Source organism: Castor canadensis, chromosome 16, assembly GCF_047511655.1.
Source record: "Castor canadensis chromosome 16, mCasCan1.hap1v2, whole genome shotgun sequence".
Classification (NCBI taxonomy): domain Eukaryota; kingdom Metazoa; phylum Chordata; class Mammalia; order Rodentia; family Castoridae; genus Castor; species Castor canadensis.
In genome coordinates this window covers 20503886-20625781 of record NC_133401.1, presented here as the reverse complement: position 1 = coordinate 20625781, position 121896 = coordinate 20503886, and the positions used below count along the sequence as shown (strand labels likewise).

The 121896-nt window shown below is 49.6% G+C and overlaps 5 protein-coding genes and 1 long non-coding RNA gene across 8 annotated transcripts; 3 read left to right on the top strand and 3 right to left on the bottom strand.

Moving 5' to 3' along the window:
• Positions 1 to 4010: 4010 nt before the first annotated feature.
• Positions 4011 to 12844, top strand: Kdelr1 (KDEL endoplasmic reticulum protein retention receptor 1). The gene is made up of 5 exons (XM_020184813.2): positions 4011 to 4357; positions 5096 to 5196; positions 5596 to 5754; positions 10726 to 10978; positions 12087 to 12844. Exons 1-5 carry the CDS (start codon positions 4267 to 4269, stop codon positions 12119 to 12121), a joined length of 639 nt encoding a protein of 212 aa, XP_020040402.1. The 5' UTR covers positions 4011 to 4266; the 3' UTR covers positions 12122 to 12844.
• Positions 12845 to 16179: 3335 nt separating this feature from the next.
• Positions 16180 to 25904, bottom strand: Syngr4 (synaptogyrin 4). Its single transcript, XM_020184814.2, has 4 exons — positions 25664 to 25904; positions 18461 to 18698; positions 16681 to 16820; positions 16180 to 16527 (listed from the first exon to the last, which is right to left on the bottom strand). The coding sequence occupies exons 1-4, from the start codon at positions 25754 to 25756 to the stop codon at positions 16294 to 16296; spliced, it is 705 nt and encodes a 234-aa protein (XP_020040403.1). The 5' UTR covers positions 25757 to 25904; the 3' UTR covers positions 16180 to 16293.
• A 1646-nt stretch (positions 25905 to 27550) lies between these two features.
• On the top strand, positions 27551 to 46724 carry Tmem143 (transmembrane protein 143). 2 transcript variants are annotated; one of them, XM_020184809.2, is made up of 8 exons: positions 27551 to 27645; positions 27989 to 28229; positions 29901 to 30005; positions 39178 to 39372; positions 40125 to 40255; positions 40697 to 40976; positions 45061 to 45250; positions 45685 to 46724. In XM_020184809.2, the coding sequence occupies exons 2-8, from the start codon at positions 28011 to 28013 to the stop codon at positions 45897 to 45899; spliced, it is 1335 nt and encodes a 444-aa protein (XP_020040398.1). In that variant the 5' UTR covers positions 27551 to 27645; positions 27989 to 28010; the 3' UTR covers positions 45900 to 46724. The 2 variants fall into 2 exon arrangements, with proteins under 2 accessions (XP_020040398.1, XP_073913990.1); XM_074057889.1 differs by lacking the exons at positions 27551 to 27645; positions 27989 to 28229 and adding an exon at positions 28236 to 28376.
• Positions 46725 to 47495: 771 nt separating this feature from the next.
• Emp3 (epithelial membrane protein 3 (MAM blood group)) lies at positions 47496 to 52351 on the bottom strand. The gene is made up of 5 exons (XM_020184811.2): positions 52120 to 52351; positions 51014 to 51106; positions 50654 to 50756; positions 48985 to 49125; positions 47496 to 47739 (listed from the first exon to the last, which is right to left on the bottom strand). The coding sequence occupies exons 2-5, from the start codon at positions 51089 to 51091 to the stop codon at positions 47570 to 47572; spliced, it is 492 nt and encodes a 163-aa protein (XP_020040400.1). The 5' UTR covers positions 51092 to 51106; positions 52120 to 52351; the 3' UTR covers positions 47496 to 47569.
• A 2904-nt stretch (positions 52352 to 55255) lies between these two features.
• Positions 55256 to 75279, top strand: Odad1 (outer dynein arm docking complex subunit 1). 2 transcript variants are annotated; one of them, XM_020184810.2, is made up of 15 exons: positions 55256 to 55456; positions 55782 to 55872; positions 57137 to 57236; positions 57376 to 57565; positions 60121 to 60243; positions 60505 to 60618; positions 64953 to 65020; positions 67512 to 67699; positions 68207 to 68341; positions 68964 to 69046; positions 69132 to 69300; positions 73629 to 73789; positions 73913 to 74010; positions 74282 to 74360; positions 74436 to 75279. In XM_020184810.2, exons 2-15 carry the CDS (start codon positions 55803 to 55805, stop codon positions 74925 to 74927), a joined length of 2070 nt encoding a protein of 689 aa, XP_020040399.2. In that variant the 5' UTR covers positions 55256 to 55456; positions 55782 to 55802; the 3' UTR covers positions 74928 to 75279. The 2 variants fall into 2 exon arrangements, with proteins under 2 accessions (XP_020040399.2, XP_073913989.1); XM_074057888.1 differs by lacking the exons at positions 55256 to 55456; positions 55782 to 55872 and adding an exon at positions 56454 to 56890.
• Positions 75280 to 106775: 31496 nt separating this feature from the next.
• Positions 106776 to 112009, bottom strand: LOC141417838 (uncharacterized). The gene is made up of 3 exons (XR_012442453.1): positions 111692 to 112009; positions 111167 to 111192; positions 106776 to 108354 (listed from the first exon to the last, which is right to left on the bottom strand). It is a non-coding gene; the product is annotated as an uncharacterized lncRNA (long non-coding RNA).
• Positions 112010 to 121896: the final 9887 nt, after the last annotated feature.

Here is a 121896-nt window from a genome sequence, read left to right as displayed (position 1 = left end):
GGCGTCCCATCTCCCCCCCTCACCCTACCACACACACACACAACCCCGGGTCTTTCCACCCCAATCCTGGGGCTGGCAAGAGGCTGGAAGGACATTCCAGAACCTAGAGGAAGGGGTGGTAGCTTGGGATGAGGGGTACTGGGGGCCTGGATGCCCTCAAGGTCCTTGGCAGGAGTATTAATAGCAGACTCATAGCTCTGAGGTGGGAGGGGAGAGCGAGAGGAGAGAGGGAGAGGGACGGCCAGCAATGGGGGAGACCGATGCGGGGAGCAGGGAGGGGGGTGCAGACAAGGTGACATGAGGAAATGGAGGGATGGAGAGAGATATGGTGTGTCAGGTATGTGCAGCTGGGCAGATGAACAAAGTGTCAAAAGAAATGGGCTTGGGAGGTCTAGGGGTGGAAACCCAGGCAAAAGGGGCTCAGGGAGGGAGAAAGAGAAGGGCAAAGGAGAGTCCCCGAGGGACAAGGGATGTGGGGGCAAAGACCCTTGCTTTCTGTTCAAGCTCCTTTCTTCCAAAAGGCCCCTGGCCAACTTTCCCTGTCCTAGATTTGGGGGTCTACTTCCCCACCCCCACCCCTGCATCCCCTGGCCCAACCTTACCTTTTCATGACCCTGTTCTGTGGGGGAAATTGCAGGGGGGCCAGGACCGGAACCGATGTCCAGCGACCCGAAGATTCCACGGAGGGCTCAGGGAGCCGATGGGGTTTGGGGGGGGCCAGGCCCCGGGGCGGTGGCAGCAGCAGCAGCAGCAGCAGCAGCAGCAGCAGCAGCAGCGGTGGGGACCTCTTGCCTGCCCCTGCTTCTGTCTCTCCTTCCTCTTCCTTGATCCTGCCCTGCCCTGTCTGTCCCCCAAGGTTGCGGCCACCCGGACTAGGCGAGGACGAGGCTACACATGTTGCACTGGAAGTTGGGCCCCGGACATTGCGGAGGCTGTTGGGGTGTCCTCTTGCGGCCTGACCCCATGGGGGATCCCCTCCACCCTCCCAGGGTGCCCCCCTTTGCTGCTTCAGCCCCCGCTCCTGCCTCAGTCCATGTGTCCCATCCCGCCTTTCCTTGGTTTATTCGTACCCCCCCTTTGTGCCCTCAGCATCTCCCCCCCACACACCCCATGTCTGTGTCTGTCTGTCTGTCTGGGTCACCTCTGAGGCTGGTGGCTGGTGCGTGTGTGTTTGTGTGAGAAGCAGGAGATTGCCAGTCTGGGGAAACTGCTGGCCCCTTCTTCGCTTGGTCACCTCCAGACCCCCCCTCGGCACCCTCACTCTCAAACACACACATACACACAGGCACACATGCACAATCTCACTTCTCTGGGATTTCCCCTCAACACCCCCGGAGGGAGACACACGCGCACACGCACACACACATACACACACGCAGGGGTCCAATGGGGGCCCCCGCTGCCACTGCCGTCAGGGGCTTTTTGGACAGACAGGAGGACACAATCAGCCGGGGACACCCAGACGCCCAACCGGACGCAGGCAGGAGGCACAGAGCCTAGGTGCACACCATCCATCCAGGTTTGGGGGCTCAGGATATGGGGTAATGGGTGGCCCACAACATGCAGGCAGGCAGCTTAGGGTCTATACAGACAGACAGACCCCTCCTCCCTCAGCCGCTGCAGCCTTTCTAGACACACCCCCCCCCCACCAGCCAGCCCCAGACACCCGGACGCACATCCTCACCGGGCAGATGGCCGTCACACGAGAGACCCCTGGGGGCCGGGCGGACCCACCCAGACCGACACCCTCCGGCTGGGCGCCAGTGGCCGAGGGAGGCTGCGGGTCGGAGGGTGGCGGCGGCGGCGGCGGCGGCTTGCAGGAGCCGGAGCGGGAGAGACTCGCACACTCGCTCTGTTCTCGCATACACACTCACTCGGGTTGCGATTAACATTCAGTCCCCGTCCATCCCTGCCAGGAGACCCACAGCCCCCCCTCCTGGCCTCCCTAGGGACCCCTCCTCCTTCCAGGGCTGGGGGCCTCTGCCTTCCTCCTGGGACGCGGAAGTGAGGGGCTGCAAATAAAAGGGAGGACGCAGGGGGTGGGAGACATTAGCTTCCGACCTGGATTCCAGGGCTGGGGTACATCTCCCCATTTTGAGGCTTGGGAAGTTCTATCTTAGTGTCTACCACAGAAGACCCACTCTGTGGCTTCTGTTTCCTCAGTGGCCACATATGCAAACGAGGTCTCCATCATGAGCCAGGAGTCCAGGCCCCAGCCCTTCTCCTCCCTCAGACCCAAGGGTCCAGTGTCACCCCTTCTCCCTCAGACCCAGGGGTCCAGACCTCAGTCCTCTTCCCTCAGGCCCAGGGGTCCAGACCCCAGCCCTCCTCTCTGAGACCTGGGAATTCAAGATCTCAGTCCTCCTTCCTCACACCCTTGGGTCTAGGAACCCCTTCTTTACTGGGTCCCAGGATTCTGGTGGCTCTTCTACAAGCCTGGGTCCCTTTAAGTGTTTTGGTATGCGGACTGTCCCAAGACAAAACATCCTCTGGAGGTCAGACTCAGAGATATAACCATGGGCACACATTCCACTTCAGCCTCTCAGGAAATGCCCAGCACCCCTTCTGACTGAGGGACTACAGTCTCCAACACCCATGGGTGCTGAACTTCTAGAAAGACAGCCGTGTTTGCTATGTGACAGACACAGCAGTCCAGACTCCAGGTCCCCTAAGGGCACATGTCCACTCACCTTGCCCCTGCAGTGCAGTCCCCAGCACTGCTGTGAAACCCCCACCCAGTTCTATTCTATCGTGGAGTGTGGTGTGCAATACATGGGCCCCTGAGGATGGAGACTGGGAGAGTGTTGGTGTGGTGTCATGTGTGTTGTGTGTGAGATGTGTAGAGTGTGTGTGGTGTGTTGTGTGTGTGTATGTGGCATTGTGTGTGGGTATGTGTTGTGTGTGAGATGTGTAGAGTGTGTGTGGTGTGTTGTGTGTGTGTATGTGGCATTGTGTGTGGGTGTGTGGCATGTGTGAGATGTGTAGAGTGTGTGTGTGTGTGTGTGTGTGTGTGTGTTGGGGGAAGAATTTTGAAGCAGGGGCTGGAGGCAGGCCTCTGAGCTCCCAAAGTAGTCTAATCCAAGTTTTCCCCTCGAGGCCACTGGGTTAAGACTCCATCATTTCTACTGTCTGGGCAGGGCATACAGGTGAAGGCACACATTCCTGAAAAAAGAGTTTGGGGTCTGAATTTTGGGGTTTTAGGAGAAAGAAGGGATTGTGGACTGTGGATCCAGATTCCTAGGGTTACAATGCTTTTGCCAGGGCTGGGGGCATGGGTGTGGCTCAAGTGATAGAGTGCCTGAGTTCAAACCTCAGTACTGCAAAACAAAAACAAAACAAAAATAAAACCAAGAAAGAAAGAAGGAAAAAACATGTTAGCCATAAAATGGTTGGGGTAGGACCCTAAATTGGGAGGACCAGTGCCTGGACCCCCTGGGTTTGAGGGTGGACTCTGGGGTCTGGACCCCTGGGTCCGAGGGAGGAGGGTTGGGGTCTGGATTCCTGGCCTGAGGGAGGAGGGATTGTTTTCTTTTGGGTGGTTGGGGTTGAAAGCCTCTGAAAGGGGCAGAAAGAACCCAGTTGCCTGGCTTCTGCATCTCCAGGATATTTCTTGTTTCTCTTTTTGTTTCTTTTGGGATAGGGTCTCACTATGTAGGTCACAGTGAACTCGCGTTGAACTCTGGATCCTCTTGTCTTAGCCTTCCTAATTACTGGGATACAGGAGTGTAACGCCTCTCCTGGCTTCCAGGATCTTTAAAAAAGTCAAAGGCCAACCTCCTGAATCCCTGTGGCTGGGCGGCTCTTCTCTGTCCTTTGTAGAGACACACACAGACAGCCTTGGGGTAGCAGGTGGGATTGGGAGTAGTATGGGAACCTAACGACCCCATGCCTCATAAGAGGCAACCTGCAGTGCGTTGGGTTCCGGGTGTGCAATGCCAGAGGTGGGAGAATAGGGGGAGCCCGAGAGCCGAGACCCCGCCCCCGGGGTGGGTGGAGCCTCCCAGCGCAGCCTCCTCCCCCTCCCGCCCTCCTCCCTCTTCCCGGCTGTAGGTCCGCCGCCAGCTCGGGCCTTGGCTCCCCCTCCCAAAGCCCCCTTCCCGGAGCAGAGCCCACCGCACCGCAGGGTCCCTGTCCCGTCCCTCAGCCCAGCCGCCCAGCAGAGCAGCAGCCCCGGGGCAGCCACCGCCACCCCACCTCCTTCCAGCTCAGCCCTTCCAGAACCCCCTTCCTATACTCCCATATACACACACCACCCCGACCCCAGCCATGAATCTCTTCCGATTCCTGGGAGACCTCTCCCACCTCCTGGCCATCATCTTGCTTCTGCTCAAAATCTGGAAGTCCCGATCGTGTGCCGGTGAGAGAGGCCCACCCGGCCGTGGAGAAGGGGGTAGACTGCGGGGGGCGGGGGAGCCCCAGGACTGGGGGGAAGGGAAGGATTGGGGAGCGCTAGAGGTCAGGTTCCTCTCCCCCCCCCCCCACTGCTTGCTGGAGATTCCTCTTCCAGGTCCGGGGTCATCAGGGGGTCAGCTCTCTTCCCCAGATTAGGGAGTGCATACAGTTTGGTAGGGATGGCCCCAGAACCCTCACACCCCTCACCCCCCATACACACCCCCAGTTCAGCCTTGAGCAGCCCAGATCTCTGCAGACCTGGGCATTCTGGGGCTGGGAACCAGGAGCCATGACAGGCCGGGAGGTGGCTGGGAGTTGGTGACGTGGACCATAGTGGCCAGGAAGGGAGCTGGAGAGAGGTGACTGGTTCCTGGGGAGAGAGGTGGCTGAGGTCAGCCAGGGTCCTCTGTGGTCTGTCTCTCCCTTTGGGTGCAGACTATGGGAAGACCCTGTGGGGGTCAGGGGTGGCCTCCAGGCCTAGCCGGGGATGGAGCCTCGGGCTGGAGTAGCTTTGGGGCGGGCTGCCCCCTGGCTGTGGGCCGTGGGAAAGGGCCCTGCTCCAGAGGCAGACCGGAGGCCTCTGGGGACAACTGTGCTCCAGAACTGCCTGCAGTTGGGTCCCAGCACCTGGGCTCAGTTTGTGATTGTAGCCCATGCAGCCCACTGCCAGCTTGCTCCTACTCTCTCTCTGTCTGGACCACAGGGATTTCGGGTAAGAGCCAGGTCCTGTTTGCTGTGGTGTTCACTGCCCGCTACCTAGACCTGTTCACCAACTACATCTCACTGTACAACACGTGCATGAAGGTAAAGGATCCTCTGCCTCCCTTGGAGCAGGGGAGGGTGCAGGGAAGGTGCAGGCGGTGTGGCCCTGGACCCCTGGGTCTGAGGGAGGAGGGCTGGGGCTGGACCCCTGGGTCTGAGGGAGGAGGACAGGGGTCTGGACCCCTGGGCCTGAGGGAGGAGAGCTGGGCCTGGACCCCTGGGTCTGAGGGAGAAGGTTGGGCCTGGACCCCTGGGTCTGAGGGAGGAGGCTGGTGCCTGGACCCTTGGGTCTGAGGGAGGAGGACAGGGGTCTGGACCCCTGGGTCTGAGGGAGGAGGGCTGGGGTTTGGACCTTTGAAGGCAGAGAGGCTGGGGACTTCAATTCCTGGACCACACTCCCTGCTCCGTGAGCTGAGCACACTGTAATCTTCCCCTCACCAGGTAGTCTACATAGCCTGCTCCTTCACCACAGTCTGGATGATTTACAGCAAGTTCAAAGCCACTTACGATGGGAACCATGACACTTTCCGGGTGGAGTTCCTTGTTGTCCCCACAGCCATCTTGGCGTTCCTGGTCAATCACGACTTCACCCCTCTGGAGGTAGGCTGCTGGCAGGGTCCTGCAGTGGTGAGATGGTTGTGATAGAATGGCTGCTGACTGCTGGCCCTCTCAGATGCTTCCTTCTATAGGAAGTTTGAAACTTCCCTTTTGAAGACCTAACAGATGATGTTAAGGCAACAGCTGGAGCAGATACCCATTTTACAGATGGCCAAACTGAGGCTTAGGGGATCTGAATGTCACTGGCCTAGTAAATACCAGATCCAGCAGCTCAGGGGTGGGGAGCAGGGAGCAGGGGACTTTGGAGCTAGGCTGCTTGGATTTGAATCTTTTTTACTATGTTGCCCACGCTGGCCCTGGACTTTCAGTCCTCGTGTGAGGATGACAGTAGTGCGTCAGCATGTCCAGCAGGACCTGCTCTTTTCTATTAGTGTGAATCTGGGCTTGAGAGTTCATGGCCCCATGCCTCAGCTTCTCCACTGTAAAGTTGAGACGGGGCATTGTGAGTGCTTACTGAGGTTTTGCAGAGTGGTCTAGTGATTGAACACACAGAGACTCTAGAGCCAGGGTGCAGGGGATCAAAGCCGACTTTTTTACTTAGCAGAAGTGGGACTGTGCCTCAGTTTCTTCATCTGTAAAATGGGGATAGTCAGTTCCTACCTCATAGGGTCCATTTTTTGGGGGTAGGGGAAGGGAGGAAGTTTGTGGGGTTGAAACCCAGGGCCCTGTGCACACTAAGCTACACCCCAGGCCCCTCATACGAGTCTAATGAGGGGGTCGATGTTCATAAAGCAGTGTCTGGCATGATGTGGGAAGTGCCATGTCAGCATTTGTTGAGTGACTGATGTGTTTTTTATCTCCATTTCATGATTTTGTATCCCATGGCATTTTGGTGGGGCCTAAACACCCAGGAGGAATTTTGGGAGGGCCAGTGCTAAGTCTATGAGCTCCTTTCTCCTGGGCATAAACATAAATAATAGATTCTGAGCAACCTTCCCTCCCCAGGCCCATTCCTGCCCTGCGGGAAGCTAGCATCAGTGGACAGATGTGCCAGTGTTTTTATCCGAAGCCCTAATTCAGGAGCTGTCAGACAAGATCTCATTTTCAAATTTTGGCCAGAATCAATACATATATATATATATATATATTTCTTTTTCTTTGTTCTTTCTTTTTGGTGGCACTGGGGTTTGAACTCAGGGCCTCCCACTTGCTAGGTAGGTGCTCTACCACTTGAGCCACATCCCCAGTCCTCTTTGTTTTGTTTTGTTTTGGTGGGACTGGGGTTTGAATTCAGGGCTTCATCCTTGCAAGGCAGGTACTCTACTACTTGAGCCACAGTCCCAGTCTATTTTTGCTCTGGTTATTTTGGGGATGGGGTTTCATGAACTGTTTGCCCAGGTGGGCCTCGAACCTCCATCTTCCTAATCTCTGCCTCCTAAATACTAGGATTACAGGCATGAGTCACTAGTACCTGGCTCCTGGCCCTCTTTAAAAAAAAAAAAAATTTTTTTTTTTTTGACACAAGGTCTTGTTATGTAGCCCAGGCTGACCTAGAACTTGCAGTCCTCCTGCCTCATTCACCTGAGTTCTGGGATTAAAGATGTACACCATCATGCCCAGCTGAAAGTGTATCTCTAAAAGTCCTGTGCAGGCCAGACAAATCTCACAGTGGGTGGCTATGGCCCGTGGGTTGCCAGAAATGCCAGAGGGGAAGGCTAATCATGCCCTGCTGGGACTCAAGTCCCTGACTTGTTCCTTCAGAGAGCCCTGCTCTGAGCCCTTGACGTAATTCGTAATCACCCTGCCAAGTAGGGTGAACAGGACCCACCTTAGATGGGGAGACTGACTTTGAGACTGAGGGCAGCAGAGACGTTTGCTTAAGATGGAGGGGGCTGGACCAGGACTCAGGCTTCTTTTATAAGAAAGTAGGGTCTTGCTAAGGCTGGACTTGAACTCTCAGCCCTCCTGAACTCCAGCCTTTCTGGTTCCGTCATTCAGGGGGGTGAGGTCACTTGTGTGAAGTATCATCATCAACTGTATGCCTGGTTCCAAGGGGCTCATGCTAAACCTGTGACCATCCTGTGAGCTCTACCTCCCCCCAGGGAAACAGAAGTCCTCATCTCTAGTTCCCTGAGGACTGAGGTGGGCTTAGAGGAGAGGGCACAGGATTTGAACCCAGGGCTGTTTGTTTTCAGAGCCTGTGCTAGTAAATGTCATATGCTAAAAAAATAATTTTTTTTTTGGTGGGACTGGGGTTTGAACTCAGGGTTTTCTGTTTGCAAAGCAGGCGCTGTACCACTTGAGCTATACCTCCAGTCCATTTTGCTCTGGTTGTTTTGGAGATGGGGGTCTCATATAAACTATTTGCCTGGGCTGGCCTTGAACGATGGTCCTCCCTATCTCAGCCTCCTAAGTAACTAGGATTACAGGTGTGTCACCAGTGCTTGGCTTTAAAAAAAAGTTAATCATAGAAGGAAAATAATTAAATATTTCAAATATCACAAAGCCAGGCAAGGTGGTGCACACCTGTAATCCCAGCACTGTGGAGACTGAGGCAGGAAGATTGCAAGTTCTAGGCTAGCCTGGGCTATATAGTGAGATCCTGGTTCAAAAAAAACTGAAAAGAAAAAAAAGAAGAAAATTAGCTATCACAAAACAGATAAAATAATGTACAACAGACCTTACACTTCCTCCTGTGGTTCTGTTGTCCAAGGGAAGCCCTGGGGGTGAGAGTGGGGTGTTCATCAATTTAATGGGTATATTTCCTGAGAGCCTCAGCAAACCTGGCTGCTAAGGGCCTCCTGGAGGATTCTGGGTGGTTAAGGGAGCAGTTCCTGGGGTCCAACTGCCCAGGTGGCCATCTGGTGTGACCCTGGACAAATTACTTAGTCTTTTGGCCTCAGTTTGCTTATATGTGTAATGGGGTTATCAGGACTTACCTTATTGATTTAAGGCATAAGCAAATACTGGTGTTTCTCATTTCCTCTGAACAAGCCACAGCTGCCACCTGGATTTATTCTGTGAGGGGAAGGTTTCAGGGTGTCTTGTGGATCACAAATCACCCCAGGTGGGACTTTCAGAGAGCTAGGGACTGAAAAGGAGCTGGCAGATGGCTGTAGTGTCTTCCTCCCTGTCTTGTGATGGCCTGTTCTGCTTCCTTGGTGGCAGCCATTGACATGGGACTCCTGTTAGAGCTGCTCAGTCCTGTGGCCTTCCTTGCTTTCACATCTAGGGACTGTGCTAGGTGCTGGGGTCTAGGGTGCGCAAGACACAGGATCCCACATCTTACCAAGCACTCATTCCAGCGAGAGGAGTGAGGAAGGGGATAAGACAGGACTTGCCCAGTGTGGTGAGCCTGTAATCCCAGCACTTAGGAGGCGGAAGCAGGAGGATCTAGAATTCTAGGCCAGCCTAGGCTACATAGCTAGACCTTGTCTCAAAAACCCAAACACACAAACCCCAAAAGACAGGGTGATGTTACAGTCCTGAAGGAAGGGTGATCGGGGGGGCCTCTTTCAGGAGGCACTGAGGTCAAAGGATATGAAGAAGGCAGACATGTGGCCATCTGAGGGAGAGAGCTTTCCCTGCTGAGGCAATAGCATGTGTAAAGGTCCTGAGGCAGACAAAGTGTGGGGGGTGTCGGAGGACCAGCTAGATGGTTCAGGGAGGTGCAGCCCAGAGATGAAAGGGAGAGAGAAGTAGATGAGGTTGGTCTGGGAGGGCCTTGATGGCCATGGTCAGGAGTTTTGTCTTTTTTTTTTATGGGACTGGGGTTTGAACTCAGGTCTTCATGCTTGCAAAGCAGGTGTTCTACCCACGTTCCAGTCCATTTTGCTCTGCTTTTTTTTTTTGTTTGTTTTTTTGTTTGCGGCACTGGGGCTTGAACCCAGGACCTACACCTTGAGCCACTCCACCAGCCCTTTTTTGTGATGGTTTTTTTTTTTTTTTTTTTGAGATATAGTCTTGAGAACTATTTGCCCGGCCAGGTTGGCTTTGAACCTTGATCCTCCTGATCTCTGCCTCCTGAGTAGCTAGGATTACAGGCGTGAGTCACTGGTGCCTGGCTGTTCTGGTTATTTTGGAAATGGGGGACTTGAGAACTGTTTGCTCAGGCTCGTTTCAAACTGCTAACCTCTACTGTGCCTGCCTAGATTTGGGATTTTATTGTGGCAGTACAAAGAAGTCACTGAAGTTTTTTTTTTTTTTTTTTTTTGGGTGGTACTGGGGTTTGAACTCAGGGCCAAATACCTGCTATGCTGGCACTCTACCATTTGAGCCACTCCACCAGCCCTTTTTCCTTTTTCTTTTTTTGTGTTGGGCATTTTCAAGATAGGGTCTTGTGATCTATTTGCCTGGGCTGACTTGAAACCATGATCTTCCCCATGTCTATCTCCCAAATAGCTAGGATTACAGGTGTGAGTCACCCCACCTGGGTTTTTACTGTGGCGGCAGTAAAGAAGTCAGTGAAGATTTTTAAGCCAGCAGACGTGGTGTGTTTTAAGTCTGTAAAGGTCACACACTGAATGATACCCATGAGCAGGAAACCACAGAGGCTTGGAGAACCTGGGAGCCTTACATTAGGTACATAGCAGGGAAACTCCAAGGCAAGGTTCCACCCTGTCTGCCTTTATTCCAATTTGTTTATATAATTATTATTGTCATTATTGTCATACTGGGGATCGAATCCAAGGCCTGTCGCATGCTAGGCAGACGCTCTACCACTTGAGCCACACCTCCTGCCCCTGAGTCTGTATAATCCAAAGTGCTCACGAGTGCCAGCTCCACATCCAGTTCCCTCCCTCCTGCTTACTAGCTATGTGGTCTGTTTCCTCTGAGACCTTCCTTCTGGAGAAGGGGGCTATGGTAAGGATCAAATGATCTACTGGTAACCTGGACAGGAGGTTGTGAGGTGTGTGCTGAGCACCTGGGATGACTTCACTGTGCTGATAACTGAATGCCACCCTCCCTCCCGCCCTGTCCCCTCCACCCTGCACTCCCCCCACCTTCCTGCAGATCCTCTGGACTTTCTCCATCTACCTGGAGTCGGTCGCCATCTTACCACAGCTGTTTATGGTAAGCAAGACAGGAGAGGCAGAGACCATCACCAGCCACTACCTGTTTGCGCTGGGCGTGTACCGCACGCTTTATCTTTTCAACTGGATCTGGCGTTACCACTTCGAGGGCTTCTTCGACCTCATTGCCATCGTTGCTGGCCTAGTCCAGACGGTCCTGTACTGCGATTTCTTCTACCTCTACATCACCAAAGGTAACAGGGATGTGGGGATGGTTGGAATGAAGCCTGACACTCTCCTGCCCAGGTTACCAGTAGATCATTTGATCCTTACCACGGCTCCCTTCTCCATATGAGGAAACTGAGACCATGTGGCTAGTAAGCAGCAAGGTGGGGACTCTAAACGGAGCCAGCACTTGTGAGCTCATCCCCTGAGGCAACAGCAAGTGCAAAGGCCCTGAGGCAGGAAGAAGTGTAGGGTGTTAGAGGACCAGATAGACAGCTCAAAGGATGCGGCCTATACAGCAAGAGGTGGGAGGAGGAGATACAGGCCTCCCTCAGCCCTGTCTCTCTCAGGGGAGGGCTTCCTCTCCTGGCCCACTGCCCCCTAGGAAATCAGACCTCCTGGCCCTGCCTCCCTAAGAACTAAGAAGTTTCTGTCTACAGTGTCCTCCTTCAAGTGGAGTCCAGGCCAGAGAGGGACTATGATTCACAGAGATTCATTCATTCATTCAATAAACTTATTGAGAGCCTTCTGTGTTTCTCACCAGGCTTGAGGCTATGGGACTGCCATAGTAGGAGAAAAGATGGCTTAGGACCTCCCCTCTTTTCATGTCCTTGTGGTGGTTCATGAACAAGTAAAGAAAGAGAATTAGTTGAGCTTGGTGGTGCATGCCTGTAATCTCAGTTATTTGGGAGGCAGAGGTAGGAGGATCATGAGTTCCAGGCCAGGTTGGGCAAAATTAGCAAGACCCTCTCTCAAAAACAAAGTATAAAGAAAAAGACAGGGTGTGTCTCAGCGGTAGAACATTTGCTTAGCGTGTGTGAGGCTCCATGTCCCATCCCCACTACTGTGAAAAAGAAAGGAAGAGAAGCAGAAGGAAGTGTTGGGGGTGTTGGAGAGAGAGAGAGAGAGGAGAATTGCCAGTGGTAAGAGGACCAATGAAGAGAAACAGGACCTCCTTTCAGCCTCCCTTAGGATGAGGCCAGGATCCCTGGCCTCACCCCTCTGGTGATCTAGGCTGAACCCCTTAATTTAGGATGCATAGTTCTGGGGGCCATCCCTCCCCATGTCTGCCCAACCCTACTCCTTTCTGTAGGGCCCTGAGGGTAAGACTCACCCTGTCTTTCTGTTCCTTCACAGTCCTGAAGGGGAAGAAGCTGAGTCTGCCGGCATAGCCCTGGCCCTTGCCAGCCCTCTCCGTGACAGGGTGGGAGGCAGAGGAAAGTGACAGAAGACAATGAGCCTTCCTGTCCAGGGGAGACTTTTTAAAGGTCCCATCTCTCCCCGTTCCCCACACCCCTCCTGCCGGGTTTCGGGGGGGCAGTGGAGGACCCATGTCTTGGGGAACTCAGGACCTGGGCTGTTTGTAGACCTTTGCCTTTTAGAAAAACAAAAAACAAATCTTTCCATTCTTTAGTTTTTGACTCTGATGACTTGTTTCTCTTCAAATTCCGACCCCAATTTTTATAAACTGTTTTCGAGTGTCCTCCGGGCTGGGGCAAGGGCCAGAAATCTTTTCCCTTCCCCCAAGTCTCTTAGCCTCCTTCCAGATCCTTCCCCCAAGCCCCCTGGATGCCAAACACTACATCTGCTGATGCTTACCTCCCGTCATGGCCGGGACCACAGCCCCTCTACCCCACAAGTTTCTAGTTTGAAGATAAAGGGGGAGAGGGGAGGGCAACAAAGGTCTCCCCTGACTTTTACATAATAATTTTTGCTCAGAAAAATTATTGGGGGTTTTTGAGTCTTATCCTGATTTTTGACAAATTAGGGGGAGCTCTGGGCGCAGGTGTGGGAAGGGCGCTGGCCCGAGGGTCACCATAGCTCTAACGCCATGTTTTTGTACAGAATTTGAGGTTGATTCTTTGTTCTCTTGAAATAAACAGAGAAAAATGGTACCTCTCCTTTGCTGCTTGTTGCCTCCTCTCTGGTATGTGTGGTCCTGTTCTGGTCCTCATCCCTCTGCGTTTGCTTTTGGACCATCCTGGGGCGGGCAGGTGACCAGAGGTCTGGGAGGAACAGGAAGAGGAAAAATGGGGTTTCTTGGAGTCTCAGATGCACTCTGATTCTTCATGGCTCCACTCGGGAAAGAGCTTTTAGAGAAAATCTTTTTTTTTGCTTTTTTGTTTTTTAGAGAAATCTTACACATTCTTTTTACCTTAGTGTAGAAACTACCTGACTGTTCTCCAGCCACTCAGGGCTGGGGTGAGCCTTTAAGACCATGGATGTTGGAGGCCACAAACAGGCAGCCCCCAGCCCACCTTCAATTAGTATTTCATTGCATGTTTTCTGAAAAAAGGAAAAAAAAAAGGGGATGGGGGTGTCGCCAACCTTTTAAAACCAGATTTTCACATTAAAGTTTGCATTTCTGGCTTTTCTTAAAGAAATCTTGTCAGTCTGTCCATGTTAGGTTCTCGTTTCTGGGTAGCAGCAGATGGCTGGGGCTGAATGCATGGGAGGCAGGCGTTTCACCCCAGTCCCTGGATTTGGCTACTGGGGTTGTTATCATCTATTACCAAACTGACAACATGTGTTTTGTTTGTGTGTTTGTAGTTAAAAGGCAAGTGAACTATTTCCAGTTCTCTCCAGATTGGCTCCGCACCTGGCCTGCTTCCTACCCTTCTGTTTCTTGCCTTGCTTTTGGAAGCATCTGGATTTTTGACCCTTGGTTTAATCAAACTTTTTGTATCTCCTGGAGACCTTCTGAACTCTTAACAGCTTTCGGTTCTCCTGTAGGAGCAGGCAGAGGGCTGGCGTTTCCAGAGCATTTAACAGGTGCCAGGCCCCATATGTCACGTGCGTGTGTTCATTTGACCCGGAGGTCCCTAAAGATGGTGGCTTATTTTTTATTTATTTGGGGTGGTGTTTTTGGCAGTATTGGGGTTTGAACTTGGGGCCTCATGCTTGCCAGGCAGTCACTCAACCACTTGGCCACACCCCTCAGCCCTTTTTGGCATTATTTTCCCCACAGGGTCTCATGCTTTTTGGCCCAGACTGATCATCCTTCATATGCCTCCCGCATAGCTGGGATCACAGGCATGTACCACCATGTCTGGCCCTCAGTATGTTTCGTTTTGTTTTTGTTTTGTTTTGTTTTGGTCACTTTTTTGTCTCTTTTAAGTCAAGGAAACCTGTTTAGAATTTTGCCTGGAAGCCTGATTCGGAGAACACAGGAGCAGGGCTGTTGGGTGGACTGTGGGGTGGGAATGGCGTCCCCACCTATGAGGCTGTGAGGCATGTCTTTGAACTGGAGAAATTCTTTAGTTGTATGTCCAGCATAGCTGGGCCCAGAGAAATCGAGTGACACCGTTATCTGGCTGGTGACAGAGTAAGGAGCAGAGCTTAGAGCCTTCCCTTTCCTGGATCAGAGTGCTTTCTGTCCCACTGCACTGCTGCCTTTTTCTCTAATGTCCACAGGGACTGCACCCCATTTATCTCTGTACCTCCAGAACTGAACACAGGGCTTCAAAACAAAACAAAACAAAACAGGACCAAGTGAGTCTGAGCCCGGTGGCTTGCACCTGTAATCCCAGCTACTTGAGGGATGGAAATCAGAAGGATTATTGTTCCAGGCCAGCCTGGGCAAAACAGTCTACAAGATTCCACCTTGCCCAATAAAGCCGGGCATGGTGGCACATGCCTGTCATCCCAGCTATGTGGGCAGTATAAATAGAGGATGGAGATCCAGGCTGGCCTGAGCATAAATGCAGGACCCTATTGGAAAAATAAGTAAAAAGTGGCGCAAGCAATAGAGCACCTGCCTAGTAAGCACAAGGCCCTGAGTTCACACCCCAGTGCCACCAAAATAAAAGGTGGGTGGGATAATGGAACCCAAATTTGACTCCACACAACTCATATCCTTTTCCAGTTTATAAACAAGGGCTCTTCAGGCTGCTGTGATCGGTGCAGGTGTGTTTTTTTTTTTTTCCTTTTTGGTATCTATTGTCCATTAATTTCACATTTAAGAAAAGCCACAAAAAAAGAAAAAAAAAAGAAAAGCCACAAACCAAATGTTCAATGGTTCTAGAGACACCAGGAGGTTCTAGAGCTGCACTGTTTGGTTGGGTGGGTGGCCACTGGAATGTGGCGAATCTGAGACAAGGTACACTGTCAGATAGACAACAGATTTCAAAACTCAGGATGGAAGAGTGTAAAAATGCCACACAAATGATTTTCAGTGCAGCATGTGGCAGTGTATGCCTTTAATCCCAGCACTTGGGAAGTGGAGGCAGGAGGATCTTGAATTTGCAGCCAGCCTGGATTACATAGTGATTTATCTCAAAAAATAAAAAAGATCATTTTCATACTGATTACATGTTGAAATGGTAATGTTTTGGATATATAGGGTTAAATAAAACATATTTAAATTAATCCTTTTTTTGAGGTACTGGGGATTGAACTCAGGGTTTAGTACATGCTAGGCAGTCGCTCTATCACTGGAGCCATGCCCCCAGCCCTTCTGCTTTCAGTTTGTTTTTCAGGTAGCCTCTCATGTTTAGACTGCCTTCGAACCATGATCGTCGTACCTCTCCTCCTGAGCGGCTGGGATACAGGCGTGAGCCACCACGTCCAACCCTCATTTCCTTTCTTTAATGTGATTTCAATTAGACAGTACTGTTCCAACATCCCCAGGCACCACAGCCGGATGGCCCATGGAGGTTGCCCCTTCCAGACAAGGCCCTTGTCGCTGCCACAGCCTTAAAAGGTACTCCCCCAACTCGGTTACCTGGCCAGCCCCTACAGGCAGGAGCATGTGTGACCTGTACCCCTGTCCCTCATGACCATGGGCGTCTCCTAGAGTAGAAATCCTTTCCTCTTCTCCAGGATGGACTTTGATATCCATGGAGACAAAGATCTCCCTGGCCTCAGCATCCCTCTCCCTTCACCAGCCCCTCACAGCATGGTTTTGTATTGAGTCTCTTGTCACTGTGGTGAGTGAAAGGACCTTGGCTTTGATGGCCTGGGGCTCATTGTCCCACTGTCGGCCTTCATTCTTGTTGACTCTCTCTCTCTCCCTGGGTGCAAGCATTTTCTCCCTCTGAACTTCCGTGTCCTCAGCTGTAGGATGAGGCTGTGTGTGCCTCCCTCCCTTGGCTAGCGTGCGGCACAAGGAGCAGTGACTCCATGCCTCCCAGGCCTGAAAAACCACTTCCTGCTTCCCACCACCTTGGATCTGCCAAAACAAACGTGGTGCCTGAGGGTGGCACAGAAATGTGGAGCCCCACGAGGTCTCCCACCTCCCTGGGGGTCACTCAAGGAATGAGAGGAACAAACATGAGGACAGGGTTGTTCAGAAACCCATCTGGAGGGAGGATATCTCTTTACTGATGTGGAAGGACAAGGCTACTCAGTCGTCGGGCATCATAGTGAGGCGGGGGCCCTTGGAAGCAGACAGATAGGGGGATATGGTCGAGCTGGTGTAACTCAGGCTGTTGGGGCCTGCAGTGGGCACGTTGATTTGGCTGGTGGCAGAGGGTGGGGAGATGGTGTTCAGCACCACGCCGCCCTCGTCCAGGGAGCGCTTGTAGGGGACTGGAACGTCACTTCGGAGGCCCTGGAGGGCCAGGTAGGCCTGGAATACCTGTGGGCAGAAAATAGTGGGCTGAAGGCTGGTGTGGACAGGCAGGGCTCTGCTGACTGCTCACTGCCCCAAGGCTGGCAGGTTCTAGCTCTCCCACCCTTCCCTGCACCGGGTGCGGTGGGGCAGTGCTGGGGGGCCAAGGCTTCTGCTCACCCAGACAGCGATAGAGAAGAAAGCAAAGGTGATGGCTGCTTTGGCGCTGCTGCTGCCTAGGAGGAAGTGCTTCTGCTTCGAATTCCTCCACTGGCCAACCAGGAAGAAGAAGCCCAAGAACCAGACGCCTGTCCAGACAACTGCAGAGTTGCAAGGAGAGAAGAGGGCAGGGGAGGCATGCTCAGGGAGGACCACTGACGGGGTGCAGAGACAGGACCCCAAATCACTCCAAGCCCTGCCCAGAGTGAACCCCTGACCCATATGGGAGCCACCAGCTATATGTGGCTGTATGGACTTCAATTCATTAAACTAGAACTTGAGTTCAGTTCCTCTGTTTGGTGCCAGCCATAGGTGGCTGGTGGCTTCTGGGTTGGAGACCACAGGACAGCACATCTCTACCCTTGCAGAAAGTTCCCTTAGGTGGCTCTGGACTCCGTGACCTGTGAGGGCTCCCTTGGCTGGGTGATGCTGGGACTGGGAGAGGAGGGGAGGGGAAAGCTGAGATTCAACTAAGAAGAAGGACGCCACCAGGATCTAAGGATAAAGAGCAGGCATGTAAAGCTTGGTGTGGCGGTGCATGCCTGTAATCCCAGCTCTCAGAAGACAGAGGGCAAGATTATGAAGAGTTCCAAACCAGCCTGGGTTACATATCAAAACCCTGTCTCAACACAAAAACAAAACAAGAATGTGCATTTATTTACCACTTAACTGCATGCCAGGTCTATGGAGAACAGCAGTGGTTAAGGAGGAAGGCTTTGAAGTGCTTGACCTGTCACTCACCTGGCAGCAGTGACCCAGTGACACCACCTCCTCCAGCCTCAGTTTCCTCCTCTGTAAAATGGGAACACGAGGAGAATTGACCTCCCAGGGGGGTTCTGAGGACTAAAGGAGGGGAGGCAAGTGCCCTGATGGAGGGCCTGCCTTGGGGAAGTGCTTGGGGAGAGCTCATGTTACTATATGCCCACCCCTCCTTACCTCACATCAGAAAAACCCCAAAAGGCTCCCAATGTTTACTGAGAGTCAAAGAAGGGAAGAGACTTGTATAAGCCCACAGAGCCGGGGGGTGTTGGGGTCTGTCTGGCTCTGTGCTTGGAGCCCCAGTTCCTGCTATGGGGTAGCTTTTCAAGAACTACTTAGTGGACTGGGTCAGTGGCTAATGCTTGTAATCCCAGCTATTCAGGAGGTGGAGATGACAGGATGGCTGTTTGAGGCCAGCCTGGAAAAAAGTTAATTAATAAGACACTATCTCAAAAAACAAGCTGGGGGCTGGCAGAGTGACTCGAGAGAAAGCACATGCCTAGCAAGTATGAGACCCGGAGTTCAAACCCCCAAACAAACAAACGAATAACAAAACAAGCCAGGTGAGGCAGTGGTCCATGCCTGTAATTCCTACTTGAGAGGCAGAAGTAGGAGGATCACGGTCCTAAAGATGAGAGATACTTCTTGAAAAAATAATCAAAGCACAAAGGGCTTGGCGTATGGCTCAAGTGATAAAGCACCTGCCTAACAAGCAGGAAGCTCTGTGTTCAAATCTCAGTAGTGACAAAACCCCCCCAAAACAAAAACCTGGTTAGGGTTCTGCAGGACACATAGTTTCCTGGGGGGGAAACAGCAGGTACAGATAGGCATGAAAAACATGGGGACAGTCAGTCAGACTGTGACTGGTGACCCAGGACCGTCAGGCTCAGAGGCCGCTGGGTGGCCAAGGACCATGTCCTATGGGCCCTGGGGAGAGCTGTGGGCAGGAGGGGCAGCTCCATGCAGGGCCTCCAGGGCTCACCAGCCACAATGAAGTCCAAGAGCTGGAAGGCCGTCTTGAAGCGGGTGCTGGCGATGCGGCTCTCATGGGCATCCAGGGTGAGGAAGACCAGGCAGCTGAGGAAGGCCAAGAAGCCAGCTCCCACTGCGAAGCTGCAGGCTGTGCTGTTACCCTTGAGGACACAGTAGAGCTGGGAAGACTCCGTCTTGTTCTGGTAGCCATCGGTCAGCAGGGAGGAGAAGATGACCAGGGAGAAGACCTGTGGACCCCCGGGACCAGGGCAGAGCTCAGTGTCTCTCCCAAGGTGAACTTCCTTCCTGATGGGGAGGGTTCTGTTACATACTGGATTGCTGAGCTGTTCCTGCTCCTCCAGCATCCTCAACCTCATGCCCTCATCCTTTCTTCTCCATTCTAACTCAAGCCTCGCCCTCTTTCCTGGACCCTCGCCTCCCTGCCTCCACTCTTGCATCCTCAGCCCCAGGAATCCTTTCACACACAACCCTCCTTGTTCACAGCTCCCCAGTGGCCCCAGGACTGCATCTCAGCCCCTCAGCTTGGCCTTTGGGGCCCTGTATGGTCTCCATGCTCCTCCTTCTGCTAATTCTATGTATTGTCCTATCACCAAACCCAGGCACCCTTATGAATTGCTTAGTACAGTGTCCAGGACACCAGAGAGCTGAGTGAGTGGGTGTCTTCTCTCTGCCTGTGACTTCTTTTTTTTTTTTGAGATAGGGTCTCCCTATGTAGCCCAGGATGGCCTTGAACTCGTGATACTCCTGCCTCAGCCTCCCTAGTAGTGGGATTACAGACATGCACCACCACATTGGCTTTTGTTTCAGAGGAATTGAACCAAGCTGAATTTGGTTGGTTGGTAAGCAGCAGAGTCTGGGTTTGAAATCTAGTGGTCTGGTTCCTTAGCCTGCTCTTAACTGTTCACTATCTTTTTTTTTTTTTTAATACAGTGCTGGGATTTGAACTCAGGTGTTCTACCGCTTGAACCAGTCCTTTTGCTTTAGTTATTTTTTGGATAAGATTACAAATTTTTGTTTGGGCCAGCCTGGGCTGCAATCCTCCTACCTATGCCTTGGGTATAACTGGGACTTCAGGCATGTCCCACCATATCTAGCTTATTTGTTGAGATGGGGTCTTGCTAACTTTTGCCTGGACTGGCCTCTAACCATGATCCTCCTGATCGCTGCCTCCCAAGCAGCTGGGATTACAGGTGTGACCACCACACCTGGCTAACCTCTCACTATTCTGCCTCATCCTGGACCAAATGCCTGGAGGGCATGGGCTGTTATTGGTGCAACTCAATAAAAAGTTGAAGCCTCAATTATCTGCCCCAGACAGTTCCATTGCAGTGTGGTAAAGTCTGCATCGGACACAGAAGGAGCATGTGTGTAGATGCAATGAGGTAGTGAGTGGAGTTGGTCCTGGGGGGTTCTTGATGAGGGAGTGTTAGAGTCTGAGAAAGGCTGAAGAATGAGAACATTGTTTAGAGGGCAGTAGAAAGCCATGGGAGGGTCGTGAGCAGGGGAGGGCAGGGTCAGTTTTTGGTGTAGAAAGAGCTTTTCAGGGTGAGTCTGAAGGCTGGGAGGTCAGGGTTGAGGGAGAGTCAAGGCTGAGTGGGAACCAAAGTTGGGGGACTAGCTGGGTATTGGTGGCTCACGCTTGTAATCCTAGCTACTCAGTAGGAGGCAGAGATCAGGAGGCTCGCTGTTCAAAGCCAGCCCAGGCAAAAAGTTTGTGAGACCTATCTCAAAAATACGTAACACAAAAAGAGCTGGTAGAGTGGCTCAAGATGTAGGCCTTGAGTTCAAACCCCAGTACCGAAAAAAAAAAAAGTTGTAGGGCTGGATTTAGGTGGCAATAATTGAGATTTGAACTGGACCTAAATGAAGAGTTTTCGAGGCAGATAGAAAAAAGGAAGGGCATTCTAGGCAGTGGGAACATGCAAATGCCAGAAGCTGCAAGCTGGGCTTCTTCAGAGAGAAATCTCATTTGAGGGATCTCATGTAAAATGAAGCTGGATCTGTAATCCCAGCTACTTGGGAGGTAGAAGACAGAGGATTGCAAGTTTGAAGTCAGCAAGGCCAAGGTTAGCTAGACTGTCTCACAAACAAAAGGTCTGGGGGAGAGATTTAGTGCTAGAGCACTTTCCTAGGATGTATGAAGCCCTGGGTTATATCCCTAATACCTTGAAAAAAAAACAAGAAAAGCAGGGCACAGTGGCTCCAGTCTGTAATCCTAGCTACTTTCGAGGCAGAGACCAGGAGGATCATGGTTTGAGGCAGCCCAGCTCCGTCCCCCTAAAAAAAAATGAGGCTAAAGAAGTGGGCAAGAACCAGTAGGCCCTCTGAGACCTTGAACACTAGGCCTGGTGGGGGCCCTTGAGTGTTAAATTTCCCATCTGAATTTAACTTTCTGCATGGAAGGTTCTGAGAGAGGATGGCCAGGGTCAGACCTGGGTTATTGTGAGATCGTGTGGCCCACAGACTGGAGGGGCTGTGCCAAGATAAGAGGCACAGAGACCCAAGACTGGGTTGGTTGGGAGGTCCAGGCGAGAAACGCTGAGGTCGGAGCCCTGGGGAGTCCAGGAATATTTGGGATGTAAAATCAGACCTGGTGATTGGTTGGATGTGACAGTGCTAGCATGGGAGTTGGTGGTGCTGGTGGGGGGTGGAGGGTAGTCCAAGGCACAGGGGAGGGAACATGTTCCCTCTGTCAGACTTTGAACTCCTGCAGAACAGGCTCATGGAAGACCCTTCTTTCCCCAGCACACAGTGCCACATTGGACCTTCATGAATGTGCGAGAAGAGTGAATGACTTTGGCTCCTTCTTGCTCTTGCTGTGTCCTTCAGAGTAGGGGGAAGGAGGAAAAGACTGACCCCGAAGCCTATGTCCTGTCCTTCCTCCTCTCTCCTTCACCTTGAGTTGCTTTACAAAAACAGCAACAACAACTAGTCCCTCTTTTTGCCAAATACTTTAGGATTCAAGTTCATTGTCTTTTGTGATCCTCCTTAGAGGAGGCTGTAAGATAGCTATCCCTGTGTCATAGCTGAAGAACCCGGTCTATGGATGAGAGTGCTTGGCATTGCTGGTCTGAGGCAGAGCCAGGTAGAGGACGGGAGAGCGCATCCGTCATTTTGAAGCTCATATTCATTTTATCAGCACCTGGAACCTTGCACTGGTCCCATAAGGGAGAGGTTATTAATTCATTTCTGTTTCACAGGTAATAAATTGAGAACATTATAGTGGGGTGGAAAGACTCTGTCAGCTGTGTGGCCTTGGGCAAATCACAGAAGCCTTGGAGCCTCAGTTTCCCAGTCTGTCCCTATGCTATGAAGAAGGGGAATGAGGGAGGGAGTTGGGGCTCTGCCAGAGTAGGTACTTAGGAAAATGACGGTTGTCACAATTCACCCAGAGACAGGAAGTGTCCTCTCAAGGTCAGTGGGTAGTGGGGTAGGACTGGAGTCCAGCACTTCTGGTTTCTAGGCCCCTGGGCAGGCTGTTTGTCTACCCATCCAGGCTGTGATGGAGCCCAGAATACTGGAGGTGGAGGGAGGGGGCGCAGCTGGCCAACGACCCTATTCCTCTGAAGCCTGAGTCCAACTTCCTTCCACGCCCTCCCTGGCCTGTTCCCAGGGAGGGAGCAAAGATTCATCAGTTAAGGCACCAGCTGGCAAGCGATGTCCAGAAGGACAAGGGCACCAGCTGCCCAGAGACTCCCTGCTGAGGAGCCAGGCCAGGGGGGAAGGAGGAGAGGGCGGGTGGGAGGGAGGATGGAGGCAGTGGGCAAAGTCCGTGACCAGAACATCTGTCACTGTCGGTGGCCCTGCCCTGTCTGCCCACACCCATCCACATCAGCTGGGTCTCCTCCCTCACCACCAGTCCTACCTTCCCAAGTTTTGGAGATGGGTGGGTAGATCCAAGTTTGACTTGTTCACCAGTGGGTGAAGTCCTTAGACAAGCTCCTCTACTTCTGGGAGCCTCAGTTTCTCCTTGGGTTATAGAGGGGAAGTAATGTCCACATCACAGATTCATGATGAGGAGTAAAGAGCATCTATTAGTGAGGGACCCAGCACTGGGATATGACTTTCTCCATCCTTCTTTCCTCGGGGAAGAAAGACAATGAAAGGAGTCTCTATTACCTTAGGTGCCCCAAACCACAAGTCACAATTTGTTCCAATAATATAATCATTGCCAGCCCAGCATGATGGTACATACCTGTAATCCCAGCTACTTGAGAGACAGAAGCAAAGAGGATCAAGGGTTCAAGGCCAGCCTGGGCGAAGTTATTAAGCTAGATCCTATCTCAAAAACAAACTGAAATCCAAAGGACTGGGGACATGGCTCAAATGGTAGAGCGCTTGCCTGTTTTTCATGACACCCTGGCTTGAGTCCTCAGTACTGCAATGAATTAAAAAATAAAACAAAAAGTTTGCTATTTAAGGAAGGCTCACCACTTGCCAGGACTGTACTAATCAGTATATAGGCAATAACTCATTTTCATAGCAGTCCTGCCTGACAAGCAGGTTATTAGGACCCTCTCTTTATAGACAAGGGAAGAGAGGTTCAGAGAAGTCAAGTAACTTGTTCCAGGTCACACAGACGTAGGCTGACTATGTAACCTATTGAACAACACAGGGTACTTCTGCAAATGAAAGATATTGTTGCTGACAGTTATGCCAGGCTGGCCCAGGAAAACCGGGGAATCTGTCCTGCTAGTGGATGGTCCATGACTAGGCCAGGATTCAGAGCCAGGCCTATTTGGTCTCTTTTGTTCCAGAATGGGCAGGGAAGAGAGAGTCTGGTCAGGAATCTGGGGGAAGACCCTGGGTCTGATCCAGGGCCCCCACCTACTCCCATGACTCTGACCAGATCTCACCATTTTCTCAGGCCTCAGTTTCCAATTCTGTCAAGGGCAAGCAAGGGAAGCAGCGCAGGTTAAAGCCCATAGCTATGGCTTTGACCCCTCAGGTAGGGATGTCCAGAGAGGAGCAGTGATTGGTCCAAGGTTACACAGTGGATTCTGGGATAGGATGAGAATTTCACTCCCAGTGTCCAGACTCTTGGCGAATGTGGTAATGATTTAAACGATTCATAGTGCCTGACACAGGAGGCCATCTGACACCTTGTACCTTAGGCCTACATAACATATTCTCATCCCACCTGTGTACATCTCTCTCTCTCTCTCTCTCTCTTTCTCTGTCTCTCTGTCTCTCTCTCTTGGTACTGGGAATTGAACCCAGGGTCCCACATATTCTAGGCAAGCATTCTATCACTACACTATACTCCTAATTCTCTTGCCTCTTTCTCTCTTGCTCTCTTTCTCTTTAATTTTTTTGGCAGTACTGGAGTTTGAACTCAGGGCTTCATGCTTGCTAGGTAGGTGCTCTACCACTTGAGCCACAGACCAACCCTTTTCTTTTTGTGTTGGGTGTTTTTGAGATAGGGTCTTTCTTTTAGCCCAGGCAGGCCTGGACCACAATCCTCTTATTTATGCTTCCTGTTGTTGCTGGGATGATAGGTGTGGACTACTATGCCTAGTTTTTTTCTATTGAGATGGGGTCTTACAAACTTTTTTTGCCCTGGTTGGCCTGGAACTCTGATGCTCCTGATCTCAGCCTCCTGTGTAGCTTGGGATGACAGATGTAAGCAACTGGTGTCTGGCTTGTATATCTTTCTTTATAGACCCTAGCCTCTGTCCTCCCCACTCTCATCTGAGAGCTAGAAAGTGAAACGGCTCTGGCATGTCACAGACCTGAGTTTGAACTGTGGCCCTGCCTCATACTGTGTCGTGACCTTAGTCAAAACTGCCCAGAATTTTCTGGCATGCTGAAAATGTCCTGTAACTGCACTGTTCCATTTGAGAAACCCCAGCCATGTGTGGCTAGTGCGCACCTGGAATATGGCTGCTGTGGCTGAGGAATAGCCTATTTTATTCTAATTAGTTCACATTGAGATGGCCACATGTGGCTTGTGGCTACCCCATTGGAAAGCACAGTCTTCAAAAAATTTATTTCATTTCTCTGATCCTCAGTTTTCTTTTTAAAATTACAGGGCCTACCTGCATACCCAGTGGCTCATGCCTGTAATCCTTGGTACTTGGGAGGCTGAGATCAGCAGGATCTTAGTTCGAGGCCAGCATGGCAAATAGTTCTTGAGATCCCATCTCTAAAATTATCAGAGCAAAATGGACTGGAGGTGTGGCTCAAGCAACAGAGTTCAAAGCCCTGAGTTCAAACCCCAGTCCTGCCAAAATTAAAAAAACAGTTATGGGGCTGTGGCACCTCTTTGAAGGGTTCTTTCTTGCAGTGAGTCAGTCAGTGCTGGGAATAGCATGGGGCATAACCAGGTGCTCAGCCTAAGGTAACTTCAAAAGGAGTTCATGTGTCACCCATCTATAATCCCAGCACTTGGGAGGCTGAGGCAAGAGGGTCAAGAGTTCGAGGCCAGCCGGGTACCAGTGGGTAATGCCTGTAATCCTAGCTACTCAGGAGGCAGAGATCAGAAGGATCCTGTTTGAAGCCAACCCAGGCAAATAGTCTGTGAGACCCTATCTCGAAAAAGCCCATCACAAAAAGCTGGTGGAGTGGCTGAAGGTGTAGGCCCTGAGTTTAAGCCCCAGCACCACAAAAATAAATAAATAAATAAAAGAGTTCAAGGCCATCCTGGGCTGGCTATATAGTGAGACCTTTTCTCAAAAAAAAAAGATAATTTTTAATTTTTATATTGATGACATGTTGAAATGGTAATATTTTGGGTATAATGGTTGAAATAAAATTAATTAAATAAAATTAACTTATTGTTGTCTTTTCTTTTGATTTTTTTTTTTTTTGTGTGTGTGTGTATGTGTGTGTGTGCTACTGGGGATGGAACCCAGGGCCTCACCCACGTGCTAGGCCAGGGCTCCATTACTTGAGTCATGCCTCCAGCACTTTTGTTTGAATTTTGCTTCTGAGAAAGGGATTCACTTACTTTGCTTGTGCTGCTCTCGAACTTGAGATCCTCCTGCCCCCACCTGTCAAGTAGCTGGAATTATAGGTATGTACCACCACATCTGTCTTTCTTAATGTGGCTACATAGTGAGACCCTGTCAAAAGGTGGCTTCAGTTATTAGTCTCCTTTTGCTTCCTTTCCCCACCAGACTCCTTCTTGCCCTGCCCTCCAGTGCAGTTGACTCCTGATGTCTCCCGTCTCCCTGTGCCCCAGGGGCCTCACCCCTGCCAAGATCCGTGTGACGCTCTTTGGCTTTCTCAGAAAGCGCACGGTTTCACTGTAGGCCAGGTCCTGCAGGCTTTCAGGGACACGCATAGCGGCTGCCCTCCTTCTGGGGCCCCAGGGGTGCTGGGCGCTGCCTGGGTGATCCAGGCCCACTCCTGGGCTCGGCTGCTACAAGACAAGACAGGTGGGAGACATCAGTCAGGGGAGGGATGCTGGGGGACTTGCTGAGGTCCCCTGATTTGGGGTGTAGAGTAACCTGGCTAAGGGGCTGCTAGGGTTCCTAGAAACAGAAGGCACAGGGTGAAGGGGCTCCTTCAGTTTCCAGGTCAGGAATATGGGGTGAGGGGCTGCTGGGGGTGTCCCAGGAGCTGGGGATAAGGGGTGAGGAGGGGTTTCTGGGGTCTTAGGAGTGGGGGACACAGGTGAAAGGGCTGCTTCAGGTCTCAAGGGTTGGAAAGTGGGGTCAGGGTGTTTCTCAGGGCCCCAGAAATGAGGAATGTGGTGTGAGGTTGTGAGTGACAAGGTTGCAGGGGAAAGGGGCTGCTGGGGGTGTCCCAGGAACTGGGGATAAAGGGTTGTTTCTGGGGGTTGTAGGAATGGGGGGAACAGGGTTAGGGCTGCTAGGGGGGTCCCAGGAACTGAGGATAGTGGTGAGGATATTTCTGGGGTTTCTTAGAATGGGAGCTATAAGGCAAAGGAGCTGCTGGGGAGGGTCCCAGGAGCTGGGATAAAGGATGATGTCTCTGGGGGGTCATAGGAATGGGTGGCATGGGGTTAGGGTTGTTGGGGGGGTCCCAGGAGCTAGGGATATGGGGTGAGGACACTTTTTGGGTTTCTCAGAATGGGGGGTATGAGGCAAAGGGGTGCTAGGGTCCCAGGAGAGGGGGGGCACACTGAAGGGGCTGCTTTAGGTCCCAGAAGTCAGGAATGCAGCCAACGGGGCTGTAGACAGGCCTCCCAGAAGTGGAGCACAGGGTTGGGGATCCCCAGCCAAAAAGGGATGTGGACAGGGCTGGGATGCATGGGGTTGGAAAACTTGTGTCTGAGGACATCAGTGGATGTTCCCAGAAAGTAGAGGTGCTAGGGCATGGCAGAACCCTGGAAGGTCGAGGCAGACGAGTCTCAGGTTTGGGGGTGACACTCATAATGGAGCTCCCAGGTATTCAGAGCATGTTTGAGGCTGTCCCTGAGATTGGGGGTTATTTTCCAGAATGACAGCCTCCCCTTAGCCTCCAGCTCGTCTTCATAAAAGTGCATTTTCTCAAGTGGGGAGTCTGGACTTGGGGTGCGGAGAACCTCAGAACTGAGCCCTCAAGACAGGACGCGAGGTCGCAGTCCCAAGCGGCCTTCTCAGACTCGGGATCTCTCCTTTAAGGACGTAGGATGCGAGTCCTGGTTTGGAGGTGACGCTGCCTGGCAAAGGGCCATCCTTACTATGAAGGACCAGTGTGCGTCACCTGGAGGCCGGCTCTTCCTTCCGCCCACCTCTTCGTTCCGCCCGCCCTCCCCTGCTGGTCCCGGACGCCACCTCAGCTTCCTTTTTCTTCCGCTTTTTCCCGCCTTTTCGCTTCTCCACAGCTGATTGGCTGCACCCAAGTCCCGCCCCTTTCCTTTCCGCCTACTCAGGAGCAGACTGGAGCGAGGGTGTGGCCTCAGCGAGACGTTGGGCGGCTCGCCCGTTGGCTGGCTGCGCGCGGGAGCCCGGCCCCACCCCAGCCCAGTCTCGCGCTTTCCCCGCCCCTTCCCTTTGAAGACAGCGGGCAAGGAGACACTTCTGTGGCGCATGCGCCTCACCTAAACGAGGCTAAATGGAGAAAGGCACGCATCATACGCATGCGCAGTTGAGATAGAAAACTGGCCTAAACTTAAGGGCCCAGGCTTTGCGCATGCGTCTTACTACATACTGAAGCCGATCCGAGGCCCTTGACACCTTCATGCGCATGCGCAGGAGGCTCAATGACAGTCGAACGTTGACTAAGGTGAGGGAAGGGCGGGGGATTACATGGCCTGGGGAGGGCGGCCCTGCACCCCCGATGTAGCTTTTCCGAGCATTTCCTATACTCTTAAGATCCACCTCGCCGTGTAGATCCTGTACCACTACAGGGTCTTTGGGCGTGCAAATCGCCTCAGGCCCTACGACCTCTGACCCTATAGGACTCAAGGCCAACTGAGCAATGTGGAAGAGGACAAGCAAGAGGGGCTATAGACGGGTTGATGGCTGTGCACCCCGCCAGGGGTAGGGACGGCCCCTGGAGACGGGATGTGGGTGTAGGCGTGTATTCTGCAGATGACATTGACCCCTGTTCATTTCCCTCCGTTTAGGCTCTGGGGAAAGGGTGTGGCCATGTTACACGTGACCCGGGGGGTCTGGGGGTTCAGGGTCCGAGTATGGTCCCTACTGCCCGCGCTCCTTGGGACCCCCCGGGCGCTGTCATCCCTGGCGGACAAGATGGGGGCGTACCGCAAGATGTGGAACCCCACAGAGCCCCGCGACTGGGCCCAGCAATACCGCGAGCGCTTCATTCCGTTTTCCAAGGAGCAGCTGCTCCGACTCCTGATTCAGGTACCGCGCATCCCTGGTACGAAGAGCCTGAGGACTACAATTCCCGGCATGCCCCGCGCTGGCGGGGCTCCGCGCACTATGGAGCACTGCCCTGGTGCCTTCTGGGATGTGCAATTCAAGGTCCCCTTACTTCCCTGGGGGGCGCAGGTGACTTGGAAGTCTGGGGCAAGAGGTCTGGGGTGCAGATGGTGCACGGATTCTGCACTGGAGCTTGAACAGGCACCGTCTGGGACATGGTTTTTCCCTCTATGAAATGGGTTAATTACCATCTTTATCATAACTATTTGTACTGCTTAATTAGAATTATATCTGCAGAGTCATAAAGCTATCATAACTACTGTTACATTCTTTAAGTTCTTACTCTGTGACACTGTGCCAAGCATTTGTCACATATTCATTGAATCATCAGAACAGCTCAGTCAGAGAGATCAACCTGTTTTACAGAGGGGGTAGAAGGAAAGTGACTTACCCAAAGCTACCACATAGTAGACCCTAAGAGAGAGGGCCTCCTTACAGTTTTTTTTGCCCTGGGTGCTAAATTTGCCTCACTCCTGTTCTGTTGTTGTTCCAGAGCTTGAACTCGAACCCCTCCCATCTCTGTCATCCCTGTCACTATTGAGGATCATCAGACATTCATCTAACAATTATTTATTGAACATCTACCGTGTGTACTAAGTCCTGTGCTAGACCTTATACACACACAAATGCACACACACATACATAAGTAGACATGCATATGTATGGACACATAATCTCACAAACTTTCCCACTGTCCTCTTGGAAAGAGGGCGTGGACGTAGCTGATGAGGATGTGAAGGCTTAGAGAGGTGCAGACATTGACTCAGGGCTCATAGGTAGGAAGCTTAATGCAGAGGTTCAATACATCTGCTCCAGAGACAGGCCTGGGGTGGAGTTGCCTCATACAACATCATGGCTCTCAGCAGATGGTATCCCTGAAACTCAGTTTGTGACTCTGAAAAATGGGGCGACATTTCCATCCACCCCTTTGTATCCCCTGGAGGATGGTATTCAGCTAGCAGACAGTACCTGACTCACAATAAGCCTTCTGTGAATGTGGCTGAGTCAGTGTCAAAGCAGGAAGTCCAACCCTCCTGCTCGCTAATCCATCTTTTTGTTACTTTTTGGGCTGCCTCAGTTTCTAGGTCAGTAAAATTGATCTAACCTCCTCCCTTCACCCTAAATAAAACAAATTTTAGGGCCAGGCTCAGTGGCTCATTCCTACAATCTCAGCTACTTGGGAGGTATAGTTAGGAGGACCAGGGTTCTAGGACAGCCTGGGCAACAAAGTTAGCAAGACCCTATGTCAAAGAATAAACCAGATGTAGTTGTGTACTTTTGTAATCCCAGCAACTTGGGAGGAAGAGGTAGGAGGATTGTGGTGCAAGACTGACCTGGGCAAAAGTGTAAAAATTTATCTGAATAATAACTGAAGCTAAAAGGGCTGAGGGGCTGAGGGTACAGCTCAAGTGGTAGAGCCCCTGCTTAGTAAGCATGAGGTTCTGAGTTCAAACCCCAATAACTGCAAAAAAAAAAGAAAAAGAAAAGAAGGGGCCCAGAGTTCTGATCCTGTGTGTGGGTTGTCAGGGAAGGAATTCCTCCCATGGGGAAGAGGAGAGTGGCCTAAAAAGGTTTTGCTTCCTGAGGTGACAGGAATTCCACTCCAGCCCAGCAGAGAAAGCAGCCTTGGAACAGTTCTCAGCCCACGTGGACTTCTGCACCCTGTTCCACTACCACCACATCCTGGCCCACCTGCAGGTAGGATGGGCCCCTTCCGGCCCTGTCGAGTTTATTTGCTTATCCATTCCTTCAGTTAGTAGTTGCACTGATACTACCTGGAGTCTGGTTGTTTTCTAAACACTGGGGACTCAGCAGTGATCAGGACAGATGTAGCCTTGGAGCCAACTTTCCAGATGGGGACACAAGAAATCAAATGAATATAAAATATAAGCTGAGCATGGTGGCTCACCTCTGTAATCCCAGCTATTTGGGAGGATGAGGCAGTTTCAGGCAAAAGCTCAAGACTCTATCTCAAAAATAAACTAAAAGCTAAAAAACTGGGGATGTGGCTCAAGTGGTAGAGCACCTATCTAGCAAGTGTGAGGCCTCGAGTTCAAACCCTAGTACCACCAAAAAAAAAAGATGCCCCATAGGATAAGTGCCACAAACAATGAAGCAGAGTGACAGAATAAAGAGGGATAAGATGATATAGCAACGAGCCATTAACTCATGCGTCCAGCTCCTTAGCAGGTTCAGATCAGGAGGATCAAAATTTGAGGCCAGTCCAGGCCTCTTCTTATTCTGAAGAGTCCATCTTCAAAATAACCAGAGCAAAATGGACTGGAGGTGTGGCTCAAGAGGTAGAGCACCTGCTTGGTAATTGTGAAGCCTGAGTTCAAACCCCAGTTCCCCCCACCCAAATAAAAAAAAAGACAAAATGGACAGGGCAGTTGGATAAGGGCTCCTTGAGGAGGTAACAGGTGGACTGAGAGAGGGAAGGCACCTGATGGCTATGTGGGGGAGAATGATCAGGGCAGAGGGAAGAGCTGGGCCCCAAGGAGAGAGTGGGTTTGTTATGCTGGAGGACAGTGAGGTGGCTGTGTAGCTGGGGGGAGATGAGGACAGTGTGGGGGTGGAACCTGGTGTCCTGGGCCCTGGGGGGCCATGGTGAGGGCTCTGCTGTGACTGAGTAAGCAGTGAGCCACAGGCGGGCCGCCCACTGATTGAGGTGTTCGAGCCTCCCTGTGGCTGCGGTGTGGGAAGACACTGGCAGAGGGATGGAGACCCGTTACGGACTCTATTATACTTGTCTGTGAAGAGATAATGGTTGCTCTGGCCAGAGTAATAGCAATGGAAGTGCTGGAAATTGGGTCAGTTGGAAGGCATCCGCATTGGCTGTCGGGAAAGGGTGGTGAGGGACAGACAGGCCTGAGCCTCTGTAAGGACAGAGCTTCCACCTGCTGAGATGCAGAGGACTAGATGGTGGTGGTGTTGGGGGCAGGGAGACATTTGCAGGGAGAAGGCACAGCTTGGTTTTGGACCTAGTTATTTGAGCTACCAGTTGGACAACCAGGTGGAGAGATGTCTGAGCGTTGGGCATGGCAGTGCATATCTGTAATCCCAGCTACTCAGGAGAGAGTTTAAGGCCAGCCCGGGCAAAATGTTAGCTAGACCCTGTCTCAAAAGCAAGATACAAACAAAAAGGCTGGCAGGGGGAGGGGTGACTCAAGTGGTAGAGTGCTTGCCTAGCCTGTACAAGGTGCTGAGTTCAAGCCCCAGTACTAAAAAGCAAAGCAAACAAAAGATGACTGGAATATGCACATCTGCAGATGGAGGGGAGAAGGCTGGGATGCGAAAGCTCTGGAAAGTTCTAGATGGCACTGAATGAGACCACCAAGGGAGTTAGTTTTGCCTTAGATTGGGTTTCTTAAGCAAAAAACTCTGGATGGGGTACCTTAAATGGCAAATGTTTATTCCTTACAGAATCTTGAGGCTGGCAGTTTAAGATCAAGGCAAGTTGAGTGTTAGGTAGACTGTCTGGTGTGATTCAAGTTCCCAGGTAGAGCAAGATCCTCTTATTATGCAGGAAGGAGATGACTGGGATTTAGGGCTCTCCTCCCACAGGCTGGTCAAGGGCCAGAACTTTGTTTTGTTTTTGCAGCACTGGAGTTTGAACTCAGGGCTTTGCCCTTGCCAGGCAGATGCTCTACCATTTGAGCCTGCCTCTAGCCTCAGACCTTTGTTTGGAATGGGCGGGTTTGAACACTTTCACCTTGCTCATTGTACCTTCACTTCATCCTGCTTTGAATAACAAGAATGGCGACCATCATTGCCCCTGGTTGCTGTTGCCAAGTGCTTACTGTGCCAGGCAGAGGCAATCGCCACCAGCTCCGTTAGCAGAGTCAGATAGTAGGGCTCTGCAAGGTCCCTGGGATGGGCCCACGCTCACATGATCCCAAGTGGTGGGGCTGTGATTTGAGTCCCTGTGCTCTTCATGGGACACCTGTGGCCTCTAAAGGCAGGGTTATCTCCTTTCTTTTTCTTTTTCTTTTTTCTTTTCCGAAACATTTTACCATATAAACTTTAGAATGTATAGAGATGCAGCTGGGTGTGGTGGTGTTTACTTGTAATCTCAGCATTCAAGATGCTAAGGCAGGTGGGTCTTGAGGTGGGCCAGCCTGGAGTACACAGTGAAACTGTCTCAAAAAAGAAACTCAAATCAAGCATGGTGATGCGTATCTGTAGTCTCAGGTACCTGGGAGGCAGAGATAGGGGGATCTCTGTTTGAGGCTGGCCTGGGGCAAAAGCTAGAGACCCTATCTAAAAAAATAACTAAAGCAAAAAGGACTGGGGAGTGGCTCAAGAGGTTGAGCACCTGCCCAGCAAGTGCAAGTCCCTGAATTTAAACCCCAGTCCTGCCAAACAACAACAACAAACAAACAAACAAATGAACAGGCCAAAAACCAAAAACCAAACCAAGACATATAGAGAGGGAAACAGAAAGACTCTTAAGTGAATGTACCTGGATCTCTGAGGCAGGAGATTTTAAACCCAGGCTAGGGACCAGGTGGAAGCCACAGAGGCTGGCGAGACCTCCTGGTGGGAGCCTGTCACTAACAGCCTGTCCCTCCAGGAAGTAGCTTGGGAAGGAAAGAGTCAGAGCAGCCTTGGTTCAGACACCATGGCTCACTTGCTGTGTGGTGACCCTGGACGTGACCCCCCTGTGATCCTTCTTTCTCTTATTCATTCATTCATTGGATTTACTCGATAAATATTTATAGAGCCCCTACTGTGTCTCCAGAATGGTTCCAGGTCCAGGGCACAGCAGTGAGCATGACAGATGTGTGTCCACCCCATGGGGCTCTCATTCTAAAGAGAGAAGCAGCAGAGAAAAAGGCACCAAGGACTAAGGATCAGGTCGCCAGATAAAGCACAGGGCGTCCAGGCTGTTTGTTTCCACAGATGGCCATCACAAATGTCCATAGCTGAGTTAGCTTAAGACAACAGAAATATGCCAGGTGCTGTGGCTCATGCCTGTAATCCTAGCGACTCAGCAGACAGCGATTCGGAGGATCATGGTTTGAAGCCAGCCCAGGCAAATAGTTTGAGAGACCCTATCTCAAAAAACACCCATCACACACACACACATACCAAAGGACTGGTGGAGTGGCTCAGGGTGTAGGACCTGAGTTCAAACCCCAGTACTGCAAAAAAAAAAAAGAAGCAGAAATACATTCTCAGCTCAGGAGGCCACTGGTCCCTAGTCAGCGTGCTGGTGGGGTTGGCCTCTCCTGGCGCAGATGCAGGATTATTCCAGGACTCTTTTTTAGCTTATGATGGCTATGGCAATCATGGTGTTCCTTGGTTCCTACTTATTTATTGGTGGTACTGGGGTTTGAACTTGGAGTCTCAAGGCAGGTGCTTCCACTACTTCAATCATGCCCCAGAGTTTTGGTTTTAGTTTTTTTGTTTTGTTTTGTTTTGTGTTTGATCTCAGGCTTTTGCATGCTCTGCCTTAGACTGTGATCCTCCTGCTTCTGCCTCCTGAGTAGCTGGGACTACAGTTATGTACCACCACACTCAACCTTGTTTCTTAGCTTTTAGATGTCTCATTCCAAGCCGTCTTCATCTTCACACACTCTTCTTCCACGTGTGTTCTTTCCTGTCTCTTATTTATAAGGGTGCCTCCCCTGGGATTGAGGACCCCTGCTAAACCAATATGATCCTATCTCCTTCCTTAGCTTAATTCCCTGCAAAGACCCTAATTCTAAATAAAGTCATATTCTGAGGGGATGTGAATTTTTAAAAAATTAAATTTTTTTCTTTGTTGAGGGACATGAATGTTTAGGGGGAGAGCCTCTTCAACATGCTATACACTCTTAAATTAGAATTTCAAGTAAACTGTGAAGAACTTTCTAAATGTAAGAATGAGTTATGTAGTAGAGTCCTGAAATATTACAGGATATATTTCAATCAAAATATCCTATGTAGTTCCATAGATAAGTACCCCTAAGTCTGGCAATCTTAATTAAGGAAAACAAATGAGGGAGGGGGTATTTTTTTGGGGGAAGTGGGGGACAAGTTCTCCATACGTAACCCAGGCTGGCCTTGAACTCACAATCCTCCTGCATCTCGCTCCTAAGTGCTGGGATTATAGGCATGCACCACCATTCCTGGGGTGAGACGGGTATTTTGCAACATTAGGTAAGGTAGTCAGGGAAGGTGCCCTGAGCAGGTGACATTTGTGTAGAGACCTGAAATAGGTGGAGAGTCACCCACGTGGAGATCTGAAGGAACAGTAACTGCAAGGGCCCTGAGGCAGGAATGTGTCTGGTGTGTAGGAGGAAGAGGGAGGAGGCCTGTGGGGAGAAGTGGAAAGAGAACCAAGGTCAGATGCTGCAGGGCCTCATGCTATGGAGGACTCAGAGGGAGCCTGGGAGGACTCTGAGCAGGACTGGCTCTGCCATTGGTGGGAACCGCCATCCTCTTGTGGCCGCGGGGGGAACAAGGTCGTGGTGAGTCAGCCATAATCCTAGTATATGGCCAGGGGCAGGTGAAGGCCAAGGGCATGGCCCTGTGCAGTGCAGTGGAGGACACAATTGCCCTTGGATTCTGTGTCACACGCCCTCCGTGTGCTCAGAGCAGAGGCAAGAAGTGTGGGATGCATGTTGTGTGTGGCTGAGACTAGCCCATGCTTTGGAAGTGTGAGAAAGAGGGGAGTCCTGGTGACCACCACTCCCTGCTCTGGCCTGAGCACCCAGAAGGACTGGGGTGGCACCTCCTGAGATGCAGGCCATGGTGAGGCAGCAGGACCTGGGTGCACAGCCACTGGGTTGAGAATTTGCCTGTGACTGACTGTCTGCCGGGCGGTGAAGGGGTGCTGGCCGTGAACCCAGGGCCTCGGCAAACCAGGCAAGCATTCTGCTACCGAGCTACGTCCCAGACCTGTGTTTCTATTTTGTTTTAGAGACAGGGAGACAGGGTCTAGTGCTTTTGCCTGGGCTGGAGCTCAACTTGTCATCTTCCAACTTGTGAGCCTCTTGAGTGGCTGGAATTACAGGTAGGAGCCACCACACTCAGCTAAATCTTTTACTTTTTAGCTGTGTGTGTGTGTGTGTGTGTGTGTGTAAGAGAGAGAAACTCTGTTGGGCAGTGTTTCTCTCTATTGTTTATTTACACTTGAAGGGTGACCATTGTGATAATGTACAGGTCTACGGTGACTCTGACGGTGCAATGTGGTGCAGTACACACCCACCCCACCCTCCTCAGTCTACCAGTTGGAGCAAGGCTTCCCCAGGGTGGTAATGGAGAAGGAACAGAGGTTCAGTAGTGCAGGGAAGGAGGCAGGAAGGAGACAGGCTTCCAGCAGCAGCCCTGTGGCTGGAGGTACAAAAGCCTGCTGTAGAGTCTCTCATGGAGGTGTTTGCTCAGCCCTCTGGGCCTTTGAGGAACAAAGTCCTGGTTCCTGAGGAACCTCAGAAGGGCTTTAGCAGATTTGGATGTGGGCTGGATGTGTAATTCAGGATTTACTTCCTGGCTGTATGATCTTGGACATTTACTTAACCTCTCTGTGACCAGTGTTCACTTCTGTAAATGGGGAAACCCATAGTATGGTTTTTGTAATTGGTTTCAGATGGTACCCGATACATAGTAACCACAGCTGGAGTTTCACTATCATCATTGTTACTGTTTGTCAAGATATTTGGTTGCTGGATCCCTGGTGTTAGTGGGGAGGAGAGAGCTGGGTGGAGGGCTTCTGTGTCAGAACAGGCAGGACATAGCGGACAAGGAGGGGGAGACTCACAGTGATCTTGTGCTGTGTCCAGGTTTCTGGCTCGAAGCCCTGAATGGAGGCAGGTTCCCCAGGGGAGCCTGGCTAGCAGTGGACATCTGATGGATACAGATTTTTTCCTCCTCCAGGCCTGAGATTCTCTCACTCTGACTGCAGCTCAGCCCCGGTGGAATTTCTCAGGGTCACCCTGAGAGTCTGAGAATGTGGACTGTGGGCTGAAGTGCTGAAGGATCTGAGCACAGGCCTGGACTTGGCCAGTGTCCTCCAATCCGGGAGTTAGCGCAGATGAGGACTTGCCCTGCTTGACTGCCACATCTCCTGGTCCCCGTTCCCTGGCTTCTGAGGACCTGAGCTTTCCCACCACCAAACCTTTCCTGGTCCGTTCCTCCCATTGGAGGAAGCACTGTTGTCTCCCTTCTTTCACCTTTCCAGAGTCACCTCTGGCCAGCCAGGTGTTGTGTCACACATCTGTAATCCCAGGTAGTCTGGTGGCGGAGGTCTGAGGCCACCCTGGGCAAAAGCTCAAGACCCTATCTGAAAACAAACTAAAGAGAAAATGGCTGGGGGCATGGCTCAAATGGTAGGGCACCTGCTTAGCAAGAGCAAGGCCTTGAGTTCAAATCCCAGTACCACCAGAAAAAAAATAAAGAAAAAGAAAAATCACACCTGGCCTAACAGATTGCTCCTGAAGTTTCTCTCCTGAAGGACACGTTGAGGCCAGGTTTACGGCCTTGGTCCATAGTTGGGGCTGGCGAGGGGAGGGTTCTCCCTGAGGCTGGTCACATTGGCCGCAACACATCATCCCGAGACTCAGTCTCTCCACAGTCAGTCAGGGTAGACAGCTGGCGATTCACTTTTCCTGCAGCAGTTTTTGGGGGAATGTGATTGTAGGAACATGAGAAGGTGTTGCCAGGCCAGTTTCTGAGGGTCCCTGAAGGTGGAGAAAGAGTTAGTGTTTTATGCCAGAAGCAGGGGGAAGCCTCTGGGGTGTGGGAGGTGAGTTTGGGCTCTGCTTGGGACCAAGTGCTCTCTGATGGCTTCATGGAAAGGGTTTTAGGTGCTGGGTAGGACTTTCTGTGAGGGGGGGAAAGGCAGAGGGGGAAGCTAAGGGTTGGCTCATTTCAGTAGTGTCACTTGGCTCTGTGCTCTGTGTATCAAGGGTGGTCCCTGGTTGCCTGGCACCTGGCCCTGAGGTGCTGATGCTGAACAGTGTCACCTCACCTCTTGGGGGACCCAAGGGAGGAAGGCTGGACCTGGACTTGCTGGTTTGCATAGCCCAGACCTGCTCCTGCAACTGAAGACTGGCTGGGCTTAGCAAGGCATGGTGGAGCATATCTGTAATCCCAGCACTCAGGAGACTGAAATAGGAGGATCAAGAGTTCCAGGCCAAGCCAGGTGCTGGTGGCTCATGCCTGTAATCCCAGCTACTCAAGAGACAGAGATCAGAAGGATTGTGGTTTAAAGCCAGCCCAGGCAAATAGTTCAAGAGATACTATCTCAAAAAAAAAAAAAAAAAAACCTTCACAAGAAAGGGTAGTGGAGTGGCTCAAGGTGTAAGGCCCTGAGTTCAGACCCCAGTACTGTTAAAAAAAAAAAAAAAGAGTTCCAGGCTAGCCTGGGTTACATAGCAAGAACAAGACCCTGCCTCAAAAAAGAAATAATAATAAAAAAATAATTGGCTGGGCCTGGCAGGGGCTCTCTGTCAACCTTCTGAAAGGTTTTTAAGGTGTCAACATGTTATACAGAAAATTTAAAATATATTTATTGGGGGTGGTTAGTGGGAGGAAGAGGGGAAGGAGAGGATGCTGGGGGCGCGAACAGGATCGAAGTACCTTACAGATTTATAATGAAGAGAGTGTAATGAAACCCACTACACACTGTTTGATAAGGGGGGAGGAGTGCGGGGGGTTATGGGAGCGTAACACAGGGGAGAACTTGTCACAGTGCACTGACTGTGACATCTGTGGCATAATTGTAATGAAACCACTGGACTTTCTTTTTTTGAAGCACTGGAGTTTGAACACAGGACCTCATGCTTGCTAGGCAGGTGCTCTACCACTTGAGCCACTGCGCCAGCCTTTTTTTATGTGCATGTTGGGTATTTTTGAGATAGGATCTTGCTTTTTGCCTGGGCTGGCCTCAAACTGCGATCCTCCTCATCTTTGCCTCCTGAGTAGCTAGGTTTACAGATGTGAGCCACTGGCACCCAGGAAATCCTTGCACTATTAATGCATGCAAATAAAAATAGTAAATATATAGCTGGGTGCTGGTGGTTCACACCTGTAATCCTAACTACTCAGGAGGCGAAGATCAGGAAGATTGCGGTTCGAAGCCAGCCCAGGCAAATAGTGTGCAAGACCCTATTTCAAAAAACCCTTCACAAAAAAAGGCTGGTGGAGTGGCTCAAAGTGAAGGCCCTGAGTTCAAGCCCCAGTACCGCAAAAATAAATAAATAAATAATTAGCTAGCTAGCTGTAGATAAAGTAAGTATATAGTATTTATATATAAATAGTAAATATATGGATATATACATATACACATATGCAGATCCATACAGTCAGGCAGACAGTATTCTAAGTTGGCAGAACAAGAGTTAGAGTCCATGGGAACGAATGTTACCTCCACTCACTGTCCACTGGTCCACTGGTGAACATTGGTCTCTTAGTGCTCTAGCCTCATGGGCTGCTGGGAAATGTAGTCTCCATCTGGCAGCCAGAGCCTGCCTGCACCTCTGTAACCTTGGGAGAAGGTAGCACACGGGCTCCACTCCTGTTGAAAGACACATGCATGGCAGGGCAGTGTGGGGTGAGCTGGGAGAGAAAGGTCCCAAGATCAAGCCCTGGTGGTTCTGTGTCACTTAAAGGATAGGAATGTGCTGGGTATGGTGGCACACAGCTGTAATTCCAGCACTTGGGAGGCTGAGCCAGGAGGATCACGAGTTCGAGGTCAGCCTGGGCTACCTAGTGAGATCCTGTCTCAAAAAACCCAAGGGCCAGAGATGTAGTTCTGTTAGAGCACTTGCCTAGCACAGCAAGGCCCTGGGTTCAGTCCCCAGCACTACGGGAACATCCTTAAGTGTCCCCACACTCTCTCATGCTGTGACCTAGCCCATTTTTTTCTCTCTTACTCTTTCCCCAGGCCTTGTATGACCCTATCAACCCCGACAGGGAGACCCTGGACCAGCCATCCCTCACGGACCCCCAGCGACTGTCCAATGAGCAGGAGGTGCTCCGGGCTCTGGAGCCTCTGCTGGCTCAGGCCAACTTCTCCCCACTGTCTGAGGACGCCCTGGCCTATGCACTGGTGGTCCACCACCCTCAGGACGAGGTCCAGGTACCTGTCTTCCCAGATGCTTCTGGGGACAAGCGCTTCTGGGGGCTAGAGTGCTGAATGTAGGGCTCTCCCTTGTGGCACACTTGGTGACTTAGAGAAAGATATCTCCCTCTTAGGTCACTTTGGTGGCTCCTATTAGAAAAGTGTCATCCAGACAGGTGTGGTAGTGCGTGCTTGTAATTCCAGCTACTCAGGAGGCAGAGCCAGCGAGCCCAGGCAAAGTTAGTAAGACCCTGTCTCTAAAACCAAATGCAAGCACAAGGGCTGAGGGTGTGGCTCAGTGATTGAGTGCTTGCCTAGCATGTACAAGCCCTTGGGTTCATCTCCAGCACCACAAAAGAATAAATAAAGAAAAATTTAAGTAAGACTTTTTAAAGTCTTATTTTTTCATCTCTGAAACTGGGATGTGAAATTGGGAAATGGTGGTGAGATGTGGTTTAATTGGCCATGTAATCTCTTTTGTAGTTTCTTCATCAAATAATGGGGGATCTTAAAAATCAGTGGCATCGTAGATTCTAGGAAATACAGTAATAAAGATGCCTGTTGTGTGAATGGCGTCATCTCAGAGCATGTGCCCTTGTGCAGTATACAACATGGGCAATCATCTGTGGCCACCCTGCCTAGACCTTACATGGTGATAAGTGACAAAAGAGGAGAAAGAATTTCTGAGGAAGGCCTCTAACTAGGGTATGCTGTCCCTAACACCTCAGCACATGTTCACTTGCTTCTACTTCCTTTGTCCCCCTTGGCAGGTGACAATAAACTTGGATCAGTATATCTACATGCAGTTCTGGGCCCTGGGCCAGCGAGTTGGGCAGATGCCCCGTATGTCCAGTGTGGGCTCCAAGCGCGGCTTCTTCACCAAGTTGCCTCCTACAGAGAGGTGAGGCGGCCCTTGTTCCCCAGCTGCAGCAAGAGGGAGCGAGGTTAGAGTCGAGAGGGGACTGACAGGTCAGTGTCTGGCTGTGGGTGTCTGGGATCTGGGTGGGAAGTCCAGAAAGTGGGAGGTGTGAATTACCAGTAAATTGCATTTTCTTCCCAAGGGAAGACAAAGGGATAGGGCTCATTCTGCCCATTTTCCAAATGAGGAAAATTAAGGATCAGAGAGGGAAGGCCACAGCCTGAAGAAGAACTCTAATGGACAACCTATGGATCCAATAATAGGGGACGGATAATTTAACTAATCCCCTATTGTTGGACACACTGCTTAGTCCCGACTTCCCTCCTGCACTGATCAATAGCTTTCACAAGGCTGTGCACAGACTGTAGAGCTGCAGTGAGCCTCAGGGCCAGTCCCGAGCCTGCCGGTCCCTCCGCCCCTCAGGAGATACTTTAAGCGTGTGGTGCTGGCGGCCCGGACCAAGCGAGGGCACCTGGTTCTGAAGAGCTTCAAGGACACGCCGCTGGAGGGCCTGGAGCAGCTGCTGCCGGAGCTGAAGGTGCGCACGCCCACGCTACAGCGCGCGCTGCTCAACCTCACGCTGGTGGTCTCCGGGGTGGTGTTCTTCGTCAACGTGGGCATGGTGGTGTTGTCAGACCTCAAGATGGCCACCTCCCTTTTGCTGCTGCTCTTTGCGGCCTTCATGGGCCTGCGGGCCTCCAAGGTGAGCGCCCAACCGCCTGTGTCCCTGCTGCTTGGTGTCGGCCATGCCAGGCCACCCTGGGTGCTTCTGTTCTGTATTTTCTTTTTGGTTTGGGGATTGAACCAGGGTCTCCCACATGTGAGGCAAGCTCTCTACCACTTGAGCCACACCACCAGTCCTTTTGGTTTTAGTTCACTTTTTCAGACAGAGTCTAGAGCTAACTTTGGGTAACCTTGGGCCACAATCCTACCTCCACCTCCCGAGTAGCTTTACAGCTCAGGATTACAGGCGTGTGCACCACTGTGACTGGCTGGCTGTGTGACCTTAAGCAGGTTGCTTAACCTCTCTGTTCCTCAGCTCCTATATCTGCAATATGGGGATTAAATGACAATATGCATGTAGGGCTGACAGCAGATCCTGGCACAGAGCACAGGAAGTACTTGACGAGAGTTTATTGATTGGACTCTTTGTTCCCTGAGTTTTCATTCCAGCCGGGTGTCCTTATTACTAGGGGAGCTGGTTCCTAAATGCTGGACTGTAGCCCAAATGAACTGAATTGGAGACTGTGGGCCTGGGGCCCAGCAAATTGTATTTTTAACAAGCACCCTTCCTGATCCTGCGCCACGTGAGTGAGGACCGTCTTGACAGTTCCCAGGCTGTTCACTATCTCAGGATGCTTGGCTTGGGGGTGGCGGGGAGCCTGCGCCCACCTTGTGCTCTTCTTTCTGAGCTGTGTGCCCTGTCTCGAGGCTGAGTGGGCCAAGATGCCTTTTCCTGGCTTTCCCCAGGTTGGCACTGGCCCCACGAATGTGCCCTGGTGTGAGTTATCCTTTGTACCTGTTACTTCCAGGCTCATTGGTTTTCAAGCTGTTTTCAGCTATCCTGACAGGTTCTCGGGAAGACTGGCGATAAATCCCACAGATAAAAGCAGGCTGGCTGGCTTTGAAGGTGTTAGCAGTGCGGTGACTGCTCAGGACTGGGGCTCAGATGGTAGCAGACTTATGAGGAGGACTGAAGCCATGGAGACAGGACTGGGGGAGCATCATTGTTGGATCTGTGAAGCTGGAGACCAGGGGAAGGTCCAGAGGGTGGCGAGGGCCTTGGATGCCCAGAGACAGGCACTGAGCTTTATTCTCAGGGCAGCTGGGAGCTGTGGCAGGTAAGCAGGGAGGAACTGTGGTGACCATGGAGAACAAAGAGGAGGGGGGTGGCTGAAGGCCAGTGAAGTGTGTCCTAGGTTCTGGAGAGGGGATACAGAGTTGCAGCCCATGATGGGCTGTGACTTCCACTCCTCAGTGGTCCTAGGGGGCCACAGACCCTCTCCAGCTCACTAGAGAATTAGCTCGGTCACTAAACCTTTTCCCATGTCCCTGACCAGGGCCCAGCCCTTACCTGTGGGCCACCCAGGCTCCCTCCTAGCTGTCCCCACTTCCCACAAACTTTTCCCTTCCCGTGCTTCAGTCGCTTTTGGGGTCTGTCTCCCCTGCAGGCCCCTTTCCCAGTCCCTTCTGTACCCATGTGCACCATATCCCGCTGAGCTGGCATCCTCCCCCAGTTCCTGTCTTGTTTTGGCCTCAGCTCAGATCAGACCAGTGGTGGGATAGGGCTCCTTTCTTCCCCGCAAGGAGCCTGAATACTCCTGTGTTTTCATGGCCAGTTCTCTGCCATCCACAAGCCAGGGCCAGGGCTCCAGTGCAGCCTGGGGCAGCCCACTCAGGGACTGGCTTTCCGGCTGGCCTCACAGTCAATTCATGGCTTCTCCCTGACCTGCTCCTTTGGTTCTGGCACCCCATCTATGGATAGAGGGCTGTTGTGCCCATAGAAAAGTGCTCTACACTGAGCCATGTCCCAGCTCTTTTGTTTCTATTTTGTTTTTGAGACAGGGTCTCACTACATAGCCCAGGCTGGCTTCAAATTTGCAATCTGCCTGCCTCTGCTTCCCAAGTGCTAGTATGAAAGGTGTGCTGCACCACACCTAGCAGGTGCGCTGTCTTGTTTGCCCTCTTTCTGGCCTCTTTAGGACCTCCCCCATTCCCTACATGACCCAGCGTTGGCCCTGCCCTGTTAGCAGTTAGGCATCTGGCACCTGACCAGGCACTGGCAGCCTCATTAGACACGACCTTCACCTGCATCCTTGGCATGCTTGTGGCACCTCTCTCCTGCCCGTCCGATTCCCTTCTCTCCCTGTCATTGGATGTGTTCTTACTTCAGAGTGAAATGTCCTTTTCCGCCTCCTTGGACTGGCCACCCCTGCCTACCCCTCACCTTCAGCCCCAGACTGCCTGTTCCTGGCAGCCTCCCTGGACCACTCAGGCTGGGACTGGGCTTCTGAAGACCCTGCTACACCGTCGGCTTCCCCTTGGCCCAGCTCAGAGCAGGCCTGGCAGTTCAGAGATGCAGGGGCCCTTCTGTCCTGGAAGGAGGTTTGGGGCCCACTGATGCAGTGGTTATGTGCCTAGTACAGGTGGTAGCAGGTACCACAAGAGCCTGAGAACGTACCTGCTCACCTGGGGGTAGCCATTGCTGCCTTGAGGGCAAGGCCTGGGGGCCAGGGAGAGCAGGGTGTCAGAAACAGCTGGTGTGCCTTGTATGCATTCAGAGTGGGGGTGTGTGCTTGGAACTGTAAAGTCTCTAGGGGCACTGGGGAGCCATGGGGGGTCCGTGTGCAGGGGAGGGGCAGGCTCAGCTCTGGAAGTGTGTGGGACAGACTGGAGGAGGGAGACTGAGGCAGGAGGGGATAAACCCAAATCAGGGGCTGAGCTGTGGGGCTCAGGAGAGGTGATTGGGCAGAGAGTCAGGGGCAGCAGGAAGGGGTTGGGGACTGACAGACTAGCTAGGAAGATGGGTCAGCATGGGAACTGGTGAGTGTCAAAAGGATCATCCAGGTGGCAGGTGGCAGGTGGCAGCCGCTCTCTAGGGACCCCTCTGGCTTCATCTGTGTGTCATGGAGCCAGCCATGTGACCTCCTTTCACATGGGAGAATTCAGCTGCGCACCTGGCAGAAGAGGCAGAAAACCTAATGCATTTTTCATGCCAGAAGGTCCTGGACCCGCTATTCCTGCTTACTCCTGCTTCTCGCCTTCAGCCAAGGAAATGGTGATTCGTTCCAGTGCTGGGACACAAACGGAGGGTGCTGGGCTTTTAGAAGGTCCTATGCCAGCTGTGTCAGCGATGTTCTGGCTGTGCCTGTGTCAGTGGTGGCACCTCTGGGCAGCCAGCACAGGGTGGGGACCGCTCCCTAGTAGCTATGTTCAGGGCTTGTGACGGGCCAGACTGTGTCCCCGGCATTCCATGATCTGTGTATTGGCTTCCTGAACCTTCCCAGAGCCACCCCTGCTTTACAGACTCTGCTACCCAGGGACAGAGCCTAAACCAAGGGCTCACAGCTGGTAGGGCATTGTTGAGACAGGCACCCAGGGCTGGCTGCAGGCCTTAATGACCTTGAGCTCGTTTAGTGGGTGAAAGGAGGAATCCAGGCCCGGGTTTCCAAGGGGGGGTGTCCTTGGAGACACCAAAGGTGAGGAAGGGGACATCCAAGCACACCTGGACCCCAGGCCTTCCCCTCCCCTCATTTTTCTTCCCTTTTCTGGACCCTGCTGGGATGAACCCAGGGCCCCACCCCCAGCCTTCCACGCACTTCTCTACAATTCAACAGCTTACACCTTTCATTTTTGGGAAAGTTTAAACAAAGGCAGAAAGAATTGTAGGTGGACTCTCATGTGCCCCCACCATGCTACAATCGGATTTCATCCAAAGACCCCTTCTCCTCCCTCCTCCCCGCACCCCCACATTGAAGCAAATTCTAGACATGTCATCTGGACAGAAGAAAGTAGGTCTGTAAAAGACCTACTTACAAGGCCCAAACTCATATTGTTTGGAAATCTGAGCAAACCCTGGCGCAGGGCAAGAGAGTGGCACTCGGGAACCGGAGGCAGGAGGATCCCAAGTTCAAGGCCAGCCTGGGCTACACAGCAAGCCCTATCTCAACACACAGCTCCCAGACCCCGGCCGTGGGGACCCGAGCTAGAGTAGGGCGCTGTGAGTGTCTGAGCGGCACGGAAGGGTCGTGTCCCTCCCCGCTGAGCCCGCGCCGCCGTTCCCACAGATGTTCGGGCAGCGGCGCAGCGTGCAGGCGCTGGAGCTGGCGCACATGCTGTACTTCCGCAGCACGTCCAACAACTCGGAGCTGCTCAGCGCGCTGGCGCTGCGCGCGCAGGACGAGCACGCCAAGGAGGCGCTGCTGGCGCGCAGCTTCCTGGCCCGGCGGCCCGGGGGCGCGCACGGCCCGCCCGAAGGTAGACCCCGCCCCATCCCACGAGGCCCCGCCCCTCCCTGGTGGCCCCGCCCCCGGGAGGCACCGTTTCCGCACTGTGGCTCCCTCGAACCAAACCCCTAGTTGCCTCTGGTGAAGCTGCTGGATTTGCAGCCGTTGATAGCTAAGAGTCCTGAATCCAATTTCTGATCTTCGTCCCTAGTGTGACCCCCGCCTCGATGAGGGGGGGGTCAATGCCTCGTCCTGCACTCCTTGCTCTGCGTGAATCCACACTCTCCGCACAGGAGACCTTGTTCTCCGCCCAGGGCGAGGGGTGACTGGCTTGTTCTCAGATGAGGGCCCCAGAGCTGAGATTCCTAGGCCTTGTTCCACTCCCTTCCAGGCTTCTCCCAAACCCGGTCCCCCTATCACTGGCCCCTCCAGCTTGAACCGCAACACCTGCCCCTCTCCCTGCAGAGACCTCCAGGTGGCTGCAGTCGGAGGTGGAGAGCTGGCTTCTGGCCCAGTCAGGCTGTGACGTGGCCTTCAACGGAACCCGGGCCCTGGCTCACCTGCAAGCCCTTACCCCCAGCATAGGGCTGTACCCTCCCCCAGATTTCCCCAAACTAGATCCGCTGACTCCAGGCACTTCCGAGACACCCCGGGCCGCACCCAGCAGTAGCCACCCCTGATTGTCCCGCCTCGCCACGACAAGCTGTCCATCACGGCTACTAAACTTAGTCACCTTCGAACTTCCATTACTGACAAGTCATTATTTTTGCTACAATATATACTTAAAGCAACCAATCGAGGCAACTGGCAGTTGCTAGGCAACCCTCCTTGAGGGACAGCCAATCAAAGCTATTTAGCCCTGCTTGTATTGCATTTCTTAGTCCCACCTCTGCCATAAACATCCAGACGCAGTTTGGCTGAGGAAGGGAGGGTGTCGTTTAATCACAGCTGTTCAGCTCCGGCCCCTGTAAACCACCAGGCCGAGCTGAGAAAGCTGTTCCCTCCCGAGGCCATATATCATAGTCTTTTTAGCCTGCCCTGGGCAAATTGCCCACCATGTGCACCTGGGCGGGGCCCCACCCGGCAGCCAATGAGAGCGTTTTGGCCCCCTGGCAAACAGCCAATGACAGCTGCTGGGCACCATCAACCTGGGGCAGCCAGTTGTCTCCACAGAGAAGCAACCAATCAGAGTTTCCAAAGGAACCCGATCTTTGTATCCATTGCTGCTGCTTGTGGGCCATCTGGTCAACAGATCCGGGTGTCAGGCTGAAGGGGCCGGGAACCGTGTGCCAGGCAGAGAGCAGTGGGCCTGGAGGAGCCAGGACTTGCTGCAGCTCAGGCTTCCAACAACCTCAGGTGCCTTCCCTGCCTGGGTCCCTCACCCTCGCTGCAGAAACTACCTCGGCCTCAATCTCTCCACCATCGGTGCACTGTGCAATATTTATTGTCCTATCATTGTCTCCCCTGTACCATCTCCCAAAAGAATAAATCATGTTTAATAAGTATGGAGGAGTAGGGTGGCTATGGGAGTTTGGAGGAGGGGAGGCAGACAAAGACCTGAAGTCTTAGAAGCTGGTTTTGTAGTGTTGAAACACACTGGGTCACAGGAGAGGACCGTAGGGCCCGATTCATGAGGAGAGGCCCATGTTCTCAGAGTTTGGGTCTCACAGGGAAGACAGTGTAGCTATGGGCTGTTGAACAGATTGTTCACTGCACCAAAGCATACAACCAGGGAATGAATGGCGGTTAAATCCAGCCCGGGCTCCACTGTGTCCTAGTGTGGGACAGGCAGGGGGTCAGCCAGGAGGAGGAGTGTGTTTCCAATTTTTTTTTGCTAAGGTGTCATATGTGCTAGAGACAGCCTTTGGGAGGGGAGAGGAAGAGGGAAGGGTTGGGTTCTAGCGAGAAAGGGAGACTGGTTTCCAAGAGAAAAATTCTCTTCCCACAGGGAGGGTCAGAGAGAAGGTAAAGACATGAGACCAGTAATTTAGAAAGAAGTTGAGGTGTGGGGGGGAGAGACACGGGGACAAAACCTGAGGAGGGACCCTCCAGACTTGAGTCTCCCCAGCAGGTTGGCTAGGACTCATACTCCTCGTTACTGCCTACTAGTTTCTGAAGGTCTAGAGTCAGGTGCCCCTCAGGGATCATTTGAGAAGGAGATGGGGCTCGGGCTGGGAAAATGGGGGAGGGGCTCACACTGAGCATTCTGAGTGTGGGGTGGCCCCTGAGCCCCTGGAGACTTTAAGAAGTAAGGAAAGAAGAGGTGCACTCAGAAGCCCGTGGTTTAACGCTTTTATTTTCTGGAGGGTAGGCGAGGGCTTCCTGGCGGGGCTGCAGGGCGGGGCGGGACTCACTCCCGCTTCCGCAAGTGGATGTAGATGATGCCGCTGACCAGGGCGAGGGGGAAGGCCACCCAAGCCAGGGCGAAGCAGTAGCCGAAGCTGCCTCCGCGCGGGTGCTTGTCCAGGATCTCCTCGGCGTGAATGGCATAGATCAGGGCACCCGAAAACACTGTCACGCCTGCGGGAAAACGGGGACCGGGTCTCATGCGGAGCCCGCGAGAAGACTACATTTCCCACGCACCCCCGCGGCTGCCCCGCTGCCTGCTGGGAGTCGTGGTTCTTTTCCCCCCAGCTCGACAGCGGACTGGCCCTGATTGAACTCATCCTTAAAATGGGACCTATCGTAACAGCCACCCATCCATGGAATATAGTGGGCTTCAACTCAAGGCTTTGCATTTACTAAAGTGCTCTACTACTTTAGCTACACCTCCAGCCCCAAAAGGAATTTTTTGAGCTTCTTTTCTCTCTTCTTTTTTTTTAATGAATCTAGTGAAATTAGTAAAATGTAAGAGGATTTTGGGGAACCTAGGAAGATGTTTCCAAAAGAAAGGACTACGATTCACTTAGTTCTTTGCACTTGTAGTCAAATAATTAAAAAGTAGCCTGGTGCTGGTGGCTCACGCCTGTGGCTCACGCCTGTAATCCTAGCTACTCAGGAGGCAGAGATCAGGAGGATCGCGTTTAGAAGCCAGCCCGGGCAAATAGTTTGAGAGACACGCCCCCCCCGCCCCCACAAATAACCAGAGCGAAATGGACTGGAGGTGTGGCTCAAGCAGTAGAGCGCCTGTTTTACAAGCCTGAAGCCCTGAGTTCAAATCCTAGTCTTACCCAAAAGAAAAATTTTAAAAAATAAAAACAGATCAACAGAACTAGTTAGGCGTGATGGTACACGCCTGTAATAGCAGCTCCTTGGGTGGCAGAGGATTTCAAGTTTGAGGCCAGCTTAGGCAACGGTAGGTGCAAGACTTTGTCTAAAAAGCTTGATGCAAACAGAAGGGCTAGGTGGGGCTCAAGTGGTAGACTTTGCATAGCACGCAGAGGGAGGCGGGGAGTGTTTGATTCATGGTAGGTACACAAGAAATAACAGTTGTCTGACATCATGATGATTCAGAGCTCCCTCTGGGGTATTCATTAACTGCTTCCATCCCTGGGACCCAAATTTTTTACCGATACTCCGTTCTTCAGTTCTGGCTCCGAGAAGTCAGAAGTTCTCCCATGACTCAGAAATTCTTCAAAACCACACCAAGAGTCACCAAAAACTACAACTCCCACCACTCCCTGGGGCCAGAGAGGTAGCCTAGGGTCACCTGAGGGTGTCTGAGGGAAGCTGAAAATTGTTTCCTTTCCCAATTGTCCCTTCTCAGGGCCCGGGTAACCGGGAACTCAGTTCCCAGAGCAGAGTGTGGGGTAGGACAGTGCTTACTGGTACAAAGCTGGCAGAGGCCGGTGGCATAGAAGAGCCCTCCTCGTCGCATGGTGTACAGCTGAAACATGAAGAGGATGAAGGACAGACAGCAGAGGATGAGAGAAAGTACCATGAGGACCTGCACCGCCTTCAGCCAGCCTGCGGGAAGGAGGAAATACCAATGAGACACAACCTGGGTGCCGTGGCTCACGCCTGTAATCCTGGCTACTCAGGAAGCAAAGATGGGGAGGACTGCGGTTTGAGGCCAGCCCTGGCATAAAGTTTGAGAGACCAAATTTGAACCAATGGCTGGGTGTGGTGGTATGCACCTCTCATCCCAACTGTGTGGGAAGCACAAATAGGACTGTGGTACAGGCTAGTCTTGGCATAAAGCGAGACCCTATCTCATAAATAATCAAGGCAGCTGGGTGCCGGTGGAGACGGTATCTCGAAAATACCCATCACGAAAAAAACAAAACAAAACAAAACAAAAACACCCAAAACAGATGGGAGACAGCGTGCCCAGTTACTCCCCTCTATCCTCTCTCCCATTTAACTGTCACTCGAGTTCAGATTCTTAGGGGGATTAAGTAGATGACATAGTCATGTGGTCCTGCTAAATTCCCTTATCTGTTCTACTGGTTACTTTGCACATTTTGTTGTGGTGGTGGTGGTGGTGGTGGCAGCTTTGTTTTTTGTTCTGAGTCAGGGTCTCACTATATGGCTGAGGCAGGCCTTGAACTTGCAATCCTCCTCCGAAGGCTCCCACATACTGGGGCACAGGTGTACACCAGGTGCTTTGCAGATTTGTTAGGATTCAGAAATATGTCAACTAAGATGAAACACTTTTGTTTTGGTGGCGGTGGTGGTTCTGGGGTTTGAACTTAGGGGTTTGAGACACTCAGGCGCTCTACTACTTGAGCCACACACACCTCAGTCCTTTTTGCTTCAGTTATTTTTCAGATAAGGTGTCCTGCTTGTGACACGATCTTCCTACCTCCATCTCCCCAATAGCTGGGATTACAGCAGTGTACCACAACACCAGGCTTGGAATAGACACTTTTTCATTATTCCTTTCATTTCTTTTTCTTGCCTTGGCTCCCTCCAGTACAACGCTGAATGTAATGACAGCCAGCCACTTGCTGCGATCTTAAGGGAAAAGCACTTAACCTTCAACGTTTTTTTTTCTTTTCCTGTTGGTGCTCAGCCCTGCTCCGCTCAGCTACACCCAACCCCGCCTTCTTTCACTTAGAACTTTGGAAGGATGCAGCGACATCCTTTTAGAACTCCGATGCTTCTGTCCCCACGCTTTGAGAGTCCCACCCTCTGGGACCTTGGACAAATTGGTCCCAGGCACCATTCAGAACACCAGATCCATGGGGAACAGTTTTATCTTCTCAGAATTTGGGTGGGCGTCCCCCCGCCCCATTTCATAAAACTGCAGCACTTAGCCGCCACCCTCACTGAATCACAAGGCGGCGGGGACTTTTAGCGATTCCTCTTTGACAGGTGCAATTGGTCACCTGATTCTGATAGGTCGGCCGCATGTCAGCCCCGCCTCCTCGCACCAGCCCCACCCAGCCTGGACTCCGCCCCCTCAAACCTTGGGTTTGTACCCTTGGCTGCTGTTGGAACCTGGGGTTTCCCCTACCCTTTTGCAGGTCAGCCTCCCGCCCCTCGCCCTCACCATTCTCGCTGACGTTACTGCAGGCCCACGTTTTGGTGTCGTTGTTCCATGTGCAGTCGTACCAGAGATTCAGGGACTCCTGCCCGGGGAGGGTCCACCAGGACTGGGATGGACAGACAAGGGCAGGGTTAGGCAGCCTGTGGGACTGCTTAGGTGGAGGGGCGGAGCTGGGGAAGGCAAGGATGTCCTAGGCAAGCGGGTAGGGCCAAGGGAAAGGACCTGGCATCTCAGGTAGAGGGTAGCAGGGTTGAGACTGGGAAACTGTGAGTGGGGCCGAGTGATTTTAGAGGAGGGGCGTGAGCGGAGTCTGCAGGAGAGTGATTACCCCCACCCCCCATTGTCTCCCCCAAGAAGGCTTACCTTGTCCAAAGTGGCCACAAAAAGCAGGATGAGGATGAGGATGTGAAGGGCAGACACTACCAGCAGGAGGAGCGACATGGCTGTGCTGGAGGCCTGGGAGGGGAAGTCACGAGATGGAGGCTCAAGGATGGAGGCTGAGGCTCAAGAGGCCTGGATACTGAATCCAGGGGGAGGAGGCTGAGGCCTGGACCCCTGGGTCTGACGGAGGAGGGTTGGGGTCTGGATCCCTGCATCTGAGGGAGGAGGGCTGAGAGCTGGACTAATGCTCTCTAGGAGAAGGAGGTAGAACCCTAGACTCCAGTGTTGCTCAGGGTTAGATGGAGACACGGCCATCACTACTGGTGCAGGATGGGTATGTGTAGCAATGCATCCCTCAGTGCCTTGTCCCTGGGGACATGTGGACCGGCATAGGAAAATTCAACTTTACCCACTTCTCTATCAGGAGCTCGGAGTAGCCTTGGGTGACAGACATCCTTGACTCACACCCCAGCCCTCTGGGGTGGGTACAAGGGGGGCAGGAATGGGTGAGTCATCTGGTGAGTCATCCACTCCCCTGCCTTGAAACACCAGGGAAACCCCAGCCCCTGGCTATGTCCACGAGGTCTCCACCCCACCCTGCTGCCAGACCCGTGGTTGCTGTACACCTTGGGGGCAATGGATGTGTGTGTGTGTGTGTGTGTGTGTGTGTGTGTGTGTGTGTGTGTGTGGAGGGGAGCGAAAAGCAAGAGCTGAGAAAGCCAGTCTCCCCACAGCCCTGCAGTGTCAAGAAACCCGGGTGAGAGCTTTCCTAGCCTGGAGCCATTCTCATGCACCTCTTGGTCTCTGCCACCCTGGGGAAAGAGTGGACACTCCTGGGAAGTAACTGCAGGAAGTCCTTCCTTGGTACGTGTGTAGGGGGGCGTCTCTGCTGAACCCTCCAAATTCTTGCTGGCCCCACCCCACCCTATATCCCACCACAAGTGCTGAGAGATCACGTCTTAAATTGCTAGAGTTTGCACGGGGCCGAGACTGGAGGGGATCTCCCAGCCTGGGGGTGTCCTTCCCAAACGGCTACACTCCCAAATAAAGAAAGAAATCCCAGCCCGAATAACGGACTGGAAACTTACCGAGAGCCGCGAAAAAAGTCAGGGTTGGAGTCTTGTCCTCGATCGGGCCTCCGTGCCCCGCCTTTCTCCTCCCTCCTTCCACCCCCTCGAGGCCCCCGCCTCCCTGGCCTCCCTCCCTTCCTCCCTCACTAGCTCTCCCTCCGACCTGCTCCCTCCTTCCCTCCGATAACTTTCTCTGTCCCTTCTTCTGCTCACGCCTCTTTCTCTCTCTTCTTTCTCTGCTCCTCTCAATATATACCGAACCTTTTATACCCACCCATACCGCGCCCAGCTGAGGTCTGCAGCCAGTAGGAGGGTTGAGGCACTCGGGTTCCTCATTCTCTCTGTCCCCACCCAGTGTCCCCAGAGAGGCATCTTCTGGGGTTGCCCCCTCCCCCCCAAGATTGAGATGAGAAGTTCTAGGATCCCTGAGGCGGGGCAGATATCAAGGCCGGGAAGATCCTACTGTCAGCCACTTCCCCCCCGCTCCCCCCGCCCCAGATGTTTGCTTTTCTTGATGGAATTTGGGACTGGGTTCTTGGAAGGCAGGAATCTGGGGGAAGAGGGCACAGACTCCTGTGACAGCTTGGGGCTGGTGGAGGTGTTAGAGTTTGTGGGTGTGGGTGTGCGCGCGTGTGACTATCGGGATGGGAGGAAAAGGGTGAAACACTGGAAGGGTTCAGAAGTTAGAGGCAAAGAATCCAAGTGCCACTACTTCCTGGCTGAGTGACTTTGGACCAATTATTTCACTTCTCTGGGCCTCAGTTTCTTAATCTGTGTAGTGGGTATAATAATATTGGCACTATACTGTCAGTCAAGGAAGTAGAGTGAGAGATGGAGGTAATGACTGGGTAGGGGAACACTGAAAGAGGGTAATCAGGGAAGGGCTCCTGGAGGAGGTGACCTTTTGAGCTGAGACCTGAGGACAGGAATTTTGTGCATGCTGGGAAGAAGGGGAAATGTAAACTATTGAGAACAAGCTCCTGTTTGTTTGGGGAGCAAACAGAAGGGCCAGTGTGGCTGGAGTTTGGAAAACTGGAGGGAGTGGTGGGGAGGGAAATCAAGGCTGCCCTTGGAGAGTAAGGGAGGAGTTTGGATTTTATTCTAAGTGCAGTGGAAAGCCATTAGAAGGTTTTTAACAGAAGTCAAGTAATGGAGATTTAGTGTTAAATATTATTATTGATTCTTGGGATATCGAATTAAGGTATGTGGGGGCCATGACCACTATGCACCTGGATCTTTTGGAAGGGGACCAGGTTTCTGGGGTTCTGAGGAATTGAGAACTGGGGATCTGGATGATGGGATGTCTGGGTATCTGATGGAGCCAGAGCTGAGTGTGGATTAGTTAACTGGGTGTGAGGGGCAGACAAATCAGTGACTGGGTGGGTACCTGGGAGACTCAGATGCTAGGGTACCTGCATAGTACAGACGCCTATGGATTCAAATTCAAGCTGCTTTACTCATCGCCTGTGTGATTCTGGGTGAGTTACTAATAACCTCAGTTTCTTCATCTGTAAAATAGGCGTAATAGTACATCATAGATTTGTAATTCTTGAAGTACTGTATGGCTACTTATATCAGGCATTGGGACAGTGAATGGATTCAGGAGTCTCTGGGAATTGGGGAAAGGGAAAATTCTTGGGTCCACTGGATCCCAAGGCTAAAAGTTTGGAATCCAAAATGAGGGTCCCTAGGGAAGAGGGATTGGTGCCAAATTTAAATTCCTGGAAAGGCAGAGACTGGGGATCTGAATTCCCATCCTAAGGAAGTTAGAAAGTCTAGGTCACTGAGGGAAAAATTAGAAGTTGGGAGATGGTGTCATGTGCTCCTCTGGGAGTTGCAGGGAAAGGGAGCTGCACCCCAGTTCTGGGAAGAAGTAGGGGAACCAGAAGCTGGTTAGATGGAAACTTGAGCTGGGGAGGTGGGGGATTTATCAGTGTAACACTCCAAGCTCCCCCAGTTGAATCTGCGTGGGACTTGGGTATCCGGGGGAGGAATTTTTTTGTTTTTGGAGGGGGGGTGTCCCCGACCGTGGCGCTCTCTGGAAGGAAGAGAATCAGGGGACCCGAGGGTGGTGCCGGGATCTCCCCCCTCTCGGGCCTCTGAGGATCCGAGCCGAGCTGAGCCTCCGCGGGCCGCTTCCTCCCACAGGAAACCGCAGGCGTCGGACACACCCAGCCTGCAGGGAGAGGCGCCCACTGCCCGCCCCGGGGAGACCCACGTGGGCAGCAGCGGCCGCGGAGGGGCGTGCCTAGCGGACCAAGGGGGCGTGGCCAAAACGGGGGCGTGACCATAGAACAACACGGAACACCCGAGGCCCCGCCCACTTCACTTCCTGAGCGGACCTGGTAGGGGGTCCAGGGCTTTAGGCGGCCTCTGGAAAGCCGTTGGCCGCGCATGCGTAGTGAACCCCTGTGAGGTCCTCAGGCAGTGGTGAGCGCCCTTCTGTCTTGCAATTCCTGCCCTCGACCCCGCCTCCTTAATGAATTCTCAAAATAACGTGGTCTTAGCCTCAAGCACGCATTTTTCGGACCTGTCTCGAAGGACCACTGCCTAGCCCCAACATTTTCCAGACGTTTCCCTCTAGGCACTTTCAGTTCCTGTCTCCCGCAAACCCATAGCCCGCCGTTCACAGGCCCTAGAGACTCCTGAGACCCTCAGGGCCCCGTGTTCCCCACACAGACCATCCTCATCTCCTACAAGCCCTCCTGAGCGCCCTCTGAGGAGCTTGCCTTCCCACATCATTGCACCCCGCATCTTCCCTCTCGCAGGGCCTCAAGTTCTCCCAACCCTGCTTCTGAAGCCCCGTCCTTACAGCACCGGAGCCCTGCCCCTTCGTTAGCCCCGCCCATAGCCCTGCCCCCGTTCATTACGGATCATTGGCCCCGCCCCTTTCACTACCAGAGACCTGCCCCTTGCCCCGCTCCTACAGGTCCCTAGCCCGCCCTTCCTTGCCCCACAACTCTGCGCCTCGCTAACCACTTCAGCCCCGCCCTTTATAGTAGTAGAGCTCCGCCCCTCGCCCCCTCCCATCACAGGACCCTGGCTCCTCCCCTGCCAGGTTCCCGAAGCCCCGCCCCTCGCAGTTCCCGGGAGCCCCACTCTCTATAGGTGCCACGCCCCTTGCGGGGCTCCACAGCTTCCACAGCTGGTTAATCTAAGTCGTCTCCCAGAGTCCCCCGGGTCTTCCACTTGCGGTCTCCTCCGCCCTTCCTCTCCCCTCCTCCCCAGTCTCTCCTCATGGCCTTTGTCCCTCCCCTCCCCCTGGTCCTCGGGCCTCATTGGTCCCTTATTTCCCCAGTAACCAGACCACAACAGTGAGCTTGGAGCACCAAGGACTGATCAGGCACTCCAGCAGGTAGGGCTGAGGCCTGGCACCAGCATCTCATATAGCTGATCGGGGCTTCCCCGTCCTCTGTGACCAAGCAACCTGACCTCAGAGGTACCGAGAGCCAGACCAGGGACCAGAGTCAGAGTCAGACATAAGACCGAATGGGAGGGGTGTGTGTGTGTGCAGTTGTCTGCGAGATGTCTCTCTCCAGCCCCCTTGCAGGAATCGAGTCTGAGAGAGGGGCCAGAGTGGTTTTAGGGTCGCCCTCTTCCAATTCCCAGTCCCTCGAGGTCCGCCCTTGTCCGGCCCTGGCCTGCCCACTCTCTGATGGCTCCCGTGTCCGCCCCTACAGGAGTCCCACCCTCTGGTCAAGATGCCTTTGGGCCTCTCTACACGGAGCATCCGCTCCGAGGAGGGAAGCGAGGTCTTCCTGGAAGGATTGGGTAATGCATCCATTCTTTCTTTCGTCTACCGGTTCTTGTCCTGTCCTCAGCGTCCCCACGGTTCAGATGCTGTGCAGTGGGACGGGCGGGGGCGGAGAGGTTCCCTTCCCCGAGCACCCTCTAGCCGGGACAGATGTGCGCGGGAATGGAGGTGGCGCGGGGCAGATGGGAGGGGGCCAGGCTGGGGTGGTGGGGTGTGCCAGCAAGACTTACGGCAGCAGGAGATAACTCCTCCCAAGAGCTGCCCAGTGAAGGCTGTTCCCGAAGAGAAAACAGTTAAGAGTAGGGTTTCTCAGCCTTGGCACTGTTGACACTGGGATGGGGAAATTCTCCGTTGTCGGGACTGTCCTGTACTTTGTAGGATGCCTGCCAGCTAAATTCCACCCCCCACCCTCTCCCTAAGTCGTGAAAAATCAAAGACGTCCCCTGACGTAGTCAAACAGCCATGGGGTAGAATTGCTTCTGGTCGAGTACTTTTTAAGGTGGGGAGCTGGTGTCAAGACCGAAGAGATGCGTAGTGTCAGGTCACATTGGGGTCTTTTTTTTTTTTTTTCTTTTCTGTACTGGGGCTTGAACTCAAGGCCTACACCTTGAGGCACTCCACCAGCCCTTTTTTCGTGAAGGGTTTTTCGAGATAGGGTCTTGCGAACTATTTGTCTGGGCTGGCTTCGAACCGAAAGCCTCATGATCTCTGCTTACTGAGTAGCTAGGATTACAGGCGTGAGCCACTGGCGCCCGGCCACATTGGCGGATTGAAGAGCTGAGTCACCTTAGGTCTAGAAAGATCCTTGGGAACTGTGTGGTGTGGGGAGGTCAGAGAGGAGACTGGGTGATGGCTCAGGCGGGAAGGGTGAAGCCTGAGCCTAGGGGACAGGCGGGGAGAGTGAAGATACAGAGGAAGAGGGTGAGGGCCTTTGTGGTCCCCGCTGAAGGAAAGGAGGGAGCAGGAGCAATGCCAAGTTTAGGGTGCCAGGGGATGGAGAGGCCTTCCAGGCGCGCCCTCTAGTGGAACAATCAGGTATGTATCCAAACTCGCGGCAGGAGTGAGTTTAGGAGAAAGAACCAGCTTGGTTATAAGGGAGAATGGAGGGACCAGGAAGCTTGACGGGTACAAAAAACTATGTTCTAAAGAGGTGTTGGGGGCTTACCCCGCAGTTTGCGAGACCCTAAGGGGTACCAGAATTTCTAGATCTTGGGGAGGAAGGGGCTGGTGGCCCAAGATCACTAGTGAGTCCCTTGCCGCCTCCCCCCCGCCCCAAATCAGTGGATTGGGAGCTGAGCCGTCTGCAGCGACAGTGCAAGGTGATGGAGGGGGAGAGGCGGGCCTACAGCAAGGAAGTCCGCCAGCGCATCAACAAGCAACTGTGAGTCTGCTCCGGGAAGGAGGGTGTAAAAGGGGCTGTGGGCTGGCCTGTGCATGGGTGGGGGTTGGCTGGTACAGGGTGTGGGGACTTCAGGGTCCCTGAGCTCTGTCCCTGTCTCTCCACCTCTCTGCCATGGCAGCGAGGAGATCCAACACCTGGAGGAAGTGCGGGCCAAACTCAAGATGCAGATCAGCATGGCCCAGAGCCAGGTCAAGCGGCTGGGGGACAGCCAGCGGCTGGAGAGCATGGACCGCCTGCTGAAATGCAGAGTCCAGGTGCAGGCTGACTTGGAGGACCTGCAGGAGCAGACCAGGGCCCTGGACAAGCAGGTGGGTTCTAGAGCCGGCTCTGAGGAGCCTACTCAGAGGCTAAACCTTCCTGAACCTCAGCTTTCCCATCTGAAAAATTAGGCCATCCTCCTGAGCTGGGTGCTGGTGGCTCACAACTGTAATCTGAGTTACTGGGGAGGATCCCAGGTAATCCTCAGGTTTGAGGCCAGGCTGGGCAAATAGTTCTTGAGAACCCATTTCCAAATAACCAGAGCAAAATGGACTGGAGGTGTGGCTCAAACAGTAGAGTGCCTACTTTGTAAGTGGGAAGGCCTGAGTTCAAACTCCAGCCCAACAACAACAAAAAAGATGACAGATGAAAGAGGGGAAGGCAAGAGAGAACCCAAATCAAGGAACTCTCAAAGCCAAAGACTCAACTGGACAAGGCAAGGAATGAAAAAACCAGCCTCAGGCTGGAGAAGATAACTTGCAAAAATGTGTTTGATAATGACCTTGTATCCAGAGTTTATTACAACTCTAAAATGCAAACAAAAGCTTAGCTCTGTCTCAAATGTTGGTGAGGTGGGAGCTGGGGGGGACAATGGACCACCCCCGCTCTTCTGGCAGGAGTGTAAAATGTGTAGCCACTGTGGAAATCAGCCCAGCATTTTCTAACCTGCCCTAGGATCCAGACGTTCCACTCCTAGGTATTTACCCAAGACAAGAGAAAGCATATGTCCATACAAGAAATTGTACGTTAATGTTGGTAACAACACAGCTTTATTGTAAACTCCTAAACTAAAACAATCCAAATGTCCATCAGTGAACAAAAGGATAAACAGATTGTGGTAGGATGGGCTAATGGAATACTACTCACCAATAAAAAGGAATGGAATGCTGAGTGTGGTGGTACACACCTGTAATCCCAACACTCAGGAGGCAGAGACCTGACGATTCTGGGTTCCAGGCCAACCTGGGCTACATAGTGAGACCCTTTCTCAAAGGAAACAAACAAACAAGCAAACAAGGAATGGACTATTGTTACACACAACATAAGTGAATCTCAAAGTAATTATTCTGAGTGAAAGAGTCCAGATTCCACCCCCCCACAGCACATACTAAATGATTCCATTAACGTGAAATTATAGAACATGTAGACTAATCTATATTGACTGAAAATAGATGAAGGGACTGAGGGAAAGAAGTACCAAGGGCATAGGTGATGGGTGTCATCACTGTCTTGATTGTGTCAAAACTTAACAAATTGTGGGCTGGGTGTGTGGCTCAAGTAGTAGAGCATCTGCCAAGCAAGTGTGAGGCCCTAGGTTCAAACCTCAGTGCTGCATCGCCCTTACCAAATTGCATACCATAAATCTGTGCAGTTGGACTTCATGTCATCCCACTTTCAGTAAAGCTGTTACACACTCCTACTTTACACCATAGAAAACCTAAAATTCTAGTTGAATTACGAATCTAAATGTGTAAAAGAAAATTTGAGTACTTTTAAAAATTGGAATAGGGTGTTTTCTATCTTAGGATTTCTTGAACTAGGGGATTCTAGACTTTCTTCATTCCAGGAAGCCTTTACTTTCTCAGTCATTTTTTTTTTTAAGTCTCCAGAGAAATCCGTAACAGTCAGAGGTGTGCTGGGAAACAGCTCTTACAGGGGGAAAAGAGCCTCTGTTTGCAGTACTGTCTGATTTTTCTTTTTGGTGGGCCTGGGGTTTGAATTCAGGGAACCAAAGCACTTGCAAAGCAGGTGCTCTACTGCTTGAGCCACACTCCCACCTCTTTTTGCTTCAGTTATTTTTCAGATAGGGCCTCGTGTTTTTGCTCAGGGCTGGCCTTGACTGTGATCCTCCTACCTGTGCCTCCCATGTAGCTGGGATTACAGGTGTGAACCACCATGCCCAGCCTCTCATCTCCACTTCTGTCCCCTGGCCTTGTTCTGCTAGGATCCTCCATGTGATGGGACTGTGACAACAACAATCCTTTGGCTTCCCCCAAACACCAGGAGAGGAGTCAGGCTGGCTCAGCTCAGGTCACACGTCTGTCTTTAGGCCAGGAACTGTGGTTGTTCAGATCTGGGTCCTATAGCCTTCAGGGGGGTGGGTGAGAACCTCCATCAGAACTACATGGAGGTCTGGGGCATGCCTCAAGTGGCAGAGTGCTGGCCTGGCATGTCCCTGAGTTCAGTCCCTAGTACCATTTAAAAAAAAGATCCAAGCACAGTAGGTTCTGCCTACGCTCCTTGGCAAAAGTTCTCAAGACCCCATCTCAACCAATAAAAAAGCTGGGCTCTGTGGTACATGCCTGTCATCCCTGTTACATAGGAAACATAAAAGAGGATCAAGATCCAGGATAGCCTGGGCATAAAAGTGAGACCCTATTTGAAAAATAACTGAAGCAAAAAGGACTGGCGGCATGGCTCAAGTGTTAGAGCACCTGCCTAGCAAGTGCAAGGCCCAGAGTTCAAATCCCAATACCACAAACAAACACGAAATGCGGAAGTGTGCTGGGGTGGCAGAGACAACCAATGTCAGCCACACTGTCACTCATTTCTTCCTCGGGCTGGGTGTCCAGGGTCACAGACAAGTCCCACCTCTTCCTTTCAGATCCAGGAGTGGGAGACTCGCATCTTTACCCAGAGCAAGGACCCCTCGGCTCCAGCATTCTTCCTGGACCAGAAGGTCAAGATGCGACACCGAATCAAGATCCTAGAGGGCCAGCTGGACAGGGTGAGAGCCGGAGCGGGCTGGGCTCTGTCCCCAGGAACTGTGGAGACCTGGGTGCCAGGGAAGGAGGGCTGGGGGGAGTGTCAAAGAACAGATCCCTGGGGGTTCTGAGCAAGGCAGACCCACAGGCAGTGAGGGTGTGGCTGACCTCACTGTCAGGGTCCCTGAAGAGGGAATAGGGTGGTCCCACCTCTGGCAAGTGTCCTCAGCTGACTGTGGAGGATGGAGGCCTCACGCATACTCTCGCACCCCACCCCACCCCAGGTCACCTGTTACTTTGACATCCAGCTGGTGCGGAATGCGACCCTGCGGGAGGAGCTGGACCTGCTGCGGATAGAGCGGGCCCGCTACCTGAGCATGGACCGCAAGCTGAAGAAGGTCAGTGGGGGCCTGCCGGGGTGACCCCCTCCAGCTCTTCAACCTGCTGCTCCTGCACTCTGGCCTCCCGCCCAAGGAGGGTATTGCCCAGAGCTGCAGGACGACCTTAGTCCAGGGGACAGGCACCTGGAACATTCTGGAGGATGTTTCTAACAGGGAAGAAACTTCAGGGTTTGAGCTCAGGGTTTCATGCTTGCAAAGCAGGCGCTCTGCTGCTCGAGCCACACCTCCAGTCCATTTTGCTCTGGTTATTTTGGAGATGGGGCCTCTAGAATTATTTGCGGCTCTGAGGCTGGACTTGGGCCGGGAGGTTGGCTTCAGCCCCGATTTCTTCCTCCCCTTCTCTCTGCCCCAACCACATGCCAGCAGGGAGTTGCCACCTGCCTGTGACATTTGGGACTCCCACAGCCCTGGTGGCAGTGCTGGAGGAGCCTCCGCCCTAGGCTGGGTTAGGCTCTAGTAAGGCGATCTGATCTCTTCAGCTCAGTCTCCAGGTCTTTAAACTGGATATAACTTGGGTTTGGTGGCGCACATCTGTCATCGCAGCACTCGGGAGGAGGGGGCAGGAGGATGGAGAGTTCAGGCCAGCCTGGGCTACACAGAGCTCTAGGCTAATCTAGGCTGCATGGCAAGACCTACTCTGCTCAGAATAAATAAATAAGTGAGATATGAAGGATGGGGGTGCAGCTCGATGGTAGAGCACTTGTCTAGCTCCCAGGAGGCCCTGGGGACACCCCAGCATGACAAAAATTAAAAGGAGAGAGAGAGAGAGAGAGAATGAGAGAGAACTATTTGCGTGGGGATTAGTCTCAAGGTTTGAACCTCAAATCTCTGATCTCAGCCTACCAAGTAGCCAGGATTACAGGCATGGCAAGGTGCCACATTTTTACATAAACACAGCGCGCTCATCCGAGTGAGGAACTGTAACACTTAGAATTCTAGACAGCTCATATTTCAAGTTCACCCACTGGCCCAATGACGTCCTTTGTAGCTAATTTGATTTCCCTGCTCCAGCCTCCAGGCCAGGATCCCAGGTTGTAATTGTTTTCCTGGCTCTGTTTGCCTTGGCACTCTACGTCCATGACCTTGACATTGGATGAGGCCCTTCTATGTGGATGTGACTGCTCTTTCTTCGTGATTGGACTGAGGGTCTACACCTTTGTCGAGAATGCTGCAGTGTGGGAGTATGTCTTTGACATGCCATAGCAAGAGGCATCTGATCTCACTGTCCCATAACTAGTGACACCATCTTTGATTACTGAAAGCTGGGCCTGACGACATACGCCTATAATCCCAGCTACTCTGAAGGCTGAGGCAGGAGGATGGAAAGTTTGAGGCCAGCCTGGGCCAAGTTAGTGAGAGCCTGTCTCAAAAACAAAGCAAAAACACAATATAAACAAAAGGGCTGGGGTGTGGCTCAAGTGGTAGAGCGCTTGCTTAGCAAGTACAAGGCCCTGGGATCCATCCACAGTCCCCCCACACCCCAAAAAACAACAAAGAAGTTGATTACTAGCTGGGTTTCTCCAACATGAAGTTTTCCTCTTTGACATGAACAAGCAGCCTGCAGGGCCATTCTTTGTGGTGGTAGAGATGTCTGTCCCTGGCCCTGTTTTCACTGCACCTTTAGCGTGCAGCAGCCATGGGTTCTAAACAGGGCGCACTTCGGTATTTCTCCTTAAGGAGAAGCTCTGGCTCCTCTGGGCGTCGGGGGCCTTGGTGCCTTTCTTACTTTAGTCCCTGTTATAGCCACACAGTTGTTGGTCACCTTGACATTCAGGTGCCCCAGTTCGGGCCCAGCAAGCTGGCTGTGTCCTCTGCACATGTCTTCACTGCAGGCTCTCTGCTCTGTCCGACACACAAAGTATGAGGACCTTTGTTCTTGTTTTGCCCCCGCCCTGCAACTCACTGTTTCCCCACGGAGGCCTGCTCGTTTCCAGCTGCGGGTGGATGTTGGGAAGCCAAGGTTGAGGCACCAAGGGTCCTTATTGCGACTGGGGTGTCACTGCTTGGAGACCCTTTCTCTGCAAGTATTTAAAATTCATGAGGTTCTGTTGCTACCTCAAATACCAGGGCATATATATATATATATATATATATATATATATATATATATATAGACAATACTGGAATTTGAACTCAGGACATCCAGCTTGCTAGGCAGGTGTTCTACTGCTTGAGCCACACCCCCAAGCCCTTTGTGTTTTAGCTTATTTTTCCTGTAGGGTCTCTTTTGCCCAGCATCAGCCTCACATTGAGAGCCTTCTATCTCTGTCTCCTGAGTAGCTGGGATTACAGATGTGTACCACCACACCTTGGTTGTTTTTTTTTTTTTTTTTTTTTGAGATAGGGTCTCCCTAACTTTTTTGCCCAGACTGGCTCAAACTGTGACCCTCCTATCTCCACTCACTGAGTAGCCGGAATTAGAGATATGCACCACTAAGCCTGGCTCTTACTTCATCTTACTTTCTCTCGCTCTTCTCCCACTGTGGGAACCCTGGCTTCCAACACCATCAGTATACTCCCTCATTTGCTCAAGTGTTGCTGTACATACCAGAGGCTGAGAACTCCCACAGCTGTGCCAGGCCTCCCCAAACCTAATACGTAGGGCTCAAAATTTGTAGTTTACTCTTTAGCGGGTATGGGTTTCTAGATACCTATTCAGATTATTGTATTTAGAAGTTACTTGGCGTAATTCCTGTTTTTCTCTTAAGATTTGAACTGTTTTTCTCTTAGATTTGAACTGAGGGCCTGCACCTGGAGCCACACCAGCAGCCCTTTTTTTTTGTGATGGGTGTTTTCAAGATAGGGTCTTGTGAACTATTTGTCCAGGCTGGCTTTGAACTGCAATCCTCCTGATCTCTGCCTTCTGATTATAGGTGTGAGCTACTGGCACCTGACTTCTTTTTTTTTTTTTTTGGTGGCACTGGGGTCTGAACTCAGGGCCTCTTGCTTGTTAGGCCTTTACCACGTGAGCCATTCCACCACATGTTTGCCGTTTGGAATACAGTCAGATTCATTTACTTCTGTTTGTATTCGGTTTCGGTTTTCTCACTTGTCTTTGTTGATTAAACTTTTTTTTAATTCATTTATTTACATATGAATATATGTAAATTGTTTGGGCCATTTCTCCCCTTAGCCCCGCCTCTCCCTCTCCCTTGATTTAACTTCTTTTATGAATTGTACAAGGCTCCCAAATTAAAACTGTTTCACAAGGGCTGAATGTGGTGGTGTACGCCTGTAATCTCAGCACATGGGAGCCTAAGGCAGGAGGATTGTGAGTTCAAGGCCTGCCGAGGCTACATAGGGACACCTTATCTCAAAAAAATCAAGTCTGGAGTATCACAGATCGAAGGCAGCCCAGAGAAACAGTTCACAAGATCCTATTTTGAAAAAAAAAAACCCTCCGGAAGAAAAGGGCTGGTGCAGTGGCTCATGGTGTAGGCTCTGAGTTCAAGCTCCATAAAAAAACAAAAACAAAAACAAAACAACAACAACAACAACAAACAACCAAGAGCTGGGATACAACTCAGTGGCAGGGCATCTGCCTAATATGAACAAAGAGCTGGGTTCAACCCTTAGCACGTCAAACAAACAAACAACAACAACAGTGGCTCTAAAAAGTGCCCTGGGGGGCATCAATGCCTCTCTTCCACCTCATTCCACCCAGCTCCTGCAGGTAGCCTAGTTCCTTAGCTTCTGTTTATGTATCCCGAGTTTCTTTTTGCAAAAGTCACTTGTATGTTTGGATGTGCTGGCTTAGGTGTGTGTTCAGGTGTATGTATGTGTATGTATATAAAATTTATGTCCTTTCTTCCTCTAAAATGAACCTTTTTTTTTTTTGCTGGGACTAGGGTTTGAACTCAGGGTTTTGCTCTTGCTAGGCAAGCACTCTACTCCTTGAGCCACACCCCATACCCCTGAATAAAGCCTTCTGAGCCACCTTTCCAGCTGTCCCTCTGCCTCTCCCCTTACCTCCCATCTCCTTAAACCCCCTTCTTGGCATCTGCTCTGAGGAGGGCCTGGCTTGCAAGAAGCAAGACGTTCACCTTTTTAAAATTCTGGGGATTGAACTCAGGGCCTTGAGGCAAGCGCTTTGCCACTTGAGCCACACCCCCAGTTCTTTTTTACTTCAGTTTTTCAGATAATGTCTTGTGCTTTTGCCTCAGCTGGCCTTAGATAGACCATGGTCCTCCTCCCTCTGCCTCCTGGGATTACAGGTGTGCATCACCACACCTGGCAGGACTTTCACTTCTTAGTAGGGGCTTAAAGGGGAGACTCAGAGTGAGCAATGGCTCTGTGAGAAGCAGCACTTACCTTTCTCTCCCCCCTGGCAGGAGATCCACCTGCTACGGCAGACGGTCAGCACCCTCATCCTTTCTTCCACCTCTGCCTACTCTGCCAGGTACGCCCCACGGGTCATGCAGGGTGGTGGGGCTCAGAGTACTCAGAACAGACCTTTCACAGAGTACCAGCAGGAAGGCTCAGGACTCAAGAGCACTGTCAGAACTGGCTTATTTCCTGTAATAGGCTCCCTTCTCTCTCCCTGCTGGGCAACTTTCTTTTCCTTGCTTGTATGAACTATTATCATTAATACTATTTTTGGTGGTACTGGGATTTGAACTCAGGGTCTTATGTTTGCCAGGCAGCTGCTCTGTCACTTTAGCTAGGCCCCCAGCCCATTTTTGCTTTACTTTTTTGGGTTGGGTCTCACATTTTTGCTCAGGTCCAGCCTTGGACTTCAATCTTCCTACTTACACCTCCTGCGAGTGGGGGTCTCACTAACTTTTTGCTTGGGCTGGGCTTGAGTGTTGGTCCTCTCCATATCTGCCTTCTGAGTAGCTGGGATTACAGGCTTGAGCCACCACTCCCAGTCCTTGGGCATGTGAATTTTAAGAGTACTGCCATCCCCATCTGTTCATGGCTTCTGTCATGTAAACGCAGAAAGGATTAATATGATGTATGTACAGTGTGCGTGGCAGGCCCTGGGACCCAGAAGGTGTCTGTCAATGAGGAGCATTAGATTATCTATCAGTGGTGGTTGTAGGGCAAACTCTCTGAGGAGGCCACCTTCAAACACAGGGACACGTTGTACGGAGTGGAGCCATTGAAGCTGATTAACTCTGGCTTCCCTGGCTGTCTTGGGGCTCCCCTGGGCTCTGTGCTCCCTCTTACTGCTTCTCTCACAGCTTCAGCCCTGGTCTCCTCTTGCTACAAATTTTTTTTTTTTTTTTTTGCGGGACTGAGGTTTGAACTCAGGGCTTCACACTTGCAAAGCAGGTACTCTATCATTTGAGCCACACCTCCATTCCATTTTGCTCTGGTTATTTTGAAGATGAGGGTCTCATGAACTGTTCTCCCATGCTGGCCTCAATGCACAATCCTCTGAATCTCAGCTTCTTGAGTATTTAGGATTACAGGCATGAGCCACCAGCGCCTGACTCTTCCAAATGCTTTCTGCCTTTCTGCTCTGGTGCAGGCTAAACAGGTGCCCTTTTGTGTCTGGCTTTTTCTCTTAATATAAAGCTTTTGAGGTTCCTCCACATTGTAGCATACATTACTTCTTTTTTTGTTGCAGTGCTGGGGTTTGAACTCAGGGCCTACACCTTGAGTCACTCCACCAGCCCTTTTTTGTGTTGGGTATTTTCAAGATAGGGTCTCTTGAACTATTTTCCTGGGCTGGCTTGGAACTGTGATCCTGCTGATCTCTGCCTCCTGAGTAGCTGGTACTACAGGCGTGAGTCACGGGCACCAGCTTTGTTTCTTCATTCCTTTCTACTGCAGTTGTGTGATTTCTAATCTTTGTTCCATCATGACCCCTTCAGAAACCACCTTAGCTGGTGGCTTCTGCTCATACCCAGCTCCAGCCTTTTCGCCACTTGGCCTAGCCGTGACTTCCCTTGCCTTCTGTCTAGCATCCTCACTGGTCCTTAGCATTTCCCAATTCAAATTCCAAGGCAGTGAGTCTGATTGGCCTGGCTCATCTTTTCTGCCCAGTTCCACATGATGGCCTGCTTGCCTGCCTTTGTATCTTACGGAGTTAACATCTAGCAACCCTCCTCCACTTACCTGCAGTGGGCAGCCTGGCTGGGCACAAGGACAGGCAGTTTCAACTGGCGGGGAGGGGCAGGTGTCATGACCTCCACTTCCTACCAGAGCAGTCTGTCTGCAGTGTGGTCTTGCTGGGTGACCTGGGGCATGTCCTTATCTCTCTGAGCCTCCACTGATGATTCTGATGGTATCCGTCTCCTGGAGTCACCATGTGAACCAGGCCCATACAGCCTGGCTCTCAGGAAGCTATGGTTGGCATGGTACCTCAGGCACAGACAGAACTTGGAGTCCTGACCCCTGAGGGCCTTGAGGAGACTGGTCTGTTTTCCCTCCCAACTCAGTGCCCCTGTGATCTTGGAGCAGGCTTGGAAGTACCCTTACAGGTGGCTGCAACAGCCGAGCGGGGGAGGGGATGTAGGGTGAGTGGGGCTCCTAGGGTGTCTCCAGTATCCTAATGGCATGTGTGCTCAAGCAGTGGTGATTTCACACACCTGTCCTCATGAGGCCTCATGAGGCCGGAAATGAATGGCCTAAGCTTCTCACCGTTCCAACCACACGACCTCCAAACTCCAGCACAATCACCTTGTCACCTGGGCCCTCAAAACCATGTTTTCCCTGTTGCACGGTCACATAATTCCTGGCCCCCAGACGCACCCACGTGTGTGCACTGCAGCTATGGCCCGTCTGTGGGCACAGCCCCAACTCTGCCCTCAAGCTCTTACCATGGCAGTTCTGCCTTTTGTGAGCACGGGGTACCCGGCAACTTGACTGTGCCTCATCCCCAAGACCCCAGGCTGACTCCGGTCCAACCTGCATTCTCCGCGTGCTCGCCGACCTCCCCCCAGGGAGGAGGCCAAGGCCAAGATGGGCATGCTGAAGGAGCGGGCAGAGAAGGAGGTGGCCCAGAACGAGGCCGAGGCACAGATCTTGCAGCGACAGATATCGCACCTGGAGCAGCTGCATCGCTTCCTCAAGCTCAAGAACAACGACCGGCAGCCGGATCCGGACATCCTGCAGAAGCGCGAGCAGCGAGGTGAGGCCGGAGGCGCCCGCGGGACTCGGTGATTCCCCGCGGAGCATGAGGGGCGGGGCCTGACTGGAATGGGCGGAGCCGGGTAGGAGAGGGCGGGTCGGAGCCGGGCGGGAGAATGTGGAGGGCGGGGCCAAGAGGGAGAGGGAGGGGCGTGGACGGGGAGGGGGCCGGGCGGGAGAGGGCGGGGCCGATCCAGCCGGAGGGGCGGGCGTAGTCTGACCCGAGAGTGTGGGACGGGGCAGGGCGGAGGCGGACGGAAGCTGGCGGGAGAGGGCGAGTTTGAGCTGAGCGGGAGAGTGGTGGGGGGAGGAGAGGGGTAAAGAGGAGTCGGGTGGGAGTGAGGGGGCGGAGCCTTTCGGGGAGGCGGAGCCGGGCGGGAGCGGGCGGGGCTGACCTACCTGGAGTGGGCGGGGCGGGGCAGGGCGCTGCTGGGCGGGACGGGGTCCCAGTAAGCGGCCCCGGGGGTGCGCACCTGGAACCTATCGCGCCCGCTGCGTCTTCTCCTAGCCCTGGAAGTGGCGGAAGGACTCCGGAAGACCTCCCAAGAGAAGCTGGTGCTGCGCTACGAGGACGCCCTGAATAAACTGTCCCAGCTGACCGGCGAGAGCGACCCCGATCTCTTGGTGCAGAAGTACCAGGAGAGTGAGTGGCACTGAGCGGAGGGAGGAGGCGGGACCGCCCAGCACCCCGTGCGTCACCTGCAGACTGTCCAGGATAGGCCGGGGGACTCCTCCACCTGTGCAGGGACTGGAGTCAGGCCTGGACACGTCACCGCTCGCCTGTCCCTGGCCCCCTCCCCTGCCGCCATCCGGCGTGCTTGGTACTGCCCAGTCTCTCTCCCGCCGGTGTGAGGTCTGTGCCCTTCCGTCTGGGTTTCCATCGCCCTCGGATCTGCATCTGTTTCTTTCCTCATCTCCCCTCCCTCGTTCACTCCCGAGTCTTTCCCTCGACTCTTCCTCCCTTCTCGGTGTTTCTCTCTCCTGTCCCCGCTGCTGTCTGTTTCTTGGGTTCTTTGTTTCCCTCCTTTCCTGCGACTACTTTCTCTGTGCCTTTGTATCTCTCCGTCTCTCTTGGTGTCTCTTTGTGGCTTTCTGTCGCTCTTTCCCTGTGTTTTCATTTATCCCTCTCTCTGTCTCTCTGATTGTTTCTCTGCCTTTGTTTCTGAGTGGTCTTTCCCGTCATCTCGTTCTCTGCCCTTCGTCTCTGCTCTGTGTCTGTTTTCTGTCTCCATCTCTGAGCCCTGCCTTTCCCGACTTCTCCCCAGCTGAAGAGCGCAACTTCGCAGAGTTTAACTTCATCAATGAGCAGAACTCAGAGCTGCAGCACCTTCAAGAAGAGATCAAAGAGGTGAGTGAGGCCCTTCCCATGTTCCCCTCTTCTATCCCTCCCCAGGCCTGGAGCAGGGTCCAGCTTTCAGTCCTTGTCCCCACAGATGCAGGAGGCCTTGGTCACTCTGCGCACCAGTGAGGAAAACCAGCACTTGCAGCAGGAGCAGCAGCTTACAGTCTTGCAGGAGCATATAGACAAAGTGCACTCTGAGTCCAACCTGGTGGAGACCCGGTTCCAGGACCTTCGGAGGAGGCTGGAGAGGCTCAAGACTGGTGAGTGTTTGCAGGGACCTTCTCCCAGGCCTGTCTTCTTCGTTGGGAAAGTTGAGGTGCTTGTGTGGAGGGGCTCTCTCTGGGGCTGACTACTTGGAGGTATTCCATGGCCTACTTTGTGCACTTCCTTATTAGCCCATCCCATATCTGATTATCTGTCCATCTGGGGTCTGTCAATCAATGGATCCATCCATCCATCCATCCATGAATCCAGCCGTCTCATATCCATCATCCATCCAACTAACCAGCCATCCAACTAACCATCTAACTATTCAACCATCCTATGTCCATTATCCATCCATCCATCCATCCATCCAACCATCCAATATTCATCAACATATCCTTCACTACCATCTATCCATCCAACCAACCATCCCACCAACAATCCATCCATCCATCCATCCATCCATCTGTCCATCTACCTATCTGTCCATAAATGCCTAGGAGTGGTCATAGGGCCTGTATATGTTGAGATTTATGAGAAAATGCTAAACACTTTTCCAAACTGGTTGAGGCATTTTATGCCTACCGTAGGAGCTGTGAGAGTTCTGGATATGATACTCCTCCTACCCCTCAGCACTTCTTACTGACCACAATTTTAATGCATTTGCAAACTTGCATTTGTGTGATGACTAATAACATTGGTCACCCTACTGGCCATGTAGATTTCTTTATAAATTTCCTCTTCAATCCTGTGCACTTAAAAAAAAATCAAGTTGTTTATGTTATAACTGAGTTGTAAGTGTTTTTTGTATGTTCTAGCTAATGTTTTTTGGGGAGCTATCTTCTCATTATTATTTACCTTCCTACTTTCTTGCGATGAACTGAATTTTATTTTTATTTATTTATTTATTTTTGGCAGTACTGGGGTTTGAACTCAGGTCCTCAAGCTTGCTAGGCAGGCATTCTACTACTTGAGCCACTCTCCCAGCCCTTTTTCAGTTTTTTTTTTGTTCCTTTTTCAGTTTTGATGAGATCTAATTTATCAGTCTCTCTTTTTGTAGTTCATAACTTTGTGGCTTGCCTAAGAAGTCTCTGCCTACCCTGATGTTACAAAGCCATTCTCCTGCAAAGTTTTCTACTAGAACTTTCTTGTTTCCCTGTTGAAGTCTCTGACCCCTTACAATTAATTTGTGTGTGTGATGTGAGGTAGGGCCTTGGGTTTTTTTCCTTCTTTTTTTTTTGGCAGTACTGGGGCTTGATTCAGGACCTCATGTCTGCTAAACAGGCACTCTACCACTTGAGCCACTCCAGCCTTTTTTTGTGATGGGTTTTTTCAAGATAGGGTCTTGAGAACTATTTTCCCAGGCTGGCTTCGAACCAAGATCCTCCTGATGTCTGCCTCCTCAGTAACTAGCATTGTAGGTGTGAGCCACTGGTGCCTAGTTGTTTCTCTTTTCCTCTCTGTGGCTATCCAGCTGCATCATGTCCATCCATATTTCTTTTCTGTTTCTTTTTTGGTGATGCTGGGAATTAAACTCAGGGCCTGTGCTTCTTAGGCAAGTTCTGTGCCACTTGAGCCACGCCTCCAGTCGTTTTGGCTTTCAATTTGTTTCTCAGATAGGGTCTCATGCTTTTACTCAGGCTGACCTCGAACTGAACCACAGTCTTCCCTACATCTTCCTCCCTACGTCTGCCTCCTGCATAGCTGGAATTACAGGTGTGGATTACCACAGTGTACCCTCATCCTTTATCTTTGTTATTTTCAGGGAAGTAGCTGTGCAGAGCACTCAGGAGTAAGCCTGCACTAGGTTCAAATCCCAGTGCCACTAGTTGTTAACTTTGTCCTGTGGGTTCTTCCTTCTCTGCCCCTCTGGGGTGGCAGTGCTTGCTTCATAGGGTTGTTGCAGAATAAGATGGGATGATGGTGAAAAGCTAAGGATGAAAAAGGATGAAAAGGTGGTTAAGCACAGGCACTGGTGGTTTACGGCTGTAATCCTAGCTACTCAGGAGGCAGAGATTAGGAAGATCACCTTTCGAAGCCAACCCTGGGCAAATAGTTCGCAAGATCCTATCTTGAAAAAACCCATTACAAAAAAAGAGCTGGTGGAGTGGCTGAAGGTGAAGGTCCTGAGTTCAAACCCCAGTATCACAAAAAAAAAAAGTGGCTAAGCATGGTGGCGCATGTCTATAATCCCAGCTCCCTGGGATGCTGAGGCAGGAGAATCTCCATTTGGAGGCTAGGCCAGATAAAAGTTAGTAAGATCCTGTCTCAAAAACAAAGTAAGACTGGAGGTGTGGCTCAAGCAGTAGACCGCCTGTCTAGCAAGCTTGAGGACCTGAGTTGAAACCCTAGTATTGCCAAAAAACAAAAACAAAATAAAATCAAAAAGAAGGAGGGGGAGCGTAACTCAAGTAGTAAAGTGCTTGCCTAGTATGTGTGAGGCCCTGGATTCCATCCCCAGTGCCACAAAAAAAACAGGTGCTCCTGGTGCAGGAGACTCACCATGGGGCATACAGTAGGAGTTTAGATGTAGCCTTTTCTCTGAGTTTACATGTATATCTACATATGCACATATACATATACATTTGCATATATACATACACACATATATTCCCATAGGAAATTTTTAAATCAATTTATAAATTTTTAAAATAAATTCTACACATTTTTTTTAGGGGGGAAGAAAGAGTTTTACTTAGTGGTCAGAGAATGGAGAAGTGGAACCTGTCCTTGCCTGTCAGCCTGTCAACTCCAGGGAGTTAAGGAGTTACAGATAGAGGATAAAAATAATGAGAGGGAGGGAGGGAGAGGGAGAGAAGGAGAGAGAGAGAGACAGAGAGAGAGAGAGAGAGAGAGGCAGGCTAAAAAAAGGGAGAAGCATTGATACTTTTTCTGGGAATCGGCAAACATCTTCCAGGAAGTCAAGTGCTGTTTATTTCATGGTCTGGTGTTCTGGTCATGGTATTTGGTAGATATCTTTAGCCAGAATGTTAAGGCCACAAATGAGACAGACATGCTTTGAAGACAGAGATGGCAAGCCTTTTCATCTCCAGTCATCTTCAGTTTCAAGGGAAAAGTCTCAGAAGTCCTCTTCAAGTCCATGAGAAGTAACCTAGGCAACCGTTATCCTAACCCACAGGGCAGAGGTGATGTGGACAGCAAAGCTAGTGGAGACTGGCTTTTTTCTTTCTTTGGTCAGTACTTTTTCCCCCTTGTCTTTCTGTTAGGATAATTTCTATTTACTGGTCTTCAATTTATCAAACCTAAAATTTCATGGATGCTTTTTTTTTTAGTTTTTTTGCAGTGCTGGGGCTTGAACACCTTGAGCTGCTCCACCAGCCCTTTTTTGCAATGGTTTTTTTTGAGATAGAGTCTCTCAAGCTGCTTGCCCGGGTTGACTTTGAACCATAATCCTTCTGATCTCTGCCTCCTGAGTAGCTAGGATTACAGGCGTGAGTCACCAGTGCCTGACTTTTTTCTGTAAACTTTTGATGTATTTTTCACCATTATTTTATTTTTGAATTAGCATACATTAATAACATGAGGGGATTTCACTATAATTCCATACATGCGTCCACCCTGCCATTATATTTCCATCCCCTCGCCACTTCAAACAATGCTTTGTGGGTTTCATTATGGATATGTATGAAATATGTATATATCTTCCAGTTTACTGACTCCATGAAGTGAATGAAGTGGTATGTCTTTTTCTTTTTTTTTTTTTGTGGGACTGGGGTTTGAACTCAGGGCTTCACACTTGCACTTGCAAAGCAGTTGCTCTACTGCTTGAGCCACTCCTCCAGGCCATTTTGCTCTGGTTATTTTGGAGATGGGGGTCTCATAATCTCTTTGCCAGGACTGACCTTGAGCCTCCATCCTCCAGATTTCAGCCTCCCAGTTAGCTGGGATTATAGGCGTGAGCCATCAGTGCTGACTTGAAGTCTTATGTCTTGTTTCACAAAGGTTTACTTCTTGCTGTGGTCAGAGAGAGATTGTGTGTGTGTGGGGGGCATGTCCCATTTGATTGAAAGAGTGTTAATCTTGATTTTCCCAGCTTGGGAGAGAGAAAGGAAAAAAATGTCATGCTGGCCAGTAATACAAGCTGGCTACAACTGGAAGTTTAAAAAAATTATTTTTTAAGTCTCTCAGTGTGATTGCTGGACCGGGCAGAAGTTGGGTTTGTTTCTAGCTGAAGTGTTCACAAAGACAAGTTTGGTTATCCCTTGTCCTTCCGAGCCCTGCGGCCAGGTGGCCAGTGTTACCCGGGTATCTAAGCTCAGTCTCTGGGCTTCTACCATGGTCTACATAGGACAGGCTCAGGGAAAGGGCCGATACCCAGGGGGCAGAGCCGGGTCCCTGATAGCTGGTCCCTCCCCGGCCCCAGATATCCAGTTCCTGTTCATCAAGGCCCACTGCGACAGGAGTCTCATAGCCGACCGGCTTGGGGTGAAGAACATGCGGGACCGCGACATGGGCCTCTTCCTGAGCATCATCGAGCAGCGGGTGGTGCAGCTCCTGCTAGTCCAGTCCTTCCTGGAGGCCCAAGTGGGCGGCGGAGGACGGAGGGGAGCGGGGTTGGGGGTGGTGGTGGTGGTGGTGGTGGTGAGGAGGGGCGGGGTGGGGCCTGGGGGCGGGGCCTGAGCTGACCACTGCCTCCCACACCCTCAGAGCCAGCTGTCCTTGGCTGAGGCTGCCCTCCTGGTGCTGGGCCAGAGCCAAGAGGATTTCCCAAAGAAGATGACTGCACCCCAGCCCCCCAGCAATCTGTGAGGCTGTAGGCAGGACGGGAGGAACAAATAGAACTGAAGATTGTGGGCAGGGGAGGCGATGGTGGGTGTGGCCTGGGAGGGGGCAGAAGATGAAGTGGTTGCTTTGAGGGAACTGAGAGTAGGGCGTCTAGTGCTTTATATGGGAAGATAGAACTCTGGGGGTTCTAGAGAGGAGAAGGACAGGTAAAGATTTTTGGGTATGGCTGGGAGATGCCGTTAACTTTTGTGGTTTGAGTCTAGACTCTTCCTGCCTTCTTTTCTACTCTAGAGAGGATCCCCCCGGTTTTGTGGCCAAAGATGACTATCCTATGAGCAAGGAGGAACTGCGGAGTCAAGTAGTGAAGGAGGTGAGAGAGGGAGCCCGTGGGCTGGGGACAAGGACCTTGTTTATCCGGGGACTCTTAACTGCCCCCCACCCCCAGATGGAGCTCCAGGAGCTGGCGCAGGAGCAGAGACAGCAGGCTGAGGCCGACAGGATGGGGTCCAGCATCCCCAGCCTGTCTTTCTCCAGCACCCGGGTATCCAACCTTGGCACCAGCAAAAAGAGCAATGAGATCCCAGGCTCCATCCTGAGTCACAAGATTAACAAAGGCCAAGGCGCCAGCACCTTGGGCCATGTCACTTTTGGCCTCTCTGAGTCCAGTACAGGCCACGCGACCTTGGACTTGGCCAGTGCCACGGGGGCCCTGGAGTCCGGCGGGGGCCGTGTGACTTTCAGACCTGTCACCCCTAGCAGCTTCCTGGGGTCGACTGGTTATGTGGAGTCCAGCAGAGGAGGCCCAGAGGGTAAAGGCATGGGGTCAGAATCAAGTGGAGGCCCAGGTTCCAGTAGAGGCCAAGACTCGAGTGCTGGCCCTGTTTCCAGCACTGGGCCTGGCTCGACTATTAGTAAAGACTCCCAGGCCTACGAGTAGGGCGTCCAGTCACCACCCTGCTCCAGCCTTGTGTAGGTTTTCTGTCTCCCTCTCCCTTCTTGCGCTGGGACTCTTTCTCTCTCTCTCCCAGCTCAGACCTCTGGCTCTCTTTGCTCCGCCATCTCTTTTCATCTGCCCATCATTGTCATCCCATCTCTGTCCCCTTGGCCCTACCCCCCTGTGGTCCTACTGCCTGGATCTGTTTTCGCATCTCTAGCTCCTGCTCCTCATCTCTCTCCCAGGCTTTCCTGGCATCTGGTGCCCCCCTGGTGTCAGCTCCTCATTCCCCACCCCTCAAAGACCCCCCAGTACTGACTAGCTGGCTGTGACCATAGACAATAAAGATTGGACCCTGACTTTCATTCCATTCATTTTTTAAAAATTCATTCTTTTTTTGGAGACTTCCATATTTCTGGGTCTACTGGGAATGGTATCAGTCAGGAGAGCCTGGGTTCTGCTGCTGTAACAAACAGCACCACACTCAATGGCTGTGATACAGCAAAGATTTCTTTCTCTCTGGTACTACTGCTTTAGTGTGGCCAGCCAGGAGTTGTGCTCCGCGGGGTAGGACAGCCTCCGTCTGGAGAGGTACAGTCCCTTTGGCCCTGGAAAACAGGCTGCGACTCTTAGAGCTTTTTCCTGGATATGACAGTCACCTTCACTTGTGTTCGTTAACTGAAGCAGTCCCCTCACTGCAAAGGGGTGGGGGTGTGGACATGCTGTATTTACTGTTTCTGGAAGGAGAGAAGGAAGGGATATTTGCATACAGCCCCAATGCCAGCAACAGGGTCTCAGACACTGAGCAGCGGGGTGGGTTTGGGAGTGAGGGGGTTAGGGCATGATGGCTGTTCCTGCCTGTGAACGAGTCATGCTAAATGCTCTGTCTGGTTTAAAGCAAGCATACCCGGCAGGTAGTTAGTGCTTTCAGTCTCGTTCCCCTGAAAATGGTGACAATACTTCATGCCTCAAGATGGGTTTTTTTTCTCATGAGAATAAAATGAGTTGGTACATGTAAAGCCTTAGAGCGAGACAGGTGTGGTGTTGCACACCAGCACTTGGGAGGCTGAGGCAGGAGGATCAAGAGTTCAAGGCCAGCCTGGGCTACATACCAAAGACCATGTCTCAAAAAACAACAGATAGACAAAAAGAAAGCTTAGAGCAGTGCCTGACACACTGTAATGCTGAAAAGTAGGTGGACGGTAAGTGCAGTGGTGCCTCAGGAGCCATGGGAATTTGTCCCAGGGCTTCCATGGATACAAAAATCTGCAGATGGTCAAGTTCTTTATAGAAGATGGGATAGTGTTTGCATAGAACCTACTCACGTCACTCTGCATTCTTGGAATCATCTAGCACACGTCACTCTGCATTCTTGGAATATCTAGCAATTACAATCCCATGGCAGTGCAAATAGTTGTGTTACATTGCTCAGAAAGAAAAAAGTCTTTGTATGCTCAGCATAGACACGATGCTTTATTTTTGGTGGGGACTGGAGCTTGAACTCAGGACTTCAGGCTTTCAAAGCAGTCTCTCTACCACTTGGGCCACACCTCCAGTTTGTTTTGCTCTGGTTATTTTGGAGATGGGGTCTCTCGTGAACTAATTGTTTGTCTAGAACCTCGATCCTCCCAAGTAGCTAGGATTACAGGTGTGCCCCACCAGTACTGAACAGTAGAAGATTTTAAAAAGAAAATTCCTAGTTTGGATTTCTTTACCTCTCAAGTCAAACTTGCTGTTTAAAACTTTCCAAGAAGGGGACAACTTGGATTTTCCCAAATCTTTAATCAAAACACATAAAAAAGAATACATGTAGTGGGACAAAATTATGTATGAGAGACAAATAAGAGACACATTTTGTTCTTATGAATCCAATTCCAACGTATGGACTTAATTGATTTTTATATGTATTTATATTAGCATACATTAATGGTACAGGGGCTTTCATTGTGATATCACACAGCTGCATACAGTGCACTGTGACAAGTTCTCCCCTGTGTTGCGCTCCCTTATCCCCCCGCACTCCTCCCCCCTTATCAAACAGTGTGTGGTCAGTTTCATTACGCTCTCGCTCTCTTCATTATAAATCTGTAAAGTACTTTGATCTTCTTTGCCCCCCCAGCATCCTCTCCTTCCCCTCCCCCATCACGGATTCCCCCCGACAGTTCCCTTTACACTATGTCCCACTATTATCATCAGTTTAGGTCTAGATTCCACATATGAGTGAAAACATACAATAGTTAGCCTTTTGATCTTGGCTTATCTCAACATGACCAACATACAGTCTTTATAAAAGCATTTAACATTTTTTTTGTGGTAGTGGGATTTGAACTCAAGGCTTCATGCTTGCTAGACAGGTGCTCTACCACTTGAGCCATGACTGCACACTCCATAAACATGTTTTAAGAAGGCAGAACAGCTGGGTGTGGTGGTACACATCTGTAATCACAGCACTCAGGAGGCGGAGGCAGGAGGATGGAGCGTTCGAGGCTAGTCCTGACCACATAGCAAGATCCTTCCTAAAAAGTAAAATGAAAACAAAATAATTTTTTTTTTTGCAGTGCTGGGGCTTGAACTCAGAGCCTACACCTTGAGACACTTCACCAGCACCGCCCCCCCCTTTTTAATGTTTTTTTCAAGAACTATTCGCCCAGGCTGGCTTTGAACCCAGGTCATCCTGATCTCTGACTCCTGAGTAGCTAGGATTACAGGCGTGAGCCACTGGCACCCAGCCAAAATGAATAATCTTTAAGATCTGAGTCACCGTAGTGGTAACTTGCTGTGTGTGTGTTTCGGCAGCCGTCAGGTGTCCACCATTTTCCACTCAGCCATGTGGGAATTCAGCCACCTGTGGCACAGACGCCATTTGTTAATTTGACTTGTAAACCAATCCTTTGAGCTGGGTGCTGGTGGCTCACGCCCATAATCCTAGCCACTCAGGAGCCAGAGATCAGGAGGATCACAGTTCAAAGCCAGGCCAGGCAAATAGTTTGTGAGACCCTATCTCGAAAACACCCTTCACAAAAAGGGCTGGTGGAGTGGCTCAAGATGAAGGCCCTGAGTTCAAACCCCAGTACCACCGAAAAAAATTATAAACTAATTCTTTGAGCTTTAATTTCCCATCAAGTATAAGACAAAAGAAGACCCAGATGCAGGTTAGCTTAGATACAGGAGGCGCTCACCAGGACAGTAAACCATTAGTAAGACAACCCATCAGGGCCATTTTTTTTTTCTTTTTGTTTTGTGGTACTTGGGTTTGAACTCAGGGCCTCACCCTTGCTAGGCAGGTGCTCTACCACCAACCCTCCACCAACCCCGGGGCCAAGATATCTTGTGGAAGAAGTAATCCGGAGACAAGACCACAGTTTCTGTACTTTTGGGTATCCTAGCAAACCCTTTTGTTGAGATGTTGGGTCGAGTCATTTTCACACAGTCTCTAGAGAACAAGATGAGAGGAATATTTTTGTGAGTTTTCCCCTGGACCCCTTGTCAGGTCAGATTATCAGGACTAACATGATTTAGAGCCCTTTCTCTCCCATAAAGATGTAGGGGAGTGGGGCATCTCCATCTTCCCCCCATTAATTTGACAGATATTTATTAAGTATTTCCTGTATGCCATAGATTGTATTACAAGAAATTTTAAAAGGGCCGGGCGCAGTGGCTCATGCCTGTAATCCCATTTTGGGGAGGTGGAGATTGGGAAGGATGGAGTTTCAAGGCCATCCTGGGCAAAAAGTTAGTGAGAGCAGTTAGTGATTTTTTTCTCTTTCAGAAGTGAGGCAGTAGTAACTGGCACTGTTGCATCTGAGCTGTGTGGCCTTGGGCAAGTGCCTTAACTTCTCCGTGTCCAGTTCCTCTGTGTCCTGATGTCAGGGTTGGCAGGGAATGTGGGGCAGGCCCATGGGTGAGGCGTGGCACTGGGGGGGCGGGAGGGTGCCGAGTGCCAACCATTGTCCACCATAGTCAAGGTCAGAGGAAGGAAGTGAGGCTAAGGTATGACGGTGGGGACTCATTACAGAATCATAAGGTGATCATAGGAACAGTAGAATAAAAAGCATGGTGGTGGTGTTTGGCAAAATCACCTTGATTTCTTACCGGGCAGCGTCCCACACTGGTTTTCTAACCCCTATGCATGAGTCACAGTCTGCCACCCCTTTTCAGGGCGACTCCACCCGCGCCCCAATCCAGTGTCCCTGGGCTCCGGGGCGCTGCCGTGGCTGGACTCCGCCGCCAGGGGGCGCCCGCCCGCTGTGGTTTCGCCCGCACACTCGGGTCCCCTGCAGGTGGCTTCCTCCAGGCCTCGCAACGCCCCAGGACCCCGTGCACTGAGGCTGGAAACCCTGAGCTCAAATAGGGTTCCCAGAGCAGAGCTGCAGAGTGCCCAGGCGACCAAATGGCATGTGACCCCTAAGACACCCATCCGTCCATCCCTCTGTCCTACAATGTCCACTGAATGCCCAACCCCAGCCCTCACCCCGCCCGAGCTCGCGTCCCAGTGCGCAGGACGCACAGAACCCAAAGGCGCCACCCGGACAGCACAGGAAGCCTAGGCCTGGGATCTAAGGGCCAAGCTTCGGTGCCCGTGGTCAGCAGGGCCACAGCTGGCTGTGTGACCTCGAGCGGCCTGCTTAGCCTCGCTGTGCCTCAGGTTCCTCTGCTGGTCAGGGGAAAAATAGCACCCACTGTGTAGGCTTGGGAGGTCTGCATGAGTGCATATTTGCAAAGCAAAAAAAAAAAATTTTTTTTTTGCAGGACTGGAGCTTGAACTCAGGGCCTATACCTCGAGCCACTCCACAAGGCCTTTTTTGTGATGGGATTTTTCGAGCTAGGGTCTTGCCAACTGTTTGCCCTGGACTGGCTTTGAACCGCGATCCTCCTGATCTCTGCCTCCTGAGTAGCTAGGATTACAGGTGTGAGTCACCAGTGCCTGCCTAGGTTTTTAATTGTTTTAAATTCTCATTTAACAGCGATGAAAACTGAGGACCAATTGGGGGGCAGGGGTCTTGACACCTCAAAGCTGCATTCCCTCTTCCTCCCTGGGAGCGGAGTCATTTCTCTGTGCTGGGGTTCCTTCTTGGTAGGAGCTGATCCAGCTGCCAGTGCCTGGTCTGGGGCTGCAGACCCCCAGGTGACAGCTTCCAGTCTGGTTAAGTTTCCTTCCAGGACGCGCCCCAATTCTAGAATAAAGCAGCAGATTCCTGGGAAACGTAGGTCCAGGAGAGGCGGCCAGGCTTGGCGTTCCCTGAGCCACAGGGTGGGGTCCTGCCCTGCATGTCTTTCCCAAACAGCAAAGGCTGAACTTGGCAGAACTTGGGAGTCTCCTCATCTCTTTTCCTCTCCGTTCCCCTCTCCTTCCTTCACAGGTTCATTTCTGGGGTATTTCACACACTGCAAACTCCACCCATTTGTGTACAATGCAGTGAGTTTTGCATTTTCACAATTGTGGGACCATCACCACAATCCAGTTCTTTTTTTGTGGGGGTGGGGGGAGTACTGGAGTTTGAATTCAGGGCTTGGCACTTGCTGAGTAGGCACTGTACTATTTAAGCCACGCCCTCAGCCCTTTTTGCTTTAGGTTATTTTTCAGTAGGTTCTCCTATTTTTGCCCAGAGTGGCCTGGACTGGGTTCCTCCTTACTTATGGTTTTCTGCATAGCAGGGATGACAGATATGCACCACCATGCCTGGCTTGTTTGTTGAGATGGGGGGGGGGTCTCACTTTTTGCCCAGGCTGACTTAGAACTGTATTTTTTAGAAAATACTGATAAATGAAATCAGACAGTTCTACTGTCTAAAAAATTTCCTCTCGGACATATGTGGATCATATAACCCATGAAGGCATTCAAGAGCGACTTTACACCGTGTTCATCGAGTTGGTTTCAGCAGCTGTGTTTATGGTGTCTGCAGTGAGATGTATAATGGAGGCCTTGGAAATGAGTTTAGCCTATAAATAACCTGTAGGAGAGCAAAAATGAAGTAATGGGCCACCTGCAACCTACATCTGAAAGAAGTGAGGCATGAAGAAATATTTAATGGGCACTATCATGTATGCCATTTGTTTTTGGTGGTACTGGGGTTTGAACTCAGGGCCTTGGGCTTGCTAGTCAAGCAAGAGAGTGCTATCTCTTGCTGACAGGGTGGCCCAAGTGGTAAGAGTGCCTCCTAGCAAGCTTGAGGCTCTGAGTTCAAACCCTAGTGCTGCCAAAAAAAGTTATATATATATATATATAATTTCTTGCCAGGCGTTGGTGAGCATGCCTATTATCCTAGCTACTCAGGAGCTCAGGAGGCAGAGATCAGGAGAATCATGGTTTGAAGCCAGCCCTGGGCAAATAGTTTTGAGGTCCTATCTTGAAAAAAAACCATCACAAAAAGGACTGGTGGAATGGCTCAAGGTGTAGACCCTGAGTTCAAACTCCAGTACTCCCCCCTCCCCCCCAAAAAGCAGCTATCTCTTGAGCCACACCCACAACCCTATATGTGATATAAAAATATCAAAACTAGGAAATGAAGGCTGGGCACAGTGTCTCAAAACTGTAATCCCAGTTACTTGGGAGGCAGAGATCGAGAGGATCATGTTAAGACTCCATCTCAACTAAGAAGCTGGGCATGGTGACTTGCTTCTGTGATCCCAGCCATGGATCACATGCATGGAGGCATAGGAAGGCAGACCATGGTCTGAGGTGGCCTGGGCAACAAGCTCAGGTTCATACCTGAAAAATAACTAAAACTAAAGGCCGGGTGGGGGGGAGCGTGACTCAAGCAGTAAAGCACCTGCCTAGCAAGTGCGAGGCCATGAGTTCAAACCCCAGTACCACCCAAAACAACAAAACCTAAAACAAAGCTAGGAAATAGGATCCCTGGGGATTTAGCACAGGGATAAAGATGAGCCAGGGAATGATCCAAAGTGTACCACCGAGGTTTTCCCTGGGGTTGGGGGACGCCACCTCTGACCTATGACCATTGATTGCTTGACATTCAATGATAAGAGTGTATGTGGCTGGCTCAACAACAGGTGTTGGCGAGGATGCGGGGACAAAGGAACCCTCTTACACTGTTGGTGGGAATGTAAATTAGTACAACCACTCTGGAAGAAAATCTGGAGGCTACTTAAAAAGCTAGACATCGATCTATCATTTGATCCAGCAATACCACTCTTGGGGATATACCCAAAAGATTGTGACACAGGTTACTCCAGAGGCACCTGCACACCCATGTTTATTGCAGCACTATTCACAACAGCCAAGTTATGGAAACAGCCAAGATGCCCCAGCACTGACGAATGGATTAAGAAAATGTGGTATCTATACACAATGGAATTTTATGCAGCCATGAAGAAGAACGAAATGTGATCATTCGCTGGTAAATGGATGGAATTGGAGAACATCATTCTGAGTGAGGTTAGCCTGGCCCAAAAGACCAAAAATCGTATGTTCTCCCTCATATGTGGACATTAGATCAAGGGCAAACACAACAAGGGGATTGGACTTTGAGCACATGATAAAAGCGAGTGCACACAAGGGAGGGGTCAGGATAGGTAAGACACCTAAAAAATTAGCTAGCATTTGTTGCCCTTAACGCAGAGAAACTAAAGCAGATAACTTAAAAACAACTGAGGCCAACAGGAGAAGGGGACCAGGAACTAGAGAAAAGGTGAGAGCAAAAAGACTTAACCTAGAAGGTAACACACACGCACAGGAAATTAATGTGAGTCAACTCCCTGTATAGCTATTCTTATCTCAACCAGCAAAAACCCTTGTTCCTTCCTATTATTGCTTATACTCTCTACAACAAAATTAGAAATAAGGGCAAAATAGTTTCTGCTGGGTATTGAGGGGGTGGGGGAGGGGGAGGGGGTGGAGTGGGTGGTAAGGGAGGGGGTGGGGGCAGGGGGGAGAAATGACCCAAGCCTTGTATGCACATATGAATAATAAAATAAAAAATAAAGAGTGTACGTGGCTGGTATTTTATTGACTGAACTGTGTATATTTTCATACATTTTTGGGTAGCCATATTTCCAAGTTTTTATAAAAAAAATTGAAAAGAAAAATTAAAAAATGATGAGAGCCAAGTTTTCTCTGTCTTTTGCACAGAAAAGCAGAGACTATGGTGTGAAAGGGTTTTTTTTTAGTGTGGAGGAGAGAAAACTGTGGCTCATGAGCCAGTCAGGCCTGAGCTGAGACTATTCTTATTTGCATTTTTTTTGAGACAAGTTTTATTATATTGGCCAGTCTGGCTGGAACTCACAATCCTCCCAAGTGCTGGGGTTACAGCCATGCACCACTATGTTTGTCCTGGGAATTATTTTACATGGCAAAAGGAAATTAAGTTGGGAGCCAGTAGCTCATGCTTGTCATCCTAGCTACTTGGGAGGCTGACACCAGGACCACGGTTGGTGGAGTGGTTCAAGTGGTAAAGCACCTGCCTAGCAAGAGTAAAACCAAGTTCAAACCCCAGTGCTGGAAAAAAAAAAAAGAGGACCAAGGTTTCAGGCCAACTCCAGGCAAATAGTTCATGAGAACTTATCTTGAAAATACCCAGAGCAAAAATGGACTGAAGTTGTGGCTCAAGCAGTACAGTGCCTGCTTTGTGAGCATGAAACCCTGCCTTTGAGCCGCAGCCAGTCCCACTGTATGTCTGTATGTCTATCTAGATTAGAAAGAAAAACTCACCTGTAATAAAGAAAATCTGCCCCCCCCCAAAAAAAAAGTCACCATGCCTGTCATGGTGGCGTATACCTGTCTGGGTGCTGGGGAACTCAGGAGGCTGAGACAGGAGGACTGAGTTTGAAGTCAGCATGGTCTACATAGCAAGATCATGTCTTACCCCCCATCCCCCCATAAGAGGAAAAAGAAATGTACCTAATACCTATGTACCTAATAACACTCCCCACAAATATAGAAAGCAACAATTTAAAAAAAATAAGATTTTGATAATCCAGTTGTAGTGTGATGTTTTATTATAAACTTGCCTAAAGACAGGTCAAGAGTCAAAAGTTTTTTTTAGGAGGAGGTTGTGAATTATCCTTAAGAAGTTCTACCATTACCTGGGTACCAGTGGCTCACACCAGTAATCCCAGGTACTCAGGAGGCGAAGATCAGGAGGATCTTGGTTCAAAGCCAGCCTGGGCAGATAGTTTGTGAAACCCTATCTCGAAAATACCCATCACAAAAAAGGGCTGATGGAGTGGCTCAAGGTGAAGGGCCTAAGTTCAAACCCCAGTACTGAAGAAAAAAAAAAAAAAAAGAAGTCCCACCTCTCGGGCATGTATTAAACCTGAAGACACCCAACACAAAAAAAGTTTTGAAACACACAAGAAGCAATTAAAACAACTTCACCACCCACTAGGTTTGTAATTTAGCATTTTATTTAACTCTCAGTTATAAAAACCTCCCTTAAAATGTTTCTTAGTGCAGCTAGAGATCTATTTTATATAACAAGTCTCGAAATATAAACAATGCTATCCAGACTGCAAAAGCATGTCACGGGGTGTTATGTTTTGAGGGTTGTGTTAGCCATTAGTCTAGTGGTTCTCAGGTTGCTCCCCTCAATTCGGTGCACTTCATACCATGTCTATTGAGCAATGAGGAGAAAAGACAAAAGGAAGGGGTGCAAAAATAACTTTTGCTTTCTAACAGATTTCTGGAAACCCAAACTTGTGAATTTTGCAGTTCTCCCTGGCTGGAGGAGTGCCCACCATCAGTTCTGAGAAAAACTGGGAAATTCATTTAAAGACCTTTGAAAGTGCTTACTGTGGACAATTCCTCTATGCACCATTAGGAAAGAAAAGGGGGAGAATGAATTTGACAGAAATGGGCACGTTAGACTAAAATGGAAGTCACAGCAAGTGCCCTGCATCAGTATCACAAGGACCAACTATTCTGATCATAGTTCAAATTATCATTTGCAGTGGCCAACAGCAACTGACCACAAGAAAAGGTATCATGGAGCATAACCGCACCACAGCCAGATTCAACATGGCCTCCAGTGGGAAATGAGATCATCTGTGAATTGTAACGAGGCTACTGCACATCCAAATCCATGTGGCAGAGCTCAAAGGGTGCATGGAGGGGTAACTGCCCTCTTCAAACTTTCTATTAGATGAGCTGGAAGCTCTTGAGTTTTGGTTCCAACGGAAGGATGAGGTGGCAACAGCAACAACTGTGAACATTCACAGTGGTTTAGTTCTATGGCCGGGGATTGAAGGGCTGGAATTGAAGGGCTGGAATCGAAGGCTTACATGTACCTATTCTAGTCAGTCTCTCTTCTGCAGGGGTGGGTGCAGGTGTGACTTAAGAAATGTGTTTCCCAAGGTCTTTGCTGGGCATGGTGGTGTATGCCTATAGTCCTGGCTACTCAGGAGGCCAAGGTGGAAGATCACTTGAGACTGGGAGTTTGGGGCCAATCTGGGAAACACAACCGACCCCATCTCGGGGGGATGGGGGTTAAAAATGGGTCTTTCCTACATTCCTTACTCTCATAGGAGTCTCTTTAGTTTGGATCCTTATATAGATTACTCTGAGATTTTTTCATATTCCACAGTCATAAGGTTTCTCTCCAATGTAAAGACAAATGATGAAGACAAAGGCTTTCCGTAAAACTTACCTACAAAAAGCTTTGTTTCAACATGACATTTTGCTTTTTACTTTAATAAGACACCAAGAGTTTGGGCAAGATGTCTCCAGGCACATGAACTCATTGGACTCCCATCTAGAACATTCTTACATGTTCAGGACGGTGAAACCATTCACGAAGCCATTCCCACACTCCTTCCATTTGAAGAAACTCTCTTGCCTGTGAGTCTTTAAATGCCTCTTGAGTCCTGAATTCTTACTGAAGGTTCTCCCACAGTCCCCACACATACAGGGCTTCTCTCTTGCATGGGTCTTGATGTGGGCATTGAGTTTGGATGACTTGCAGAAGCCTTTCCCACACTCCTGACACTCGAAGGACTTGCTGAGGATGTGTTTCCCGAGGTGTTTATTAAGGTGTAAGGAATACCTGAAGGCTTTCCCACAGTACTGGCAGGCGTAGGGTTTCTCCCCTGTGTGTATTTCCATGTGTCGGTTTAAGAATGATTCATACACAAAGGCCTTCCCACACTCACGGCACCTGTGACCTTTCACCCCAGTTGTTCTCCTGCGTGAAACAGAATTTGGAACAGATGGGGAGGGTTTCCCACTTTGTCTGTTTTCAGCCTGCTTCTCTGTAGTTCTGGATGGCACCTGCATGGTACAGATCAAGTTGGGACCTAAGGTGTTTGCACCCGGATGAGAACTAGGCATTTTCTCTCTGATGTGAGTCCTAGGTGTGTAGAAGAATAAATCTCCATAGAAGGCTTTTCTGGGTGGATTCCATTCCTGAATGTCCATTTTATTCTGTATATACTGAACATTGTTCTGATTGTCAGTCCATGAGTTCAAATCCGGCTCCATTAGACTTGTCACTTGCAGAACCAGCAGACTCTTCTGCCACAAGTCTCTATCATAGTCATTATTTTTATATATTTCGGGATGACTGTTTAAGACTGGATATTTCACAATATCTGGGTCACACAGTGGGATGTCTTTTCTTGTGGAATCACCCCAGGAAGGCACAAGTGTTGAGCTAAGTTTGGAATTGTCTTCCATCTCGTGATGGCCACAGAGTCTAAGTGGAGCCATGTCTCTGTTACAGGCAGTACCAGTCTGATTTACATTTTGCTCCCTTGGCTCTGTGTTGTGACATTTCTGGTCTTCTGATGGCAAGGACCAGGATGTACTCTCCATGGGACATACTCCAGTTGCTTGGTGAAGTATTCTTGTAGCTAGAACACCCTGCTTGGGGATTGAGCCTTTGGTTTTATATTTTATCACCCCATCTGAAATAAAGTGGAACAACAGTTAGGTTTTTCATTTAAAGTGAAGGTGAGTTGCTGGGGTAGTGGCTCAAGTGGTAGAGCAGCTGCCTAGCAAGTGTGAGGCCCTGAATTCAAACCCCAGTACTGCCCCCACCCCCAAAAGAGTGCATGATTCAGTGGCTTTTAGTACTGTTGATGGTTGTGCAGCCATCACCTCTATCTCATTTTGGGACTTTTTTTTCCCAAAGGGAACCTCATACCCACAAAAAAGTTCCTCCCTATGACCCCCTCCTTCCAGCCTCTGCAACCACTAACCTGCCTCTTGTCTCTATGGATTTGTCTTTTCAGATTATCTCATACACTGTGTGCCTTTTGTGTGTCTGTCCTCAGTGTCATGTTTTCGAGGTTCATTCATGTTGTAGCATGTGTCTGTGCCTAGTTCCTTTATTGTGGCTAAATATGAATGTATTTCGGTGTATGGACAGACCACAGTTTGTTTCTCTGTTGCTCAATGATGGATATTTGGGGTCCCCCACCTTTTGGCTATTGTGAATAATGATGCTATGGACACTGCTGTACGGTGTACTGAAGTTTGAACTCAGGGCCTCACACTTGCTAGGCAGGCACTCTACCACTTGAGCCACTCTACCAGCCCTCATTTTGCTTTTAGTTATTTTTCAGCTAGGGTCTCCCATTTATGCCCCAAGGCAGCCTCAATCTGTGATCCTCCTACCATGGCCTCCCACATTGCTGGGATGACAGTCATATACCTCCAAGCCTGGCTTATTGAGATGGGAGTCTCACTAACTTTTTGCCCAGACTGGCCTTGAACTGTGATCTTCCTGATCTCTTGCTTCTGACCAGCTGGGATTACAGATGTGAGCCACCGCCCCAGCTATATTTGACTTTGTGAAGAATTACCAAGTTGTTTTCTACCATAGTTGGAATGGATTTTATTTTTTTTTGTGTGTGGTACTGTGGATCAAACCCAGGGTCTTGCACATGCTAGACCAGCACTTTACCACTGAGCTATATTCCTAGTCCTTATTTTTTTGGGACAGCGTCTAATTATGGAGCCCAGGTAGCCCTCAAACCCAGATCCTCCTGCCTTTGTCTCCCAAGTGCTAGGATTGGAAGCATGTTCCACCATGCCTAACTTGGAATGGATTCCTTTTTTTGGTGATACTGGGCTTTGAACTCAGGGCCTCATACTTGTAGTCAGGTGCTCTACCACTTGAGCCACGCCTCAGCCCATTTTGCCTTAGTTTTGAGATAGGTCTTGCATTTGTGCCTGGATAGAGATCCTTCTATTTACACTTCCCTACAGTTGGGGTGAGAGGCACACATCATTACACCCAGCTATTGGTTGAGATGGAGTCTTACGGACTTTTTGCCCAGGCTGGCCTCAAACTGTGATCCTCCTGATCTCTGCCTCCCAAGTAGCTGACATTATAGGCGTGAACTACTGTGCCTGGCTTGGAATGGATTCTTAACATTTGCACACTGTTTGTAGGATCCTTCCTAATAAGCATTTATTATTATTTATTATTTATTTATTATTTTGTCCCAGGAAAAATTTCCCTGTGCTCTGCCTAGACATCAGTCCAGGTTTGCCTGGCTGAAATTGTGGTTACTGGAAGGGACTCAGCCTTTGTCAGAAGGGCTCCAAACTTCCGTTTCCCTCTGCTCCATGTTGACTCACTTCTGGGTCCCCCGAACATTGTTCTTACCACGAAGGCCATGAAAATGCTATGCAAATGAGAGATTTAGTTTCTCAGGGAAGCCCGGTGTTTGCTACATGGGGAGCAGTGGCCACGTCTGTAATTAAACTGCTGAGTTTTCATTTCCCACACACCTCCTGGAATTCAGGAAATGCTGAACCAACACGGGTCCCATGGCTGCCCACATGCTGGCAGGCATCCTCACCTACGTTTGCCAGGTTCTCTAGCATCACGTTCTTGTAGAGAGTCCTCTGAGAAGGGTCCAGAAGATTCCACTCTTCCCTGCTGAAGTTCACAACCACATCCTCAAAGGTCACCAGATCCTACAAAGACACCCCCATTTTGGCTCAGTGGAGGATCTGCTAGGGATTGAATTGTGACCCACACCCAATTGTATGTTGACATCTTGACTCCTAGGACCTGCAAAGGTGACCTTATTTGGAAGTTGGATCTTCACAGATGTTATGAGCTCAAGTGAGGTCAGACTGGAGAAGGGGGGACCCTAATTCAATGGTTGTTGTCCTCATAAGAGGAGAACATGTGGACACAGACACACAGAGGGGAGACCATCATGTGACAATGAAGAGAGAGAGACTGGAGTACTAGGTCTACCAGTCAGGAAGAAAAGGATTGCTGGCAGCCACCAGAAGCTAGGAGAGACCATGGGACAGACCTCAAACTTCAGCACCTCAGAAGGAGCCAACCTTGTTGCCATCTTGACTTGGGATTTCCAGCCTCCAGAACTGTGAGGGAAGACGTTTCTGTTGTTTCAGGCTACCCACTGTGAGGCTGGCAGTCTAGGAAACCTTTGCAGTAATCTTCTGTGTCAGTGCTACCCTAAAGAGAGTGTCCCCTAGCACAGGAGAATCTGCGTTCATAGAAAGTTGGTTCAACCAGTAGGCGCCTATCACTGAGGGCTCTGTCATCAGGCTCTTCTCCCCTCTGGGTAAATTCATTCCCAAGGTGACCATGAGGCTTGTGCATTCAGCTGCACCTGGACCAGGCCTCTGTCTTCCACATCTACTCTTAATCCCTGAATCTGAGCCTGCCCTCATGACTGCAAGTGTCCCTAATGTCCACCAACGGACTGTGTGCTCTTCCCCACTGTATGAGTCTCTGGGTGCTGCCATAACAAAATACCACAGACAGACGGGCGACTCTACACTTACGACTCACAGCTCTGAAGTCCAAGATGGAAGTTTTGGGCAGGGTTGGCTTCTCCTGAGGCCTCTCTCTGAGGGAGCTCTCTGCGTCCTCAGATGGACTTTCCTTTCTGCCTGGACGTCACCAGCGTTGCTGTCTTCTCATAAGAATGCCCGTCATAATTGGATCAGGGCTCTACCCTTATGACCTCATTCAGTTTTAAAGGGGCAGTCTCCAAATACAGTCACATTGATGGTTAGGGCCTCACCAGGAATTTTGCTGTGACACCTATTTATTCTTTGTTGTCTGTTTGTCCACAACAGTCCTGGAGGACACGGTTGCTGGGATGGTGACACTCTATTCACTAATGACCAAGACCCATGGCCAGACCATTAGTTCCTTAAGATAAAGATCCTCCCTTCCTCCTTCCCTGCCTCCCCTCCTCTCTCCCGTTCCCCTTCATCTATCCCCGTCCTCCCCCTCCCCCTTCCCTCCCTCCAGCCTTCCTTTCTTCCTTCTTTTCCTCTCTACCTTCCCTCGCTCCCCTCCTTCCCTTCCTCACTTTCCCTCCCTCCCCACTCATCCTCTTTCCCCTCCCCCTCCTCCCTTTTCCCTCCTCCTCCTCCCGCCCCACCTTCATCTCTTTCCTTTGCTTCTAGGCACACAAAGCCCATAGGCACTGGCTGAGGAGTGGAAAGGACCCGTCGTTATTGGACAGTCCCAGGAGACTCTTACGACATGTCTCTCTCCAATCTGAGTCACAGACACACGGGATGGCCCAGAGAGGGTCTGGGCCCTGTGTGGCCGACTCCTGGCTTCGAGCAGAGGCATGTGCACTGTGTGGGAATGACTGGGAAGGGTCAGGACAGACTTACCGCAGACATATTTGTCACAGATGGGCAGCTAGTCCTGGCCTCCTGGTGTTCTTTGAAGGTTGCAGGCAAGGCAGAGCTTGGGAGAAGAAAGGAGATATGAGCAACCAGGCTTCCTGTGTGTCCAAAATGCATATATTGGACACCACCTGTCTACAGCTATACCACCTGAATGCACCCGATCTTGTCTGTACACCACCTGAGCAAGCACGTGCTCGTGTGCCCACACACAAACTTCTATTATTTTATTTATATTTATAATTTTTTTGAGATAGGGTCTTGCTGACCTGTAATTCAGTAAGTAGCACAGGCTAGTCTGAAACTCACCATTCTCCTGTGTCTTCCTCCCCCAGTGCTGGGATTATAGGCATGTGGCAGCATGATCAGCTTACTCCTATTCTTTTCTTTTCTTTCTTTTTTGGTGGGACTGGAGTTTGAACTCAGGGCTTCACACTTGCAGGGCAGGCACTCTACTGCTTGAGCCATGCCTCCAGTCCATTTTCCTCTGGTTATTTTTAGAGTTGGGGTCTTGCAAACTATTTTCCCAGGCTGACCTCAAACTATGATCCTCCTGGTCTCAGCCTCCCAAGTAGCTAAGATTACAGCTGTGAGCCACTGGCACCCGGCTATAGTCCTATTATTTTAAATTGAGCTGGAATTCATGCAATATAAAATGAACAATTCAGAGGCATTTGTGTGTGTGTGTGTGTGTGCTAGGGACTGAGGGCCTTGAACATTCCAGGCAAGTGCTCTGCCACTGAGCTACATCTCTACCCAATCCAGTGGCATTTGCCACATTCAGTCTTGCACAAGCCTCACCTCTTCCTGGTTCAAAAACATTTTCACCATCCCCAAAGGAAATCTCACCCCATTAGTAGTCACCCACCCCCCACCCCTAGTAGTTTCTGTCTATTCTGACATCTCGTATGAACATAATCACATGAGTGGCCTTTTGTATTTGATTTCTTTTCACTCAGCGTTATGTTTACAAGGCTTATCCATGTGGTAGCATGGATTAGTACCTCATTCTTTTAATGGCTGAGTAATATTCCACTGGATGGATATGCTAGATTTGGTCTATCCATTCATAAATTAATGGACATTTGGGTTGTTTCCCCTTTTTAGCCGTTGTGAGTAGTGACACAAACATGTAAATATAAGTTTTTGTTTGAACACGTTTGTTTCTTTTTGGGTTTATGTTTTGGAGCACAGCTGCTGGTTCCAATGTTAATTCTTTTTTTGTGTGTAGTACTGGAGTTTGAACTCAGGGTTTCAAGCTCCAGTACAGCCAATAAATTAAATAAATAAAAAAATTCAAAGCTTTATGTCAGGTTCCAAGATCCATCGTACTTCCAAGTTTACATTAATTTGGGTTTTCATGAAACAAAAAAATGGTCAAAGAACTATAAAACTATTAAATGCTTGTGGGAGAAGCAAGACGGACCCACCTCTCCCTGGGGAAACAGGGCAGGCATTAAGTGTTGTTAGAGCCCTGTGAAGTACTGTTAAAGTTAATGGTAAGTTTATAACAGTGTTTATTTGTTCTTTAAATAAGCTATGCTGGTGTGGGCTGGCAGATTTGACTCCCCAGCTGAAGCTGTTAGAAATTCGCTGGTGTCCCAGCTGTCTTGAGTGAAGGGCAATCAGACCAGCCACTGCACCCAACATCTTAGCTTGGTTTCAAAAAGCTGGCACTGGACTTTTTACCATCATGAGCCATTTCCACCTAGACCAGAGTGGGGGAGCACCTCCCCTGGTGGCCCAGCAGGACTGTGATTGGTGCAAGCACAGTTCTTCATTTACATAAAGGACCACTATGATTGGTGCAAATGCAGTCCCTCATTTGCATCAGAGATCTTCCCATGATTGGTGCAAATACAATCTTTCATTTGCATAAGGACTGCTGTGATTGCCCCATGCACTCGCACCCTTTCTGGTTGTATAAGTAGGCTGTTAGACTGATCTTGTGAATCAGCCGTGATCCACCTGCCTGTTGCAACATTAGGCTCATTAAAAGGCTTCTTCTGGGTAGTTTTTTCTTATCTATTTTTGTTTTTTTTTTGTTTGTAGCGTAGGCTGAACTGCAGCACACAGAGGAAGCAGCCTTATAGGGGTAGCAGCTGTGAAATGGCAGCTGAAGTGTTTCAGAGAGCCACCAGGGCAGAAATGACTGGGAGCAGAGGCAATGAAGACAAAGAGGGCTGTGAAGAGCTAGTGAGAGGAACCTGTGAGATCCTGGCACTGGAAGGGTTTCAAGGAGCTGCCAAGCCTTAAGGGCCAAGGTCTCAGAGACCTGAGGCCTGAGAGCTGTAAGACTTGTCGCTGGAGGGCTGGGGGTCCCAGCACCTGAGGCTGAACGAGCTTCCTGCTGCTGCCTGCTGTGCCCGCTGCCTCTGCCTGCTGCCTCTGCCCGCTGCAGCTGGAAGCTGAGGATTACAGTAGCTTCCAAGTGCCAGGGCTGCTGGTGGTTAAGGCCCAGGGCAATCAGCCTCCAACCTCATCACCCACAGCTGTTAAGTCTCCGACTTCGAGAGCTCTCAGGATTGGAGCTGTGAGCCTCTGGGTCATCCTGGCTAGCCCCTCAGCCTGGGGCACTCCAGGGACCAGGGTTTCCTGCCCTGTGGAAGACTTCTCCTCGCCTACCCACAATTCCTGTCTAGGTGGAGCAAAAGGACTCAGGTGCAAGGTCAAACCAGCTGCCCTTGAAAGGAAATAACAGCTAGGGGTGTGGCTCAAGTGGTAGAGTGCCTGCCCAGCAAGTGCCGGGTCCTGGGTTCAAAAACCAAAGAAACCAAAAATCATTTCCCTGCTTTGAGGATCTTGTTTTTGTCTCCTATTTTCTCACTCCCTGAGCAATTTTGTTCTCTAAATTCAGAACCCATGAAAACCTTTTTTATTTGCCATCCTTAAGGACCTCTCAAGCTTGCAAAAGATCTAAGTCACTTTGACAAAGAGAAGCAGGTTACAAGCCAGAGATGGAGCTGCAGGTGAGAACGCTAAGACACAGCATTCCACAGGTCTTGAACCTGAAGTTCCAAGGTCAGGATGGGATGCTAACCCATCACGTAAGAAGACAGGCGAGCCCTTTTTCATTCTCCTTCCCCATGAACCCTGGTCTTCCCCCATCCCTGCCTGTGGCTGGTTCCTCCGTGATAAGAACTGCCCCTTGCCACCATTCTGCAGCCTGAGCCGCAGCTGGTTTTACCCCTTGAAGAACAAAGCCCACTGTTCCTTATCTCCTGCCACCTCCGTTTGCCTGTCCTTAGCACTTGTTTTCTCTCAAATGCTACTTAAGGCCAGACCCACCGAGGGAAGCGGCTGTGCCATTTTTTCTCGGCCAGCCTGTTTATTAAACTTTTGGACATGAGATACTTCTTGTGAGCCTCCTTTGTGTGCGGCGTTTTCCTAACACTTGGAAGCACAACCATCACTCCTTGTGACAAACTGTAACCAGCACCGCCAAAGGGAAAAGCTTTTTGTATAGCCAGCTTGCCAGTTTACTGTTTGTTGATTAAACTGACATTCCTTCCCTCTCTGTCTACCTGCTAGAGAATCCAAGGTTTCTCCCTTTACTCTTCAATTAAACCAGGCAGGCAGTCTTCTACCCCTTATCTCTCTCTGGCCACCGGAGCCATAAACCTGCCAGTCAAGACATACAGCTTCAGAGAAGTGGCGCTGGGCACCTGGAGGATGAAGGCAGGCGGCCATGGTGGACATGCATCTGGTCACACCCGAACTCCCCTTTAAAAGGTGGACATTTTCTTTCAGAAGTGGGATGATAGGGCTTTGAGACTGACTCTCTCTTCCCTATCTTCCTCTTGGTCTGATGAATAATAAACCTTATTTCCTTTTCCTCAAAGCCTACTCTTGTTATTTATAGATTGTGAATTGGCATTGAGGCTAGGGGACTGGTTTTCTAGTAACAAGAGCATTGCTGCTTGGATGCCCGTTTTGTGCTGGGTGAATTTAGGGACATTAGTAGGGGTGAGGGGGAAAATACATCATTGGGTTCAGCCCAGGTAAGCAAAGGGGAGTCTAGTTTTCACCTGATTTTCCAGGAGGAAAAAAGATACACATGGCAATGAAACACTCCACTTTTGCCCTGAGTTTCCAGCAAGCCAGGCCTCACTGGAGTATGTTAATGTCAAAAATGTGCCTGGTGAGGTGGCTCACGCCTGTAATCCCAGCTACCTGGGAGGCAGAGATCGGGAGGACTAAGGTTCGAGGACAGCCAAGCAAAAGTTAGCAAATCCCTGTCTCAATAAGTAGGGTATGGTGGCGCACACTTGTGATCCCAGCTGAAAAGTAAAGCAAGAAATGGCTGGGGGTGTGGGTCAGGTGGTACAGCCCTGAGTTCAAACCCTACTAAATGCAAAACAACAATAAAAAACAAAACAACCCCCCCACCGCCCCCAAACAACCCAGCTCGTACAGACTGTGGGGTTTAATCTTGACTCCATACAGCTCCCCCTGCAACGTGCCCTTGTTAATCATTTCCCCCTCCCCCACCACTTGAGATCTGAGTTCATACAAACGTAGCAGGGCAAACTCACCCCCCAAAGCCCTTTCTCTTGAAGTCTCCCAAAGGGCACCCTCTAAGTGTGACCGGCAGGCAGGGAATTTTCCCAGTGGAAGCTGATCACCACCGACTTCACCCTTTTTCACAAACGAAGCCACGCCCACATGCGGAGCGGGACGGGGTGCTTCTGCACAGCGGGCTCCACCCTTTTATGCAAATAATCCCATGCTTTCCCCCCCTTTTATGTAAATAATCCCATGCTGCCCCCTCCCCCCCCCCAGGGCGGGAGCTCCTGCGCAGCAACTGTCACTCTTTTATGCAAATACAGCCACGCCCTGACACCCCGCCCCCACTGCGCGCAGATCGTGGGCAGGAGCTTCTGCGCGTGTGCGGGGCGCAGCGGCGGTTAGGGCTGAGCGTGAGGGCTGTTCGGAGCTTGCCTTCAGCACGCGGGCTTCCAGCCTTTTGCAGACTCCACCCAGGGCCTCCCAGTGTCTGGGTGCATGTGACACCTGGGCACGATTACCTTGTCACCTGCGTGGGCCGGGCTGCTAGACGTCTCCGTGGGTGGCGCAGAAGCCCGGGGTTGTGCGCAGGCAGTGTTGCAGGATTCTTAAAAACAGGGAAACGGGACACCGAGGCTTTTCCGGGAAGCTGATTACTAGCATGCTGCAGCGACTCAGCGGATTCACATCCAAAGTCTGAGCCCGGGGAACAAAGGGGGCTTGCCTTATATACCCTTTCAAGCAAAGTACAGAAAGAAGAAACAAAGCTTAACCCATATATGGTTGTCTGCGATTTTATTGGCTACTTATCTTCAGTGCTACGTGACACTTTTCAGGTCCAGTTTCCTTAAGTTTTAGTTTCCTGCCATGTAGCCACCCCCTCCCTGCTACACTATCCCCCCTTTGATGCTCGGACCCACCTAGGGTCAAAGAGCATCATCCTGATTTAGGGGTCTGTATTTCCATAGCATTATTACATGGGCGGCTGGTTATCTCTCTACAGTGGTCTCCACCATCTGGAACCTGATTGTCTCCAAACAAACTTGACAAGCAGATTAAGAGACCAGGGTCCGTGTAGAGGGAGGAACCAGGTTAGAGATGGTAGTGAAGATAAATTTTTTTTTTGCTTGTTTGTAGCAGGAGGTGTTGGCTATAGTATATATTTTAAATGTCTGAACCTGTGTTTTTTTGTACTGAGTAGAATTATGGTAAAACTAACCTGTCTCATGACAGTCTAATTGAGGGGCCTATATATGGCCAAGAAAAACCCATTTGTAGCGAACATAGTCTTACTTGAGAAACTACAATGTTTGTCTGTACTTGGGGTGTATTCAGTTTAGAAGCAGTGATATTTATTCACACTTCAAATGCACTCTTACATGGTCTGTCGCCTTGCAGGGGCATGGTGACAGGTAAGGCTTTGTGCGCCACAGGGGAGCCCCACCAAGCAGTCAGCTCGCTTGGGCTGAGATTGCCAGAGCTCAACCCGCTGGGGAGGGAGAGCTACCCCACGGCAGGACTTCTCTTACTTGGGAGAGAGAGATCCTCTGGCAAGGAGAGGCACATGCCAGAGAGTCCCTTGATGTTAGCTTCGGAGGAGGATGTTGGAGAGCGCACTCTGCTGTGTCCTCAGCGGGTGCCCTTTTTATATGGTCTTCTCCTCCAGGGTATTCCCCTCTTACGTCGTTTAGTCCTCTGCTGATTGGGTACCCCCAAAGGTGGGGGTCCTTGGCACGCTGCTGTAGACGTCATCACATCTTAGCATGAGCGTAGCCATACTGGATGCCATCAGACTGCATGCCTTATTAGTCCTGTCCATATACATTGTGTCCCTGTGTTGGTGACAGATGTTTATCTATAGTCCAGAGGTCTGGTAGCTCACTGATTCTAAACTGCAATACTCCCAAAGTACAGACAAACTTTGCAGTTTGTCAAGTAAGGCTCTATGTTCTCTATACCATTGTTTTAAAAAAAATTAAAAAAGGTCTTGTCTACAGCCAGTAAAAATAGTCACTTTATCTCTACTTAAGTAGAAGACCTTGTGTAAAAATATGAGTTTGTGCCTGGAAGGGCTTTAATGCCAGATAGCCATACACGTATAAGAGCCATTTCCTCATTTCTTAAGTTTCAGTTTTCTGCCATGCAGCCCCCTCTTCCCTATTATAGCAGGAGGGATGGAATTGCAATCCTGGTAATAAAAATATAACCTAATGGTCCCCGAGGAAGGACGGAAGACAGAGATGCTTTGTGCACAGGCATTTTGCCCTTGTATTCCAATCCCCTCCTTTAAGGGACTGGGGAGAAGGGAGGAACCAAGCCGCCCAGGGTGTGACACTCCCCCTCCCCGGAGATTAGCATTTCCTAAAACCTTTCATCCCAGGCATCCCTGATTCTTTTTAAGGTTTTATTTTATTTATTTATTTATTTATTTCCTTTTATTGTTCATATGTGCATACAAGGCTTGGGTCATTTCTCCCCCCTGCCCCCACCCCCTCCCTTACCACCCACTCCGCCCCCTCCCTCTCCCCCCCACCCCCTCAATACCCGGCAGAAACTATTTTGCCCTTATTTCTAATTTTGTTGTAGAGAGAGTATAAGCAATAAGAGGAAGGGACAAGGGTTTTTGCTGGTTGAGATAAGGATAGCTAAACAGGGCGTTGACTCACATTGATTTCCTGTGCGTGTGTGTTACCTTCTAGGTTAATTCTTTTTGCTCTCACCTTTTCTCTAGTTCCTGGTCCCCTTCTCCTATTGGCCTCAGTTGCTTTTAAGGTATCTGCTTTAGTTTCTCTGCATTAAGGGCAGCAAATGCTAGCTAGTTTTTTAGGTGTCTTACCTATCCTCACCCCTCCCTTGTGTGCTCTCGCTTTTATCATGTGCTCATAGTCCAATCCCCTTGTTGTGTTTGCCCTTGATCTAATGTCCACATATGAGGGAGAACATACGATTTTTGGTCTTTTGGGCCAGGCTAACCTCACTCAGAATGATGTTCTCCAATTCCACCTGATCCTTGAAGGCCACAGGAAATGCCACATGGCAGCTCCCACCTAGAGCATCCCCCACCTCCAGGCTGGCAGCTGGACTAAACACAGGAGAATAGCTTGGCATTCCTGTCTCCATTTCGTATCTGTTGTCCTTTGAGCCGTTCTCTCCTGCATCCACCTTGAAATCAAGGAAGGGCAAGAATGATCTATAACATCTTTGTGACAAGGGACTGAAATTTCCTGTAAGGAATAGCAGAGACTTGCAGGATAGACCACTCCCTCCGCCCCCAGGCTCCACCCTGACAGTGGTAACTACTTCTGGGAACCCTCAATAGCAAGGACTGAGGTATGGTCAATCAGGTCCCACTGGACCACTGTGACTTTTGTCCCCTTCCCCAAGTTCTTTTGTCTACTTAAACTTATAGCTTATGTCTGCATCCTGAAGATGGCTGAAGATGAGCTGAGTGCTTACTGTGCCTCTTCCCACAGTGTGTCCGAGCCGTGTAACAGGCCTCCGTTCTCTGCCTTCACCATGCCTCTTTATTTGCAAGTGGTCGGACCTGGCTTGTGGAATCCCAGGAGTTTGGGCCTTGTGTCCAAAACTCTGGTTTCAGTTTGGCTGCCACTTGACGGAATCAATACACCAAGAGGCAGAGTGATGAAGAAAGCTTTAATCGCAACAACAGGACAAGTTGGAAGATGGGGCAACTGCCTTATCCCTTGCCTTAAGGGATTTTTTTTTTTTGGCAGTACTGGGGTTTGAACTCAGGGCCTTGTGCTTGCCAGGCACATGCTCTACCACTTGAGTTCTGCCCCAAATCCTCTTTGCTTTAGTTAGTTTTAGTTATTTGCCCAGAGACGTACTCTGACTTCATCTTCCTACCTACAGCTTCCTGTATGGGTGAGATTGCATATACGAACCACCCACTATGCCTGTCTTGTTGATTGAGATGGGGTCTTGCTAACTTTTTGCTCAGGCTGGCTTGAACCTTGATCTTCCATCTCCATCCACTGAGTAACTGGGATTATAGTTGTGTACTACTAGTCCAGGCCAGGGAGAGTCTTTTCAATGGTTTTTCAAACCATGGTGGGTGCTCTGTTGGCCAGTGTTTCCAAAAGCAGGGTAAGAGTCTCTCAAACTGCTTTTGCTGAAAAGCACTGACTCCTTATTTGGACCTACAAATCAAAAGTAGGAGAAACTTGGCACCCCTGCCTCTGATTTTGTATCTGTCTTTGCTCTGAGCCATTCTCTCAACAGTCACTCTGCAATCACCTTGAGTTCCTGGAAGGATAGAACTGATAACATCTTCATGACAAGGGATTGAAACTGTTAGGAAAACTGCCGCTCCCAAAGAAAGCTCACGAGATAAGTCTCATGTGCATAGAGCAAAGTTCAATGGCAGGCACAAACTGCCAGGCTGGCTGGGGAGAAGATGGCGCAGCCCCGAGTCTGGAAGAGTCACGGCTTTTATAGAAGGGGGAGGGTAAGGAAGTTAGTGCATGTGCAGTAGTCTCTAGTAGGGGTGGGACTGTCTTAGAGTGTGGGAATTTGTTTAAGGGCGGGGCTGCCATTTTTGGTCAATTCACAAAATCGCGACATTATTGTTCTATCATTTCCCCATTTTTTCTTTAAAAATGATGAGGGTAGGGGCTGAGGATCAGGAATTGGGGCAAAGCATTGGTCTCTTTAGCTGCTTCCTGCTGGCAGGGGGAATTGTATGGGGCAGGATCCTAGGCTCCTGTGTCCTGGTGGGGGCCCTCAGAGCAGTCCTCTGGATGGTTTTGGAGAGGTTGGTATCCCTGGAGGTACAACTGGTTAAGTTTTTGATTAGCAGTAGCAGACATGTAGTATGATACAAGGGAGGAAGCTTAAGAACAGGAGAGCAAGAAACATAGGCATTGGGATGGGCATTGGCCAGGAGAACCACTGTGAAATGTTGTTCCCTAGACAATTTCAAGAGTCCTCCAATTCCCTTCTCCATTTTTCTAACTGTTCCTTGAGAGGTGCCGCCATTGGGGAACCCATTAAGTTTGACAGCAGTGGGTGTCATGATAATGACCAGATGAGGGCTGGTCCATCGAAGTCCCAATGGAGAGGGTAGAAGATCCTTTTTGGAGAACAAGATGCCCTGTTTAACAGAAATTGTTATAGGGTGGGGCAGGATCTGGTCTGCATGCTCTCTGAGTTCTCTGAGAAGGCAGGTAGTCAGCCAGAGGAGCAGAGTCTGTTGGAGGCAAGTTTTCTAAGAGAAATGGGTGACCGTACATTATTTAAGACCCAAATAGGAATATTAGGAGGAGCATAAAAAGGTGTCTGCCCAGGGACTGCATACCTAGGGATCTAAATTCTGCAAAATCCTATAACTGCCAAGAAAGCTGTAAGCTGTCTTATGTTATGGGGGTTGGGAAATGGAAGATTGGGTTGATGCATTTATGACTCAGGGAGTGAGTCTGTCCCTTTAAGGCCACACCTAGGTAGGTGACCTGTGGGAGGCAGGGGCTGTCAGGATTTAAATGTAACACTCTTGGGTAAAAGAGAGCTTTAGCTCATTATTTTATATAAACTGACACTTTTAACTTTTTAAATGTTTGTACCATATTTAGATAAAGTATAACAACACTGTTACAAGGTGGTCATTTAAGACACATAAGCAAATATGTAAATGAGCTCTGATTTTGTAGTACTTAAAGCTTGACAAGATCAGCAGAAAACACAAATAATTTCTTTGATAAAATCTTTCTCTGTAACGGTTTTTTGTAGATGTTACTCAGAGCAGAACAATATTGAGATAACCTTGTTATTTTATAGACATAGAGAATTTGATTTTAGTTTGACATGAACCTAAAAATCTTTTAGGCAACTCTTAGATTATATTCAACTTTAACTTTATTACACACCGAAGCTTTTTTATTATATACTTTTAAAACTTACTTAGACCTTTATATAACATACTAAACCCTTTGATGGTTTGTCTTTATCCCTCCTATTTGAAACAATCTTTAGGATAAACCCTTTTTTTACAAAATCCTTTCTCATCTAAAAACACTTCTTTTTCCTTTACCTTCTCAAAAAATACATTTGCTACCTATCTATATCCTTTTAGTTGTTTACTTTGTACCTTGTATTTTAAAATTAGCTTTTATAAGAATTTTAAATTTGTTATATGGGCTGGAGTAACTAATTAGTAGCCCTTGTTGTTTTAAGGAATTTATGATAGGCATAAGGCCTCATTGTCCCTCAGGCTTGAGGGGATATTGTTTTGGATGTGGAAACTGTGAAGGATCTTTGAGCTCTCTTTGAATACTTTGGAGGGCTGTCTTGGCTCACCCTACACTCATGGCCCTCCCTACACTCATCTCATCAGTCCACACTGTGGAATCTATTTGTTCCTGAAGGAGGGGGCAGCAGAGATAGCTAGCTGCCTGGGGAGAGGAGAACTTGAGCTTTTAATTGAGATCGCAAATCCCGTCCCAGCAGGGACACTGGAGTTTTAGGTACTATGAGGAAAGAGTGACAGAAGAGGAGGTCTCCCAAAGAGCAGGCCAGAGGCTGGGTAAACTAGCGCTCTAGGGGCTTGCCAGATTTGCCTCAAACAATAACTTTTATTATTGGACTGGGGACCAGGAGAAAAAGGTAAAACAGAGAAAAGGGCTCCACTATCTAGGAGGAAAATGACCTTTCACTTCTCTACCATTATGACTACCTGAGGCTCCTCAATATCGATATTAATAAGTGGAGCATGGACAGGAGGCTGAGACCCATAAATCCATAGGAGGTGGCACCTCGCATTCCATTTGGTGATGGGGGAACTTAGATTTCCAGTGGTTACCCTTGTAGAGAGGGCAGGGTCCTGGTTGGGGGCGAGGCTGTCTCCCAGGCTGTCCCCCCTTAAGTATTCTCTGCAGAAGTGCCCCTCCTGTCCACCATGATGGTAGCAAGTTCAGGATACAGGCTCCAGTTGGGTGGGGCCCTCTCTGAGAGCAGCAATGGGGCCATGGTGTCTCTTATCTTTTTCTCTCCTGTTAGTAAGGTCCTGGACATACAGACATAGCTAAAAATACAGACATGGCTACCTGTATTACTTGGTTCAATGACTTTTTCCCTTCAGCCACAGTCTTTGAGTTTTTTATGAATATCTGGGGCTGACTGTTAGAAATTTATCTTTGAGGAGAACCTCTCTCACCTGTGACTCTGGTCCATTGTGGTATGCTTTCTGATAGCCTCCTTAAGATGCTGTAGAAAGGTAGGGGGATTTTCTTTTCTTTTCTTTTTTTTTTAGGTTGTTGCTGTAAAGCAAAGTTGTTATTTTACATTGACACCTGACACTCTGGAGAGCAGGTCTCTGTACTGTTCTGGGCCTCAGTTTCCTCACTTGAAGAAGGAGGGATCTGGTCTAGGTTAGACTACGTTTTTCCACTATGAGATGTCTGAAGTGACATTAATGCCACTTATCTTCCTTACCATTTTTTTTTATTTAGTAATGCTGGGGAATTGAACCCAGGGGTTTGCACATGCTGGGCAGACATTCTTCCATTGAGCTACTTCCTCAGCCCCAAATATTTTTTTTTCTCTTTACTTCGGCTGTACTGGGCTTGAACTCAGGATTTTATGCTTGTAAAGCTGCACTATACTGCTTGAGCCATATAATCATTTCCAACTTGAGTGGCCTGGGCCAGAACTCATTGCTTTTCTAATGAGATAAGAGTCTGGTCTAGTAGAAGCATAATATCCTTTCATGTCAGTTGAAAGGTTTGGATCACAGAGATAAAGGCTTGAATGTATTTGTCTGGGCATGAGTACAGCTGTTTAGATGTTTTTAAATTTCCCTTAGATCTGATAACTGGAAGGGGACATAAGACTTGCCCTCTTCCTACCACTGCATGTTGAAGAGGGAAGCACTCATTAAGAGGTTCTGAGTATTGGGGTGGCTTAGAAGGTAGAAATTTGTATAGGGCACATCAGCTTACTTTTTTTACTTTTATAGAAAAGGTCTAATTGGAGTATGGTATTGTAATTTAAGGAACCCTGTGAAGGCCACTTCTCTTGGTCACCCAAGGCATACTGAGGCCTTGCCTCAGTACAAAGCTTTTAATATATATATATATATATATATTATTATTATTAAATAAATATTATATATTTAATATATATATATTTAACATTTTAATAGACAGGCCAGAAGACTGGAATGGGGGCAGATCCATCTAGAAAGAACAAAACGCTAGGATCCCGTCTTTTAGCTAACAGCAGGCAGCCTCTTTAATAAAGGCTACTTTTTAACAAAGAAATAAATCATTTGTAAAGTTAGAGAAGGGCACTCAGAGGGCATTCAGGCCAATAACAGTACCATACGGGACAACTAGTGTTAATATGTGGAGGGAAAAATTTATGTTGAGGCCAAAGGTATAGAAAATTTTAAATGAGAAGTTTAGAGAACACAGTAATGTCTATTTTGTTATTTCTGGAACTAGAACCTTGAGCTAACAATTGGCTTACAAGGGCTGGGTCTGATGTCCCAAGGTGTGAGGTAGGGCTAGGAGCAGGGTGTGTGTAAGGCACCAATGCCCTCCACACACACCCATGACAAGTGATCCTGACTGCCTAGGCCTGATCCTGCAGCCTGTTGCCCCCTTCCTGTATACTCTGTGTGTGTTTATTCTAGGGGAAGTGGCTGTGGGCTGCAGCCATCGCCATGTGTGGCTGGTGGCCCAGGATGTGCTTGGTCCTTTCTATGGATTTTCTTAGCTACGGCAGGCATTTTTGCTGTGTCCAGGAGCTGACATCCTGTGCACCAGCATGCCTGTTTGTTTTCCCTCCTCCCCTTGTGGGGGCGGAGTTAGAGTGTGAGTGTGGCAGCCGCAGTTTTTTGTAAGTGCTTTTTGTAAAGCAGCTGACTTAAAGTTACTTTAGATTGAGAAGCCTGGCAAACTAGTTGGAATAACTTAAGTCATAAGGTACCATGTTACAAGTTTTTCATGGGAGTCAGGGTCCCAGTAAGCCCAGGGACAGGAAGGCAGACAGAGACAAAAGACATGCGGTGAGACCATGGAGGAGGCAGAAAAGGTGAGCTGACATCTTAGGTAAGGGAGGGGAAGGCAGAGCCTGTAGGCATGACACATGCCTATGGGATTAGCCATCACCTGTGTCTCTAGGTCACTCCCATTGACTGGTACTGGCACACTTTCAGCAAAATGAAACCTCCACTCTCCGGTCACTGTCTCAGGAAAAAGGGACATTAGATGGGGGGAGGAAGAGAAGCAGTCATCAGATGCCATAATCAAACAGGACTCCGCCAGTGTAGCATGTGGCGTACCCAAATAAATCCAGGGCTTGGTCTCAGCCCACAGGAAGGGAACATGAGCTCTCCCACATCTGGAATCTCCTTGAGGCCAGAGTTGGCAAGGAATGGCTTGCTTAACTCCATGACAGGGAAAGTTTTTCAGGAAGATAGGAGGAGATAGGCATAGTAAGCAGTGCAAGAAGTCTGTTTACATGGGGAAGGAGGAGGTTTGGGAGAGGAATTGGTTGATTTAGAAACTGGTTTACAGGCTAATAGAATCTGTGCAGGGAAACAGAAAGTACAGAGGGAGGGTTTGATGCAGAGATCGGGGAAAGGATTGGATGTAGGAAAGTTCCTTTCATTTATCAGCACGCTCACAGAGATGTATAAATCCCTTAAAATATTGGGATTGAAAATGCATTAAGTGGCCATTTGGAGGCATTGTCTAATGGATATTGGGGCCAGGCCTGATTACAGAGAAAAATGAGCTTTCGAGGCTTAAGATCAGGCATTAGGCGGAGGGGCCCAAGGTTGGCCAGGACACATCCCAATGGGGAGTCTAAAGGAATTTGGGACGGTCCAGCTCCCATGGTGAGTCCTGACCTGAGGAGAGATATGGAGGGCATCCCCAAAATATCAGGTCCTCAGGAGAGAGAGAGAAACGTGGAACACAATGCCCAGAGGTAATGTCTTCTCTGTGGGGTTCCACAGTCCCTAGTAGGGAACCCAGTTCCCGGGATGAGAGTGAGCTGCGACCTAGCGCTAGGTTTTCAAGGAAATGAGAGAGAGAGACCACAGCTCAGCATGCAGGGAGGACTCACCGAGGGAGAGAGGAACTTGAGGGAAGATTGGCCGGTGGTGGATGGCAGTTGGAGGCACATTGGGGTGGAGGAACTTCCCTGTGAGCTAGTGAAAGAGTGGCGTTTTCTAGGATCAGGGGTCCCGGTAAAGCAGCTCAGATCCCGGAGGAAGGAAATGGGAATTGAGAGAGAGAGACAGAGAGAGAGTGGGATGGATGGGGGAGGCAGGGAGAGCAAGGTCAGTGCCAGGAACTCAACCGGATCCAAGTCATGGCACCAAATGTTAGGAAAAACGCTGCTCACAAAGAAAGCTCACAAGATAAGACTCATGTCCATAGAGCAAAGTTTAATGGCAGGCCCAAACTGCCAGGCTGGCTGGGGAAAAGATGGTGCAGCCCCGAGTCTGGACGAGGAGTGGCTTTTATAGAAGGGGGAGGTTAAGGAAGTTAGTGCATGTGCTGTCTTAGAGGATGGGAAGTTGTTTAAGGGCGGGGATGCCATTTTTGGCCGATTCACAAAATGGTGACATTATTGTTCTATCAAAAACTACAACTAACAGTAAAGCCTCCACAGGTTGACTGCCTGCCAGGCGACAGTGACTCTGGATAACAACTTCTCCATAACTCAGTCTTTAGCACCAGGACTGAGCTAAAGACTAACCAGGCCACACCTGTGACTGGGACAGTTTAACTGCGCATACCTCTTCTACTTCTTTGTCTAAAGGTAGAGCTTGTGTCTGTACCCAAAGATGGCTGAAGATGGGATGAGTGTTCACTCTGCCTCTGCCCATGGCATGTCCTGAGCCATGTAATAAACCTCTTTTCTCTGCCCTGCACCATGCTCTTTATTTGTCATACAGGGACAAGTGGCCTGTCCTGACGTGAAGAAACCCAGGAGTTCAGGCTCTAGGTCCCAAACTCTGATTTCAACATGAGCCAATCTCCAGGCCAAGGGAGAGTCTTTTCAATGTTTTTTCAAGGGAGGGTATGGGGGTCCAAGATGGGTGGGTGGCTCTGCTGTCCTGTGTTTTAGCCTCAGGTCAGTGAGAGCTGCAGTCCTCTGGACCCAGCTGTGGAGTAATGCAGCTGGGGGCTGGTTTTTGTTGTGCACAGTGTTTCTGTCCTATGGGACAGGGAGGGCTGGGGAAAGGAGGGCTTGCTTTACTCTGTAGTTAATCTACAAGTGACAGGCTTCAGAGCCTCAGTGGCAGCTACCCTTAAAAGACAGGACATGCAGGAGCCAAGAGAAACTTCTGAGCATTGGGTCTGGATGGGAGTGGAGGTGCACCGCATTAGGGATTTTGAAATGATTTCAATGTGTGATCAGTTACCTGTGGGACTTAAGTTTTGTCATGAGGAGAACATGGAGTGACTAACAGCACCTGTCGCCTAATCTGATCACACATATGAGTTATTGATCCCAAGTGAAACAGGGGTTTTAGACACCAGGCCCAAACTTCTGGGCCCTCTATACATCAACCCTGTACTCAACCCTGTACGTCAAGTAAAGAGACAGGGTGATGGACAGAGAAAGGAGGTTTATCACAGCCTGGGATGTGCTGTGGGCAGAGACAAAGTACGCACTCGGCCCATCTTCAGCCATCTTTGGGGTGCAGACATGAGCTATAAGTTTATTTTTTTACATTCAGTAAAGTTCTTTATTTTTTCTTCTTTTATTTTATTATCATATTCTTGTTGTACTGGGGGTACATTGTGATATTTGCAAAAGTTCTTACAATATATCATAGTTGGATTCACCCCGAGCCAAAGGTTCAAGCAGACAAAGAATTAGGGTAAGAGACAAAGTTGTGGAGAGTGAAACAGGCCCAGCCAGCACCAGGTGTATTCCAGTGGTCAGGTGGGGTCTGGGTGACCTTTATCTCAGTCCTTGTTATTGGAGGGTCTCAGAGAAGTTGTCATCACTGTCACTACTTGAGGGGAGCGAACTGGTTCCCAAGACATTGAGGGTGTCATTTTAGGTAATTGTCCTCACTTGGGGGGTGTCTCTCCTGCAAATCTCCATTTTTCCTTACAGAAAATTTTAGTGTCTTGTTATAAAGATGTTATCAATCATTCCTGCCCGTTCTTTATTCTAAGGTGGCTGCAGGATAGAATGGCTCAAAGGACAGCAGGTGCAAAATTGAGACAGGGATGCCAAGCTTCTCCTGTATCTAGTTAAGTCTTGGGCTCAAGTAAGGAGCTAGTGGTTTTCAGCAAAAGCAGTGTAGACACCTCTTATACAAGTACCAGTTAAATTTGCCATATAGCAATACTCTCTGCTCTGGTGTTTTTTCCCTGGGTTGTTTTGCATCTTTGCCTCCCTCTGTCTTTATTTCCCCTATTTTGTGCTGTCAAGTTCCACCCCACATTTTTGTTAGTCTGGAAATGATTTATTTCCCTTTTGTTTATTGGTATACATTAATAGTTCAAGGGGGTTTCTTGTGACAATTCTGCAGATATGTACAGTGAACTTGACCAATTCAACCTCTCTATGATATTCACTTTTATTTTTAAAGAGTATTTTCATCAAGCTCAGTAACTCACACCTGTAATCTCAGCTCTCAGCAGGTGCATATTGGGAGGATTGGGGTTTGAGGTCAGCGATTGCTAAGTAGGTGCTCTACAACTTGAGGCAGGCCCCAGCCCTTTTTGCTTTCAGTATTTTTGGATAGAGTTTCACATTTCTGCCAGGGTGGCCTCCAACTGCGATCCTTCCTTTCTCTGCCTCTGGGTAGCTGGGATGACAGACATGAGCCACCATGCCCACCATTATTTTTTTCTTTTCTTTTTTTTGGGGGTGGGGAGATAATACCAAAACCAAATAAATCCAGTTTGTCAGGAAAAAAAATCCAATCCGGGTCAGGCCATAAAGATCACTGCACTGCTGCCCTCTACTGGTCTATCCTAAGATACTCTCTAAGGACATTGATACTGAGTAACTAAAATCTTTTTTTGGGAGTGCAGTGGGGATTGAACCCAGGACACTTGCATAGCGCTCTACCACTGAGCTACATCCTCATTCTCTGAAAGGAGACTGATAACCTAAGATGAAGAAACAGAATGGTGGGGAGAAGGGGCAGCCTGTGAAATACACTTGCACAGGGTGAGAAAGAGCAGCATATGTGAAAACCAGGGCGGATTTCCCATTGCGTGGATGAGTCTGCTGACAGGTCAAGTACACGGTCGGCCTGGATGTTTGTGTTTTCCAAATGCAGAAGGCGTTTAGCCATCTTGACATGGAGGGCAACCGTCACGGGAAGTGGGAAGAGGACTGGAAGACAGAAGGAGAGAGTCAGCAAATGCATTTGACTCAGCATCCCCAGCAGACACCGGGGGAAGTGATCACTAAACATTCTCTTCTGGGGCCTTGTGGAATGAAGAACAAGGAAGCCAGGCGTGGTGGCTCACACCTGTAATCCCAGCTCCTTGGGAGGCTTAGATGGGGAGAATCCTGATTCAAGATCAGCCTGGGGAAATAGTTCACAAGACCCCCTCTCCAAAATAACCAGAGCAGCATGGACTGGAGGTGAGGCTCAAGCAGTAGAGTGCCTGCTTTGCAAATGCAAAGTCCTGAGTTCAAAACCCCACTCCCACAGAAAAGGAAAAAAAAGGAGAAAGTTAAGAAGACACTAGAAGAGGGAAAGACCTCCCACGTTCATGGGTTGACAGAATTAATATTGCTAAAATAGCTGCATTACTGAAAGTGAGCTACAGATTCAAGGCAACCCCCATCTAAATTCCAATCACATTGTTCACAGAAATAGAAAAAAGAACCCTAAAATTTACACAGAGACACAAAAGACCCAGAATAGCCAAAGCAATAGTGAGCAAAAACAGCAACGCTGGAGGTTTCACAATACCTCACCTCAGACTGTACCACAGAGCTACAGGGACAAAACCAGCAGGGAACTGGCCCAGAGAGACACACAGACCGATGGAATAGAGTAGGAGACCCAGAAATAAAACCACACAGCTTCAGTCAACTGATTCTAGACAAAGTTCCCCAAAACAGATGGTGGAGGAAAGATAGCTTCTTTAAGAGCTGTTCGTTTGCATACCGATAATCACAAATAGCCAGTTTATCTCCCATATTTCTGCTGTAATCTGTGCACCCCCATTAAGTTCTATCTAGGTGTCTTTGAGACATTTTCTTGAGGCTGGGCTCAGTGGCTCAAACCTAATAGAATCCCAACTACCTGGGAGGTGGCTATTGGGAGGACCGTAGTTAGAGGCCAGCCCAGGCAAAAAATTCTCAAGACCCCATCTCAACCAACTAGAAAAAAGTTGGGTGTATGCTTGTCATTGCAGTTACAAGGGAAGCGTCAGTAGGTGGATTGAGGTCCAGGCTGGCCTGGGCATTTAAAAAAATAAAGTAAAACAAAAGATTCTGGGAGGTGTTGGCTTAAGTGGTAAAGCACCTGCCTTGTAAGCACAAGTTCCTGAGTTCAAATCCCAGTACTGCCAAGAACAAAAAAAAGTAAGACATCGCCTTGATCTGGCAGTCACAAACTTGCTGATTACTCATGGTCTTCTTTTGATTATATCCCAAAACAGGATTGAACTTATTTTATTTTTAGCTGACATACAGTATTTGAACTTGTTTATGGGCGGCGGTGGTGTTATAATGGAGTACGTGTGCGTGATGTGTAACGACCATATAAAGGTAGTCAGCATTTCCATTTAAACACTGTAACTTCTCTCTCTCTCTCTGTCTGTCTCTTTTTGGTGGCAGTACTGGGGTTTGAACTCAGGGCTGACACCTTGAGCCACTCTACTAGCCCTTTTTGTGAACTGTATTTTTGTGATAAGGTCTCTTGAACTATTTGCCCAGGCTGGCTTTGAACTTTGATCCTCCTGATCTCTGCCTCCTGAGTATCTGGGATTACAGGCGTGAGCCACCAGCACCTGGCAATTTGTTGTTTCTCAACTCGTCAATAAGAAAAGATGACATCTGATGTTACATTGGATTCTATCTATCTATCTTTCTATCTATCTATCTGTCTATCTCTTTCCGTCCTTCCATCCATCCACCCATCTACCCACCCACCTATCTAATCTATCTATCTTCCTGTCTGTCTATCCATTCATCTATCCATCTATCTATCTTCCTATCTATCTGTCTATCTGTTAATGATCCACCCACCCACCCACCCATCTATTTAATCTATCTATCTTCCTGTCTGTCTATCTATTAATCCATTTGTCTATCTTCCTATCTGTCTGTCTGTCCATCCATCCATCTGTCCACCCACCCACCCACCTATCTAATCTATCTATCTGTCTATCTATCTATCTACCCACTAGCCCATCCTTCCACCTACCTGTGTGTCGTCTGTCTTTGTCTGTGTCTTCTGGAACAGGTAGTGCCATCAAAGCTAATAAAATCTCCTGCTTGCTATTTCCTCCCTGAACCCCTGTCCCGTATTCTTGGACAAATACAGAGGCAGCGAGTGACCACAGCAAAACTCCAGAAAAAAGATGTGCTCTGTCTAGTCACTGTCACTCTCTGTCCCTGAAGCACTTGAGTAAATGTGGACAATTGCAACTCCCCAGAGTTCTTTTGTTTTCTTCTGGTGTAACTGGGGTTTGAACTCAGGACTTCACACTTGCAAAGCAGGCACTCTACCTACCGCTTGAGCCACACCTCAGTCCATTTTGCTCTGGTTATTTTGGAGATGGGGTCTCATAAACTTTTTGCCCTGGCTGATCTTAAACTTTGATTCTCCCGATCTCAGCCTCCCAAGTGGCTGGGATTATAGGTGTGAGCCACTGGCTCTGCAAAGTTCTTATTCTTAGCCTGGGCCTTGGGGATCCACCGCCCAGTGACTCTGCTGTGCTCAGCTAAAGACTGCTGCTTCAGGAGTGGGACCGTGACGGCCACACACAATAAGCTCCCGAAGCAAAGGGATTTCTCTTGAAGTAGAAGTTCAGTTGTTTTGCTCAGGGGTGAACAGTGACTTTTGGCAAGAAATACCTGGACAACTCTGAAGGACATGAATGTACCAACTAAACTTTGATTACCATACATCTTTATCCTATTATTAGAAGTCGGGAGCATCGGTGTTAGGTGGATACCCACTTACCTAATTGCTGTCACGGGGACAGGTGTCTGCAGAAAGAGAAGACATAATGAAGTCTGTCCCACTTAAAAACTTAATGAATATACTGTTTGAAGTATGATCATTTTACATTTTAACAATATACACATATATATTTATAACCACATTTTGGTGGTACTGGGGTTTGAACTCAGGGCCTCACACTTGCTAGGCAGCTACTCTACCACTTGAGCCATAGCCTCAACCCTTTTGGCTTAAGTGATTTTTTTCAAAAGGGATCTCAAATTTTTGCCTGGGCCAGACTTGGACCATAGTCTTCCTACCTGCAGCTTACCACATAGCTGGGATTATAAGCACATACCGTCATGCATGGTTTATTGGTTAAGATGGGGTCTTGCTAACTATTTCCCAGGCTAACCTTGAACCACGATCCTCCCAATCTCTGCTTCCTGTGTAGCTGGGATTACAGGCATGAGGCACTGCATGCAGCCTTAGCACTTTATTTTCTTACTGCAGGAACAATACAGTAAAAAGAAGAAGGTGACTTACCCGTTTCAGTGATTTTAATAATATTTTTGACTGGGAGTTTCATTTCCTCTATCAACTCTTTGTAGCTCTTGTAGTCTTTAGGTTTCAGGTCACGACCTGGGGCTTGGACTTGAATCAGAAGACAAAATTGCAAGTGGTTATTTAGTGGAGCTGGAACAGAATACTGATTCCTTCCGAGACAAGTGATTCTTCGGCCAGTTACAGGAGAGTCCGCCTGGGTTTGGGCAGTTGCAGAGCCAGCAGCCTGTCCTCCTCCGAATGAAGGAGCTCTGCCACTTTTCTTTCCAGAACCTGCAGAGTTCTCTTTATGGGGCTCTGAACTCCAGCTACGTGTTGACAGGAAAGGGAAGGACACCAGGATTCAGGGTGTGGAGGTCGGGACACCCAAATGGGTGCGGTTTCCTCTCCCTGTCTCCTGTAGCCAGTTCCAGGGTGATTGAGTTCCCAGACTTTGTTCTCAGTTGGAAAGGAGAGCTGACATTTTTAATTTTGGGATTATTGGGGATTGAACCCAGGGCATCACACTTGCTAGGCAGGTGCTCTATCTCTTGAGTCATGTATCTAGCCCTTTTTTTTTTTCCTTAGTTATTTTTCAGATAAGGTCTTGTTTTTTTGCCTGGGGCTGGCCTTGGATTGTGATCCTCTTACCTTTGAGTCCCAGTGGCTGGGATTACAGAAGCATGCCACCATGCCTAGATTGTTGGCTAAGATGGGGTCTTGCTAACTTTTTGCCCAGGCTGGCCTTGAATTACCATCCTCCTGGTTTTGATCTCCTGAGTAGCTGGTATTACAGGCCTGAACCACTCCACCTGACAGGAGGAAAAACCTTGAACGCTCTAGAGCACAGTAGGATAACTATGGCTGAGAGCAATTAATTGGATATTTCAAAATGGCTTGGAGAGAGGGTCTTGAATGTGCTCAAGAGAAAGAAATGGTGAGAGCGTGAGGTGACAGATGTATTTGTTACCAAGTGTGTCTGTGACCATCACACGCTGTGCACGTGCACTGATATATCACATTGCAACCCATAAATATGGACAATTATATTAAAAAATCAGAAGAGACAAAATATTAGGTGTTACCTTTGGTTTTGTCCCATCTCCTTTTCCAAAACATGAATCTTGCTATAAGAAACACTAAATGTTGCCAGGCCCAGGGCTCCCATCTGCCATCCCAGTCTCTCTGGAGGTAGAGGTAGGAAGATGGAGGTCTGAGGTTCTGAATGCCCCAGATTTTGTCAGTAAGTTAAGCACAGAGTTGCCCTACAATCCAGTGCTTCCACTCCCGGGTGTCCACCCCAAAGAGTTGAAAACACTCATTGAAACAAAAGCTTATACAAGAATGTCCAGCGCAGCCTGATTCACAATAAGCCAAAAGATGGGAATTCCATCTGTGAGTGGGAGGATGGACACCACATGGCTTTCAGTAGAGTGGAATATTAGTGGTTGAAGAGGAATGGAGGATGAACACAATGCTGTAACATGGGGAACCTTGACAAAATTTTGTCAAGGGCTAGGCACAGTAGCTCATGTCTGTAATCCCAGCTACCCTGGAGGCAGAGACTGGGAAGATTGAGGTTCAAGGCTAGCCTGGGCAAAAAGTTTGCATGACAGTTAAAAACTGTGGGCATGGTGGCACACATCTGCCACCCCAGCTACAAAGGAAGTGTATATAGGAGGATCACATTCCAGGCTGGCCTGGACAAAAACACAAACCCTACCTGAAAAATAACTAAAGCAAAAAAGGACTTGGGTGTGGCTCAACTGGTAGAGCACCTGACAGCAAGTTTGAGTTCTGAGTTCAAATCCCAGGGCTGCCAAGTTTTTTTTTTTGGCCAAGTGAAAGCAGCCAGACACAAAAGGCCACACATTGTGTGATTTCACTCACATGAAATGTCCTGAATGAGGAATTCATAGAGAGAGGAAGCAGAGCGTGGCCAGAGACTGGGAGGGAGAGGCAGTGAGGAGTGAGAGCTTGCAGGCCGGGGTCTCCTTGGGGTGCTGAAAGGTTCTGGCACTGGATGTGTTTGGTTGCACAAAACTGAGTATGCAGGAAAAGTCGACAAATAGTAAACTTCCAAATGCTTCCAGTGGGACTGGTGGTGTGACTCAAGGGTAGAATGCCTGCCTAGCAAACGTGAGGCCCTGAGTTCAAAGCCCAGTACCGCCCCCCAGCCACTGTTCAAATGGTTCAAGTGGTAAGTTGTATGTGCTGTGTATTTTACCTTAATTAAAAAAACCCCTGCCCAGGTGGTTGATTGTGAGGTCATATTTGAAAGCCACTGAGTTAGAGAATTACGTTATCAGACTCTTTACTCTGCCGGGGAGATCCGAAAGAAGTGACAAAAATCCAGTTGAAGACAATCGTTATAACCACAAGGAGCCAAAGACATGCTGTGCTAGATCACTTTCACTGGCTTTTTTTTTTTTTTGGTGGTACTGGGGGTTGAACTCACGGTCTTGCACTTGCTAGGCAGGTGCTGTACCACTTTTACTTTAGTTATTTTTCAAGTAAGATCTCAAGTTTTTGCCCGGATGGTGAACCTCCTATTGATGCCTCCCGAATAGCTGGGATCACAGGCACACACCACCACACCTGGCTTGGTTGTTGAGATGGGTTCTTAATATTTGCCTCACATGACCTCAAGCCATGATCCCCCAATCTCTGCCCCCTGAGTAGCTGGGATTGCAAGTGTGAGCCACTATGCTCGGTTCCTCCCTCCTTCCCTCCTCCTCTCTGTCTCTCTCTCAAATCTGCCCAGCATAAATTTTCCTAAGTTATGATGCTTCAAGCTGGGCATGGTGGCACACTTCTGTAATCCAAGTACTTGGGAAGCTGAGGTAGGAGGGTTGTGAGTTCCAGGCCAACTTGGGCTATATATAGCCAGACCAGATTTCCAGATAGAATAAACACAAGGCCAGCATTCTCATCCTCACCCACCAGCTGGACACAGCACCTGAGAGAATCAGCAGCCGTTAGTGCCACCTCCTTCCTCCTCAGAGGCCAGGCAGCTGCACGTACCAAAGGCCAGCAGCATGGAGCTCACGATGCCATCCTCACTGATGTTGATCAGGTACATCATGCACACGTCTTTCGCATTTTCCTCAATAAAGAAATAGCTTTTCCCCGAATCTGTGAGTGGAAGAGAGACAGGCTCACCTGCATGTCGGAGAGAACCGATCTGTGACACTGAATGAACCACCTGTAAGCCTATCACAGGCGGGGGACCTTCTGAAATGGAGGACATTTGCCCCCCTGCCATGCACCGGGGACCTTTGGATTTCACATCAAGGGAAACTGAAGAAAGAAAATGCTTGCTGTACCCACAGTTTCTATGCTAATGACCCCCCCTTTTTTGTCAGTACTGGGGGTGGAATTCAGCTTTGCTCAAATGCTCTGCTATTTGAGCCATGTCCCCTGCCCTTTGTGCTTTCGTTATTTTTCAGATTGGGTCCTGTGCTTTTGCCCAACCGGCCTCCGATCACAATCCTCCAATCCTCCAACCCCTGCATCCTGAGTAGCTGCGATCAGAAGCATGTGCTGGGCTAACTTTTGCCCAACCTGGCCTTGAACCATGATCCTCCTAGCTCCACTTCCTGAGTAGCTGAGACTACAGGTGTGAGCCATCACGCCTGGCTTTTCAAAAGTTATTTTTAATTAAAAAATTCATACATGTATTGACATATAAATTACATTTTATAGTTTATAATTCAAATTATAAGTTAATTTGTTTAACTAGTAACTTAGAGGTGAGGTCATACATAATAACCAGAAGATGAATTAATCAGACAAAAATTTCTGAGTGGTACTATCAACGAGATTGCCTTTCTTTGAGCTGTTAATATGCTGGGCGGCACCAGGCTGCTTACTGATGCTGTGACTACAATTCTTTTTTATTTTGGCGGTGCTGGGATTTGAACTCAGGGCCTGTACTTGCTAGGCAGGCGCTCTACCACTTGAGCCATGCCTCAGCCCTTTTTGCTTTAGTTGTTTTTCAAGTATAGGGCTGTGTGTTTGCCCTAGCAGGGTCCAGCCTGATGGTCACTATCTCCACTTCCTGACTACCTAGGATCACAGGGCTGATCCTCCAGGCCCACTCTCACAGTTTCTGATTTTGTTTTTAAAAAAATGTATGTCAGTCTCTAAAACAAAGTCAGTCATTTGTACTGTGTTATGTGAACTTTAAGAAGAGCTGAATTTCCAAAAAGGGTTCCAGGTGGTTTGACTGGGCCTAACACTCAGAATGGAGCCTGAAAGCCATCCTCTGTGTTCCCGATAGAGTCACAGACTTAGCCTTTGGGACGTGTGCTCCTGTTTCAACTGCCAAGATAAATAGACCCCTGACCAATAAACTGCCACCTACTGTCAAATGCCAACCAATCAGGAATAGACTGGTCAATCAGGATTGGGGACGCTTTATCCCTCATTTGCATAAGTGGATGAGTGAGAACTTTCTCTCTGTGAACCAGCCCCTCCCTTTTGTCCTTCCCAGTGCACTTTTCCTGTTTGTTTGTTTTTGGCAGTACAGGGTTTTGAACTCAGGGCCTCACACTTGCTAGGGAGGAGCTCTACCACCTGAGACCCTCTGCCAACCATAAATACAGATCATGAATGAGATTATTTAAGGAACAGGGTGACATGAATTATTTTCTACATAGATTACCATCTTTATCCCCCATCTTCTCCCCAGAGAATCTTGGTCTTTGCATCATTGCTTAAGCCTTTACAGTAAGCCCACATTATTCTCAGACTTATTTCACATAATTTTGACCAGGCAGTCAAAAAAAAAAATCGAAAGAAATTAAAAAAAGTTTAAATTCCTGCACGCATCACACAGCTCTGTGGGTGCAGAGGTCAGCCCCATGTTATGGTCAGTTGTGTTTAAATCCTTGTGGAATCTGCAGTGTTTCCCTGGCGTTCATTTTGTGAAAATGTGGTATGCCTCCTCAAAAGCAAATGGTGCCCAAAAAGGAGGGTAAAAGTTATGGTAATTCTTCCACGCTAAAAAAAGGGTAGAAAATGTGCTTAACTGAAATGGTAAAGTGAAAATTTGAGATTGGTCTTGAGCATAAATCGAACAGCGTGATGGGGAAAATGGACAGGAGGGGTGGCTCAAGCGGTAGAGTGCCTGCTTTACAAGAGCAAAGCCCTGAGTTCAAATCCTAGACCCACAAAAAAGGGACAAAGACTTCGGAATGAGATGTCCTGGGTAGGTGGATATCTTGCTTTGCCACCTTGTGCATCTTCAGGAAAGTTTCGGAACCTATACGCGCCTGTTTTTTAGTCCTCTTACCAGTGATAATAATAAAACTTACCTCTGAGGATTATCGTGACAAACAAATTAAGACATGAAAACTCTTGCTGCAGTGCTGGTGGGTAGGGAGCCTTCCATGAGCCCAGCTATTTTTAAGTAATTATCATGGTAATGGTTATATTAGTAAAGACAATTAGCAGAAGTGTGTGTATTATTTTCTCTATCTCTGCAATCACGCACCATTGAACAGCAGCAATAGCTTTGAAAGATGAGCTGTCAGGTGACTTCATCGTTGTGCAATAATCGTTGTGTGTTTATTCACTCTAAGATAGCTTTGACAGCACGCGGCAGTGTAACCTTAAAAGATCAAAGTCATATACACCCTCAGTCATAGGGTGAAACGTGTGTAACACAGGACTATGTCTTTCTCTTTTGGGGGGGTGCTGAAATTTGAACTCAGAGCCTTGTACTTGCTAGGCAGGGGCTCTACTACCTAGCCACGCTGCCAACACTATGACTATGTCTTAAAATAAAGGTACCACAGATCATACTCACAGTACATGCTGTACCAGACATCTTCATTTTTAGAAGCATGGAGGCTGAATTTTTGGCATGTGCAATTAACCCTTGAAAATGAAGGAATTTTGAGTCAGTAAAAAAAAACTCACCAAATTCATTAATTAAAAGAAACTCTTGGTCAGGTGTCAGTGGCTCACGCCTGGAATCCTAGCTACTTGGGAGGCAGACATTGAGAAGATCAAGGTTTGAAGCCAGCCCAGGCAAATTTTTCTTGAGACCCCATCTCCAAAACAACCAGAGCAAAATGGACTGGAGGTGTGACTCAAGTGGTAGAGGGCTGCTTTGCAAGCCCTGAATTCAAACCTCAGTCCCACCAAAACCCAAAACCAAACCGAAACAAACAAAACACCTAAAGAACATTTGTAAATGGCATTCTTCCAGGGCAAGTGCTCTATTTGTTTGTTATATTTCTGTTTACTCAGTTTCTTCATCATTGTACAAAAGACTTGACATAAACAAGTTAAGGGGGAGGAATGATTTATGTGGGTCGTGGTTGCAGAGGCTGAAGTCCATTGTGATGGGGAGGGTGTGCTAGACCATAGCAACTCAAATCATGGTGGCCAGGAAGGGGAGAAGGAGAGGGAGGGGAGAAGGAAGAACAGGAGGAGGAGAAAGACAAGAAGGAGGAAGGAGGAGGAAGAAAAGGAGAGAGAGAGAGAGAGAGAGAGAGAGAGAGAGAGAGAGAGAGAGAGAGAGAGAGAGAGAGAGAGAATGGGAATGAATATGTTTGTGCTAGTGGGCTTTCCTCCTTTCTACCATTTTATTCCATCTAGGCTCTGACTCTATGGGATGGTAACACCCACATTCAGGATGGGCCTTCCTCCTTAGTTAATCCTCTCTGGAAATTCCCTCACAGACACACCCAGAGATGTACTTTCCTAATTTCCTAGGTGCTTCTCAATCCAACCAAGTTGACAAGATTAACCATCTAGCCAAGGGTGGTGGTATACACCTGTAAGCCCAGCTACTTGAGATGTGGAAGTAGGAGGATCATAGTTTGAGGCCAGTCTGGCAAAAGTTTCAGATCCTATCTGAAAACAAACTAAAAAGCCAAAACAAAACAACAACCAAACAAGACAAAAACCCAAAAGGCTGGGGGTGTGGTTCAAGTAGTGGAGCACTGTCCTAGCAAGTGTGAGTCCCTGAGTTCAATCCCCACTACCACCAAGACTCAAAAAACAAATAAACGAAAAACAACAAAACCCAACTTCTTAAGAATTTTTTGATCTGTGAAAAGCATGTGTATGAAGGCGATACCACGCCGAACTTAGGAGTGGCTGGTAAGGCCTGGGTTGTTCCTGCCTGCAGTGGTCTAGAACAGGCTGCTTTTATTATTCTTCTTGACTGAGACAACACAGACTGGCATTAAAATGTGCCAATATGTGGATAAAAAGGTTTGTCTTCTACATATGTGTGCCCATGTAACTGTCAGTATATTAAAAATAGAGCATTTCTTGGCTGTGGAGAGGCTCGAGTGGTAGAACACCTCTTAGCAAGTGTGAGGCTCTGAGTTCAAACCCCAGTACCACAAAAACAAGGAGGATTTCCAGAAAGTCAGAGACTGTCCTCAAATCCTCCAGTTAAAAGACAAAAGTCACCATCATTCTGATCTGTATCTCCACACATTGATTTGGTACATGTATAGCTGTCTGCTACTGATTTACACAATTGGAAGAGTGAAATATGAATATATGTCTAGCTTTCCACTCCATCTTATGTCTGTGAGCTTCATCTGTGTTAATATATGTAGCATTATTTGCCTTTCTCATTGCTGTGCAATTGCCTGTCTACAAAAATACTACCATGTATTCATATATTTTAAAGTTGATGTTCATTTGTTTGGGGTTGTTTTTAGTTTGGGGTACTTTGAAGAATGCAAGAACTATTCTTGCATATAATATTTAAAAACATGTTATACATTTTACTTAATTCATTAGTCAATAAGGGAACTAGGGATTATTGTTACAAATGGGTCAAAAATAAGCCAAGTCAGATGTGGTTACATATGCCTGTAATCCCAGATGCTCAGGAAGCAGAGATGGGAGGATTGTGGCTTGAGGCCAGACTGGGCAAAAGTAGTGAGACTCCATCTCAACCAACAAGTTAGATGTTGTGGTGCATGTCTGTGATCCTGGTTACTTGGGAAGCAGTGAGAGGAGGATGGCAATCCTCCTGCCTCGGCCTCCTGAGGGCTGAGATTACAGTAATCTATGGTTTATAGAGTTGTAAAATAGCTCAAAGCAAAGAGTAGACTTAGATAATCTGGTTGGTATGGTTTACACTGTACATATTTTTTCCTCACAAAAATGCAATTGTTTTTGCATCTTCTACACTGCTGCTGTGGAACTCTGGGAACTTGACAACTCACAGTGAGAAGATGGCATGCTTCTAAATTCTTGTCTGTCTATACTCCGTCTTCAGCAATTTATAGAAGCTTTGGAATCATCTATTTTATTGTGGAGAGACTTAGTATACAAAAAGACAATGGGCCAAGTGTGCAGATGTAAAACAAAACTGACTTGCAATCAACAGTCCAGGAAGACAATTTACTATCTACAAGTCAGATTTATAGGAAGTCAGATTGATACTGGCATGTTGTTCTGATGAAGTCAATGATTGAAGATGCCAGACCAGGAGTTAAGAGTAAAGCAAGCACAAAGTTTATTGAAAGGACAGCAGAGCTCCCTGACGGGTGGGACTTAGTGAAGGAGCTAAGCCAAAGGAAGGCTGAAGTCTAAGGGGTAATATAGGGCTCTGCCTGACACAGGCTCCCCTATTCTACTTTGAAGCTGAAGCTATAATTGGCTGTCTAATTAATTTCTGCCTCCTCACCCCCATCCTTATCAGACTGGACATGCCAGTCTGTTGTCCATCCTGACCTTGAGCCTGTCATGTACGTTTTATGACTACCTCTTGTTATCTTGGTGAGATCCACCATTTTTTATGTTTATAACCCCCTTCTGCAATCTTGGGAAAGTTTGCCGTGTTATCTTCCTTAAGGGCTCTGCATTTCATCTCTTTAGACGTTTGTTTTTAAAGATGCCTTCCCATCTTCCTCATCTAGGAGAGAGACCTCTGCCTTATTATCTGCGTGAAAAGCACGCTCCTCACTCTCCTTAGCTGTTTGCTTTCAAGGATGCCTTCCTTGGGCCTTTATCTAAGACAGTTACTTCTGCCATCTGTTCCCTTCACCTCCTCAGAGCCATTTCTGCATTTATTCCCCCTCATTGTTTGCTCCCCTCACGAGACTACCAAGACAAGAAACCAAAAATTACCCCTGAACAATTGTGAATAGAATAGCTAGGATTCCCAGGAATATTCCACAGGAAGCCACTAACCCAGTAACTACTTATTTTACAAAACGCCTTTGCACACAAAGTTGCACAAAATGTTTCAAACTGCAAAGAAAAACATCCTATTTTCTTGAAGCCCTCCCCTGACCCAAGAGGGTGTGTGTGTGGATAGGAGAAGGAAGGAAGGGCAGGACAGACTGGGAACTAACTGCTGGGTGCCCTTGATGCAAATAAGGTGAACATGGTCCTCCAATCTGCGCTAACCGCGTTGAGAATCAGTCAATGAGCATAGCACCCTTCCTGCACCTAATTAGCATATAGGTTGAGCCACACCCAGAACTAGGTCTATAAAAGCCCCTAGACCCTGCTACTTTGTGGGAACCCAATTGGAACCCCTCCCTTCTCATGGGAATGCATGTTTTTTCTCTTAATAAGCTCCTTACCATTTTGCTAGCCCTAAATTGTCTGTGAAGTTCATTCTTAGGCTTCATGAGAAATATGTGCACCCTTTCTCTGGCTAAAATGCTGTGACACTTAAACCAGCAAAGTTGAATGGAGGCCTTTGGTCCTGCACAAATCTCCTGTATCAATTGGACCCACACTGTCAGGATTTGATTCATAGCCAACAGCTTCCCTGATTTTTGCACTTGCACCTACTTCCAATTTAAAAGCAACTAGTGAAGGTCAAATATGCATCCCTTACTGGTCCCACCGGATGCCTATTCTGGTTGGCTCAAATACAGCTTACTTGTGTTACCAGCTTCCAATTGGGGCATGCCTGAGAAACTTTCCATTTGCCAGGTGCTGGTAGCTCATGCCTTAATCCTTACTACTCAGGAGACAAAGATCAGGAGGATCTCAGTTTGAAACCAGTTCAGGCTAATAGTTCTTGAGACCCTATCTCGAAAATACCTATCAGAAAAAAAAGGCTGTGGGAGTGACTCAATAGGTAGGTCCTGAGTTCAAACCCCAAGAGTGCAAAACAACAACAAACAAAACCCCCCACCCAAAACTTTCCTTTTTTCACACCCACATAAACCTTTCCCACTCCTCTGCCTGCCTTTGAGTCTGGGCTCAAT

Coding starts and splice junctions, on each gene's coding strand:
- Syngr4 (XM_020184814.2), bottom strand. CDS start 25,756: ATGCGTGTCCCTGAAAGCCTGCAGGACCTGGCCTACAGTGAAACCGTG. Junction 18,699..25,663: donor TCACACGGATCTTGGCAGGG/GTGAGGCCCCTG, acceptor GGGGGTCCACAG/GTCTTCTCCCTGGTCATCTT. Junction 16,821..18,460: donor CTTGGACTTCATTGTGGCTG/GTGAGCCCTGGA, acceptor GCAACTCTGCAG/TTGTCTGGACAGGCGTCTGG.
- Odad1 (XM_020184810.2), top strand. CDS start 55,803: ATGCCTTTGGGCCTCTCTACACGGAGCATCCGCTCCGAGGAGGGAAGC. Junction 60,619..64,952: donor TGGACCGCAAGCTGAAGAAG/GTCAGTGGGGGC, acceptor CCCCCCTGGCAG/GAGATCCACCTGCTACGGCA. Junction 74,011..74,281: donor CCCCAGCCCCCCAGCAATCT/GTGAGGCTGTAG, acceptor TTTCTACTCTAG/AGAGGATCCCCCCGGTTTTG.
- Tmem143 (XM_020184809.2), top strand. CDS start 28,011: ATGTTACACGTGACCCGGGGGGTCTGGGGGTTCAGGGTCCGAGTATGG. Junction 30,006..39,177: donor ACATCCTGGCCCACCTGCAG/GTAGGATGGGCC, acceptor CTCTTTCCCCAG/GCCTTGTATGACCCTATCAA. Junction 40,977..45,060: donor TGGGCCTGCGGGCCTCCAAG/GTGAGCGCCCAA, acceptor CCGTTCCCACAG/ATGTTCGGGCAGCGGCGCAG.
- Kdelr1 (XM_020184813.2), top strand. CDS start 4,267: ATGAATCTCTTCCGATTCCTGGGAGACCTCTCCCACCTCCTGGCCATC. Junction 4,358..5,095: donor GAAGTCCCGATCGTGTGCCG/GTGAGAGAGGCC, acceptor TCTGGACCACAG/GGATTTCGGGTAAGAGCCAG. Junction 10,979..12,086: donor CTACCTCTACATCACCAAAG/GTAACAGGGATG, acceptor GTTCCTTCACAG/TCCTGAAGGGGAAGAAGCTG.
- Emp3 (XM_020184811.2), bottom strand. CDS start 51,091: ATGTCGCTCCTCCTGCTGGTAGTGTCTGCCCTTCACATCCTCATCCTC. Junction 50,757..51,013: donor TTGTGGCCACTTTGGACAAG/GTAAGCCTTCTT, acceptor TGTCCATCCCAG/TCCTGGTGGACCCTCCCCGG. Junction 47,740..48,984: donor CCTCTGCCAGCTTTGTACCA/GTAAGCACTGTC, acceptor GTTTTCCCGCAG/GCGTGACAGTGTTTTCGGGT.